The sequence below is a fragment of the Rhinichthys klamathensis genome, unplaced genomic scaffold (assembly GCF_029890125.1).
Source record: "Rhinichthys klamathensis goyatoka isolate OS25496 unplaced genomic scaffold, OSU_Roscu_1.1 h1tg000303l_1, whole genome shotgun sequence".
Classification (NCBI taxonomy): Eukaryota; Metazoa; Chordata; class Actinopteri; order Cypriniformes; family Leuciscidae; genus Rhinichthys; species Rhinichthys klamathensis.
In genome coordinates, this window is record NW_026606822.1 from 4,738,660 (window position 1) to 4,870,975 (window position 132,316).

General features: G+C 37.7%; 3 protein-coding genes and 1 long non-coding RNA gene across 7 annotated transcripts in view; 2 read left to right on the top strand and 2 right to left on the bottom strand.

The window, feature by feature from the left end:
- LOC130104159 (uncharacterized) overlaps positions 1-25,330 on the top strand; it is a 217,174-nt gene extending 191,844 nt beyond the window's left edge. Inside the window, exon 2 of the long non-coding RNA XR_008809439.1 lies at positions 25,254-25,330. This is a non-coding gene — a long non-coding RNA (uncharacterized LOC130104159). The remainder of the gene's footprint in view (positions 1-25,253) is intronic.
- Positions 25,331-35,557: 10,227 nt separating this feature from the next.
- On the top strand, positions 35,558-38,208 carry nat8l2 (N-acetyltransferase 8-like 2). Its single transcript, XM_056270607.1, has 2 exons — positions 35,558-35,616; positions 37,357-38,208. Coding segments are annotated over exons 1-2 (693 nt in total). The 5' UTR covers positions 35,558-35,615; the 3' UTR covers positions 38,049-38,208.
- Positions 38,209-43,642: 5,434 nt separating this feature from the next.
- LOC130104145 (1,25-dihydroxyvitamin D(3) 24-hydroxylase, mitochondrial) lies at positions 43,643-51,240 on the bottom strand. Its single transcript, XM_056270583.1, has 12 exons — positions 50,857-51,240; positions 50,084-50,274; positions 49,911-50,004; positions 49,735-49,828; positions 49,562-49,653; positions 49,277-49,388; positions 47,650-47,795; positions 47,237-47,403; positions 45,559-45,637; positions 44,221-44,418; positions 44,012-44,123; positions 43,643-43,889 (listed from the first exon to the last, which is right to left on the bottom strand). The coding sequence occupies exons 1-11, from the start codon at positions 51,097-51,099 to the stop codon at positions 44,013-44,015; spliced, it is 1,527 nt and encodes a 508-aa protein (XP_056126558.1). The 5' UTR covers positions 51,100-51,240; the 3' UTR covers positions 43,643-43,889; position 44,012.
- A 21,836-nt stretch (positions 51,241-73,076) lies between these two features.
- eya2 (EYA transcriptional coactivator and phosphatase 2) lies at positions 73,077-111,768 on the bottom strand. 4 transcript variants are annotated; one of them, XM_056270587.1, is made up of 16 exons: positions 111,489-111,768; positions 97,338-97,388; positions 97,204-97,237; positions 95,933-96,057; positions 95,734-95,850; positions 90,182-90,258; positions 88,826-89,006; positions 87,475-87,614; positions 86,702-86,785; positions 83,521-83,610; positions 80,585-80,643; positions 79,291-79,451; positions 78,335-78,449; positions 74,391-74,512; positions 74,220-74,320; positions 73,077-73,404 (listed from the first exon to the last, which is right to left on the bottom strand). In XM_056270587.1, exons 4-16 carry the CDS (start codon positions 96,033-96,035, stop codon positions 73,324-73,326), a joined length of 1,431 nt encoding a protein of 476 aa, XP_056126562.1. In that variant the 5' UTR covers positions 96,036-96,057; positions 97,204-97,237; positions 97,338-97,388; positions 111,489-111,768; the 3' UTR covers positions 73,077-73,323. The 4 variants fall into 4 exon arrangements, with proteins under 4 accessions (XP_056126562.1, XP_056126563.1, XP_056126561.1 ...); XM_056270588.1 differs by having other exon boundaries at positions 87,475-87,611; positions 97,338-97,391; XM_056270586.1 differs by having other exon boundaries at positions 97,338-97,391.
- Between the last annotated feature and the right edge of the window lie 20,548 nt (positions 111,769-132,316).

The following is a 132,316-nucleotide window of genomic DNA, read 5'->3' on the forward strand; positions in this document are numbered from 1 at the left end:
CGAAGAGCTCTCACAGGAGGAGGAGGAGGGCGAGCTGGGCCCGCAGGCTTTGGTGGTTGTGGGGCCTGCCGTTTTTGGTTGACAATAAGAATATCACCAAAATATCAATAAGAATATCGAATATCACCAAAATATCAATAAGAATATCACCAAAATATCAATAAGAATATCGAATATCACCAAAATATCAATAAGAATATCACCAAAATATCAATAAGAATATCACCAAAATATCAATAAGAATATCACCAAAGTATCAATAAGAATATCACCAAAATATCAATAAGAATATCACCAAAATATCAATAAGAATATCGAATATCACCAAAATATCAATCACCAAAAGAATATCATTAAGTGTTTGTAACTTGAACCTAATAACCACTCAAAAGGCTTTTGCACAATCAAAAACAATATTTCTGCAGAAGTTGAAAAGATTTACTTAGTAATACAACGACAATAAAAAGAGAAACATACAGTATGGAAAATTGGAGCATTAACCTGAGCTAATGATGATGTGATGCTTTATTGATTGAGCTGAAAATTATCTTTATAATAAGGGAGAATTATATTCAGAAATATTGTGTAACAGGAGACTCAGAGTACTTGCAGAGGTTTAGACCACCGTGAAACGACATCTGAAGGGTCTTTGAGACATTCTAGACCAACCTTTACCTTAAAACGCAAGAGAAAATGAACACAGCACTTAGAAGAAAGGAATATGTAAGTATAGCTCAAACTGCCACTGCAGATCTGGAACATGTAACACTGTACTAAGATGCTTTAGTTTAGTATTCTTTTTTAAGGGCAGGAATAAAAACTAGGATCCCACATTTGCATGTTCTGTCTTCCAGCGCCTGTGGCTGTGGTTGGGCATCACACGCTCATTGCATCTCATTCTCTCAGAGATATTAAAACACAACATAAGCAGTTTTTTTTTTTTTTTTGCCTTGTACACATTACATCTAGTGTGCAGATTCTGGGGAAATTACTCTTTTTTTAATCTTTTACAGCCATTTATAGAAATCCAATAAAAGCACCCATTTTTGAACAAATAGTAAAAGTGATGATAGCCTAAGCAAACACCAGTAATGATTGTTTTCGGACAGGTTACCAAACAAACACACCAGGGAAGCACTCTTATACCATCACTGACAAACATTGACAATGATTCATATTATATTTTTAAAAAAGTCTATCACACATCAAATACTATACTAAAATTAACACTTTAGTTTAGCGTCCAACTCTCACTATTAACTAGTTGCTTATTAGCATGCATATTACTAGAATATTGGATGTTTATTAGTACTTAAAAAGCAGATATTAATGCCTTATTCTGCATGATCATATTCTACATCCCTTAATCCGACTAAATACCTAAACTTAACAACTACCTTACTAACTATAATTAGCAGTAATTAGGAATTTATTGATGCAAAAGTAGTTAATAGTGAGAATTTGACCTTAATCTAAAGTGTAACCAAAATAATATGAATAATAATAAACGTTAATATTATTGTGTAATTATTTTATTATTAGTAGGGCTGGGTATTGATACAGATCAATCCAGTCCAGATTAGATTCCGATTCTCAAGACCTCAATTCGATTCGATTTTCAATTTTGGATAAATTCAATGGCACAATTTTCACTGGCCTCACGACAAAAAAGTCGTAAATAAATAAAATAGTTATTGCTTTTGTTGTTTTTGATCCATGTATTCTTGTATTGTAGTAAACAAGGTTATGACACCAACATTTTAGATACCAGTGAAATATAACAATTCTGAAAATAAATACGGAAAAAAGATCGATTCATGGCTTTGGAGAATCAATATCGAATCGACCACTTTTTAAAAAACTATTAAAAAAACTAAACTATTTTTTGCCCAACCCTAATTAGAAGTATAATAGTAGTAGTAGGCAAGGAGTATAGTGTAAGCATGTGAACGTAAACAAGTGAGACATAAAACAAATACATGCATGCCAAAATATCTGTGCAGTGCAACCCTTCTCAGTCTACGAACCCTACAAAGCATGACACAGGATTGATCACTACAGTACTGAACGTGGCACACAGACACCGTGAGCATCTGATGCACATGCTAAACAGCAGCGAAGGCTCCGGCTCATGGAGAACCAGAGCGAAGCAATAAAAGAAGATTGGACACCGTCCCCGGGGTGTTTCCCGATAAGGGGACCGTGTAGGCTGTAATGAAGACGCAGGCAGTGTATCAGAAAAACAGGAAAAGAGATGCGAGGTATTTGTCGACCCCAGATGTGTGCCGAACATCAATTCCTCTGCAGCTCTTCCACTGGAGCGCTGCTCCAAATACCAATCACGGGTCCCGCTGGTTGCCCTGGCAACAGCACTCCTCTCCAATATAGTGAGCAGCAGGCTTCTCTTTTTAGACATCCTCCTTCCCATTTCAAGCCCTTCTTCTCAGTTAATTCGTCTTTCTGTCTGTTGCCTTATCTGTTTCTCTGGCCTTTTAACACCACAGGTCTGACCGGATAAGAAGCTCCAGATGGAAAGGTGTGGAAGTGTTCCCGATACGCCTGTGTTTCCCAGGACACGTCCTCATCTCCCCGCTGATGAACTTTCCCCTGCGGGACGCACCTTCACATTGAATTTCACGCCTCGTGTGGTTCCTGCGTGATCGAGGGTAAGATGTAAGGTCGCTTGCTTGCAGTGGGCACAGGTTTAGCTCAACCAGCAGGACTTGTGGCATTATGTTGATTTTGACATGATCTTTTTCTTAACATTAAAACTGCAAAAATCTAGCCTACATATTAAACAGAGCCAAGACAATGTTAAAAAACTGTTTCAAAAGTATAGCCACAAGACAAACTATATGATGTTAGAGTGAAAAAATGCCTTACTAATAATTTGTGCAAAGTTATATCCAATTTTATTGCCATGACAAGGACTAAAGAACTAAAATGAACGTAAAAAGAACGAGAACAACTCAAATAACAGTGGATTAATATAAGTGTAGCGCTCTATGATTTCTGCGATGAGGACATGAAGGCATGAGCTTCGTCTCCAGAGCCGCTTTCATTTGAGAAATATCGTCATATCAAAAACACACAAAAACTCAAAGGTCTTCATGGCAACCCGTCAAAATAAAAGTTTGGTTTTAACTTGAAGAAATTGTGACAGAAATGTATTATTGTTGTACAGTAGAATTTAGCTACATCTCTATGTAATAATAATAATAATAATACTAACACTAATAATAATAATAATAATTTATCATTAAAACTTTTTTTTAAGGAATAATCCATTTTTAAAGAGTTGAGCTTTGTTGTACAGCACTTTGACAAAAAAGTTTGTATAATTTCATAAGCTTAAAAGATAAATGTATAAATGATGTAAAAATTTATATTTTATGCCTTAATTTGATTGCCAGCAATATTAAAATACAAAATTTTTTAAATTAATCAGACACTTTTTGATTATTAAATTGAATTAAACTATTAAAAAGTTAATAAAAAAACTGATTCCAGAAAAATTTACGAAAAAAAAAACAACAACGAAAAAACAAAACAACAAAAAAGGAATTTTGAAAAAATTTAAACAGATTTCAAAAGGCCCTACAAGTGTTTTTATAAAATTATGAGCTTAACATTTCAGCTTTTAAATTTTTCCAAAAAAATGGCCCTATTTGTTTCCGCTGTAACTTTGATTTTTTGCTTTTTTTTTAAAGAAAACGAGGGACGAGGTGAAATATTTTTTTTGCGTCAATCAGCATTATGCCACAAATGTTGTCAATTGAGCTTAACTTGAATATTCTTGAAGTATTCAAGGGGACATCAGAGTTTCCTTCAAACGTCTTGGCTTTAAACCAGAAGTGTAGCAGTTTTACTTAATAACAAACTAAATGTAAACTACTTTGCTAGTAAGATTTCCATTGCAAGATGCAACACGTACATTCAAACGTCTAGAAACATGACAAAAATAATAATAGACATAATAGCATAATAGACTCCATGCCTTAAGTAATCATATTTGTCATTCATACAGACCACCGAAACACGCTCAAAGCCACCATATAACAACTAAACTGCAACGCCCTGTCAACCACCCAGTAGTTACACTAAAATGTAAATGTAAAAATCCTGTTATGGACTGAAACCTATTGAAATGCTGCCGCAGCGTCTTATCTGCGTCCTCTTCCCTCAAACCTGAACCTTCTCTCTGTCCATTCAATCCGTCCATTCTGAGAAAAGTCCTTTTACACTCTGTTGGGTTCAGACCTGCCATCTCTTATCACACACACACACACACACGAAATCGAGAAACCACCAGATATTCTACTGTAGGATCCAGACTGTTCTGATTCGGTTCAGTTGTAATGTGCATAATATAAAAATACACTGAACTGCTTTTGAATGCAAGAGTGCTGGAAACATGTTCACTAGCTCATACAGTGTGTGAAATCTAACACAAGTCGAACTCTGGACTTTATGATTCTTCTAAAAGTTTCTGGTCAGTAAGATTTTTTTAATGATTTTGAAAGAAGTCTCTTCTGCTCACCAAGGCTGCATTTATTTGATTAAAAATAGAGTAAAAACAGTAATATTGTGAAATATTATTACAATTTGAAATAGCTGTTTTTCTATTTTAATTCGATTTTTTCAAATGTATTTTATTCCTGTGATGCAAAGCTGAATTCTTAGCATCGTTACTCAAGTCTTCAGTGTCACATGATCCCTGATTCATTTTTCAGGATTCTTTGATGAATATAAAGTTTAAAACCAGAAATATAAATCTTTTGCAATATTAGAAATGTCTTTACTGTCACTTTTGATCCATTTAATGTGTCCTTGCTGTATTCATTTCTTTCAAAAACTGAACTGATGGTGTCGGTCCAAGAGAAACTGGATATTCAATGAGGAAAAAATGATCACGCAATGTGGGAATTACATACCAGTACATATGACAAGAGCTGAAAAGAAAGGTAATCAATGGCGTGGAGCATGTTGTACCATTTTGATGAAAGATCATGAAGACAAACAATTTGAAATAATGTCCACCATCATTCATCATCCATACACAATAATGCACAGCAGAATTACTTATAACAAGACCAGAATCCTGTATTAAAAAAGATGATGCCATGTTCTTTAATGTCATATTGACTTAAAAATGTGCTATACATTTAAAATGTTCTGTTATTGGAAAGAATGTACAATATAAGGCCTGTGGCCTAGCGGTTGGACCATGCTCATGCAGGTGATGACAAGTGTTCAGATTCAGCCGCTGTCATCACTCTGTCAAAAGATACAGGTCAAAACCATGAAAAGAAGTACATTTATGAGCCTGAGACGACAAACGCTCAACATCTGAATAGCAGCCAATGGCTTTCTAGACTTGAGCCGTAAATTCAGTGGCATTTCATTTACAGGAGCTCGACATGTATCCATGCTCTCCTCAAATCCATAAAAACAAATTCTCCTCAGTCGAGAGAGCTGTATTTGTCTGCAGTGCCCTCTATAGTCAGAACAAACATCAATCACTGAGAGAGAGAGAGAGAGAGAGAGAGAGACCCGTTATCAGAAGGACCTTTAAACATCAAAACAACTTTACTGCTCAAATTCAACACACTGATACACATTACCACAACATCTTACATATACAACCCCCTGGTGCTCCGAGTATTGGGAAACAAGAATGAATTCAATATTTTAGACTCACATATAAGTGTCCGCCACATAACAAGCGCTTGATTAATAATGTCTCACATTTACGAGCACATAATCTGTAGTCGAGCTCAAAGGTCGCTTATGATGCGTTCAATGCTAAATGCATTTTCTGCACTGATGGCTTCTGCATATCTCACTTGTTTCATGCTGTAATGATTATTTGCTAGAATCCTCTACAACATTGTGTTGTCTGATTTTATAACCATGAGCCATTGTAACGAAAAGAAAAGGAAATCATTTTAAATCTTCTTGTTCAATACGAAAAGGTATGAACACCATATCAGCCAATGGTCGAGATCGAGAATTTAAGCATTTTTGGATCATATATAAGGGATATTGAGAGATAATGGCAAAGATGTAACCCTTTAAATACATTAAAATCCCTTTATGGTGAAGGAATTTTTTGGGAGAACTATCCCTTTAACAGTGATTAAAGTAAATATCGTCAGAGATGGTCTTATTATTGAGAGATAAGGGGAGTCGGTGGCTCTACCGTTGGAGAAAACGTAATGTCCGAATTTAATCACATTTATAACAGACCACAATACAGCCTTGACGTCATAGAATTTCACTGTTAGTTGTGCCAGTCAATCACTGTTTGCGGATATCATGGAAATGAATGAGAAATGCCGTAAACTGAATAATACCTGTCGTGTAATTGTCCTTGACTTATCTTATAAAACAGCATTTTTTTAGGTGTAAATTAAAAAAATAGATCAACCCAAATCAAATGTTTAAGAGCAAACAGAAGATTAGCCGACAGGCTGTCGTTTCATTAAATGATAAGCTGTTTTCCCACAAAAGCAGTTTATTCAGCAAAGTGAAGCCTCTCCTCCATTGACATCCGTTCATAAAAAATAAAAGGCCTCTGGTTTCCTTCCCTGCGTTCCACAATGTTACACTATTTTTTTTGCTAAGCATGGAGCCAGAATTGCAATATTGGTGCATCCCTAAATACTAATAACCACGAGTATTGATGCACTGGGAGAATAGAGAAAAATGAATAAAATAAAATAATACAAATATAATTGTTATAGACATTTAAAGGTAAACACCTCAAAAAAATCTCCCGCGACTGTCTTAAATAACACAACAGACTACTAGGAGTGCTCACTGAGCAAAGCTCTGCCTTTGAGAGTTTCAGAACATTTTTCATTTTAATGACATGCATTAGCACTCAGGCTATACAAAGAGCGCTAAATTGCCTCTGCCCTTCATGTCACAGCACAGCTACAGTTCTGTGAAATCATTCGCCGAGACAATTTCAGACAGATGTTGGCGACGACTCATCTGACGTGCCCATGTGAAACAACACACCAGTTTCTTAATCTAATTTCACAGCCAAGCATATTTGCCCAACAGGATTACAAACCAAGACAGTCAAGTGTGCCACGTGTACCACCAGAGATGAAGCACCAATGCTTGAGCCTCTTCCAGAGTCCTGAGGAATGATGTATTCACAAATGTTATCTTGGTATTTATGTTGTATACTGGGAACAAAAGACCTCAAATAAAAAATAGTTCCACTTTTTTTTTCCTGTTTAAGGTGGTCAAGCTGGTTTTTGTAACATTTGCTCTCCCGCTACAACCTTGATTCCACCCAGTGTTATTTTAGTATAACAACAACAAATAATTTATCAGAAACTAGTTAAAGCATAGTAGTGATTGATATGATGAGCATCCAATGGTATGAGTTTGGGGCGGGGCTACCTGTTTTGCTGACCAATGACAGACGGGGAAAGATCTGAAGGGTGAGGACGAGTGTTTGGGAACCTGCTTGGAAACAATTGTTACTTTTTATTGGTGCTAACGAAATGACTTAATCAAGCTCTTACAGTGGGATCCCCATGTTCTTTGGCTTTTTAAAGCTATTATTGTTATCTAAGCATGTCTAGTTAAATGCAGAGTGGGAAGGATTATGCTAATGTACCCTATGAGTAAACAAGCCTCTTTAATGAGATAGCAACAGCTAAATGATGCCCGTGCATTTCAACACGCCTCTGTGGCATTTGATTTATCAAAAAGATGCAGAGGCAACCACAAACTCAAAACTAATCACATGCCTCAACGCTGGTGGAAAAGCGAGGAACACATTTCTTTTCCATACATCTGGGAAAAAGTCTTGAGAAAAAACAATCAACACATTCTTTGCAGTGTTTGTATTCTAGTATTAAGGTCAAAGATGCCCATCTGATACAAAGAGCAACTACTGAAAAAATACAGAAGATGGAATTGATTTATCTGTCGAATACCAAGCGAAATGTGCAGCCCTAGCGCGTACGAGAAAGACAGATCACGACGAGCTTCCCTTCCTCCAACGTGATGGAAATGTGATCAACACATTCACCAGCAAAAGCAACTCAATAAAGCGCAGCTGTTGCTTCAATTGGCCTGGCCAAATTCAATTAGAGGTGAGCGCTAATAGGTAAGATGACTGTGGGCCATTCAATTCCCAATGACACATTGATAGCGATGCTGCCGAAACATCCATTTTATGATGCTATTTGCTGTTTCCTCTTCGGGAAGAGACAGATAGAGAGAAAAAAAGCAAGCGCTTGTCTTCCCACACGCCTATACACAAGAGTTACATCCTCAACCTGAAAAAGGAAATGTGCAATACATGCCCACACTTGTCTGTGTGGAAAAAAAGATGAAGTGAGAAATCGAAACTGGAGAAAACCAGCAAATGCAAGCGTGCAATATGAGGAAATACCTGGGAAGATGTTCACCGATGGTGGTGAAATGTGACAACTAACCCATGTTATGCATTTGTAGAGTTTGTTTTGTAAGTCGAGGTGAACGGGAAACTTTGTAACGTGTGCATGTTGTGTTGTTTCAGCGAGCCGTCTCATCTACACCCTGCTCCCGGTTGAATATCACAGCCTGCTTTCAATTTGACTCCAGACACGGGCCACTATTAGAAATCTGGGGCTCTGCACATCGCGACTCAGCCACTGAGCTATTTATTCTCTCTGCTTTGCCTCGTCATTGACAAAATCGATTTCAATTAAAACGACTACTGTGCTGAAAATATCCCTCCTCCGATGAAGAAGTCTCTCGTGATGCAGTAAAGGGAAAAGGGGGGAAATGAAAGCTAATTTCCTCAGATCTTACTCAAAACCTCGTTTATTTCAATTCACTGAAAGAATAGAACCCAGAGGTGAGATCTTGCTAACTTCTTAATTGGTAGATAGCAGTGAGAGATGCTGGTGGAGATTCTCCTGCTTCTCAGATTTTCCTCAAGAGTAGTGCTAATTTTCTTAACAAAAACTATTGCAAAAAATGTTAATCAACAACCTTTTATTTTTCTTAGAGAGACGAGATGATTATGAGACGACATCAACATGCAATATCATTGATGATAAAGGTTGAGACAAAAATGTAACAGAAAAAATGTGAACTTTACCAAAATACATTTTCTGCCCAGTGTTTTACTTAATCTTTGCTATCTGGCAACATGCACGCGCTCTCTCTCTGAAAACACAGACAAACGAGTAAGCTGGAGACAGTTTAGCGATCTCCATTGCAATATTCTGCTCGAATGAATGTGTAATAGTGCCAGTGTGTGTTCCTTCACGAGTCGCTTGCGCTGTTTGCTGCGACTAAATCTTGTTTTCTAATGAAAACAATCATTGTGATTATAATTTTGAGTAAAATAATTGTGATTATCAGTTTAACCATTATGCAGCATAATGAAAATGTCACTGCGTGACTCCATTAAGTCGACTAACTTGACTAAACTAAACAGATCTGCCAAAACACCAAAGTCAGAGATTCAGAGACTCAAACATTTCTCATCAAGTGATCTGGGCTGCTCTCCACATTCATTTTATAGCTCTACTCTTACTGTATGACAACTACAGTGTAAAAAAAATTGCTGTAGTTATGCAGCTGTTTGCCAGTAACTTACTGTAGATTTAAATTGATGTATATTTACTGGCAACAGTTTGTTCAAAGTTAAATGAACATTAAACATTAACAAGTCTTTGTCTTTACAGAATAAAATTATAAAATAACAGTCTAATGCAAAGCATTCTGGGAACCAGAAATCTTCATCAACCTTTTTCTGTTTTTTTTTTCCTTCAGATTTTGGTTCCCAGAATGCTTTGCATGAGGCTGTCATTTTAGTTTTATTCTGTAAAGATAAAGACTTGTTAATGTTTAATGTTCATTTAACTTTGAACAAACTGTTGCCAGTAAATAACATCAATTTAAAACTACAGTAAGTTACTGGCAAGCAGCTGCCAGTAATACTGTAATTTCTACAGATTTTTTTTACAGTGTATTTGTGTCTATTTTTTTATCCTTCCGAGGCATTTTTAGGAGAAAGAGCTGAGACAAACATCACACTTGAATGAAAGTTATGCAAAGAGCAACCTGAGAGGAATCAAAGGTTCCTCTGGGCACAAACACACACACGTTTAGTTCGACAGGGTCTGATTAGTTGTAACTAATGAATGCTCACTCATGCATGAATACAGAGCACACCACGGGAAGACGAGATTTTGACTTGTGCATTTGTACCTTTCCTCCTACAAAGAGACGCATCTAAATTTCAATAAGCATCAGCCCGTCGTCCCACACGGAGGTGTAAATCATACGTATCCTGACACCTCTGTTGTTGTATCTTGAGGGCAATCGCTGCCACTGGCTCACTGAGGTGTATAAACGTGTATGCGTGCAAACCCTGTGATGATAGTCCACGTGCAATGGGACGAGTGTCTTCCTCCCTCTTCCTCTTCATCTGTTTCTCCCCATCCCCCTCCCATAAAGAGCATTACATAATGCGTGCATGGAATACTAAACGAGAGAGGATGCCTTCGATTTTTCATGCGTGGGAGGGTTGCACTAAAATAGCTCGGATTATGCACTAGTGGCAGCACTACTGAAGCGGCATTTGACTTCCTCCAGTAAATGGAATGAGTCTTTGTGTGCTTAAAACAGTCAGACTCCGACGGCTACGCTCTTGACCTTTTTTTTCCCACTCGATGTGCGTGTTGCATGAGGAAATCCTTGTCTGTAAATCGACTGTTACAGCAAGACATTAAACTCGTTTGGTTAATGTGAAGCAGGATTGAGCCAAAGGCACTGAATGAAGATATGAAGAGGGAGATTCTGTCATCATTTGCTCACTTTCATGTCCGTCCAAAGCCGTATCACTTTCTTTCCTAGAAGTGGAACACAAAAGGAGAGATTTAGCAGATCCATGCAGTGAATGTGTATATGTGGACCAGGGGCTGTCAAGCTCCGATACGGACAAAAAGCAAGTAGTTCATTCTGAAGCCATATGATAGCCTTTTGTGAAGAAGAGACCTTGGAAATCTTTCATAGCAGATATGGCCTGGACAATCTGCTTTAGTGTTTAACGGAAGAAATTAACTCATAGGGCCCTATCTTGCACCCGGCGCAAATGACTTTGTACACTGACGCATGTATCATTCCTATTTTGCACCCGCGCAAAGCGGACTTTTCCCTCCACAGACACACGTCGGTTAACTAAGAAATACACTTGCGCTCCCCGGGGCGGTTCAGCGCAAAGAGGAGGCGTGTTCCGGCGCAAACATTCCCTCATGCTATTTTGCTGTTCTATAAAACAATTGCGCCACTGACCAGAAAAAACCTAGTCTAAAGTCAGTGGCGCGTTGCGCGTTGTTCATTTTGCTATTTTAAGGGCGCATGCTTGACCATAATGTATACCGTGCACAACGCGCATACACTTTGCTCATGTAATCTACACAGATGCAACAGTTATTTTTGCAAATCATACATTATAACAAGGACAAATATTAACACATGAGGGAAATCATTGTGGTGTCCATGAAGATGTAAAAAATGTAGTTTTTTTCCTCCTACGCCTGTTTAAGCGACGCTGATTTGGGTGGGTTTCTCCCATATCCATACAACGTCACTTCTCTGTCTTTCACTGTCCTGACAAGAACGTCGGTCTCCTCGGCTGTGAACCGCTCCTGGCGCGCGCCGGGTAAATCCGCCGTTATAATAGCAATCCGCCATGCAACATGCGCACCTGCTCTTAAAGGGAATGTGAGATGACGCTCTGATTGGTTTATTTCACGTTACGCCCAAATCACACCTATGAATAATGAAGCTATTTCAGACCAACCCCTTTTAGATTTGCGCCAGGCGCAAGAGGCATTTATCCCGCCGGGAAAATAGCAACAGCGCCGGGATCCGGCCACAAAGTTACTTGCGCTTTCTGCTTTGACACTTGCGTTTCAGATCGTTAAAATAGGGCCCATAATGTTTTAAAAAAACTGATTTTTTCCAACATTTTTGGGGTAAAATATTTCTTTAAAGCCATATGCTTTGCATTGTTTATAAATGTAAAGATATCAATATAAATATCATATTTATAAGACACCAATTGAGCTTATTGCAATGAGTATGTATATATATATACAGGTGAAACTCGAAAAATGAGAATATGGTGCAAAAGTTCATTTATTTCAGTAATTCAACTTAAAAGGTGAAACTAATATATTATATAGACTCATTACATGCAAAGTGAGATATTTCAAGCCTTTATTTGATATAATTTTGATGATTATGGCTTACAGCTATGAAAACCTTTTCACAATATTCTAATTTTGACTTTGGGGTTTTCATGTAAGCCATAATCATCAAAATGATAACAAAATAAAGGCTTGAAATATCTCACTTTGCATGCAATGAGTCTATATAATATTAGTTTCACCTTTTAAGTTGATATACACACACATATGCGACTGCAATGCCCACCATAATTTCCTCCCTCATTCCTACAATCATTCGGCCTGTAAACATTACAACTGGCCATAATTCAGCACGAGGTCTCTAAGAGACGCATTCAAGAGCCACGCTTGTTTCCAAGCGCATCTTGTTACTTGCCAGCAGCAGATTTCATAATGAATCTGAACACCTTTCAGATAAATAGGTTAGCGGCTGAAGCAAACAAAAGATGCGAGATGCTTAAATCAGATAGCCGAGTAAACATCACATCTCCATTCTGCACATCCTGAGACGAGGCTGGGAAAGCAATAGCCACATTTTCTCGAAATGCGGAGAGCGATGCATTTTAATGCCGTGATGTCTTCATGCAACTGTTCCAAATTTATTACACGGTGGCAGTGATTGAAGTCAAGCCCTCAGCGAATGTGAAGGGGGTCGGCTTGTTTTTCCATAAACGGCATCGGGGAGGGTTGATAACTCTGTGGCTCGTGTGCAAATACACAATGGAACAAATGCATGGGAGTCGTTTCTATTTCTCCTCGCTTGGTAGGGCGTAAATACTTTTTGATATGTAAATCTGCTGGTTACAGTGGCTCGCCGTTACAGCTCTGTTACTAAACCAGTCAACTGGTCATTGCCAGCTGATGAGAAACCGGAAAGAAAAAGTGCAAGGAGAAGAGCACAAGGAGAAAAGGAACGAGGCTGTCACTGAGGATTAGCCATCATCTTGCTCTACGCATCTGGCCTTTGTACTCTGAACTGAACGAGGAGGTCTGGGGGCGTTTAAGTGCTCATTTGCTGCCCATTATTTCATAATCATTACTATTACTTTCCACTTTGCACGTATCTTCATTTTGTCAACGCACTCTTTTTCATTTTAAAAGACAATCATCACCTATACAAAATCATTACCAGCAGGAAACGATGTTCCCCTGTGGGAAATTCCTTGCATTTGCATGCGATTACTAAGAATTATATCAAAGCGACTTGAGAGAGTCACTGGCTCAAGCCATGCACGCATCATTTCCTGTGCGGAAAGTGAAATCATCTCCAAAACTTCATCCATGGAGGAATCCGGACTGAACTGGAATTATTTCCCGAAGGAAATTTGTATTGCTCATTTCATATGTGCGGAGACATAATAGAGACATCACTCATGATTGTTATAGGTATCAATTTTGTCTCAGTTGTTTCACCTAAAACTCCAGAGACAAAACAGACACAAATGAGTCATAGATATCATGCAATAAAATCAATGTTTGATGAATATTGTTTGAGTTCGAATCAGTGTTGTTATTGTTAACCAAAAACTATTAAAATGCGTTTTTGTTCATTGAAATAAAGCTGAATAAAAGCAAAATATAAATATTACATGGAAAACCTTGAAATGAAATGGAAAAACTTAGATGAATTATTTTTCCTTTTGCCTTAGCAACTAACTGAAATAAAAGAAGTTGAAGATCTATAACTACTAAAAAATAAAACTGAAATAAATATAGCTACATAGACAACAAAAGAGATAAAAATTACAAAAGCACAAACTTAAACTAAAATTCAAATGAAAACTGAAAATATAAAAAGAAAAGAAAAGCCCGTTCAAAATAATAATAAATACTATAATAGTATATAAATAGTCCTAAATTAACACTGGTTCATATTGAGATATCTTTTGGTTGTTCTTTTAAAGTATCATTTAGTTGACGTAACCTCTTGAAACATTAAATTGCAGTAAAAAGCAGTAAATGAACCACATGCAACAGCTCTCATGACCTCTACATGAAAATATACTGTCACAGTACGCACAAAGCACCACATATCTGGTACAATGGCCATGCTGCATGCTTATATTACTAGTTAAAGACTCAGAATCACCTGTGAAGGGTGTTTTAACACGGCAGAAAGAATGTACTGCTGTAACAGCAAATGATGACTGTGAAGCCCTTGCTCTGGCCTGTGTGTGTGTCTAAATGGAGATAAAGGAGACCTTGAGCTGTCATCGGTGACCTTTAAGCTTGTGGGCGTGCGGCAGATAAGAGCAGACCGGCACTGATTAAAAACCTACAGCAGAGACTCAATGACCACAACTATATCAACACTCTCACTATCTACACGACACTCACCAAACTTCTGCAGTGATACACTCATAACAGATTTAAAGATACGACTATCTATCTATCTATCTATCTATCTATCTATCTATCTATCTATCTATCTATCTATCTATCTATCTATCTATCTATCTATCTATCTATCTATCTATCTATCTATCTATCTATCTATCTATCTATCTATCTATCTATCTATCTATCTATCACCATTTCAGTCATATCCAATTCTTGGTGACTCTATGGCCATCTCTTGCCACACGCGAGAGACTGTCCATGAATTTTCCTGCCAATTATTTTTCCCGGGGTTGGTTGCCAGGTCTTTCCCCAACCCTCCCAATTACATGGCCTGGGACTCACACACATAGACACGCATTCACACCTACGGACAATTTAGCATCTCCTTTTCACCTATATTGCATGTTTTTGGATTGCAGACAAAGGGAGAACATGCAATCTCCACACAGAAAAGACTCAGCCGGGACTCGAAACCAAGGAGGCGACAGTGCTACCCACTGAGCCACCAAAGATGCGACGCAGGCCTACTATTTTGTAAGTCATTATTGCTGATGAGCTCGACAAATTAGGTTAAGGTATTTCACACGGTTTCACTAGACTCTTCCAAAATAAAATAAGTATGCATGATGTTAACAGTTTCCAATTAATTACCAAGGCTGTGGTGTCTAATTTTTCCCACTAGTTTAATAGTGAACCAAAAATATTTTTAGACTTCTGATAAGAACCTGCCGATTTAATGAAATAAATAGTAAATTGCACGGCGTGTTTCAGAGCACAGCGTGGTACTGCATTCTTTTACATGCATGCGTACGGCTCATGATCCACTGTTTTCAGCATCTCAGAGTGGCTCGCTTCACAGTAATTGCTGCAAACCTACTTTTTTCACATTTGCAAGTCAATGCAAGTCACTGAAAAGGGGTTGGAGCTCTTAATTTTTTAAGACCTGCTTACTAAGTGAAAAGAGTCCTGCATATGGCTCAGGTCCCACCTTCAGTGTAAAGGCCTGATCACACCAAAGACGATGACTATAATGATAACGATAAAGATTTAGTTTTAAAAATCGTTGTCCACGACACAACTACAACGACAACGGCACGAAACAATATCGTTGAAATCACTTTCTTTCTTTTTCCAGCTGATGACCGATAAATAATCGACAGCTAATCAGAATCCAACTTGCATTAAGCGCTTGAGCATTTAAAGTGGCAGATGTCAAAACTGCAGCATGTGCTTATAATAAACAGAAATTATAGCGTTATAGTTATTGTTCTTGATGTGACCGGGACTTCAGTCTGGTAAAAGTACAAATAACACACTGAGGTTTGTTCAAATCCCTAACCCAAAATAGAAGCAATACTGGTGATGCATTAAACACTGTTAATTAATAATTCATGTTGCTGAAATAATGCATTTTTGTCCACATACTGACAGCTTTGATGGAATAGTCCTGGAATGAAACTCAACCTCATCATTCCTGGAGTTTCCAGCATGTATAAAATACTAAACGTAGCGTCTTGAACTCGAAGCTCGTTGAACTCCTGCCAACAGTCTCATTCGAGTCTCAGTCCATAAGAGCCAAGACTCATTCATCACTGCAACTTCTTCCACAGGTCGATGTGTATTTCCAGACTCATTCTTTATCATTAAAGTCCTCCTCCCAAGCTAATAATGCACTACGGCGATAAACAAATCACTCTGGCATCAGTGTGACGGGGAACGAGAGCGGTCGGTTATCGTCAGGAAAAGACCGTTTTTACCTTTTTGACTTTGTCCAGCTGGTAATGCAGCGTTTGTAATGGTTCCCTTGGTCTGAAATCAGCAGAGACTCTTTAGAGGCCGAGATTAGTCTTGATAACCGCTGGACACGAGCTGAGATCAGTGGGATGAATGGGACGGTCCTTTAGGGCAGGTCGCCGAACTGCGGACTCAGGGGATCCTGATGGAGGACTGAGATTTCAGAGCAACACGTTATTATCACAGTCCGTTTGATAAAAGAGCCCAGAGCTACTCACGGTCACAGAGAGATACAAAGAGAGAAATTTGAAAGAAAGAGGTGGGGTACAAAATTAACACATGATAAGAGCTGAATGCAAGTCAGTCTTTGCTTTGGTGAGTAACTAAAAGTTAATTTGTCAATTTTTAGATATACTCCATATACTGTATATATAAAACCATTAAATTGATTATTTAATCTTGAACAACTATACATCTTTGGAAACTTATCAAAGCTTATCAAATTTTACTACTAACCACCAAGCAATGCATGCAAATATCTACATCTATTCTCAGAGGCGGTATTTTATAAAGAGACTGGCCTTAATATATAGATTATATATCGAAAATATAGAATATAATATAGAAAATAACTGTGCAATAATTCCTTTGTCTTAGGAAGAAAAATTATATTGATGCAATCCATACAGTTTCAAGGCCAGTAAATATTCTCACTTCACCCGTCATTGGGAGAAGTGTCAAAAAGTTAATGTGGGACCCTGGAAGGAGGGCAGCTGACTGTGACATTAAGTTATTAAGCTGGTGTTGATGTGGGTATTTTTCTTTGAGCATCCAGTGTGTGTGTGTGTGTGTGTGTGTGTGTGTGTTTGGGTGGTACTGTATGACTCACCAAAAGCAATCACCTACTTTTCACCATCAACTCCTCTCAAACTCGTGGTTTAATAGCCTGCAATGTTTTGCCAGGGGCATCTTTTATGCCTCCTTCGATAAAAAAAAATGAAACAGAAGGCCATTCTCCTTCACACACAGCAGAGGAAAATGGCTGCTTTCGAAGCTAATTGCAGTCGTAGCATCGCTCGATCCATCATATCTCTCATCTGCATGAGTCCTTAGAGACCGCTTCCATATTTAAACGGCACAGCTCCTCCACAGAAAGATCCTGACCTGAGTGTCTCTATGACAACCTGTCAATACTGATCTAAAACCAGCCTAAAATACCACTCTTGAATTTGTATTACTGTTTCTAGTTTATACAGTACCGGTGCCTAAACAGTAAACACTGGAGCTTATGCTGTTACCCTTTCAGTTGGTTGCAAGGTCATAGTTGCAGGGACGGAGAGCAAAAAACAAAAAGTGTTTAGATTATCGTAATCAATGATTTGATGCCAAAAGTACAACTTGTACTTCTTCAGAAGAGCTCATTTGCTGAGGAATCAGGGTTGTGCACTCATTCAGAATTCAAATTCGTATTTTTAATTCAATTCATGAATTATGTATTTTTTCTGCTGAAGTAGCAAATTGCACGTATTTTGGCATGAGTGTGCAAAAGAATAAGAACAATTGTCTACAATTTGCACAATAAGTGATGATGAGTTGATTCTCAGTGAAATTGTAATACTTTTCACAACTAATAAAAATGCATTGTGATCCATCAAAATGATCCATTCGGCTGACAGACAGACAGACAGACAGACAGACAGACAGACAAAAAGAATGACAGACAGACAGACAGACAGACAGACAGATAGATAGATAGATAGATAGATAGATAGATAGATAGATAGATAGATAGATAGATAGATAGATAGATAGATAGATAGATAGATAGATAAAAAGAATGACAGACAGACAGAGATGGATAAATAGACAGAATAAAAGAAAAATAGAATAAAAGACAGACAGACAGACGATAGATAGATAGATAGATAGATAGATAGATAGACAGACAGATAAAAAACAGACAGACAGACTGATAGACAGACAGATAAATAGATTAAAAGAATGACAGGCAGACAGACTGATAGACAGACAGACATACAGATAGATAGATTAAAAGAATGACAGACAGACAGACAGATAGATAGACAGATAGATGGATTAAAAGAATGACAGACAGACAGACAGACAGACAGACAGATAGATAGATTAAAATAATGACAGATAGAATAAAAGAAAGACAGACAGATACAGAATAAAAGAATGACAGACAGACAGACAGACAGACAAACAGACAGACAGACAGACAGACTAAAATAACGACAGACAGACATAATAAAAGACAGACAGACAGACAGAAAAAAGAATGACAGACAGACAGACAGACAGACAGACAGACAGACAGGCAGATAGACAGATAGATAGATTAAAAGAATGGCAGGCAGACATACAGACAGACAGACAGACAGGCAGGCAGACAGACAGATAGATTAAAAGAATGGCAGGCAGACATACAGACAGACAGACAGACAGACAGACAGACAGACAGACAGACAGACAGACAGACAGATTAAAAGAATGGCAGGCAGACAGGCAGGCAGACAGACAGGCAGACAGACAGACAGATAGATAGATTAAAAGAATGGCAGGCAGACAGACAGGCAGGCAGACAGACAGGCAGACAGACAGGCAGATAGACAGATAGATAGATTAAAAGAATGGCAGGCAGACAGACAGGCAGACAGGCAGACAGACAGACAGACAGACAGGCAGGCAGACAGACAGACAGACAGACAGATAGATAGATAGATAGATAGATAGATAGATAGATAGATAGATAGATAGATAGATAGATAGATAGATAGATAGATAGATAGATAGATAGATAGATAGATAGATAGATAGATAGATAGATAGATAGATAGATAGATAGATTAAAATAATGACAGATAGAATAAAAGACAGACAGACAGATAGACAGAATAAAAGAATGACAGACAGACAGACAGACAGACAGACAGACTAAAATAACGACAGACAGACATAATAAAAGACAGACAGACAGACAGAAAAAAGAATGACAGACAGACAGACAGACAGACAGGCAGATAGACAGATAGATAGATTAAAAGAATGGCAGGCAGACATACAGACAGACAGACAGACAGGCAGGCAGACAGACAGATAGATTAAAAGAATGGCAGGCAGACATACAGACAGACAGACAGACAGACAGACAGACAGACAGACAGATTAAAAGAATGGCAGGCAGACAGGCAGGCAGACAGACAGGCAGACAGACAGACAGATAGATAGATTAAAAGAATGGCAGGCAGACAGACAGGCAGGCAGACAGACAGGCAGACAGACAGGCAGATAGACAGATAGATAGATTAAAAGAATGGCAGGCAGACAGACAGGCAGGCAGACAGGCAGACAGACAGACAGACAGACAGACAGGCAGGCAGACAGACAGACAGATAGATAGATAGATAGATAGATAGATAGATAGATAGATAGATAGATAGATAGATAGATAGATAGATAGATAGATAGATAGATAGATTAAAATAATGACAGATAGAATAAAAGACAGACAGACAGATAGACAGAATAAAAGAATGACAGGCAGACAGGCAGACAGACAGATAGACAGATAGATTAAAAGAATGACAGGCAGACAGACAGGCAGACAGACAGATAGATAGACAGACTGATGACTTCTGGTTTAATTTCTGGTGTGAAATGGCAAATAAAGGTGTGCTGAAAGCCCACAGGCCGCAGCGGCTCCAGTCTCCAGCAGCCTCAAGAGACATGATGAAACCAGAGGCAACAGCTCTCGATAACCAGAGGTCCTCAGCGCTCGAGTAAATCCAGATCACCACAGGAACATGCACTAGGATGAACACTAACACACCTCTGCTTGCAACTGTCGTAATGATAATCAATTATCAAGGCAAATTCGTTTCCAATATCTTGCATTCAAAGCAATAATTATGATATATTTGTGCATATCGGTGTGATGATTCGCAATTATCATGCATGCTTAAATGCATTTCAAACCAAATCAGCCACAATGGAGGAAGATCTTCCAGCTCGTGTTCTATGACAAGGAGAGGAATTGTGTGGAAAACCTTTATATGGAGATGATTTGGACATGTATTATTCTAATTACTAACCATAGGCTCACTCTTCATAATTTAAGACAATCCGGATCAACATTAGAATGAGGGTACAAACTATTTTTATTTCACAATTATTAGTGAAAAATATCCATTTAGAGTGAGTGATTGTGACTGCACATTTCTCTCACTGCTCTCATTTAAACTAATATAACTGAGCTCAAAATATTACAGTCCCCATAAGTAAGTTACTATGATTAAATCTAGGTTAATATTTACTGCCGGTCTTGATCAATAATTCAAACCACACATCATTGTTTCTGCAGGGAAGCTTAAGGCAGAAAGATCACTGCAAGAATCATTTCTGTTGCCATTTGGACCGTGCAACAATACGGTAAGATCCCGGACCTAAATCCTAACATCATTACAGCGTGTCTTCTCTTTGATGCAGCAGAACTGTGAATCCTCTCCGCTTTTCCTTGAGATTCAAACGCTTATTTCTGCTCATCCTTTCTTTGTGTAGACACTGCGTTACATAACAAGCCTATGAAGGCTTTTTGCATGATGACGCTGGCACCATCTACACAGCTACGACCCCCACCACATGTCTGCTTCTACCCAAGATATAGAGCCTGATCATCCAGTAGAGCACAGCTGCCCTCTACAGTTCTCACACATTACACTGAGGAACAGAAGACTACAGGAATAACACTACTACAGGTGCTGCATGCAACTTTGCAAATCATATACTATACACACTACAACCAGATGGGGTGCATCTCACAAACACATGTCCAGATCAATATGCATAAAGAATGCGTCCCCCCCAAAAATATTAAAATAATAATTAATAGTAATTCCCATTATTCTCAATGTGATTCTCACGGTTAGACAAATGTACAAAAAATGCTCATTTAATTTATTTGATTTTTTATAATGCCATGATGCACAAATACTTCCCAATTTAAATATATACATATATCTAAATACATTTAATAAAATAATAAACAATTTAAATAAATATGTACTGTAACTCAATTAAATAAAAATATGTTTTTCCACATTCAAATAATGAGAATTACATTTCTGCATTACCGTAATGAGAATTTATGGGCTAAAATGCATTAATTTCAGAATGCAAAACTCTTAGTTTGTCATAAAAATTGCCTTCATTTTATTTATGCATGTGTTTTTGTAAACACACAGGTGCTTCCGAGTATTAAAAAAATTAAGTTGTGAACTTGACAATTCCACATAACTTAATTTTTTCAATTACGCATGAAGTTTATTTACTTAATAATTTTAAGGCAACAGGTTTCTTTACTTTTTTTCTTTACTAAGTAAAGTCAACTGATCACTTTGTACAGTGTGAGAACCATTACAAAGCACAGGGGGTTATGGGTAACATTATTAGCCCAAAAGTTATTCACAAATACACAGAATACAGAAGGCAGACATAAGAAAAAATGTATTACCGTTATTACTGGTGTGCAATCTAGTGGTGCAGTAATGTAATTGCATCTCTTTTTAATTTGATTTCACTGCAGGTTTATTTATCCTTAAACAGATATTGTGTATGAGGAATATAATTTGGTCGACATTGATATCTAACCATGACCGTGAGGAAAGGCCTGTCGTTGACGTTGATAAGCGACATTTATCTCAAGAAGACTAGACAAAATTAAAATCAATGTGAAGAAATGCACTCCTTTAATAACATTACAGCACAGACGAGTGATCTGACAGCAACATCAATATCTCAATATCTACCGGATGTATAGAGTTCATGTGCAGACACAAACCCCTGTCCGTGTGTTTCTGCATGTGTGTAACAATACATACAAACCAATTCATTGAACTGTCCAAGGGTAATTCACTTACTATTTTATGACAAAACAAAAACGACTGCAGTCAACAACAACAAAAAATCTAATCATAAATAATTATAGAAAGCAAGATATGACGTAAAGACGAGATTAAAGGAGCAAATACACTCACCGGCCACTTTATTAGGTACACCTGTCCAACTGCTCGTTAACACTTAATTTCTAAGCAGCCAATCACATGGCGGCAACTCAGTGCATTTAGGCATGTAGACATGGTCAAGACAATCTCCTGCAGTTCAAACCGAGCATCAGTATGGGGTAGAAAGTTGATTTGAGTGACTTTGAACGTGGCATGATTGTTGGTGCCAGAAGGGCTGGTCTGAGTATTTCAGAAACTGCTAATCTACTGGGATTTTCACGCACAACCATCTCTAGGGTTTACAGAGAATGGTCCGAAAAAGAAAAAACATCCAGTGAGCGGCAGTTCTGTGGGCGGAAATGCCTTGTTGATGCCAGAGGTCAGAGGAGAATGGCCAGACTGGTTCGAGCTGATAGAAGGGCAACAGTGACTGAAATAACCACTCGTTACAACCGAGGTATGCAGCAAAGCATTTGTGAAGCCACAACACGCACAACCTTGAGGCGGATGGGCTACAACAGCAGAAGACTCCACCGGTACCACTCATCTCCACTACAAATAGGAAAAAGAGGCTACAATTTGCAAGAGCTCACCAAAATTGAACAGTTGAAGACTGGAAAAATGTTGCCTGGTCTGATGAGTCTCGATTTCTGTTGAGACATTCAGATGTTAGAGTCAGAATTTGGCGTAAACAGAATGAGAACATGGAACCATCATGCCTTGTTACCACTGTGCAGGCTGGTGGTGGTGGTGTAATGGTGTGGGGGATGTTTTCCTGGCACACTTTAGGCCCCTTAGTGCCAATTGGGCATCGTTTAAATGCCACGGCCTACCTGAGCATTGTTTCTGACCATGTCCATCCCTTTATGGCCACCATGTACCCATCCTCTGATGGCTACTTCCACCATGTCACAAAGCTCTAATCATTTCAAATTGGTTTCTTGAACATGACAATGAGTTCACTGTACTAAAATGGCCTCCACAGTCACCAGATCTCAACCCAATAGAGCATCTTTGGGATGTGGTAGAACGGGAGATTCGCATCATGGATGTGCAGCCGACAAATCTGCGGCAACTGTGTGATGCCATCATGTCAATATGGACCAAACTCCCTGAGGAATGCTTCCAGCACCTTGTTGAATCTATGCCACGAAGAATTGAGGCAGTTCTGAAGGCAAAAGGGGGTCCAACCCGTTACTAGCATGGGGTACCTAATAAAGTGGCCGGTGAGTGTATGTTTCCTGTATTGAAGTATGTAGAGATGATATATATTGCATGTTGCACATACATTTATTTGTATATACAATACAGTATATATATATATATACACACATATATACACACATGTATACGTACATACATAGGCTATATAGTCAAGTCATCTTCATTTATATAGCGCTTTTAACAATGGATTGTTTCAAAGCAGCTTTACAGAGATAAACATACAATTTAAGGTAACAGAGATTGTTTTGGTTTTATAGCTGTTCTTGAATAATGTTATTTCCAGCTAAAGTTAATTTTGATTGATTCACCTCCGTCGAAATGATCAGACTTTAAACGCAAACCTGTGATTAACGCTGACGGCGTTCACATGCTCATTCAGAATTTATTCTATAGTTATGTGCTTTTGAAAATATGTGCGCAGGTTTGTAATTCCATACAACCCATGCCTAAACAAGCTACTTGTCTTGCCTATAAATTTTGATACAGAATTTTGTTTTATTTTATCACTTCGGGGTCCGAAATATACATATATACACACACACACATACATATATATAGACAGACACACACACACACACATCTCTTTATAAACAGAAGAAGAGAGGGACAGAGGAATGACACTTCCACAGTGCGTGATCTTCCTGATTTTGTGAATTCCCATAGAGCCACTGGGCTCGTGATCAACACATTATTACCTGACGCCGGCTGGTGGGACTGCGAGACGACTGTTTACACAGGCAGACAAACAATCGACTAATAGACACGGAAAAACCTGCGCCACCAGACCTCCATTATGCTAAAACAGCGAGAACGCTTCCACGTCTGTCTTGCCAGCGACGGCTTGAATGGAAACAAACAGACCGACGTGCCATTATGAAGAAAGGATAGAACGCTTCATTGAGAGCTAAACAATCTACATTTCCCAATAGGCTAATGGCCTCCACCGTATTTGGACAGCAATTGGCATTATGCAAATTAAACCAGGCTGAGCGGCCAATGACAACAATAGAGACCAACACTACATCAGCTAAAACAATAGAAGCTGCATTTACTGCACCGGACGGCTATTTTTCCATGATATTGTGTTATAACCTGGAAAATGAGGACCAGCTTGATCTGAAAATTGAACAGAACACAGCAAAAATGTATTGGCATTGCATAGAAAATATCTGCAGGATGGATCTTCAAAAATCTGGGATTGGAATGACAAGTAAATTGTATGAAGTATAGTAAAAATATGCAATTAAAGGATTAGTTCACTTTGAAAAAAACTTTTGCTGATAATTTACTCACCCCCATGTCATCCAAGATGTCCATGTCTTTCTTTCTTCAGTCGAAAAGAAATTAAGGTTTTTGATGAAAACATTCCAGGATTTTTCTCCATATAATGCACTTTGCTGGGCACCAAACGGTTCAAGGTCCAAAAGACAGTTTCAGTGCAAACTGCAAACTGTTCAAATGGCTTTAAACGATTCCAGACGATGCATAAGGGTCTTATCAAGCGAAACAATCGCTCATTTAAAAAAGAAATAACAAAGTTTAAGTTTTATAAGCTCAAATGCTCGCCTTGCTCTGTTCTGTGTGACTCTCCTGTTCGAACTCGTTCATCAAAATGAACGAATCTTTTTCCGAGTCAATTCGTTCATTTCGTTCGTTAAATGAACCATATGACTCGAAAAAAGATTTGTTCATTTTGATGAACGAGTTCGAACAGGAGAGTCACGAACGTGCATCACAGAACAGAGCAAGGCGAGCATTTGAGCTTATAAAACTTAAACTTTGTTATTTATTTTTTAAATGAGCGATTGTTTCGCTTGATAAGACCATTATTCATCGTCTGGAATCGTTTAAAGCCATTTGAACAGTTTGCAGTTTGCACTGAAACTGTCTTTTGGACCTTGAACCGTTTGGTGCCCAGCAAAGTGCATTATATGGAGAAAAATCCTGGAATGTTTTCATCAAAAACCTTAATTTCTTTTCGACTGAAGAAAGAAAGACATGGACATCTTGGATGACATGGGGGTGAGTAAATTATCAGCAAAAGTTTTTTTTAAAGTGAACTAATCCTTTAACTTGGAATATTTATTGTGCATAGTAATACTATATGTGGACATGGTAACGGCATGTGGTTTTCTTCTAGCATTTTTACTGCACAAAAACAAGGGTTGCATTGCCAGAGCTTTGGTTCCCATGCACAATATACAAAATCCTCCTTTACTTTTGCCAAAACTACAAAAGAAACATAAGCCAGCGTGGTACAGTCACACACTTTCCCAAACACCTTTGTACGTGGGCCGTTCTTGATGACTGAACACTCTTTGTCTTTGTGCAAACAATCACTAAATGGAGATGAATTTGCGCATCATGGTGGGCTTCCAGTATATATGCTCATCAGCCAAAACTCCCACGCTGCACGTCTGCGATGGAGGACAGCTATTGTGCACCAGTGTAATATGTACTGAGTTATTATTGACATGGTTAAAACGGCTTCATATGGCGCTAGTTCTGTCTGGTGTGTAGACTATGCCAATTATAGCAATAACTGCATGACGGCATACTGTATTTGGCACTCTGGCTACTATTCCTGGCGGCTTGGTAGAAAATAGTAAGTGTAATTAGTCATGCAACTCATCCACACACAACAGTCATGAATGATTCCTCAAATCATTCAAGTTAAGGAGAGGTGTGCAGTTACTTTATTACTATGTGCCCTGACTTATGATTTTCACCTGGTGGATGACAAAACAGTCCCAAAACAACACACTGCCAAACATCTAGAACAAATCTAGCATCATGTACTGTAGCAACACACACACACACACACACACACACACACACACACACACACACACACACACACACACACACACACACTCGAAAAAAACAAAACACTCGGAACACCCTAACAACAAACCTACAGGTTTTTTCTCTTTTTTAGCGTTTACAAACATAAAGACAACAAAAATGTATTCTAAGAGGGTTACAATTCATGAAAATGAACTGAACTAATGAAATGAACTAAAGCATGTCATCTTAAAGGGATACTCCACCAGTTTTTCTTATTAAACTATGTTATTCCCTTAACTAAGACGAGTTGATACATACCTCTCTCGTCTCAGTGCGTGCACTATATCCCTCTGTATTGCCGCAAAACTATGTTAGCACTTAGCTTAGCCCATGCATTAAATATGGGCCAAGCAGAGAAGCGACCAAACACTTCCACGTTTTCCCTATGTAAACACAGTTACTCGAGTAGTGTAACTTGACCTGGGCTGGTGACACAAAATAAACCGTTGCGCTTTTCTAAGCGTTTAAAATTGATGACTATATTGTATGGCGGAATACCATAACAAGTGCTTTTGAGCACTTCGACTTGACGCAATAATATCTTCACTCGTGAAAAGATTACCGGCTCCCGCTTCCTCTCCCCCTCCCTCCAATAGCATCCAGCTGCTGACATTTCCGTCAATACTACCAACGTGACTTTTACTACCTGTGCTATTAGCAAACTGCAGATCATTTGCAATGGCCGACTTTGTAGATGATTATGACTTCTTTTAGAAGACCCAGAGCCATATCTGTTTGAACCCGAGTACACGGAGGAGGAATTAGCTCTTGTGGACCGTGAGAGGCAAGAAAGATATGATCCAGAACAGACCGGAGCTGGCGAAAGACCACGGGCTTTCTGTAAGTGATCTGAATATTGTTGGTGTAGCCTCATCCTTTAGGCGTGTTCCTGTGCAGGTATAGTCCTTCTTTGTGAAATGTTCGGAGCAAACACGCCACTTCTTCAGAGTCATCAATGGTGTTTTGGGATTCTTGTTCAAAGCAGCTAACCAAGCTCTCCGCTGTATGTGGTGTGTTGGAATTCGGTGAAAAATGACAGCACTATGTACATTCTCCTTATTTTCACAACCCTTTACGATGCACGCTTTAACCATTATTGTACACAAACTAGCTTCCAACAACCTGTTACTTCGTCAACTCCGCTCGAACTACTACTACCGGCGCATGTCACGTTGTATTGACGGAAATGTCAGAGGGAGGGGGAGAGGAAGCGGGAGCCGGTAAGAGGACTTTTCACGAGTGAAGATATTATTGCGCCAAGTCGAAGTGCTCAAAAGCAATTGTTATGGTATTCCGCCATACAATATAGTCATCAATTTTAAACGCTTAGAAAAGCGCAACGGTTTATTTTGTGTCACCAGCCCAGGTCAAGTTACACTACTCGAGTAACTGTGTTTACATAGGGAAAACGTGGAAGTGTTTGGTCGCTTCTCTGCTTGGCCCATATTTAATGCATGGGCTAAGCTAAGTGCTAACATAGTTTTGCGGCAATACAGAGGGATATAGTGCACGCACTGAGACGAGAGAGGTATGTATCAACTCGTCTTAGTTAAGGGAATAACATAGTTTAATAAGAAAAACTGGTGGAGTATCCCTTTAAGTATTACACCGAAGAAGAGTTTAACAAACAATTGAATTATTAGTTCTTTAGCGCATTAGACACCTGGCTGGCTCTCTTATTTTATTGCCTTTTCATCCGCATCACATATTTTAGTAATCATCATAAGTTAGTGTTATTTGAAAGCTTAAACACTCAAAATTCATTCCTGTGAAAACCATTTTGAAATTGGACACTGCGTTACCATCAAAACAGTACCTTTTACCAGGCTTCATTTTTGTAAAATTAATATTAAATATTTAAAAAATATTTAGTTCAGTATATTTGCCTTACAGTAAACTTAAACTTTTTACACTTTCATTTTTTTAAGTGCTTTCACTTTTGCAATAATCTGCTGAGTGCCTTCTTTAAAATGAGACCAAACTTTGGTCTGTACTCCAAAGCATGAATTAAAGCCATTTAAGTTCATATTTATGACAGTTAACAGGTTAAAGAATTCAAAAATATATCAACATCTTTTTTGAAAGGTATTTTCTTTAAACATTTACATTTATGAATGTAAAATACTGCAAGGAATTGTAATAAAATATTTCTACATTGGGTCTATTTTCAAAGAGTCACCAATAAAATACAAGCTTCTGGCTAATGTAGAAGTTTGAAAAAATACTAAATCAATAAAGTTAGAAAAATCAATCCAAACCACTCTGTAACAAAACATTTTTTTTTAAACTGATGACAAAAGGAGCAACAGGGTAAAATAGTGTTATTAAACATTGCAAGTTTATACGTAACAATTAAGAAAAATTATAAAAGAAACTTCAAACAACTTTGTTGGGCAGGATTTTTTTTTTGATGAAACCAGAATTAGTTTTCCCCCCCCCTTTCTATGTCACTCAATGTATTATTCTAAAAGAACACACACTGGCAGTTTAAAAGATTTCTATTAGAGAATTTAGTGAATAAAAGCCTAAATTAAATCTGTTTGTCATATAAGGCGATCAAGTCTCTTGAGAAAATTTGGACTAAACTAAATTTAATTTTTTTCTCTTCTTTATGAACTTTTTGAAGCCTCAAAGTGGTAGTTGCGAAACTGTCAATGGAGGAACAGAAATCTCTCAGATTTCATCAAAAATATCTTCATTTGTGTTCCGAAGATGAATGAAAGTCTTACGGGTTTGGAAAACCATGAGGGTGAGTAATTTTAAGTCCTTTAAGTCTTGTACCTTTGCCTTTCTGTCTGATTTTCAAAAACTGTTTTGCTTTAAATCAAATTTTGTAGCGTTTTGATTCTCCTCGTAGTCCGTTGGCCTGGTTCATGGCTTATAACGCTCTAACAAAATCTATTTTAACTTGTCTATGGGAAAAATTTAATATAAAAAATACTTCTGGAACCAGTGCCGGCGCTAATGCACTCTTTTGATCTGATGTTTTTATTCATAAAGATCCTACATTGGTCAATAAACAGACTAGAGTAAAAAAAAATAAAATAAACTAGCATGGCACCAGTGACTTCAGCAGCATAGACCTCAGAAAATGTAAAAATCGAGTTACTACTGTTTACTTTTGTTCTTTTTTGTTAACTGCAGAGGTTCTTGACTAAGTATTAATGTAATATCCTGACTGGCCTATACCACTAAAAAGAAGCTACTACGAGAGAAGGTCACTTTGAATCAGATATTTAATAATTCAAACATGAAATCCAGGACATCTTAATCACCCTATTAGCTTCATACAGCGGTCAGAGTCGGGCTAGATCTTCAGACTGTCTGGAGACCTTCAAGGTCAGGCGAACCTCCGGCTGGGTGGCATCCCGGCGTCTCCTCAGATCGATAACAACAGCATCAACGATAGCATGAAAAACGCCAGTGATTGCTTCATCCTCGTAAAGGGCTTTCTCACCAAACATCCATGGGACGCATACCTGTGATATCATCAAAAATCTTTGCTATTTTCTTGTTTATGCATGCATGCATGCATAGAGACACTTTCACAAATATATACCCATGCACTCTTAAAAAAGAGCTCAGTGTGAGAAAATGGCCATTGCCTTCGCGTTTCACCCAATTCATGCTTCTTTTATAGGGACACAGGAGGTACTGTAATAGAGCGGCATTATACCATTATTTGGCAGTGCGTACATAGTGAGAGCAGTCATTGTGTTTTGTACTATTATCATTTCAACCCCTCACATTCAGCACTCCCTCTGCGCACAGCAATCACCACACAAAGAGGCTGCAGTTGTCATGGAAACGTTGTGGCGACTTGAACCGGAGACGAGCGCCAAGGCTGTACCGTCTCTAGGCGACTACAGGTGCACATCTTCATTTCTATGGATGGAAACCTCCAACACACTCCACTCCTTGGTCTATATTTTATGAATAAATGCATTCCGAACATGTTTGGTAGTGAAGTTATCAGAAGAGATGTCTCAACCTAGTGAGAAACCTAGTGCACCTTCTAAGGAAGCATCCTAAATAGAAAGTGAAAGCAGTATTTAATATCATTACATCATTAAATAACCATCTGTTGGAATGGCCTCTGCTAACTATATTTAGCTTATCTTATCATACCTTACAATATTTTTTATTATTAATTTGAAATATTTTAAAAAGTACTTACAAGTAATTTAATAAAAGTCTGTAAACATGTTAATTGATCAGAGAAAAAAAAGTAGATTGCTTTGGAATTGGATTGTGATTCCCAGAACCAGAACATAACATTCCTAAAGATCCCCACCCCTACTTGTGATCCCTTAAAATGGTGTCTAGGTAGGCAGCTCACTAGGTTTTAGAGCAGAGCTACCCATCATTCACAGAAATGTGTGATAGAAGACAGGCATTCATAACCAAACTTCATCAAACTCTGAGGCCCTGTGTGTGTACACCTGGTATTGGTCGATCGGATCACAAGTGGACGACGCTGAATAAAGGTGTAAACGGGGTCTTGTCCACTTTCAGAGGTAGTTGAAAACACATTCAATCGGATTGCTTTCGTAGTGTAAACGCTCATGTGGACGAATGAGTTCAACAGCCACAAAAGAATGTCTTCTTAGTTTCCACTGACCTGATGTGTGAACATTATGAGAAGAGCGCTAACCAGACGGGATTTAAACTGTCAGCTGAAGACCCAAGTTTGGTTGGAAGATGAAAAAGTACCAAGCACGATGTTCTCTCACCATTCCTGCTTTCTAACACACACTTTAACACAGTCTGTCAGAGAAACTGAAGCTGATGCTCTCCGTGTGTTTTTCCGTCGTCTCCGGGCGCATTCATATTTATAATTGCGCAAGCTTGTTTTGTCCATTAGATTGAAAGATCTGAAAAAACACACATAAACCCTCCCCTCGAAGAAATCAGGACAGAAGCGGTTGAATCTGTACAAAAGAGATGGATTAAAACACCAGGTGTAAACTGGTGCGTGTCTGCCTCGTCTACTTGCGATCCGATCGACCAAAACGCATCTTAATAGCAGGAGTAAACGGCCTGAGACCTGTCCAGGGGGGCAGAACTAAAAGCATTTGGAGTAAAACTGAATAGAACAATTCAAGTATATTACAATTATTGCACTTGTTCCAATGCCAGGGTTCCTACAGGTTTCTTCAAGTTAAATTCAAGTCTTTTTTAAGACCATTTATATAAAAAATTAATACCTATTTCACGTCCCATACCAGCAAAGAAAAACAAAATCCTTGAACTTGTGTTCATTTATTTTTCAAATGTGGAATGGGTAAAAGATGATAAGCCAAGCAGGTGTGAAAAATAAAAACATTTCAGTAGGCCACAAGAAAGTTTGCCGAAGAATGTTAAGTTGTGTTTTTTAACATTAGCTAGCTACTTATTCCATGCTGGGAATATGGGGAGCTGAGAGACCCCTGAACAATAAACATCGAAAATCATAAAAATCGTGGTTGACAAATTAAACTTTTGAGGAAAAATACAATACGGAGAAGTTACATACAGCACAATTTTTAAGACTCAGACATCAAAATTCAAGACTTTTTAAAGTCTTTTTAAGGTATTATTTCCAAATTAATCAATTCAATGCTTTTAAGGCTTTTTAAGAACCCTGCAATGCATATTGCTCCAAAGCAGTTAAAAAAATAAAAAAAATAAAGCCTTTTAATAGCCCTTAATTAGCAAGCAAACTTTGCCAAGAAACACCAACTCCAGTCCTTCTAACTCACTGTATTTAGTGGGTCACTTTCTATTTCTGTCATCATCTGACATTAAAAATTCCCATCAACAGTGAAATCTGTCTGCTTCAAAATCTGCTCCACAAAACTAACAACAAATATGTTATGATGCACTGCATAGACAATTTACTTCTTGTAATATTAAAGCCAGACTGTTTTTGTTGCATTTATCAAGCCCCTGAGAGAAAGCCCATTAAATGAGATAATTGCTTAATATTTATCAGAACTATAGAGAAAAAGATTTGCAAAACTCAAGAGGCTAATGATTACAGCTGAATAAAACTACCTTTAATAGACCTCCTGTATGTCATACAGCTTACTGGGCCTAAAACACATTTTGCCTCATTCAATATTCAAAGGCTTCATCAAGTATAATCAGAAGTGCCATTATGTGAAGACAGACAACCATTTAAGGCTAACAGACATGGCAAGACAGTGTAACCATTTCAACAAGCTTCTGAAAAGCTGTGAAAAGCATCTACATGCATCGTCATACTGCATCAATTCTTTAAATCATCACTATAAGGAACTTTACACAAAAAAATGCCCTCTCTGTTAGTCAGATTTGGCATTGCAGTACTGATGAAGAGATGTTAAATCGAGCAGATTCTCTTTCCTGAAACAAAGAAGGCTCAAATCTCAAAGTTTACACAGATTATGAACCCAGTATATAACAGTTTGAGCTTAGGGAAGGTAAATGGACGCTTGCACTGCATACAAAAGCTTCATGTCTGCTGTAGACAAATACAACCCAATGCTTCAGTGCAGTTAATGCCATATATCCTGAAGCACTTCTATACATCAACGCCAGGTGGATTTTATTAGTCCTTATGAAATGCAAATATAATCAATATAGTCTATATATAAAAATATAGACTATATTATCATATGAAATACACAATTTATATAGGGCCAAATATATAAATCAATGTAGTCTAGTCTATGAACTATATATATATATGCACTGAAAATTAAAAAAAGATAACAAATCAAAATAGTTTGCAAGGCTAGTTCAGTTTTTTAATAAGAATTGGGGCAATTTGATGTAAAATCTGATACTTTTGTATTTGTTCATAAAACAAGTTTAAATGGATTTCCTTGATAATGTATGAAATATTACTTTATATAAAATATGAATGAGTGTAATTTATCTATCTGCATAGATGCATATGTGTTATATGGATTTGCAACTATGATATTCTGTGAAATATTGGGCTACACTCCTATTCATATTATCAAATAATATATTCATATTGTAGCCTATAAATGAAACAGTAGCCTACATTACTTGTGATATGAAATAATATTAATAAAAATGTAGTTTTTGCACTGACTGGACATTATTAAAGCATTAAGTATGATGTAGAAAATTAAAACTAAAAGGTTTAGTGCATTTAATGCCATACCGACCTGGGTTACAGATATGAAAATGTATGATGTAAAATATGATAAGTTTTTATGGATTGTTCCTACAATTAATTTTTTTTTTTTTTTTAAATCTGAACCAATATCATATGGAATAGGTATAGACTGTAGTGAAAGATAGTCCATCACATAGTCATAGCTTTGATGGTTGAGGGCGGCGTGTTGAATATTAATATCCCAGTCTCACATATTCCCAGCTGTTGGATGAGTTTATCCTTCACAGGTGTCAGAACATCTTAAACATCTCTCACCTTTCCCGAAGGCTTGAGCATCAGCTTCAGCAGAGCTCGGTGTCGGTGTCTCCTCATCGCCCTCGAACAGCTGGTTCACTTCCCCCTGCATGTCACCGGCAGTCACGGTGAACCTCTGGCTCTGGCTCATGCTGCCCGTCACCGGTGGCCTGAAGCGGGCTGGATGAAGGAGGAGCTCGCCGGGGCTGCAGATGTGCAGTGCTCAGCCCAGTCTCTGTTAGAAGTAAGAGGACTAATGTTAACGCAAGAGCATAAACGTGTGTAACCTGTCCGGTTGAGACGAGCGTTTATTGTTCTTTGATAAAAGACATTGAATGAGTCGCGAGCGGATCATCAACCGGTGTCTGGACTAACCGAGCATCCGGGTCCTAAAGCCCGCGGCCGATTATCAATCAGAAACATCGATTAAGCCACACACAGTGTGAAGTGAACACAATATGAGCTGCGTTTAACAAAAGCCTTATCTACACTAACAATCACACAATATTTTAGATGCACGGACCCCCCATCCTAACTTTTAAAAGACAGCCCTACTATACAGTATAGCCTATGTATAAAGAAGACCCAATTAATATTATGTATTAATTTAAAGCTAATTTCATTTATTTATTTTAATCAATTTAAGTTAATCAATTTGTTTATTTAATTTTCATATTTATATTTATTTAAATCATTTATTTGAATAAATTTAGATGTATCAAATATTTATTTTATTTATTTATCTTAATAAATGCATTGTAATAAAAAATGCATCAATGTATTATTTATTTATGTATTTTTAAATCAAATTATATTCACTTAAATTACATTTTATTTTAATCAATGTTATTCGTTTAGTTTAATCTTATTTTTATTTATTTATTTTAATAAATGTAGTGTAATAAAATCCATTGATTTATTTTTTATTTATTTAAATCCAATTTTATTTGCTTATTTGAATATTTTTTTATTTTAATCAATTTGATTTATTTAGTTTAATTTTATGTTTATTTATTTATTTTTACTCAGCTTTTCCACAGACCCCCTTGCACTCCCTTGTGGCCCATGTGGGTCCTGCATCCCAGTTTGAAACCCCCTGATTTAAGCGATAAGGAATCATCAAAAAGTTTCACCTTGCATTTGGTATCACCAAGAACCATTAGTTCAAGATTTATTTTTTCATAAGTTAATTTCTACTGAGACACCAAATTGAAAATGTATTGTATTCCTGCAATGTGGTTTTGCTGGGGTTAAACTGAATCTCACTAAAGTGAATGCTTTATGACACCACAGAACAGGGCAGATTAAAGCCTCAGTTTCAGTCTATTGAGGTCAATTGAACATATTTAAACAATGAAGGGCAAAATATGCTACTCTCAAAATTACTAATATTAGCATAATAGCAGTGATACAGCACATCAAACACAAGCAGTGCGGTCAAACCCCGCAGCAGAACCGGCCAGTAACGCTAGAGGGCGATAACAGCAGAACAGCGCGACTGACCCTCAGAGGAACACATGAGTGAGGGATGGAATCTCGGCACTCTCATTTACTTTCCCCAGGTTCATGGCATTTTTATGCATGCAAATTAAACTATACACTTTTTTTTAACTATTAAAAAAAAATTCCATCTGAATCGAGAATGTCTAATCCTGTAAACTTGTGAACTTTGAACTGATAAAACCGCTGATAACTTTGTCTTTGAGTTTGACACGCGCGCATCATGTGATCGACAGTGCAGGTTCTGTCCATAGACTGTAAAAAAAAGGTTCTGCCAGAAAGGAACCGAACACTGATTGGAAATAAAGGATAATCACATTAAACAGTAAGTAGCGAACAGTTCTGGCTGTCTGTCTATTCTGCACCTGCATTGTGATATGAACAAACGGATTTTAATTGTTTTTATGCTTTGCAGTGTCACCAAAACGTGAAAACTGTTATCATTAGCTCACCAGCATAACACACACACACACACACATATATATATATATATATATATATATATATGTGTGTGTGTGTGTGTATGTATATATATATATATATATATATATATATATATATATGTATGTGTATATATATATATATATATATATATATATACATACACATACATACATACATATATATATATATATATATATATATATATATATATATATATATATATATGTATGTGTATGTATATATATATATATATATATATATATATATATATATGTGTGTGTGTGTATATATATATATATATATATATATAAATATATATATATGTGTATTTTATGTATGTATATATGTATATATGCTCTCAGGAATCTTCCACGTGTCGCCACATTGACTTTTGAAGAAAAAAAATCTCCATCTTATATAAACGTCTAACTAATGGATTTTGAGGTTTTAAAAGTTTTGCGCGATGCTTGTATGTAGTTTGAATTAATCAGATAAGGTCAGATAATTGTTTAAAATCCACATTAAAAGCCATATATATTTGTAAAGATACGAAATAACCAAAAAGTTATCATTTCGAATTGTGTTCTGTCGTCAAATATTTTTGAGTAAAACTTTATAATTAAAAGGATATTCCTACCAAAAATTAAACCTTTATTCACCTTATGCCGTCTCAGATGAACACAAACAAAGATTTTTAGAAAAATAATTCATCCCTGCAAATCCATATAATGCAAGTTTACTCCAAAGTTGACGCTTCAAAAACCACGCAACACGATTGCTGGCGTTTATGTCAAGCATGAACTCATGAACCCGCATATGACAGCTGGCCAGAAGCAACGTTTGTCGTTCATAAAAAAAGTTTCAAGTCATTGAGGGTATGTTTACTAAAAACACAAAAGTTGGTTTTCACATACAGACGACCGTCGTGTTCAGTTTGTGTGGTTTTTGAAACATAATAATAGATCATTTAGGGGCTGTTTACATGACACTTTCAACTAAAAAAACTGAAAGCTTTAATGCGTTCGGTTTTGAATGTTCATTTACACAACACCGGCGGTTTGGCTGTTTCGGGTTTGCTGGCGATTGCTGCCATTTACGTCAAAGTGCAAGTTTTTGGAAATAATACTATTATTGTCTACATGAAAACAACAAAAGTGTGCATTACGTGTTTTTTTTTTATGGGTGCATAGTGTTTCTTTTCAAAGTGACATCGCCATCTACTGGCCTGGCAGCAGAATACAGCGTTTTAGACGTTTTCGCAACGAAAAAAACGTTTCCGTTTTTAGTACATCGTTGTCATGTAAACATGCCATGTGTGTCATGTATGTATGTCATCATCATCAACTTTATTTCCAGACTCTTGGTCCATTCAGAAGGCACAGACATAACATGCAACATACACAAAACTGTATATACCTTTAGTAGCCATAAATAGCATGCACTGTTAGTAGACCCCTCTAAATAATATATATATATATACAGTAAAATGCTTTTTTATGTATATTTTATAACTGTATTTTTATATAATATATATAACATTTTGTATATACTAAATAAATTACAGTGCATTTTCAAATTCTTTTCTGTATTTTGCTGATTTCTATTGGAATTGCTCCACCAGTGCACAGTGTGATCCGGCGCTATCAGCCCTCTGACCGGGAGGCTGTCGAAAGAGTTTTCCGAGATGGAATAGAGGAGCACATCAATCCTGCGTTCCTGTACGCCATGACCCGTCCGCTGCACATCACTGTGAGCCTGTTCTTCTACATGGGCTCGTATGTGTGGGGTGGACAGTCAGTGCTTCTGGCCCTGGTGTCTGGAGGAGCCTGGATAGGTCTCGTGTTCTTCTGCTGCTACGAGTTCTACGCCGGCTACGTGCGGGCCAGACTGAACACGGATATGCAAGATATTCCGGGTTACTACCTCAGTAATCCAGACAACTGCTTCTGGGTTGCCGAAGCTGAGGTGAGCGGCCGGCCTCAGATTTTGGGGATGGTGGCCGTTGAAGGAAAAAATGACCCGGGAAGTGATGGGAAGAAGTATGGCGAGGTTTACCGAATGATTGTTTCGTCCACCTGTCGCCGTACTGGTCTCGGTCGACAGCTGGCTAAAACTGCGGAAGACTTCTGTAGGGAACGTGGCTTCTCAAAGATCGAGCTTTCCACCTCTTCTACGCAGAGAGCAGCCGTGGCGCTGTACTTTAAGCTGGGCTTTAAACTCGTCCTGGTTCACACGCAATCTGAGTTCCCAAAGTGGATGATCTGGATGACTAGAGCCACGATTCTGACCATGGAGAAGAACATTGATCATTAACTTTTCATCTAAAGGCTGAAAGTTTCTTTTGTAGGTCTGATTTGTGTAGGCTACTGATTTTCTTTAAGCTTAGTAGCACTTTTTACAGAAGTTTTAGAGCACTGTTTTACATCACACAAATGTAATGAAATTTGCTATTAAAGATTTTTCACTTTTATGATTCTGGATTCTGAATTGGATTATTTCTTGCTTGCAATACAGTACATATATGTGCATTATTACAAATTTCATTATTTCTGTGCATTACACATGTGTAAAGTTCATTACACAGCCCAGATGAAGCCCCGTCTAGGGTGAAGCTGATTCGTTCTCCTTACATAAATTGAATTGACGTCATAAATACACATCCTGTCGAGACGTAAGTGTGACTAAAGACCAATTTTAGATTTAATTGATTATAGACACCTTATCCCAGATGATTCTTTTATATTATTTATTGATTTCTATAAAGCGTTTGACACTGTTGAACATTTGTTTATGTTCAAAGTTATTGATTTCTTTGGTTTTGGTCATTTTTTTTCAAACTCTTTTAAAGTGTAATTTCTCAGTTGAAAAAATCCCTGTTAAACTGGCAATATTTCATAAGCAGGCACTTCTGGCTTGGCAATTAATCTACAAACACAACTTTTCACCGCATCGATACTTTATATGGAATAACAAAGATGTCTTGTACAAAAAAAAGTCAATCTTTAATCAGACATGGTACGACAATGGAAGTCGTACTGTTAATCAGTTGCTTAATGAACAAGGTTTACTTTTAACTTATTCTGAATTTCTCAATAAGTTTATGATTCCTGTGAGGCCAAAAGAATATGCTATTGTTTTTGATGCAATCCCTGGCAGAGTTGTTTCACTATTACGAAATCCTGGATTATATCCTATATATAAATGGTGATCGTCAAACCAGTTTTTGTAGTGATACAATATTTATTGGGGATATTAATAGATAAATGCAGTAACAGATTTATTAGAAATACTTTAAAAACAAACTTATTGCCTTGTTCAACAGGTTTTTGGTCGTCTAAATTTGAAAATATTAATTGGAAAAGAGTATGGTCTATAACAAATAAGTTTTGTGTTAATAATAAAATTAGAGAGGTATCCTATAAAATTGTACACAGAATTTACCCTGTCATTCTGAACGTTTCCATTTGAATATTGAAAACTTATGCGAATTTTGTGGCAATGCCAAAGAATCTGTGACTCATCTTTTTTTTAATTGTATATATTCAAAAATGTTTTGGTTGGATGTTTCAAATTTCATTTCTAAGTTGTTTGAAACATATACAAATTGAGCTGTTTGATGTAGTTTTTTTTTTTTTTTTGTGCAGGACAATGTTGATAACAAAAGTAAGATGTGCTTCCTTATACAACTTTTTATTTTACTTGGAAAATATCACATTCATGTGAAAAAATGGACTAAAGCTATAAGCCAAGCTTTGAACACTTTATAAAAGAGATTAAACAATATGGTAATACATTAGATAAAATTAAGAACAAAAAAGCAAGAAAGACCTATGAAGCTTTTTGTTACTTTAAATTATTGTAATTTTACCCCTGGCAAGATCTTTTTTTTCTTTTTTTTCTGATTGTTATTTTCTACTTGTTGTGAGATGTATTTTCATGTACAATTTTTGTATATGTTCTGTTGCAATAAAATAAAAAGTAAGTGTGACTAACATTGGAAATACATTGAAAATACAAATACTGTTATTCATTGTAAAATGTCTCCCTCAAAGTCAGTTATCAAAATCATGGAGCTCATTCAAAATGATTTATAGGGTGATTAACAATTAAGGTAAAGTGTGCTTTAGTAAAAGTAATGTTACAATGAACACTTGATGTTGATAAAATGGATTTTTTTTTCAAAATCTCCACTGTTGCGCTACTTCTAAACAGACACTAGATGGAGGCATCAACTTTATATTGTTAATTTTGCTCTTGCTTCACTCTCAGGAAAAAGGTACAAAAACTGTCACTGTGGCGATACCTTTTCAAAAGCTACACTTTTGTACTTAAAGGGTGCATATTGGTTTCTTAAAGGTATACATTAGTTCCCTTAAGTGTACATATTAGTTCATAAAAGGAACAAAAGTATACCTTTTGAAAAGGTACTGCTCCTGTGACAGCTTTTGTACCTTTTTCTAAGAGTGTTGGATAAACGTTCTCAGGTGGATCCGATATTTTCTATCCAAACTGCGTGTGAGATCATTTGGCAGATGTGTAATGCTTGTCATTTTGTGAAATATAATGCAACTCTCAGTTTTAATACAATATAAGCGATTTTCCTTTTACTCTTTAATAGTTTGTTCCTCAGAATATAACAGGTCTGTCGCATCAGATGGTAACTTTCATATTTTACAGTCTCCCAGTGATCATGGTTTAGAAAGTATCCCAGAAAGTATTACAGGTATTCCTCGGGAAACAAAGCTTACAGATGAATTCAAGTATAAGCAATAAATCTTTTGACATTGGAAGTATAAGAATGATCTGGATTCACGTAACTGCTGATTCACAGTGAGATTATACTGTTTATACCTCGAGTAGAAGCTGTCTTGAAGTGAATGACCTCTTAAAGATTAGAAAACTTCCACATTGCTGGTGTACAGTAAAGCCTCATGAATGATAAGGAGAAAGCTGATATGGATATAGGTTGGTTTGTGTGTGTAGGGTTTCTACAGGTTAAACAGTTTCATTCTGTGAACAATTGTGTTGTCCTGCTGCTTATATTTATGATATCGTCGGTAAGTTCGGGGTCTGTATTCTTTAAAATTGTATTGGAAGAAGACGTCAGTTCTGCTTCACCAAGGCTACATCTATTTGATCAAATAAAAACAGTTATATTGTGAAATATTATTACAATTCAAAATAATTGTTTCTATATGAATATTAATTTATTCAACATCATTATTAAACATCATTACTCCAGTCTTCAGTGTCACATGATCCTTCAGAAATCATTTTAATATGCTGATTTGCTGCTCTAGAAACATTTCTGATTATTATCAATGCTGAAAACAGTTGTGCTGCTTCATATTTTCACATTTTCACATTATGGAAACTGACTTTATGAGGAATCTTTGATGAATAGAATGTTTAAAAGAACTGCATTTATTTGAAATGGAATATTTTTAAAATATCTTTACTGTCACTTTTGATTAATGTATTTTTGCATCCCTATTTTATTACTGGATATTTTTGTTTGCTATTCCGTATGTTTTCGTAATATAAGTGAACAACCTGACAGAATTCAGTGTCTTCTTTCTATTTGTTTCTGTAGAAACTTCTAGTTCTGTATGGACTGTTGCCCATTTCTTAACTCGGGATAAAGGGCTTCTAGCAGGTGAATGACCCCATGAGTAATTTGGTTTGCATTGAGAGCACCATTATGTTTTTTCATGTTGTTCATAGTTTGATAAAAGCCTTTATCCAAAAACTTCAATCATGTCACTTCATGTGAAATTTGGATCTTAGTCCCAATGTTGAACTTGTTGTTTGAGTTTGGCATTGATGGAGCAGGAATTATGTCAGCAGCTCTACTATGAGATAAACACATGCCATAATTCAGGAAAACTATAAGACAAGATCATGCCAATTTAATCACAGGAATGCCATTCCATTACAATTACAGTACTGGTTAAGCAAGAATAAAGATAAGCATTCATTTTGGATGATTTTTTCATGGCTCTACTTGAGCGGCGGTGTGCTAATACTACTATCAACACAGGCGGCAATCAGACATTTGACTTTATTGCATTGCTCTATTGGCGTAGTGAGTTTGTTTTTGCCCTGAGCCCACACAACACGAGGTGAACGGCACTGGCCTCGGGCCAAAGCAAAGGGACGTTGAGAAACTGGGGTTAAAGTTACAGTAGTTGCATGTTATATCACTTGGCAGTGTTTTTGTGTGCCTTTCTGTCAAAACATCAAGTTCATAGCTTGTGAAATGCCAGAACATGATGACATTGTATCTGTGTTAGTCCAGTGTCAGCTGACGGGCTCAGAGCGGCCAATTAACCCAAACCCCCCCATCCACCCCATAAGCCCCCTGAGAACGGCTCCATACCTCATGCTGGAGAACGCCCAACAGAGCACTTTTTTTTTTTACTTACGGGAAAAACAACAAAAACAACAGTGGTAATAAAAAATAACAACAACAATAATAATAATATATTTTTTAATATTAATAAATGTATTAATATTATTTGAATATTTTTTTTATAGTTTACCTTTCATACAAAGAAATGCTCGACATAGAAAATTTAAAATTTTCATATTAATATTAAAATAATATATTTTATTTCTATAGTTATTCTATAGAATATATACATTTTGTTATACAAAAAATGTTAGACATGTCATAAAATAAAATAAAGAAAAACAAACAATTGTCGTGTGTACGTATACATACACTATTTTCTATAGTTATTTTTATCACATTCCTATATATATAATGTCATATATTATTTTCATATACAGTATATAACTTTTATTTTCTGATACCTCAAGTCAATCCAAATTTATTTATATAGTGTTTTTCACAAAACACATTCTTGTTTCAAAGCAGAAAATCATGATGTTAATGTTTACAATATCTTTATGCTTTATAGTCACGTTTAGCTATAGTTCACGTTTAGTGACGATACAAGCAGTTGAGATTTGCCATATAGTATACATGTGAATACTGTATGTATACGGATAAAGTTGGGCATACTTACTGTATATATCCAACTTTTTATAAAGATCTGTGCGATAATATAATTGGATTTTGCAACAAAAAACAGGCAGTCGAGCATTTTAGTGTGAAAAGTTAAATATAAATATAAATAATTTTTTTTACTGTTTATTGTTTGTACACTCTGTATATGCTCAGTGTACAGGACTGATGTATCCTACACGGCATATGGCATCCCACAGTCCTGTGAGAATGAGTCTTTCGTTGGTGAAAAAAATAAAAAGGTCTTTTTTGAACGAGTATATTATGAATGTATCTCCCCCCTTTATTAAATCAACTTCAGCCTCCAATAGAGAATTAATAATTAAAGACCTGATATAACCGCTTTTTTTTTAGATCTGATCAGTGATGGTATCAGATTGTAAAACCATGGTACACCATGCATGATTACTATATTCAGATATGGTGCTTCAAATTAGAAAAACAGTAATACCGTGCTACTTTTTTGTAAGTGAGTCCAAAGTATTTTTAATGTGTCACACACAATGAGTTAAATTCATATCAGACCACCGCAAGACATTCACACTTTGTATTATAAACAAAAGTGGTTTGCTGTGAACAATATCCAGTAAATTTCTAGATTGAGATTTTGAATGATTTGCTTTACAACCGTCACATTGTTTTCTCACCACACATACAGACATACATTAAACATATTTTATTGAGTATATAAATACAATGTTACATTTATGTTTTATATGACATATGTGTACATTTCTACACAGTTTCTGTATTAAAAAAGAGAATAAAAAGAATTTTACATAATACTGTACATGGAACGATTTCAGTACAAAACAATATTGCATAGAAAATTTACCACCTCTACATAATAATTTTAACATTTTAGTCAAATATATTTACTGTAGTAATATAGTAGGTAGCAGCAATTATGAGAACCTTAAATATTTAATTTAGCCTGTCATTTCCATAAAGTAAATAAATAGAATAATCATATTTACTACTGTATGTATACTAATAGTTTGAGGTATATTTGAAGTGTGAGACTGATACATTCTGTATAGGTTAGCAGCAATATAAAGGTCTCATAATGTGTCTGATCCATTGATATGGAGTCATTGGTTCAGGTTAGTACTGGTACAAGATATCTGCAAAGATAAAAAACAGGTTATAAAATACAAGAGGAGATTCTCACGGTGCACACGTGAGCATCAAACCTCTGCTAATATCTTTATGGTCTTGAATGAAACGTTTGAGCTGGTTCCAGTACCTCATCGGGGGACAAAAGCCACTGGGAGCTCTCGACTGGGAACCAGTGTTCCTGAATGCAGCGACTCCACCGGCTCATGGTCTGTGGCCACAATCTCATAGTCACGTAGTATCTGTAATAAAGAGCATATATTAGGACTAGGTGAAGAAAATACATTCGACCTAGAAGTATTGTTAACCGTTTAATGTCCAGCTACACTGCAAACGTACCCAGCAAAGACTCAGTTGGATCTGTAGCTCAGCGAGACGCCGGCCGATGCACATCCTCTTTCCGATCCCGAAGGGAACATGGGCGAACGGGTTGATGGAGCCTTTATCTTCAAGCCAGCGTTCTGGTCTGAACTGCTTGCCGTTGTCAAAATACTCCTCGCTTGAACTGATAGCCTGACTGTTGATCATCATGACGGTCTGAGAACATAAATAAATAGGGTTAAATAAATATAATGCTCCAATTTCATCTCATGAACTGCTAAATATGAATGTGCATTGCATAAAATGACGTAGATATTATGATGACGTAATGAATGGGACACAAACTAGTTACAGTCTTTTGCAAAACCCAGTAAGCTGTCTATCTAGGCAGTATTTTATAGGGATAGTTCACCCAAAAATGAAAACTGCGAGACGACCACCATTCAACACGAAATCAGTAATATAAACATTACAATAACTCCAAAGCTGTTCGGTTAAGGTAAAAAAGTTACTTAGTTCACCTTTAAGGGATCGAAACTGACCGGCCCAAAAGTTATGAAAGACATCGTTAAAATAGTCAGAGTGACTACAGTGGCTCAATCTTAAGTTTATCAAGCGACGAGAATACTTTTTGTGCGCAAAAAAACAAACAAAAATAACGACTTTATTCAACTATTCATTTCCTTCTCCGTGGGCCTCGAGATTTCACGTAGTGATATTGCGCAAAGCTTCTAGGTTGCACGTCACACGTAGGCTCACTATTGGCCGACGCTGGTCATGTGTGTGATGCATGACGTACAACACAGAAGCTTTGTGTACGTGAAATATCACGGCCGTACAGAGAAGGAAATGAATAGTTAAATAAAGTCGGTATTTTTGTTTGTTTTTTTGCGCACAAAAAGTATTCTCGTCGCTTGATAAACTTAAGGTTGAGCCACTGTAGTCACTCGGACTATTTTAACGATGTCTTTCATAACTTTTGGGCCGGCCAGTTTCGATCCCTTAAGAAGCCTATGGAGGAGTGATCCAGCTCTCAGATTTAATCAAAAAGATCTTCATTTGTGTTCCGAAGATGAACGAAAGTCTTACGGGGTTGGAACAACATGAGGGAGAGTAATTACTGACAGAATTTTCATTTTGGGGTGAACTATCCCTTTAAGTCAGGTGCACAACTGATGATGAAGGATATGTAACACATTCATCCAAATCAGCTGCTTATGAACTTTTATTTCAGTTATGATGTTGTATTAGAAGCTGCCAGTTAGACAGTAGACATCAAGACCGCTCATAGGTTTTGGATCAGAGTTCATACAGGGGGAAGTATAGTGAGCAGGACTGCGAATAACCAATACTCACTCCTTTAGGCAGAGTATAATCGCCCAGCACGGTGTCTTTGTCTAAGGTACGGCTGGTGAACGGCACAGAGGGTGAAACTCTGCAGGAAAAAGAACAACAACAATGAACCTCTTGCTGTTGAGAATTCCCGAGAATTTCCATCTTTTGCATGTGTGAGACTGTAAGCTGAATGGTATGAGGCACTTTATGGCGCTAATGCAAGTCAAGGCTAGATAATCCCACAAATACAGTACACCATCAACATTCACAGCACATGCTTCAGCATTATCCTTCTTTAATGTCCAAGGACATGTCTTCCTGTAACGCATGACTGGAACATGAAAGTGTGAGGGCATAAACATGACTTCCATGTGCTTTCGGATTCCAGTCGGGACTATTATTATGTCACCTGACTGGACCTGGTATGACCTCATATGAACCTTTACAGCTGATTCCACACATTCATCAGAACAGTGCTGGGATGGATGGCTACATTTTTAAAATAAAGATCTCTCTTCATTGGACCATCAATGCCAATAAATAACCTTTATTTTTTAAAGATGTAAGAAATGTTTGGGTTCCCAAAAGAACCTTTCAGTGAACAGTTCTTAAATGAAGAATTTTAATAATCTAAAGAACCCTTTTCCACTAAACAATTTTTTGTGCAATGGAAAGATTTAACACTTTTTAAAAAATGGGATGCAACAGAAGAACCATTTTGGGTTCCTCGAAACACCTTTCAGTTTTTCTTAGTGTGAAGAACATATTAAAAATCTAAAGAAACTTTTTTCCAGTATAAAAACCTTTTGTAATGTTTTGAATGGTTCCATGGACTTTACAGGTTCTTCGTGGAATCATAGATGCCAATAAAGTACCTTAATTTTGAAGTTTGTAGGAACCATTTTGGTTCCCCAAAGAACCTTTCAGTAAACCGTTTTTAAAAGTTAAAGAACTATTTTCTTGTGTAAAGAACATTTGAATAATCTAAAGAATTATTTGTGCAATGGAAAGACTCCATGAATGTTAAAGGTTCTTCATTGGAACCATCAATGCCAATAAAGAACCGTTATTTTTAACAGTGAAAGAACCACTTTGAGTTCCCGGAAGAACTTTTCAGTGAGCAGTTCTTAATAATTTTTTCTTCGTGTGAAGAACAATTCAATAATCTGGATCCATGAATGTTGAAGGTTCTTGATGGAACCATCGATGCCAAAAAAAAGAAAAGGAATTTTTAAGGGTGTAAGAACCATTTTTGGTTTCCCCAAATAATTTTCCAGAACCTTTTGTGCAACGAAAAGATTCCACACACAAAATAAAAGGTCCTTTACTGACATTGATGGTTCCATCAAGAACCTTTAACATCCATGGATCCTTTCTCTTCCACCAAAGGTTGTTTATAGTGGACAAGGGTTCTGTAGAGGGTTCTCTCATTCTTTGGGAAACCCAAAAACTTTTTTTAAGGGTGCATGAATTTTAAAGGTTCTTCATGGAATCATCGACGCCAATGAAGAACCTTTATTTTTAAGAGTGTAAAGTGGATTGTCTCAACCAGTATTAAGGGGAAACCTTTTGATTAAAGCAAAAGAAAGACACGAGAAGTGATATTTTGCATACGTAAAATCTGTTTTAAGAGCAATTAAGCACATTTTGGGGTATATTTCGGGGTGAAACGTGACCCATCGACAGCGCTCATGCTCACCTCATGGACTCCTTCAGGCAGGCTTTGAGGTAGGGCATGTTCTTGATGTGTTCGGCACGAGGCGTCTTCCCAGCAGGCACCACGTCTAGGATCTCCTTCAGAAGTTTTGCTTGGGCGCAGGGGTTTCGGGAGAGGTTGAAAATAACCCACAACATGCTATTAGCCGTCTGCAGGAAAACAAGAAGGATTTGTTTGGTCAATCAGGACACACTGTACAGTATTCCCCCAGCAGAACAATTAATGCTCGCCCTGCCTCATTCTTCTGACTTATGCGCTTGAGTGGACTAAGCCTGGATAAGAGCAGAACAAAGACGAGTTAAATCAACTGTTTTTTTTAGCTCGCTCGCGTGTGACTGGAAAACAGGCTTGTTTGTCTGGGGTTGTGAAAGTTGGTGTGTGTTGTGCATGCGTACCGTCTCCACTCCTCCGACCTGCAGTTCTGTTGTGGCGGCGTACAGCTCCTTCTTGGTGAGGTGGTTCTGGTGGAAGATATCGCAGAGGAAATTGTCCGCTTTGCCGTCCGAGTGCCTCTTCAGGTTCTTGTCAATGTAAAGTTTAGCTGTTAAGATGATAGATTGCTTGAGTAATTGGTGACATTTCCGAGGGATGATTTTTAATAAAAGTGTGTGCATTCTTAAATGGTATTTCATGAAAATGTAAGTGAATATAACATGCTATTTGCTCAATAATATTTACAGTGAATGCATGATTTTATTTAACGGTGTCCTTTATTGAAAGTTATGTTCACCAAAGCTGCATTTATTTGAAGGAAAATAGAAATATTGTGAAATATTATTACAGAACTGTTTTAATATATTTCAAAATGATCAAAGCTGAATTTTCAGCATCATTACTCCAGTCTTCAGTGTCACATGATCCTTCAGAAATCACTCTAATATGATGATTTGCCGCTCAAGAAATAATTCACAGGAAATTTTACAATTTCAGCTTTAAATTTTCAGTTCAGTTGCTGCCTTAAATGTTTCAAATTGGCTGTACAACTTAAATGACATTAAACTGTGAAAAAAGAGGTTAATCTTGTATAACTTATAAAAAGTTGAAATTGCTTAAATTATTTTGATGTTAAAGTAGTCAAAACATAAGTTGCCATGACTTACTGATCATATCATTTTTTACAGTGTTCTTTTTATTACGAATATTGAAAACAGTTAGTGTCCCTTTAAATGCATATTTGCTGAATTAATCTTACTGACATACTATATAAAACATACACGCATATTATCCATTTTTAAATATATATAAATATATATATTAATATTGGTCAATTTTAAATAAACTGACTTTGAATTAACTTATAACAGTAATTTACAATTGTTCAGTTCTGTTTTTCTGTATTATGCAAAGCACTTTGAATCATGTTTCATTTAAATAAACTAATGATTTAATTTGTATTATGTATTTGTAATCTTTTTATATACTTGTTCCAATATTCAGAGGAATATGTATATATGCTTGTATACTTTCTACCAAATGCAGAAATGTAAATGACTAATTGTTCATTAAAAACTGGTATGGTGCCAGCACTTTTGTCTAATGGTCAGCCTTCATGTGTCGGACACCTTGAACTTGTCCAGCGCATGCTGCTGTTGTTTAGCTGCAGGAAAGATGAAGTGTGTGTGATAGTGTGACAGGTGTCTGTCAGAGAGAGCCGCTAATAGAGCAACAGCAACACAACAAACTGAGAGTAATTCAGTCTCGCGTCAACATTCCCACCGCCTCTTTCTCCCTCCCTGCTGGTATACAAATATTTGTCTGGATTCTCTTGCACTTAGGTCACCGCGTTTACTACTGTGGTTCTCTCTCTCTCTCTCTCTCTCTCTCTCTCTCTCTCTCTCTCTCTCTCTCTCTCTCTCTCTCTCTCTCTCTCTCTCTCTCTCTCTCTCTCTCTCTCTCTCCTGCTGTGCACACTCTTCTTCTTTTAGGAGGTTGAGGCAGAAAGCCGTCAGTTCATGTGTCATCACCTGACTGGAAATGTGCTTTATGGGTCACACGTCATTTGATCGAGGAACTCTTTAGTACCTGTGCTAAAAATACGGTCCCATGCCGCTGTGTGGTCTTTCCATGTTTTCGTATTCAGGATCCTGTGAAGCTCCACGGGCGTCACCATCATTATTCCAAAGGTGCTCATCATCTGAAAGTGAGAAAACACCATCAGTTTTTTAACTATAGCTTTGCATCTTTGCATTTCTAATGCCTCAAAACGCAGCTAAGGAGATGTGGATAAAGCTTAACTTTCATCAATAGTTTAAACAGTGAGCGTTATTGATTGAAATATTGATTGGGTCAAAGATATGGTCAATTTACCGTTTTTATCGACGTGATGAAATTCATGGCCTCCTCGCTGACACTGTCTTGCAAGAGCCCAAAACGTTTGTCATAAAGCACATAGCAAATGGCTGTAAGACCAAAAGAGAGAGAAACATTAAATGCATTTCATTTTTACAGTATAGTACTGTATATGTGGCATGAAAACTCACTTTCAAAGGACCACTTGTTCAGTTCAAAACTCAAATCATTGATCTTTCCATTGACATGGGCTCTTCCGATCCTCTTTATCAAATCAGCTGAAACCTTAAAGACAACAAGCAGTCATATACGTGCATAGACGTGAACGATGCAGTGCGTGAACTGATGTTTATCAAGCACAACTCACTTCATTGATTTTCCCATCCAGTTTCATGACTTCGGTTGGTTTCATGAGTTTCTGCTGGAAAGCGCTGCGCACCCGCTGCCAGTCCTTCCCCTCCCTGCAAATACATGAGTTTAAAATACCACAACTGTCATGAAATAACCAATACAATCTAGTAAGAGAACCAGAATATTTACAGTATGAGCAGCCCATAAGCCTCGTCCCGCATGTCTCTGTAGGCTTTCCATGGTTTGATCTCCAGTCTCTGAGGATAGCTGCCCTCCTTCCTGTAAAGAGCCTCCAATAAACTTGGAGCCCCGATGTGAACCGACTCAAAAGAGCCCAGCTTCATCCGGAAGATCTTCCCAAACTTCTTATGGTAATTGATCTGAGGTCAAAAAGATCAGAGGAAACAAAAAACTTAAAACAGAGGAAATGTACAGATACACTCTCTCTCTCTCTCTCTGTGTGTGTGTGTGTGTGTGTGTGTGTAGAGATATATAAAGTGCTCTAAATAAGCATAAATAAAGTTAAAAGTTTCACTAAACTTCACAAAAATATCACTAAATAAGTTTAAGTTCATTTATAGTGTACATAAATAAGAAAAATATAAATGAAAAGCCCACACAAATTTAATCATATAATAATAATGATTTGAATATGATTGTATTTAAATTTGTGTGTGCTTTTCATTTATATTTTTCTTATTTATATGTACACTATAAATTAACTATTAATAATAATAATTATTATTATTATTATTATTGCAAGAAAAGCCTTTTTAATAGTGTATTTCATAAACATTTTGATTCAAATTATTTTGAATAGGCATAAACAGATTTTTAAAAAATAATTTAAAAAAGTTTTTGACACAAAAAAAGTTTTTTTTTAATCATTAAATATATAAGGACATAAATGAAAATAAAAATATTTTTTATAATGCATAATAGGCTAATGCAGAGGTTCATACCAGCGCCTGGTGTTGTCTCTTTAAGCCTCCTTTCCGGAGCACCTCGATGAGGCTGCCGAACAGCGGCCAGTTTGTTGGTCCAGGAATGGAGTCGAGACTGTGCGCGCATGGCGCGCTCCCGCCAGCATCCTTCGAGTCCAGCACGCACACGGAGGATGTGGGCTTACAGTGCTGAAGCCCCACAGACGACTTCTTCTTCAGTAGCTCCAGAATCTGAGGACATTTCTGGACATGCACTCTCATCTTTAAGCGTGCGTAAAACGACGTGCGTAAAAGTGTTAGTGGAGTTTCTCTTAGATGCCACTATATATATAGGCCTATACTCGCGGCTGTGTTTATCTCGGTCGGACGCGGCGACCAATCAGGAATCGCGTGTGGAAGTCGAGCCCACCATTCATTTATGGATCTACGTTGGTGAGTAGCCTATCGCATGACCCCGCACAGACCGAGGAAGTGCCCTCAAACGCGCTTTATAAATAAACATAACGGAGGTGAGGCGGTTCGCTTTGAGCTGGCCTCAACTCCTCTCTCTGAGTCAACACTGAGACCGCAAATATTTACTCAGCAGCTCCTGTGCGCTCCTGGCCAAAGGCGATCGCCAATCGAGGTTGTTTGTACAGTATTTGCGATGGTGCCTTGGAACATTTCGACGTGGAATTTCATTGATGACATCTCACATTTCATCATCGTTAAGCATCATGCATACGTGCAGCACTTGATTGATAATACCGAAAAAAAAAGAAAAGGTTCTAAAAGCTTTTTGCATTGAGATAAGTTCATTTATTACAGTATTGAAATCAGAATAGTTGATAAATAACATGGATGTGTCCATGGCTATCAAGATTTTAGTAAGAAGTTGCGTATGAGTGCATATTCATATTATAAAGTACAAATATTAAGTATTCAATGAATATGATGTCATGAAGACAGCATGCATAATAATCCCAGAAGACCAAAAAAGTATCACCAGTTGAATCACAGCGTTTTAATTAGGACAAATATAGCGTTTTAATTAGGACAAATATAGCGTTTTATGCAGCTGTAGAGATTCAAAGTTCTATAAATAACCATAAATAAAGAAAACAAAATGAACTAAACTTCACTAAAATACTGATTTATAGAATATATATACATAAGAAAAATCTAAATTAGGCTAGAGCACACAAATTGAAATAAAATCAAGAATTTATATTATTAATGCAAGGCAGACTATTTTTTATTTGTATAGTGTATTTTATGCACTGATTCAAATTACTTTAATAAACAGATATAAAATCAACTTTAAAATAATTACTAAATAATAAAAGTTAATGTTTTTTTTTAATTACTAAAATTATAAAATAAAAAGGAATAGATTAATTTAAAATCATAGGGACATAAATGAAAATAAAATAACTGTTTTATAATGCATAAAAACACAGAGGTTCTATAGTTGATATGCAATATGGAATCATGTCCATAAACATCAAGATTTTTCATTAAAAAGTAGCATATGTGTAAAAGAGCAAGTGCATATCCATAGAATGTACAAATATGAAGTATTCAATGAATGTGATGTCATGCAGACTGCAATTATAGAATAATAAAGCAGTGAATTATAGCATTTTCCACTGGGACACAGCTGAAACGCCATGTAAACTATAGCGAATTTGGCTGAGAAGTTTGTTTAGCATTGTGGATTTGTGTAAGGGTCGTGCAGCCGGACCATGTTGTTCATGTGTGTATCGTATGACCCGTGAGCATGAGGTTCGAGAATAAAATTAGCCGGGGGAAGCGTGTTGCCCAGTGATGATGCAAACACATCATCTTACATCTGAACTGAAGCCCACTGCTAATCCCACGCTCATCATAGTTTAGTATAGTTTTACAAAAGTACAGATATGCGGTACAGCAAACATGTTGACTCATAGCACATAGATCTTGTTTAAATAACCTTGAGCCCTCCGCAGGGCTTGCTGTGCCGCCGTAGCATTTAACAAGATCAAGTCCACAAAACACACACAGAACAGATTCATCACCATTGTGTTTAGGAGAGCCATGACCTCAAAATGGCCAAATATTGGTATACATTTTTATGCCTATCATATACACTCACCTAAAGGATTATTAGGAACACCATACTAATACTGTGTTAGACCCCCTTTCGCCTTCAGAACTGCCTTTATTCTACGTTGCATTGATTCAACAAGGTGCTGAAAGCATTCTTTAGAAATGTTGGCCCATATTGATAGGATAGCATCTTGCAGTTGATGGAGATTTGTGGGATGCACATCCAGGGCACGAAGCTCCCGTTCCACCACATCCCAAAGATGCTCTATTGGGTTGAGATCTGGTGACTTTGGGGGCCATTTTAGTACAGTGAACTCATTGTCATGTTCAAGAAACCAATTTGAAATGATTCGAGCTTTGTGACATGGTGCATTATCCTGCTGGAAGTAGCCATCAGAGGATGGGTACATGGTGGCCATAAAGGGATGGACATGGTCAGAAACAATGCTCAGGTAGGCTGTGGCATTTAAACGATGCCCAATTGGCACTAAGGGGCCTAAAGTGTGCCTAGAAACCCCCCCCCCCACCCACACCATTACACCACCACCACCAGCCTGCACAGTGGTTACAAGGCATGATGGATCCATGTTCTCATTCTGTTTACGCCAAATTCTGCCTCTACTAAATGAATGTCTCAACAGAAATCGAGACTCATCAGACCAGGCAACATTTTTCCAGTCTTCAACTGTCCAATTTTGGTGAGCTCTTGCAAATTGTAGCCTCTTTTTCCTATTTGTAGTGGAGATGAGTGGTACCCGGTGGGGTCTTCTGCTGTTGTAGCCCATCCGCCTCAAGGTTGTGCGTGTTGTGGCTTCACAAATGCTTTGCTGCATACCTCGGTTGTAACGAGTGGTTATTTCAGTCAAAGTTGCTCTTCTATCAGCTTGAATCAGTCGGCCCATTCTCCTCTGACCTCTAGCATCAACAAGGCATTTTCGCCCACAGGACTGCCGCATACTGGATGTTTTTCCCTTTTCACACCATTCTTTGTAAACCCTAGAAATTGTTGTGCGTGAAAATCCCAGTAACTGAGCAGATTGTGAAATACTCAGACCGGCCCGTCTGGCACCAACAACCATGCCACGCTCAAAATTGCATAATTCACCTTTCTTTCCCATTCTGACATTCAGTTTGGAGTTCAGGAGATTGTCTTGACCAGGACCACACCCCTAAATGCATTGAAGCAACTGCCATGTGATTGGTTGATTAGATAATTGCATTAATGAGAAATTGAACAGGTGTTCCTAATAATCCTTTAGGTGAGTGTATGTAATAGTATATTGAATTAAATAATTAATTTCAGTAATTATAATAAAAAAATAAAATAATACATTTCACTACTGTGGTTTGAGCAGAGGTCAAGTTTTCTTAGGAATCGAGTTTCAATTGATTATCATTTAAAAAAATATATGTTTTACTGTCCCCATTGTCACTTTTCGTTCTGTTAGTAGCAAACCCTCTTTAAATTACAAAGCCAGTTCCCTGATGACATCATCCTCCAGGAAGTGACATCATTTAGGAGGGAAATCAGGAGCACACATTTGAGTGAGTAGTGTCTCTATAACATTCCATCCTGTTTGAGAAAGTCAGTATGAAGATATCTGAAGTATCATTTGTTTGCATAACAGAAAGGAATCAAAGTACTTTAACTCTTGTGTACTTCAGAATTTGTTGGTTAATGGTGGAGATGTTTGGACTTTAAACAGTGAAGCGAGTAGTCGGAGTTTATTGTGATGTTAGGCCATGTTTTTGTTAACCTAAAAACATATATTACAACAATAACATGTTTTGTGAAGTAACATACACAAATAAAACTTCCACTTTTGTTAACTTTATTGGGCTAAAGGACTAAATGAATGCAATATGACCCGATCCTCAGGTTATTCCAGAACACATGGGTGGTCGTTTCGTTTTTTGGCAAAAACAAGGTATTAGAGCTATTGAAAGAACCACAGCCATGCAAGGACTTAAACCCCTCAACTTGTTTTTGGTTATTTGGCAGTACTAGGCTGTGAAATATTGTGGTTTATACAAGACTCTCTCTTTGGTAAATTTTGGTTAAGCTCTTTCATACTTTTGGATTTTTTATTGCTCAACACTGGTTTGATTTTCTTCAGAAAGAGTAGATCAAAAGAAATGGAAAACAAAATAAAACCGCACATGTATATCCATGAAAATGCATGTGTTTGGCCATGCAGAACTCACCGTCATGATGTGTTGCTGCCAGTGCATTGCTAAGGTGTTCTGGGTAATTAATATGTGGTTTCTGTGGTGTTGTTAATTGATGATTTCCACATGGATACTTGCATGCCCTTGTGAGATTCATATCAGGTCAGGGATTTTGTTTTTCATCTGTTTGCTTGGAAAAGTAAAAGAGCACCTCTTCTTTATGTCTAGCACACATAGAATGAGTTAAAACTTAACTAACACAACTAATTAAGATTCATTTATTAAGTTTTATTGTATGAACCCATGCGTGTGCCTCATAAACTCGTTGACCCTACACACATAAGACAGGCAGAAAACACATGAACCCAAACTGATGACTCAAGCTCGTATGACCCCGGCTGATAGGGGTCATCGAGTTCAGTGACAAGCCTGCACACATGCTCATAAACACTTTGAATCTTGACAAATGAACGAATCTCTTTTATCTTTGACTGCGTTATAGTGATTTCCTAATTCAAAATATAATCAAAGATTGCATATGTGGACACCTTCGAGGAGCTGGCTATTGAAAATGGAACTTTTTAATTGAACTCTTCTCAAATGAACAAAATGACTTGTATTAAACCTCTATGATCAACTCCAGCAAATAATGAGTTGACTGCCACAGAGAGGATCTCATCTGATTGCTGAAACATTACTGCGCTCCCACATTCTCTAACCAGATTTGTCAGCCACATCTGTTTCTCGTGCCGGTTGATGACCTTAGCCATCCTGTCCAGAATAAGGTTGTGGCATCAAGGTGTTGAAAGAGTTGTGCGTGTGATTTACAGTAAAAAATGTCCCTGCTAGCGTCATTCATTCCTGTTATCACATCAGCGCATATCTAAGGAACTAATCTAATCCAATAGCACCATTACGCTGTCGATTTACAGTGCGTTTACGCCGCTTGGACAGTGATTTATAGATGACATTTGAGAACGGCTCAGCCCCGGATACCTCTGCAAACTCACTGACCCTCTCTGAGGATTGTATTGCGTAAACAACTCGGCGGGCTGGGAAAGGGTTAAGGGTTTCCCTATACATTTAGCAGCCACCTTTGCTCTACTCAGGACCTCAAAGAGTATTTGATTCAGGGTCATCTCGTAGGGTCATTTCATGCACTATTATCATAATGCCTTTATGAAATGAATCGGGGTGTTGGTGCAGTGGTTCCCAACTTGGTTGGCTTGGGACCCAAGATTTGGTCTTGTTGACAGCAGTGGGAAAAACAATGCAAATTGTAAACAATAAAGTGCAACGAAGCATAGATAAGATCGACAGCTTCCATATCTTTTGTTGTTAACGTCAGATGCCATCTAATTTAGACACTTTCAGCATATGCAAAGTTCATAATTGTGCGTATTGTTTGGTCTGTGCGGTTCATGGTAATACATTTCAGTGTGTGATTTGAGGAGGTTTTTTTTTTTTTTTACCTTTGTTGGAGTCACCAATTGATGTCCAATGTAAATCAAAACCAGTTGAGAACCATCCGCATCCAGTTTGCTGGCAACAACAGATTATTTTCAGACACTGGTCAACTTTGGAGCTATTTTGCTTCCATAACTTGTTTTCTTTCAGACTGGTGGAAAGAAAACACATTCAAGAGTTTATTTTACATTATATATTTGTGTGTGTGTAGATTTAAATTACAACACATATCAATAAAGGCATTTTTTTCTCCTCCACTGAGGCAGAAATATCATCTTCAGTATCTTTACAGTTGTATTCCTATCTATATTCTGAAGTTTTTTCACAGATGGATTTGCTCATATATAATTAGCCTGATTTACTGTATATACGATTTTATTCCTTTAATTTCCTCTGTCTGTTGACAGTATTTATCTGATTTACGTATGTAGTGCGTAAAATCCCAAATCCCCTTTGTAAAAACCTGATCTCTTATACATTGAAATCCAATGTTTTAATCTAATTCTCAGATTGATTCAAATTACTGCGTATTTAATTAGATAATTAATCATGAACATGATATTTCAGAAAACTTGTCATACCAAACATTTGTGGCGATATCTATTAGTGTCTTGCCTTCATTTAAGTCTGATTGACCTCATTTTAAGAGATCCGCATCGAAAATCCACACATTGGTGGTCTACTTTTGCACAGCCTTGAGAGGAAAGGGTTAAAATGAGCCGATAGATCAACGGGGGCAATCAATAGCGAATTCCCAACCCAGCTCCTCTTATTTGCATATATGACAGAGTAAACGTGCATCTTCTCTTGCCAGCAGAGAGAGGTTAACATGTCTGCGCTCATCCTGTTGCCGCATGTACAAAGCATACTTTCACTGGAATGTTCCTGCTTTCAGATGGATGAGTCGAAAGACGACGGCACGGATACGAGCAGCACATCCCAGAGGATATTTGAGTTTTCCTCAGAGATGGAGTATGAATGTGTAGAGCCGCTCAGTGCTCAGAAAAGTGTGAGTTCATCTTGAGATCTCAGACAGAAGTTTGAGATCTGGAACTCTAAAGGAGACACATGTGAGGTCGCTGGGGTCGTTTTCTCAGGAGAAACATCTGAGAAGTGAGATACTTAGTCCAAAGTCTATTTGCTCTCCATTGAATCTTATTGCTTTCTACGAAAAACTTGAGAAATTACTGTAAAGGGCTTTCTGATTGGTCTTTCCCATAATGTGTAGCTTGTAAACAGTCTGTTTGGGTGTTGTCATCTTCAGTCAAGAAGATTAACACTTTACAACCACCGGTGACACACTGCCATGAGAGCTAGTGAGTTGGTAAGTATAAATATAGAATCACTCAGTCCCCAAAAAAGTGACAAATTCAGTGTTTCTTACCTTTTTTGAACCATTCAGGATGTGATGTCACAAGGAAACCACTATGAGATGATTTATACCTTTGACTCTTTCCCATCATTTTTCTTTGTATGTCATTATGATGGAGAAGTGGTGCCAACAAATGTATCTTCAATTGTAAATACATCATTTAAGGAAAAATGGTTTGGAAAAACTATATAAAATGCTACAGTTATTTGGTCAACCGTATTAAATTAAGTTGCCTTAGCATATAAAATAAAAGTTATATTTAAAATAACAAAACAGGGGTGAATTCAGGTGGACTGGGACACTTTTTGCCATCGACATGACTGGGGAAAAGAGTCCCGATAGACCTGAATTCACCCCTATAATGAATCTAGAGTTTTTAAAGCTTTATGTTTACAGTAAAGGTCTAGTAACAACTCCTACCAGTTTTTTTTTATATTTAATTTTGAATCAGTTATACTCTAGTCTGAAGAGGCTGATGATATTGGGGTTAAATGACGTGACGTGAAGCTTTGCAGCCGGTTGCAACAAACCTCTTAAGTAAAGAAAAGACTTTAGTGATCATATATCGGATCAAGTCTTGAAACTGTAAACGTTTGTTCAGGCAGTGTGGTCCGTGTCTGATAAATCTACATCTTTTGTCACTATAGCCTGGTTTCCATTACAGATTTGCACAAAACCTTTGAGATATTTTCTAAATGTCGATAAAAGCTATTGCGAAATCAAGACGGCGGATCCATTAACCAATGTTATATGCGGCTAAAACGTCATTTTTACTCTCGTGATAAGTCATTCCAAAAATCATGGCGACGGATGTTGGTAGGTTTACATATGTCCTAGCCACCGCACTAGCCATTATTTTAAATCAGAGACATAAGTGTGTTATAATTACAATAATAAAAGATAAGCAATTTTTTAACAACAATTTACTTTACATATTCATATAGCCTATATATACCGTGTACTGCTTGAAACTAAAATAGTATACTAAATGGGAAAGAGTGAGCAAAAATGAGTTTGAACACTTTGAACAATTCAGGCCAACTGAAACCAATTTCCCCAAATCATATTTTAATTGGAGTTTTTAGACTATAAACTACTAAATGGATTTTGGTCAGATTTCTGCTGCCTTTCTGATCAAACCCTACACAGTCAACACTCACTAAACAGATGCAAAGAGCCAGTAAACTGCCCGACTCATAGGTGATGAAACCCCTCGTCCTCCATGACCCCGACCAAGCTACTTAAAGCCTCGGGTAAATTTGCTGAAGCTCTTGACCTTAGATACTGTGTCCCGCATGGCGCGTAAACCCTATCTAGGGTGCAGAGCCTTTCGGAAACAAGCAGAAATCCAGCTGGTCTTATCTAATCATGTTATGAGTTAGCAAACAGGAGCACAGAGAATGTCAGCATGCACATTACCCACAATCCTCCTGAGAAATGACGCGCTCACTAACCCATCAGTTTGATGTGAGATTAAATTGTAAATATATTTAGGCTTGAGGTTCTTTATTGCAATTTATTTTCCAGCCGTTAGTTATTTTCTTCCACAGAGATTTTCTGCCATTTGCACATGCACATGATGTCTGTTAGTGGTAGAAATTTTAACAGAGCAAATAACTCCAGACGACGAGCGGGAAAACTTTCAGACTGGAATCTTGATGTTGTTTTACACAAGGTTAAAAACATTCCCATAAATCTGGCTGTCATGATGACTGGATCATGCCTTTTAAAATGAATCATCCCCAATGAATTCAAATTTGGAGTTTTGTGGCTTCATAAAATGAAAAAAAGTAAAATTTCTAAACTCCTGGACTGTTCACTGAATTCATTTATCCATCCATCCATCCATCCATCCATCCATCCATCCATCCATCCATCCATCCATCCATCCATCCGACCATCCATCCATCCATCCAACTGTCCGTCCGTCCATCCATCCATCCGTCCGTCCGTCCATCCATCCATCCATCCATCCATCCATCCATCCATCCAACCGTTCGTCCATCCATCCATCCATCCATCCATCCATCCATCCATCCGTCCATCCATCCATCCGACCATCCATCCATCCGTCCGTCCGTCCATCCATCCATCCATCCATCCATCCATCCATCCATCCATCCATCCATCCATCCGACCATCCATCCATCCATCCGTCCATCCATCCATCCATCCGTCCGACCATCCATCCATCCATCCGTCCGTCCATCCATCCATCCATCCATCCATCCATCCAGTGATTGAACTACTTTAAATTCTAGCAGTCTTATTTCCTCAACAATTTTTTTTCCCAGAGCATTCATACGCAGTTGCTAAGGTGTTTTGTCTAGTTGCTATTTTGGGGGTTATTTACTTGGTTATTTATAGTCAATCTATTTCTATTGATCTAGAAGGAAAATAGAAGAAATAATAAACTACTCTGAAAGACTATTTACCTACATTGGAACTGATAGGTGTTGACAGTGTTACTCGACCCATTCAACGCCCCCAAAAGTGCCATTTGGCATTGTGCCGGGGTTGCCAAGTCTGTGGTTTCCACATGGCTAATTTGTTCCCCAGGGGTTAAAGGTTTATTTGACTGAAATAGATGTATTGAGATTTTTTAAAAGGATAAAGTCTTCCAAATGTTTTGGAAGAACTCCCGCTACCCATTTCCAGTGTCACACAAAAGTGACTCAGTGTTATTATGAGCTCATCGCTGCTGGTTGTTATGATGGGGGTTGTATAAGTGACAATCCACAGCAACAGCTGACAATCCTTTACAGTGATTGCTTCTTGATGTTTAGCCAACATGTTGATTTAAATCACTCAGCTCTCACTTTAGGTCTTTACTATACAGTATATGAATTTCTAAAATATAAGCTAATGCTTTTGCATAAACCAGACTGTTGTTTGGAAAAGGTCTTGACACATTAAAGCTCTGAATAATATGATTTGAATAGAAACTGGACACATCATGCCCTTACTGATGGAAAGGTCTAATACCAGGGCTGCGTTCAGCCCAGACAAAACGTTGCACAACGTTTTTTAAACAGAAACGGTGATGCGTTGAACACACTGTTCTGATGACGCAAGAGTTGCAACTATGGCAGCTGAGAAGGCCATTCTTTGTGAAGAATTTTCGGAGCCTGATGAAGTCAGTATAAATATGTGTTTAATACTACAAAATATGCCCGATGTTACAGTTACTGCACTTGCCGCCCAGAACACAAGAGAACATCCCAATCGAGTGAAGGAATTTGTGGAAACTGAAATGGAATCACACATCTTACCTAATTCAGACTAAAACACATCCATTTAGCCTCACATACTGACTTTATTTGTAGTTCATACTGTTTTAATACCCTGTATTTCTTTCTCATCTTTAGGAAAAGCACTTAATTACCATTGTTTATTTCTATACCAAATGTCATACACTTGCAATGAAGCTAAAAATATAAACAACTACATCATTATGTTGATATCCTATATTTTTACAATAAAACTTACGACAAACATGTCTTCTAATATCCTCAGTTGTTGTTGCGCATACCGAGCTGCATCGAACACATTTGTAAATGACTTTCCTTGAACCCATTGTGCGAGTTCACTTTAATACCGCGTGCTTTATACACATGTTGCTGCTGATTGGACCGCAGATCCGACACACCCACCAAACAAGAGAAAACGCATCTCAAACCCCATTGCACACCGGTGCACGCCGTTTCCAGGACACATGACGTTCAACCCGGAAACCGTAGCAAAACGTTGCGCACCGTTTTGAACTTGAACGTGCCCCAGGGCATTACTATGCAGTTGCTAGGGTGCTCTAAATAGTTTTTAGCATATTTGCAAGTGAAAGTGACTTGCTCAAGGGCACCTCAGTCATTTACTGCCGGTTCTGGAATCGAAGCAGCAACCTTTAGGTTACCAGTCAGACTCGCTAACCATTAGCCCACGACTGCCCCCAAAGTGCTTTGTTGGTTGCTGGTTTAATAGGTGGTTGCTAGGGCGTTGCTATGTGGTATGCAGTTGCTAGGGTGTGCTGAATAATTTTTAGTTCATTGCTGTGTGCTTGCAAATGGTGTCTGGCTGTTTGTATTGGATTGGTATGTGGTTTACTAGGTTAGTCTTTCGTAGCCAGACCTTCAGACTGACGACAGAAGGTCTGAACTTTCATTTGCCAAGGACCGTCTGACCGACATGTAAAGCAACCAATCACATTTCGGTTTGTTCCGTGTCATGTTTAGGGGCGTGAATATATAAATTTGATGTCTCTACGATTACAGACCGGCGTGAAATGATTAATTCAAGAATGTTGTGCAAGTTTACTACAACAATAGAGCCGCAAACTTCACATACTTTTGAAAATCCTGCGTTTAGTTGACCCTGGTTAGCGCTCATTGTCACAGTTGTAAACACAGCGTCTTGCTTTTTCCATAAGGGGATTTGACATCACGGCATCTTTGTTTTCAGGCAGACCGTTAAAGAACACGACACACACACATCTCCTAGAAATCCTGTAGAATTCAACCAATCAAATGAAGACTTTGAAACTCCTGAAGTGTTTCCCATTTTGTGTGCCATATGCATCAGACGTTCAGCCAACGGTTGCTAGACTAGGGTTACTAGAGCTTTGACAGGTGATAGGGCATTGTTATGTGGTGAAAGGATGTGTCAACTTGCTTTTATGCATTGATGTGCACTTGTAATGGTCTTTTGGGTAGTTTTTAGAGCATTGCTATGCAGTTGCAAATGTTTTATTTTATTGCTGTACAGTTACTACTGGGTGGTTAGTAGGGTCTTCTGGGTGTATTTTAGTTTCTTGCTAATTTTTGTTTTCTTTGTTTCTGCATGTTCTGATGGTTGCTAGGGCATTGCTAGGCAATTGTTTAAGTCAAAGTCAAATGAGCCCACCCTAAAGTCTAGAACCAATCCTAAACCTTGCCTCACCAAACACCACAGATAAATTCTTGGATCATAATTGGGAACATTTTGACTTCCAGATGCTTGACGTATTTTATAGGCACGTTGTTTGACTTTGTTGGCCTCTTCTCATCATGGTCAAGTTTAAAAGCATTGACCACTCCCTCAAACCGCGCCAGACCCGAATGGCTTTGGCACGTTGACTCTTGGGACAAATGTTGTAATGCTTGTTCTTTGAGCGCGAGAGTGAAGTTACAAACACCCGACCACATATTCCCTGCGCTTTTCCTCTGGTGGAAACTTTCCAGATGTGATCTCCGTTTCAGTACAATATCTGAGTGCCCTCAATGACCTGCCCGAGCCTGTTTTCTAGAGATGGTTGTTTTGCCCACCGCTGTGTTTTCTCAAATGACGTCAACTTCCTTGAGTTCCTTGAGTGTAACACTAAATTTACGAGCGTGTTGTGCAACCACAAATTCTTCCGCTTGATAAAAGACGGTGGAGAAACTGTAGCCTGGGGACTGTTTCTGTGCTACAGTCAAACAACAGATATGTTTTAGTGCTTCCCTTGTTTAGTGCCCTTTGACTTATTTCAATGAGTTCTCGTACGACACACTTTGTTCTGCGGCGTACACTGAAAAATCAACACAATCTGGAGTTTGTGACTCTTGTGCCAAAGTTGTTTTTATGGGACAGCTGCTTTGCATGAAGTTGTAAACAACTATCCAACAATTCCCAGCATGCAACAGAATGGCCTGTAATTGTATCTTGTATATTTAGTAGGGTTTGCTTAGGCAGATAATTATGGTTGGGGTTTGTTATCAAGCCGTAACCTTAAGTATTTCAGTGTGTATTTTGTCCAGCATGTTTACGCAATTGAATAGAGCTGCACGACTCATCCCGATTTTTGTTTCAATGTTAATTGCTGCAGTTTATTTATAATGTTTAATTAAATCTAAAGAAATATAAAAAATGAATGATCCAGTGACTCACTTATATCTTGTTTCATTACTGGATGAATTAACAGTTCTGAACGAATCCCTTGAATGAATGATCCAATGACAAATACATTTTTTAACAGTCACTTGTCAAGTTGTTATCGATGTAATCAGTTCAATCGTTATTTGAAGCACGAGTTACTTTCAATATGTGATTTCCTCTATTTTAGTCCCTTTCCCCAGTCAGTGTTTATATCCGAGTAATAAACTTTAAACCCAGTACTTCTGAAATAATTTGAATGTATTTAACACAGAACGTAACGGTAATGTGTGGATGAAAAGGCTGTGTTCATAACTAGATAGCCTAACTTTCTCCGGGTTGTCTCTTTCTTAATCTTTTGTCAAAGATTTAGATGTAGGGTAGGCAATTTCGGATAGTTAAATTCCCTCATGTTTAAAAAACACACAACATTACAATAATAATGAGCGTAAACAACTTACAGAGCCCTAGTTGTACCACCTGACTGCTGCAGATTCATTTCAGCGTTGATAGTACTGATATAGAAATCCATAAATCAGAGTCTTGAGGACGTGAACAGCTCCGGGTAAGATGTCACGGGTTGGCATCTCGTGATTACAGATACGGCTGATGGCGTGTGATGTCTGCAGATGTCAGCAGGTGCACATATGGAAATACATACGTTGACAGGCAGGTAGGACTTCGTATCATTGCATTCGGACCAAATGCGAACATTGTTTGAGATACATGCACATTTTCTAATATTTAGACATCTTCTATTATTGATTTCAATCAGGATGTGAAGAGAGTTTCAACCAGTATAACAAAAAGTGTTTTAATGTTGCTACTTTTAATACACATAGCCGAATCGTAGTCATTTATGAATGAGATCATGTGGCTGTTTGAATCAAGATCGCAATTTCTTTAAGGATTAATCGTAAAGCTCTAGTGATTCGCCTGATTTACCTTTATCGGTAACACTTTACTTGAAGGGGTGTGCATAAGACTGACATGACACCTTCATAACCATGACATGACATATGCCATGAATATGAAGTAGGGTTTATGCATGTTTATGACAACTGTCATTAAGTGTCTTTCGCTCAATAATGACATTTTGAATGCAAATATGACATTGTTTAAGATGTCTTTGTTATGACATCTTGACATAAACCATAACATCATAACCTGTCAGTGTATTTGTCATGACAACTTGACATTAAATTACATTAAACTGGCATGTGGCTGGTTTTGACACTGGCTGTCATGAGGCCATTATAACTGTGTCATGAGTATTTATCGTGACCTCAACTACAGTGGTACAAATTGAATTTATCATTAAAAGGTTATAATGGCCTCATGACAGCCAATGTCAAAACCAACCACCTGACAGTTAAATGTAATGTTAACCCATAAAGCTAAGTGTTTCTTAAGTTTGATAATTAATCTGCTATGTCATGTTTATGACAGGTTGTGCTGTCTTAGTAATGTCAAGTTGTCATGACAAAGACACTGACAGGTTATGATGTATTGGTTTATGTCAAGGTGTCATAACAAAGACATCTCAAACAATGTCATATATTATGGAAGCTTATGTGTAGCAATATTCAATTTGAAATGTAATATGCAAAATGATAATGAAATATGTAAAATGACAATGCAATATGTAAAATGGCAATGCATTTCTGTATTTAAATTTACATTTTCCATTACATTTGTGCAACGTTTGGTGCAAAATGAAAATGATAATTCAATTATGTAATTTACATTTGCCATTTCATACATATGTTTTAATATGTAAATTGAATACATATTTTAACGCTTTATAAGTTGCAAAATTAAAATGAAAATGTATTAAAGAAATTATTAGATCTGTTTAAAATGTTCAAGCAAAACCTGTAGCAAAATGATCATTTAAATGTTATTTTTCTTAATTGCATTTACATTCACAGTTAAGACACTTGCAATTGCATTTTCATTAAATGTCCCGCAATGAATGTAGCAAAATTCAATGTGCAAATTGAAAATGCATTCCGAGCCGATCACGCCCCTGCCCCGCCCCCTCCCGCTCTTGTCAATCACTGCGTGAAGTTGGCCCCGCCCCCAACCAATGCAAAACGTTGGCAAAATAGGCTCAATCGTTTTTACTTCATTTGTGCTGTTACTTTGCTTTATTGTTTGTGCTGCTTCGATTTTTTAGATATTTAAAGAATATTTATAGGTCATTCTGAGGTCACCCAGCCCCCCACATCCTCCAAATAAAATAGTCTCGTTCGTTTGTGCCGGTTAAAGTTTTGTTTGTGCGGGTTCGGTTTTTAAAATATAAGACCAATTATAGACGATGACATCAAAACCCGGCAGATTCCGTGATGAGTGATGATGACCCTATATATTTATAAATATCTGACCAATATGCTTTATGAAATAGAAAAGGGAGATGGTTAAACATCACATGAGTCACTTTGTTGAACATTACAGTCAGTTATGAAGAAATAAAGAGCGGTCAAATTTTTTGGTAGCTATGAATTTGACCCGTCATATTCTGTGATTTTAGAGTAGGTGCATTTGCAAAGAAAACCTGTAGGATCTACAACATTATTGGGTAATTATAGTTAATAGTAATAAGAATAAAGTTAAGCATATGTGTAACAGACAATGAGAATATTTAATACAAAACGAAACCATCATTAACAGAGTCCTGCATCAGATAACAACAGCGCAGCATAATGTTGACATCAAACGGGTGATAAGGCAGAACATTCTCCCAGACCGTCCAACAACGCACTTGTTCTATCACCTGCAGACGCGTAATAATCTTCGGAAACACTACAATTTCTCTGTTAGTGTTCACGCTCCCCTTCATCTGCCAGTAAATTTACGCTCGTACCAGCTCTGACGCCGCCATGTTTCCTTCCAACACCTCAAAATGTTGCCGAGCTCCGCCTTGATGCAGTGATTGACAAGAGCGGGAGGGGGCGGGGCAGGGGCGTGATCGGCTCGGAATGCATTTTCAATTTGCACATTGAATTTTGCTACATTCATTGCGGGACATTTAATGAAAATGCAATCGCAAGTGTCTTAACTGTGAGTGTAAATGCAATTAAGAAAAATAACATTTAAATGATCATTTTGCTACAGTTTTTGCTTGAACATTTTAAACAGATCTAATAATTTCTTTAATACATTTTCATTTTAATTTTGCAACTTATAAAGCGTTAAAATATGTATTCAATTTACATATTAAAACATATTTATGAAATGGCAAATGTAAATTATATAATTGAATTATCATTTTCATTTTGCACCAAACGTTGCACAAATGTAATGAAAAATGTAAATTTAAATACAGAAATGCATTGCCATTTTACATATTGCATTGTCATTTTACATATTTCATTATCATTTTGCATATTACATTTCAAATTGAATATTGCTACACATAAGCTTCCATACATATTTGCATTAAACATGTCATAATTGAGCGAATGACAGTTGTCATAAACATGCATACAACTTCCTTCATATTCATAACATGTGTCATGTCATGATTATGAAGGTGTCATGTCAGTCTTATGCACACTTCTTCAAGTAAAGGGTTACCCATTTATCCTATTGCATCTTCTATGCATCTCAAATGGTGTCTTTTGTTCCTCTTTTTTAAGGCACTTTGGATAAATGCATACATTTAAATGTACATGTACATGCATTAAGTGACTGTCTGAGTAGAAGCTGTAGCTCTCTGTGCGTTTCAGCAGCAGATGTGTGTGTGTGTGCTGTCAGGTGGTTAGCGTCAGCGCTGGTGTTCTGCTGGATGAACGCCAGCGCTCGGGTTCAGGCGAGAACCTGTGTTCTGTGTGCTGAACTCCAGCAAATACAACCTCACAGTGAATCACCACCGGCCGGGAATGTGCACTGTATGACCTCTGCCTCTGCCAGCATCACACTCACCTCTCGCTGCCCTTGTTCACCTGGCCACTAATGACACGAATCTCACAAAAACAAAAGAAGGACAAATAATGATGTACTTTCTTTACACAATAGGAAATATTTATTGCACAAAGAAAAGAAAGCTTAAGACTATAAAGTAGGCTATTAGTGTTACATAAAGTAGTTTTTGTGGCAATATTATTTATTAATTTATTTTAATTAACAATGTTGCACACTGCAGTATATGAGACATTTAGCCACTGATTTCATTTAAATTTAGTACTTTTTTTTATACAGAATTCCCATTTTGCATGAATGATTCTCATGACTTGACAGCAAATAGTCTATAAATACTAACAAATTAAATCAAGTATCTTTTGTGCATTGCCGTAATTTGAGTGAAATGACAATATGTGACAAAGCTTTGTGAGGGCATCCAGTATAGTCCGGTTCCGAGAAGACGGTTGACTGTGAGTCCTGAAAACTTACAAGTGTGTGAGTTCGGTTATAGAACATGGTTGTTACTCGCGCAAATAATCGTTCAGTGTGTAAACGTTACCGTATTAAGAACTCAAATACAGGACTGACAACCGTATTAACACAGGCAACTAAAGGAGGCACAGGTGTACAATCATAGATAACATACGTAACCAAGAAAACTGAACTACATTAAAACACAAGAAACAGAAACAAAAAGACAACTAAGTCGAACACAACTCAATTTCTCTATGCAGTGGGAAATGTATTGCATAAAGAAAATAAAGCCTAATACTATTCATTCTGTCATTATTTTTATAACAACATTATTTATTTTAATTAACAATGATACACATAGGAAACAATTTAGCCACTGATTTCATGACAGTTTAGCACTTTTGTGTTTTCATAATTCCCTTTTTTCAGTAATGAATCATTTGATTCTCATGACTGTTTGTACAGAAAATCCCACCGTAATCTGTAGATACTTTACAGTTTAAATTCAGCATCTTTCGTGCAGTGCAGTCATTTGAATGAAAAGGCAAATTGTGGCAAAAGATTTGTTTCCAAGTTTAGATGAGTACTGAAAAGTATTGTAAACTAATCTGAATATTGGCACTGTACAGCATTGCGTTGGTCTATAGTCATCCTGATGAGGTTATTACGTCCCCAAATGAGCGCTTGTGTGTCAGATGATAGTGCTATATCATGTACATGTCAGTCTCCTGTCCAGCGAGTGCATCAAGGGCACTGGAGTGACTGAACTCGTGACATGTTGATGGTGTGTGTCTGCGTAATCAGCGGCTGCTCAAGGTCACAGTCTCTTACTGGTTTCTCTTGCTGGAATAACCCCTTTCGGCCTGGACTCTGGAACATAGTAGACTTTGTAGCCATAAACTTGTTATGCTGAATGCTGGATGACAAATAACTCAAGAGTCAACAGCATGGCTGAGTGTGTGTGTGTGTGTGTGTGTGTGTGTGTGTGTGTGTGTGTGTGACTTGTTCGAGTGCCTGCTTTTTTGATTACGGGATCTATGCATGATGTGCTTCATGGCAAAACTGAGCCCTCATTATTATTAGTGGACATTGGGACAAATAAACGGGTTAAAGTCGGTGAACGGTTGAAACGCTGTTTCTGATTTCTTAATGGATGTTCAGGCTCTGCAAATAATGCATTTTAATGCATGGAAAAAATGAGAAAAAAATGACTCGGAGAACATGTTTAGCAACACATTTCTGGTGTTACTTGGCTGTTAAAAATAATAATTTGGATAATAAATGTTTTATGATCCATTCTAAAAGTTTACTAAAATGAAATCTGTCTGAAAATTTCAAACACTTGACATTTTATTTATTTATTTATATTTACAGTTGCATATCATTTAAATGATTTATATAATTGTATTGCAGCTTTTGTGTGTTTATTATATACAAAAATATACATTAAATAATAATATACAAAATGTATAATTACAAAAATTATATATGACATAAAATTATATATTTTTAAATTTATTATATAATTATTTGTATTATTTGCATTGTAATTATTTTTAAATATGAATATCAACAATTATTTATTATATCTTTTATATTATTATACAATTGATTTTAATATTATTTTATAATAATAATAATTATTCTTCACATATATATTTATTTTAGAATATCATTATTTTTTATTATAATTATCATATATATTACAATTAAATTTAAAAGCACATATGTATTTGTATTAAAATTCATAATGCTATAGAACAAAAAGTCCTTATCCAAATTTTTTCTCTCAAAACACTTTTTTAAGGCAATTAAAAAAAAAGGATTCATCTTTGTTTGTTATTTTAACAAGGTGGATAAACCTTTGCAAATGTAAATAATGAAATGTTCAAAGTTAATATTGATTTGAGCAAACATGTGTAAGTGGTTTAAACTCTTTGCCAGATTGATCTAACTGTGGTCTCTGAAGTTCATGATCTAAACCCTGACATTCACATTTGTTTATTATAATGACAGCGATGCCAAAACAAATAAACAAACAAACAGTGTATTTAAATGACCATTTACATTTTTTTGTTTGACATGTCTTTGATTGAGAAAAGGAGGAAGTCTCTCTTTCCACAAAGCATCTCGTCTTCATCACATGTTTTTAGACTCTCAGGTGTGTTTTTGTGTTGTTTTTAATGTGATTTTTATTGTATAGAGTGAGACGTTACTCAAGCCAGATATTACACAGCAAATTACAGGTTTGAATCATAATAGGATGATGGGCCAGAACAGAACAACCTCTCCGCTACACCTTCATCTGAAAAACAAACGTGTGAGTCATTGACATTTGCTCTCAGATCGCCTCACTCAAGGGCACAACAGGTTAGCTTTAGTCAAGCGGCCGCTGAGCTCTGGAGAAACTCATCCAAACATTCCTTTACGAGCATTATGCATGATCGGTCAACAGAACCTGATCAAATAAGTGTTCAACACACAACCACTCTGATCTAGGGCAGATTGTATTCAGTGGTTCGTCTCTTTACGTGCTATAATGTGGCATAGACTCAAGGTGAAAAGTTGCAATGACAACAACATGTGCAGACTGTGGGTATAAAGAGTCAAGGGCCATGAAAAAAGGTTCTTCTACAAATAAACTAGATGTAAAAATGTGTTATTTTAGATAAGTTCATTGAGGTAGGGTTCCAGCAGATGGCAGCAAAGCTTCATTGAGACTCCTGTCCTGACTCTTCATTTACCAGACTCTATCAGTGTATTTGACAGTGACCGATAATACAGGTGTATTATGCAAATAATTCTTTATATATATATATATATATATATATATATATATATATGTGTGTGTGTTTATATTATATATATATATATATATAAACTTAAAATACATATATATATATATATATACTCTTGAAGAGTAGCATACATATACACTCACCTAAAGGATTATTAGGAACACCTGTTCCATTTCTCATTAATGCAATTATCTAATCAACCAATCACATGGCAGTTGCTTCAATGCATTTAGGGGTGTGGTCCTGGTCAAGACAATCTCCTGAACTCCAAACTGAATGTCAGAATGGGAAAGAAAGGTGATTTAAGCAATTTTGAGCGTGGCATGGTTGTTGGTGCCAGACGGGCCGGTCTGAGTATTTCACAATCTGCTCAGTTACTGGGATTTTCACGCACAACCATTTCTAGGGTTTACAAAGAATGGTGTGAAAAGGGAACAACATCCAGTATGCGGCAGTCCTGTGGGCGAAAATGCCTTGTTGATGCTAGAGGTTGATGCCACTCATCTCCACTACAAATAGGAAAAATAGGCTACAATTTGCAAGAGCTCACCAAAATTGGACAGTTGAAGACTGGAAAAATGTTGCCTGGTCTGATGAGTCTCGATTTCTGTTGAGACATTCAGATGGTAGAGTCAGAATTTGGCGTAAACAGAATGAGAACATGGATCCATCATGCCTTGTTACCACTGTGCAGGCTGGTGGTGGTGGTGTAATGGTGTGGGGGATGTTTTCTTGGCACACTTAAGGCCCCTTAGTGCCAACTGGGCATCGTTTAAATGCCACGGCCTACCTGAGCATTGTTTCTGACCATGTCCATCCCTTTATGGCCACCATGTACCCATCCTCTGATGGCTACTTCCAGCAGGATAATGCACCATGTCACAAAGCTCGAATCATTTCAAATTGGTTTCTTGAATGAGTTCACTGTACTAAAATGGCCCCCACAGTCACCAGATCTCAACCCAATAGAGCATCTTTGGGATGTGGTGGAACGGGAGCTTCGTGCCCTGGATGTGCATCCCACAAATCTCCATCAACTGCAAGATGCTATCCTATCAATATGGGCCAACATTTCTAAAGAATGCTTTCAGCACCTTGTTGAATCAATGCCACGTAGAATTAAGGCAGTTCTAAAGGCGAAAGGGGGTCTAACACAGTATTAGTATGGTGTTCCTAATAATCCTTTAGGTGAGTGTATATATACTAATACTAGTGTATATATATACCGTTCAAGTTTTAAATTGGTAAGATTTTTTTTTTTAAAAGAAATATTTTCTGCTCATCAAGGCTGCTTCTATTTGATCCAAAATACAGCAAACACAGTAATATTGTAAAATATTTTTACAATTGAAAATAACTGTTTTCTATGTGAATATATTGTAAAGTGTAATTTATTCCTGTGATCAAAGCTGGATTTTCAGCATCATTACTCCAGTCTTCAGTGTCACATGATCCTTCAGAAATCACTCTAATGTGATGATTTGATGCTCAAGAAACATTTCTGATTATTATCAGTGTTGACAACAGTTGTGTATGTGTGTGTGTATCAGCAAATCAGCATATTAAAACGATGTCCTTAAAAAATGAAGTATCAATTTTCCAGACAAGGAAAATGCAGCTTTAAAAAGGAGACTTAAGAATGAATTAATTTACCTTTATTCTATTATAATAAGCCCAGAAATAATCAACAATAAAACCTTATATACAAATCATAGCGAACAGAAGAGGTGTTGTGAAGAGCACATGCAGGTCAGAGTATCACAGGATCAGCGGCACGTACAGTAATATATCAACGTCAGCAAAGTACAAGAAACATGAACAATATACATCCAGTAACAAACCACATGATGTTCCACAGACACAGGAAGAAACTGAAATTCATAAGTTAATAATGTCATTTCTTTTAGTACCAGTATTCAATATTTTCGCTGATTTAATGATTAGTTCACTTTTAAATCAATTTCAATTCAAATAGGTGGATATGCAGTACTGTGTAGTCATATAAAAAAGTAAGGGTTAGCAATTTTAGTACAATAGCATGTAGCTTAATTTTGCTCAATTCTGCAGAACTAGTATGACTGGTATGATGATAATGTTATTCCGAATCAATCTCTGATGGGGCTTGGTTTTCAGTGCAGCGCTGTTGTAAAGAAAAGGAAAGTGAATGAAAGAACTGAGCCTCTCAGGTGGAGAGCAAGAAAGAGACTAAAGTGTTTTTCTTGGATTGATTTGAAGCAAATATTTCCAGTTAGATTGCTGCTCCCTGCTGATTGGTCCTGCAGTTCTTGTCTGGGTCATGTGATTCCTGTGGACCGCACATGTGTGAGGCTGAGGAGCAGATGCTGTCCTCTAGAGGTAATCCAGCTCAAGTGCATGACTCAACGCCTCCAGATCCGGCCGGCACGTCACTCGCCAGAACGGCATGTTCTTCTGCAGGAGTAACCAAGCTCAAGTTCATTTCATTTCAATTCATTCATTTCATATATGGTGAAATACCAATTACTTTATTTTAAAACATATAATGCTAGTTGAAATATTTGTCAGAAATATCTTATTTTGTGAAATTATTAGATTTATTGGACCTTTATTGAAAATTTTAAAAGTATCATATTTAATGCATCAGGCTCATAGAGTCTGAAAATATGGAGCTCAAACTGAGCAAAAATATGCAATTTGGTGCAGATGTTTATAAGACCAAAAAGTATGGATATCTGATGCTTGTAATGTAAATCAGTGAGATCTTTATAACACTATAACAAACTACTTGCGTACATAACATGATATAAATATCAGTTGTCACTCTATATCTGCCAATAATATCCCTTAGTAAGATGACATTTAAATGCTTAGTTTTATGATCAAAAGCTCTGTAGCTTTAAAATATAATGCAATGCACAATGATGTATTATGATATTCAAATGCTTAGTTTTAAACATAATGCAATGCACAATGATGATTGAGAGATGAACAAATAAACCTTCCTCAAAAGCCTGATGATCATATTTGATATAATTTTTTTCTAAAAAATGATGTATAGATAATCAAGTAAACCAAAGTTGCTTCAGTCCAGTAAGTGTTCATCTTGAAATATTACTAATATGAAAGTTGTTTACTTTAAAAAAATCAGTAAAGATTTCACCACATGAACCACGAACTGAAGGTGGACGTTTGTACAATGATACTAAAAAAGAACCATAGTAAAAATAATTGCATGAAAAACAGCATAATTACTCATTCCTTCATACCTTCTTGGCGACCGTCTCCTCCTCGACACCGTCTCCTACGACCACGTACACGGCTCGCCGGCCGAACCTCTGAGTCACGCGCTCGAAGCAGCTTTCTTTACCTGGAACAGGCACACCACGTTAACAATTCTGTTCCTAGATCAGGGAAGCGGTGTGAAAGAGGCAGCGAACCTGTTTTGGTGGCGCTGTAGATGTTCTCGATGGGGAACGCTCCTCCCAGGCCGTAGAGAAGCACTTTAGAGAGAGCAGGAATCAGCTGTGTGGTGGTGACCATCACGTTCACACAGTTTGGTCTGAGAAAGAAACGGATGTTTGGAAAATGAGTGTATTCTAATGGTGCGTTCACGTGCTATGGTAATTATGGTAAATACCAAAAGCCGACGTGGAAAATGCACATGAACACCCCCTCATGTGGTATTTTCCACTGGGCAGCTCGTAGAATATTTTGAGGCACGAGTTGCCGAGATGAGATAACCTTTGACCTTTTTTAAAATGGCGGAGAGCAACGGAGAGTCGTTAATGGTAAAAATATGTACTATTCATGATCTAGAAAATATAGCCTACAGCATATTATTTACGTTTGAGTTTTGATAAATCATTTTCTTGCTGTAGCAGATGACTTAAAGGGTTAGTTCACCCAAAAATGAAAAGTCTGTCAGTAATTACTCTCCCTCATGTTGTTCAAACCCCGTAAGACTTTCGTTCATCTTCGGGACACAAATTAAGATATTTTTGATTAAATCTGAGAGCTGGATCACTCCTCCATAGGCTTCTTAAGGGATCAAAACTGGCCGGCCCAAAAGTTATGAAAGACATCGTTAAAATAGTCCGAGTGACTACAGTGGCTCAACCTTAAGTTTATCAAGCGACGAGAATACTTTTTGTGCGCAAAAAAACAAACAAAAATAACGACTTTATTCAACTATTCATTTCCTTCTCTGTGGGCCTCGAGATTTCATGCAGTGATATTGCGCAAAGCTTCTAGGTTGCACGTCACACGTAGACTCACTATTGGCCGACGCTGGTCATGTGTGTGTGATGCGTGACATACAACCTAGAAGGTTGTGTTCCGAAGATGAACGAAAGTCTTACGGGGTTGAACAACATGAGGGAGAGTAATTACTGACAGAGTTTTCATTTTTGGGTGAACTAACCCTTTAAGCTAAAATAGTTTTAGCTAAATAACAGGTCTGGATCTCCATCTTTTTACCACATTAAGACAACAAAAGCACTTGAACGCAACACACACTGGTAAATACCAGTTCACAAGTGGAAAATATCATATTTTCCATAGCACGTGAACGCACCATTAGGGTGTATTCACACCTGTCTTGCTTGGTGCGGATCTTTTGGGCAGGTGTGAATACAGCGATCGCACTCGGGTGCGGACCAAACAACCGAACCGAGAAGAGGTGGTCTCGGTCCGGCTCCAAACCATCTCTGGTACGGTTCCAATACCTTCGCACATGTGTGGTTTTGTTTACAAATTTTGGTTCACTTGCAAAAAGGGCAGTGTGAACGCGAACCACACCAAACTAAAAAAAATCTACATTGTATTTGGTCCGGACTAAAGCAAGTGAACTAGCGGACTTTCCTAGTGTGAATACACCCTTAAAGGAACAGTGGTGCAACCACAAATCAAAACGTTGATCTGGAATTCTACAAAAGCAGAATTTCACTGTAAAAATACACAAATTTAGAGCTTCGGTGAAGGGGAAGATTTCTAGGGATGCGCACACGGACTAGGGATGCGAATTCGGACAGGCACGGGAAATGAATAACGCATTCTATGGAGCCCCTGAAGGGACATGGTTAGGCTTGCTGTGGTTTTTGGTTACATTACAAAACATCAGATTTCACGTATCACGTGACGAGAGTGAAGCTTGGTTTATACTCGCCGCGTCCCCACTGAAATTACGTCATCGCAGTGCCGGCGGTTGTGTGTGTTGAGACGCCATTTTGTGTGGTGGTACAGTATATGTATGGCAATTTTTTTAAACTTTGCGCGCGGCTCCGCTTGACTTCGATTCTGGCCGAGCCGGTACGTTTGTGTCGGCATCTTACACCCAGTTTGTGCTTGTCTAAATGAATTGCTTACATTTACAAAATGAGCCTACACTAGCAGAAATACGCTTTTTTAAGGAAAATAAAGGTCCATGTTTAATAAACATTTTCATGAAATTGAGTGAAAAATTATTAATTAAATTAGAAAATTGTTGTCTAATTAAGTTTTATACACGTTCTCATTTCTACAGGTGAAACTCGAAAAATTCGAATATGGTGCAAAAGTTCATTTATTTCAGTAATTCAACTTAAAAGGTGAAACTAATATATTATATAGACTCATTACATGCAAAGTGAGATATTTCAAGCCTTTATTTGTTATAATTTTGATGATTATGGCTTACAGATATGAAAACTTTTCACAATATTAGCTAATTTTGAATTTGGGCCGGGTTTTCATAAGCTGTAATCCATAATCATCAAAATTATAACAAATAAAGGCTTGAAATATCTCACTTTGCATGTAATGAGTCTATATAATATATTAGTTTCACCTTTTAAGTTGAATTACTGAAATAAATGAACTTTTGCACCATATTCGAATTTTTCGAGTTTCACCTGTATATATTTTGTTTTAATGCCACAAGTAATAATCTCAAGGTTTACTGTTTTACATGATTCTTTGGTAGTGTGGGTTTGGTGAAGTCAAGTGTAATAAAAACAAACAATCTCTGCATCCAAAATCACAAACTTCCCTTCTATATAATAGGCTAAAAACAGCATGTAGCAAAAGTAGTATGTCTGAATTCACAGCGCTCATTAAAAGAGGAGGCAAAAAGTACCCGGATGACCTTCTAGTTCTGGTGAGATTCTGAAGTGTGCATATGATGGACGGTTTACAATCCCATGAGGCCACAGGAGAGGACTTGTTTTGTGGCGGTAAAGCCACACAACTGACGCTGGTAGTAGGTCACATGATAATGACAATATGGTGAATGTAGTACGTCTAGATTACACTCATACTATATAGAACATACTTTTTATTGGTCGTGAAGTAATTACTTATTCAAAATAAGTACCAACTCAAGAGAGTATACGATTTCAGACGCAGGACTGTCACGTGTGTACCTTACTTCTTCTCACCGCTGCTTCCCGATGGGAGTTTGGGGAGGACAGCGCAGTCAGCGGAGGCTTGGTGAAAGTATAAACAAGAGATGACTGACTGAGGACGATGGCGGGGGATTTGGTGAGCAACAGATCCTGAGCGTCATTGACATGTAAAATGTGTGTTCAGAACCGCCGCTCCCTAAACACACAGTACGCGTGATTGCGAGTTCAAAACTGGAAGTAAAAAGCAAGTGTGCATCCGAAAACAATTTCAATACCCCGCATATTGATAGAGGCTCCCTGATGCTTACATAAAATGATAATAATATCAGTCGTCACTCTATATCTGCCGATAATATGTCTTAGTAATTGATAAAGCTCTATATTTTAAAACACATGATTGCAATGCAATACAATGATGATTGAGAGATGAACAATAACATTTCCTCAGAAGTCTGATGATTATATTTGATACTCGCATTTGTTTTTTCTAAAAAAATATGTATGGATAATCAAGCTGAACCGAAAATAATTACTCAACTATATACGATATTGTGAGAGGATGCAAAAGCATTGAAATATATATATTTTTTGTCCTATCTCATATTTTTTCTTCCATCACCATGTCCCTTTAGGGTCTCCGTAGAATGCGCCATTTGCTTTCCGAACACAGTATTCGGCTTCGGGCACATTTCTAATATCGACTACTTTTATGATGATTTTTGGTTCATTTTTGAAGCTTGACAGGTTCTGGTCACTACATGTATGAAGGAAAGCTTAACCTTTCTTCCGAGTTGAATCAAGGGGCTACGCTTGCCAAGCCTGTTATGTTTGAGTGACACAAAACTGCTGTGAGTTGCTGTAAAGTAAGCCTATTGTTAAAAGAGTATTCCAGATCCAGTATCTGTGAAAAATAGTTTCTGCTCTTAAACTCTACAGCACGCACACGTCGTGTTTATTTAACCTGGATTATTACGTTCTCAAACGGCGGTGTTGTTGTATACCTGGAGTTGATGAGAGCGAGGGCCTTCAGTGCCTGTGTCAGCCACAGATCCGTCAAAACCTCCATCTCCCGCCTCAGCTGAAGCCACTCCTCCCGCTTCGGACTGCCCAGCAAACCTAACATTACAGAAGCAATTTAAGATCCAACTGAACATCAAACAGAAGTTTAATACTTAAAGATGACCAGTGAATTGCAGTGATTTTACAGGGTTGTTTGGCACAAGGTAAAGTTGAACATAAAATCAGTGTAGTGCACGGCCTTGAGTTACTCGCTGCTTTTATAAAACAACAGTAATATGATAAAAGAAACCAATGCACAATAAATCATTGTCTGTTTCTAAAACTACAGGCACTTATGTGACTGATTTATACATTTTTTATTAAAATGAGAAATTTCAAATATTTTTCTTTTTGTTATCTGAAGGTCACATTAAAAGTGCATTGAAAACTTTTTACCATGCTTTCATCAAATATTTTTTCGTTATTTCAAAGAACTGAAAATCCATAGTAAAAATATTATTTTTAAATGTGTACCTTAATGATAAACGATTTGAATATTCATCTTTAAATGAATAAATATTTAACTAAGCATATTGCTCTCATTAAGAATAAAATGCTATTGAACTATATTAATTTCTGCAAGAATTATTAACAATAATATTATTTTTATTTCTTGATATTATTAATGTGGTCAATAATAATACAATTAATAATATCAATTATTATTGTTACTACTGCTTTTATTAAAATTTTCTACCTAGTAACAGTCCTTTAGCCTGGCTGTGCAATGTTTGCAGTTGATGCATTATTATAGACCCCAACTGACGTGCGGTTACAGGTGTTTGCACTACTTCAGCTATTTTACAACGGCTTCCAACGTGTTTCAACCAATCAGATTTCAGAAGAGGAACTAGATATTTCAGGCCCTAATTACCCTCGTAGTCCGAGTTGTTCTCACCTCCTACATTGTTCTTGTATGTGTTGTAGATCTCTTTGACCCGCCGGTAGCGGAAGGCGAGTTTCCTCATCCAGTCGACCCCGCCGTGAACACCTGAGCCCAAGCAGAGCGTGCCTCCACCTGCGGGACTCTGGAAGCCATCTGTGCCGAAGTTATACGTGCTGCAAGTCCAGACACACACACGGTCAGCTTACATCCGCTCTACACACACCAAAACAGTATATCTCCTGACATGCTCCTAAAAGTGAGATTAATATCCATCGTAAATTGTCTGGAACCAGGGCGAGGGTCTGTCTCCAAACTGGGATAAGAGACTATAATGTTTTATAACCAGGATAGCATTATGAGAATTCTGCTTCACAAATTTCACAAAAGGAAATGAAAGAAATATTCCTGATGCTTTTTCATATAGCATAATTTCTTAGTAAATAAATGCATTGAAAAAAGAAAAAACAGGAAATTGAATATTTCTATATGGGATATTTTGAGTTAAAATCAATAAAATATATATTTTTTAAATAAAACATGTTCACTAAATCATATAGACTGCTTTAATAAGTATTTTTTGCAGCTTTTTGAAAATAAATATTCCTGCTGCTTTTTCATATTGTATCAGTTCACAGAACATAAATAAATAGATTTTTAAAAATCAGTAAATTTAAATACCATATTTTGAGTAAAATTCTATACAAGATTATAAAATAAACTAAAATAAAAGATGTTTACTAAATCATATAGACTGCTTTTATTGTTTTTTTTGTGTGTATTTTTGTACTTTTTATTCCTGCTGCTTTTTCATATAGCATCAGTGCATAATAAATTAAAAGAAAAATATTAGATATTTTCAGTAATAATCACAAATAAATAAATAAATTAAAACTATTTACTAAATAATTTAGAGTGCTTTTATTGAACTTTTTTGAGTGTTTTTGTACTTTATGGAATATTTATATAGCATCAGTTCATAGTAAATAAATTATGAGACTGAGAAAAAAAACTGTTCATTGAAACAACATAGTTTGGAACAAGAGGGTTAGTAAATAATGACAGAAATTTCATTTTCTAGAGGTCTGTACTTCAATAATTCAGTGGACATGCTGTTAAACGTGTGATTAATGTCCATCATAAAAAGTCTGGAAGCAGAAATTGAGAAACCATGATAAAAACCAATAGCCTTTAATATTCAACATGTCAGTAGCATGCATTATGTGAAGAAAATGATCCCTTTATGGCACATAATATGGATTTTATTAGAAATGCTCACTTGGCTAGATGAAGGAAAGTCATACTCTACCTCAAGTCCTGCCCATTGTCATCCGAGGCCACATCATCGATGTGAACTTGGTCACATTCCTGGGAAATGAAGGGAAAGCAGATATGCATGAGGTGTATACGTTTCAGTGGAGTGAAGTGATGTACTGTGTACAGACAAGCTCACCCGCCGCCGAGCCTCGGGGAACCACGCTGAGCGAGACTCGAATATTTAAAAAGGCGAACACGGTAAAAGCAGGAACAGGCCACAGCGACACAAGACGTTCAGACGCCTTTAACACCGGAGGATGAAATATCAGAAAGATGGCAGGCAGAACCTCGCCATCTCAACCCGATATCGTACGTTCATTAGCGCCGCGCATTAGCCTTTGTCTTGGCCGAGTCCACGCGTACGACTGCCAGTATACACGCATTACGCTGCTCGATGTATAAGCTGAACATCTGCTCTTTACTTGAGATAATTGTCTAGTGTGCTTCTCCGTGTTGATTTAGCGATACATAACACATGTAAATTTGATAAAGATTTGGAATCGCATAGTCTTACAAACTGAATTACGCTAATCAATGCAAAACAATTACTCAGCCTTTAGCACTGACAAAAGACGTTTTCATATTTATCACAGATATGCCGAATGTTATCATAGTGCAGACCTCCCACTGACTTCAGCTCTTAAATGACTAGATTTTTTCACTTTAAGCAGATCTACTACATTTTCTGTTGGAAATATAAGCCGAATGGTCTTTTAGTGAATTGCTATTTGGTTGCCAGAGTGGATTCCTTCTTCAACGTTCTTGTATTGTATTATTTATGATTATGCATGAACATTTGTTTTCCAACCACCTATCTCTGATATTAATCACCCATCCTAAATATTGAGCTTTTCACTCTTGAACTATTCTGCTACCTTACCAGACATTAATTTGATTTTTCGGATTAATTAAAGCTTTAAATGAGCAAGTAAGGCCATCAATCACGCTTGTGTTTCTAAGCTGTGCAGTTGTTTTGCCGGCGGCATCTTTCTGTTCCCCAGATGACAAATAGATTTGAATGCTGAATGATTCCTTGGACTATTTGAGGGCAATTACAGGGAAAAGAGAAGAAGAGGGAAGGGGCTGTGATTAAAACCTGTGCCCTCCACCCCTGAGCTGTTGTTCCTCCCCGGGACAAATCTTCTTTTCAGTGGCGGCCACACACCCCTACTTAAGCACTCAAATGTTGTAATTTTTTTGCACCGCCTCCTCGAAAGCTTTTAAAGAGTCTAATCCCTCCTTTCTTCATGCAGAGGGCAAACTGAGGTCTTTTCACACACTGACTTTGCATTTATTGTCAGGACTGTTGAACAAACACTTTAATGTCCTAAATTAACTTTTTTTTGTTGTTGTTGAAAGTTTACCACCAGTCATAAATATTTCTTACCAGCCATTAATTTGTATTTTGCATCACAAGCACTAAAAGTTTAGGGTCAGTAAGACTTTTTTTTTTTCTTTTTTTTTTAAAGAAATGATTACTTTTAATTTAGCAACTGATGTTTATAATTTTACAAAAGATTTGATTTCACATAAAAGCTGTTTTTTGAACTATATATTCATCAACAAGTCCTGAAAAATGTATCTCGGTTTCCACAAATATACTGTAAAAAGTATTTCAACATTGCTAATAATCATAAATGTTTTATTGAGTAGCAAATCATCATATCTGAATGATTTCTGAAGGATCATGTGACACTGAAGACTGGAGTAATGATGCTGAAAATTCAGCTTTGATCACAGGAATAAATTACACTTTACTGTGTATATTCACATAGAAAACAGCTCTTTTAGATTGCAATAATATTTCACAACATTACAGTTTTTAATGTATTTTTGATTAAAAAAAACTCCGACACTTGGTGAGCAAAAACATATATATTTTTTTAATTTTGCATTTTTTAACTTTTAATAGTAGTGAACACACACACATATATACTATATATATATATACATATATATATATATATGTGTGTATATAAGTATACATTATGTGTGTGTATATAGGATTCTTATTACTGTACAGATTGAGGCAAAAATACATTATTTTGTAGTAGTCTACAGTGATGAAGGCTATTTCGATTAGCATTGCATAATCAATATACTTTATTCTTATTAAAATACCTGATGATGAGTCTACCTCTGGCTTCGAGTTTTACTGCAATGATCAAATTCAGGTTTAATGATAATTCAAATGTGAAACGGTACTAACCGTATTGTGAAGGCGCTAACAGTTTTACTGCAGTGTGTAAGACATTGCACTGTTTGTTTTCTTTCTGGCTCATGTCTTGATTGAAATTTCAGTGAATTATTCATCACAACTATACATTTATTTTCAACCAAACATGTTAACACACCCTCTACATAAAGTGAGTGTCTTTATTTTTTATTTTAAACAAAATGCCTCAGCTTTTCTACCTGTTGATAATTAAAATAAATGCGACTGGAATCTAACGATGCCATAGTAGGCTAGCGAACGTGTCCTCCAGTTTTAAAGATAAACCGCACTGTCTCGTTTTAGCAGAAGTATTTGTCAAGAAGGTTCAACAGTGTTAAGTTAAAGAGCGCAAACTTTATCAGTCAACTGAACTGAGCATCTTGCGCAATCCAAGCAATAAACGCACGTCTTTAAATGAGCGTAGACGTAGATCAGCGATGATTGACAGGGCAGGGGCCAATCAGATTTCAGCTGGATTGACAGGTGTTCTAACAAGTTTAGATTTAGACCAATAAGAGAAGTTTATTACATGGCTCTCTGGAATACTTGGTTCTGATTGGTCAATCCCAGTATTCTGCTGCGAATTTTTTTTTTTTTTAATGAGCCGACCATCAACTTTTGTGCTAGTTTTATGTCTAATACTTTCTTCTTACATTATAAAAGTTTTTATAACTGACACGATGGCTTTAACAATCCCGAGTGGTTTTGCTCACCTCCAGATCGTTGAAAAACAGACGTGAATCGGCCAAGTTGAAGATCATCTCCTCCATCCACAAGCCCAGAGAAACAGCCTTGCCGGAGTCCTGGATCAAAACATAAAGAGCACATCAAATTAGTTTTCATACCTGGTTTGAACTTTGCGCATGAGTGACAGGTGATGATTATGTCACTCGGAGTAGGAGCGTGCGGTACAACAGGTTTTTTGTCTGGCAAGAATGCTGTGGTTTTATTCAGAAACATGTCAAACTACAGCTATTTCTCTTTCTCTCTTGTTTTCTCTTCGTTCTGTAGGTGAAGCCACATGCTAACATAAGCTGTCATTGTGCGCCACTAGCTAACATGGCCACGTTTGGCAGTTGATCAAGCTACAGGTGTCAGCCAGAGGTTAGTGTCAGATTAACTGTGAAACGATTCTTCCTCTACGCCTGATCATTGTTGGCGAATGCTGTAGCCAGAGGAGCTGCGAGTTTGTCCTGCTTTAATTAAGATAATAACCCATAATCTACCGCCATGAATGGACGACTTTATTACAGGTGGCAGTCAAGCGAAGATTAATACATGTACCACCAATGAACATTTCAGAATGGATTTTTAGGAAGGACTGTAATAAAGTTACGACATATGGGAAAACAAAAACATTCTGGCCAAAATGTTGTAACTTTTTGTTTCAACAGTCGAAACTTATTGTAAAAACTTGATTGTAATTGGCATGGTTAAAAGAAATCTAATTTTCAAAATGAAATTATTTCTAAATGTACATTAGAGGCAAGCTCATGTGTAAATAAATGTACCATCAAAACAATGGGAAATACAAAATAAATGTAATATATTTATTTTGTAATTTTGTATCTGATAAAAATGAATCATTGTTCATTTTTGGTATTTACCAATTTATATATATTTGTGTGTGTGTAATTTTATTAATAATATAAATTATTATATATATATATATATATTTATATATTATGAAAATGATTTATTCTTCATTCTTTATATATATATATATATATATATATATATAAAATTCATTTATTTTTATTTTATCTTATATTTTATCATATTTTTATTTTATCTTATATTTTATCATATTTTTATTATATATATATATAAAAAGAATGAAGAATAAATATTTTTCACATAATTTGTTTTATCTTATATTTTATCATATTTTTATTATATATATATATATATATATATATATATATATATATATATATATATATATATATATATATATATAAAAAAAATAAGATAAAATATGATAAAATATAAGAAAATAAAATAAAATTAATATATATATATATATGTGTATGTATGCATGTATATGTGTGTGTGTGTGTGTGTGTGTATGTGTATATATATATATAAAAATTGTTCTTGAGGGGGTGCCATAAATGATTGTGATAATTTGGACTGGAAAAAACATAACTTGATGTTAAGTTAAGTGTGTATACATATTGACCAAGGATAAATGGCATGTGGAATGGTAAAGAGACTCCAGTAACCTCTGACGTTCACCTCAGCTTGAAAAAACACATTAGAAAACGGGCGTCTTTCAACACTCAGAGTGGTTTTGTATTCAGTAGGTCGAGTCTTGCTGTGGGCCAATCACAGCTCAAACAGGCTGTTTACAGTGATGGGCTTGTGGCTTTGACATAAAGTACGAATAAAAAGAAAAGCGAGTTAAATATCACGTTACTTAAAGATGCGAAATCTGAGCCAATGCAATCGCGGCTCTTTGTCAGACGGTAAGCAGCTTTGTCATGACACACATCAAACTTGTTCCTATTTAACTGGAGTTTTATATGGATGTTTTCTTAGATTTTTTTATCTCCAGTGGATTCCTGCCCGAGTAATAAGCTATTTTGGAGTCTTTTTCCTGGATCTGAAATTAGACGCATTAGTCACGGTAACATTTCTGCAGTCCTCAAAAAGAAAATGCAAAAGAGCTGCGCTCTCGAGACGGCCAGGCGTTTCTCAGAGTCTCTTATGTGTCACGTCAAATCCGCAAGGGATCGTGGGAATTCAAAATAGATTGCGGGCCAAGAAAAAGAAACATGACCATTGTTTCCTCATCAGCTGCCTGGAGATTGCGTAGAAGTTCATGTGGCGTCAATCAAATCAGAGCGGCCAAATAACAAGCCCGCTTGACTGGAGCTTCGCTATATCTTTCACTGTTCATTTCATTCTTCCGCATTTAGTTTCTTACTCTAAAACAGCTGTGGAACCATATTTATTTACTGGAGAAAATAGATCAAATACTTAAATGCAGTTCTTTTGAACTTATGAATCATCAAATAACACTGAATTTGTTTTATTATTATTTTATGTAATTTTTCACAATATTTCTTCCTTTACAGTACTTTTGATAATAAATAAATGAAATAACAAATATATGCTTCTTTCTTACCGACCCCCAATGTATAAACAAGATGTGTGTGTGTGTGTATATATATATATAAATATATAAGATTGCATTTATTTGACAAAAAATACTGTAAAAAAAAATAGAGCGTGTGTGTATATATATATATACACACACACACACACACACAGTATATATGCATTCTGGATTAATAAAAAAGTAATCATTATTCCATTGTTATTTAATATATACAACTTTTTTGGAGTTGAATTAACTGCCAAAAAAACTATATTGTGATTTATGCCATTACTGTTAACACATTACACATACCACATTAAAAGATACATACAGGTGAAACTCGAAAAATTTGAATATCGTGCAAAAGTTCATTTATTTCAGTAATTCAACTTAAAAGGTGAAACTAATATATTATATAGACTCATTACATGCAAAGTGAGATATTTCAAGCCTTTATTTGTTATAATTTTGACGATTATGAAAACCTTTTCATAATATTCTAATTTTGAATTTGGGGTTTTCATAAGCTGTAAGCCATAATCATCAAAATGATAACAAATAAAGGCTTGAAATATCTCACTTTGCATGTAATGAGTCTATATAATATATTAGTTTCACCTTTTAAGTTGAATTACTGAAATAAATGAACTTTTGCACCATATTCGAATTTTTCGAGTTTCACCTGTATTCAACTTTTTAAAAACTCCCTCAATAAAACAGAGTATTGTGTTGTAAAGCAGAACTAAAGCAGTGTCAGGTTGAGTGGTGCGAGTGGAGGAACTGGTTTGTACCTTGCCGAAGCGTGTGGAAAATGTCCCCGTGAGGAGCGAGTGGAAAATGATGATGGTCTCATCCAGGTCCCAAATAAACACTCTCTACACACACACACACACACACACACACACACACACGATGAGCATGAGCACAAATATAATCTGCTTACTAATCAAGAGAAGTATTTACTACAAAACACTGCATAATATCTCAATGTTGTGTTTATGATAAAAACGTCTGATAATTGTAGTCAGTTCATCCACATTTCACAGCTTAAGGGCAAACGCTCTATATCTCATATCACACTACCGTACATGTTGTGCAGAAATATGTTTCCAGTTTTTTGTCTGGTAATTAAATACTTAAGTCTTTATATTTGAAGAGCTTTTTGTTTTGCAAAGAAAACACACATTTATTTCAGTCTGCTGTTGTTCAAAGCATGTATGACTTGAGATGAGTTTTTAAACTTGTATTGTGCTTTTTAAAAAATTGTATCAGTCCATTGTATGAAAAAGACAGATTGGACATTCGGGTTGTTTAACATGCATCCGGAAGAAAGTCATACAGGTTTGGAACGACACGAGGGTGTGTAAATGATGATAAAACATTAATTTAAGGTGAACTATCCCTTTAAACTCGTTGTCTACTCCTGTGAGTTATCATGAGGTTGTTGCCAGACATCATTGCACAACTGGACTGTTGGATGTGAAAGCTGTCCCTGTGGTGTGGAGCACGGGAATGTTAATGAAAGACGTTGTGTAAGGGACACCGTGAATGCCAGCATCTGTACCTCAATGTCAGAGTCCAGAGGGGGTCCGGGGTCATTGGCCCGTTTCCGGCCCCTGAGCTTCACATCCGAACTGCGTCTCGCCGGAGCGCCTTCCTGATCCTTTCCTGGAGTCGGTGGACTCGTGGGAGCGTGGTACTCTGCTGGTGCACACACACATATGCACACACACACACACACACATACACGTACGTGATGACGTTGTTTAAATAGAGACATACAGTCAAATCAAAAAATATTCAGACACCAGATATAATTTTTGATATTTATTTAGTAGTGTGTGCAGGACACTATAGTTCATTTATGTAAGTGAGGATAGCAAAATAAAGTAAACTATGACATATTATACACTAATATTCTTCATACAGTGAAAATTTATAAAAATCTGGGACCAAATATTATTCCGACACTTTGACCTGATCATGTTTTGCTTACATGTTTTTTCTGTAATTGCTAATGCGACCTTTTTACACACAGACTGAACAACATGAAGCATTGCTTGGTCACTGGTTGAGCTAAACTGGTATTATCTAATTGTGTAGTTAAATTTAACAGCTGACAGATATTCAACATAATTCATGTGTGAGAGTCTAACAGAAGGACGGACAAGACCAGTCAAATATCAACTGATCTCATAACTCTTGAGTTCTTGTCATATTTTATTACCATTTTCTAAACTATAGCGAATAAACTGTGATAATGTGAGAAATGCTGAAGGTGTCTGAATAAATTTTGGTTTAACCAAATATCTGAATAGCAATGCAAATATTAGCAATATTGTATTAAATACCAAAATACATCATGCATAATAATGTCAAATGCAAACTTTTAAAATGATACAGCATAATTTGGTTATGTTAATATTTTGTAGTATTTATTTAACATATTGAAACATTCTTTGCTTTATATTCAAATAACATATAGAGAGGCATATACTCTAAAAGCCTGATATTAAAGCAACTTGACTTTTTTGGAAAGTGCCATTTTTTTATTCCCTAAATATTGAGCTTTGCTTTATACTCAAATCACATATACAAGGAGACATATTGTCAAACATCTGGATATGAAAGCAACTTGGAATGTTTTATTTATTTTTTATTTCAAGTATTTTTTTTATATATTTTATGTAACTTTTTCATAATATTTGTAATAGTATTCCCTATATATTGACCATTATTCTCCAATTACATATAGCCTATATATATAAAGACATAATAAAAATCTGGATATTAACGCAGCAATATATCCATTTAATATTTTTTTCCTTACTAGGTTTTTAATAGTATTTTCACAAGTATATATAATATAGTATGTTAGTATAGTATGCCTCATGGTTTCTCACCATAGAGCTCACCTGTGTGGGATTCTGGGCTGTGATTGGTCGATACAGCGGGATGATCTGTGTGCTGATAGGGTATCGCCGTGGTGATGGCAGAGGGTGTGATGTTGCTGCTGGTGATGTACGGGCTGTTGTAGTGTGTGTTGTAGTATGGAGAATATTGACTTGGGCTGTAGCTAGAATATGTTGAGAAATCCTGATGGAGACAATGACATGAATGAATAATCTCAGACAACTACATACCACTTTTTTTTATTGATTTTATGTCTCATTTTTTATTTAAGTCCATCTAAACCCTACTGTGGCAGTATCTTGTTTCTCTGATTACAAAATTCATATACCATAATAACTCCATTTTGGTAAAATTTTACAAAATAGTCCCATTGCTTAACATTAGTTAATGCATTAACTAACAATGACCTATACATTTGTTACAGCATTTATTAATCTTTGTTAATATTAGTTAATAAAAATACAACTGTTCATTGTTAGTTCATGTCAGCTCAGGTCTATTAATATATATTAGCTAATGTTGAAATATACAGTAAGTATGATTAATAAATTCTTCAAAAGTACTTTTAATTGTTAGTACATGTTAACATATGTTGGGAGACAAAATCTGATTTCAGATATTAAAGCAACTTAAAAAAAATTGGTTTTAAGTTTTAACAGTTTACAAGTTTGTAGTATTTTTTCTGATTTTCATACAACTTTTTCATAATATTATTAATAGTATTTTACTATATATAAGTATTCCCTATATATTGACCTTTATTCCCAGATTACATATATAGAGATACAGTATAAAATATTTGATATAGATATTAACGCAGCTATATATAATTTTTTTTAATGCATATATATATATACATATATATATGTAATTTAGTATTTTACTTTTTCCTTACTATTTAATGTAAAGTGTTTTCAAAATTGTAAAGACAAATATCTAGACATTCGAGATAGGCTACATTGACTTGAGAAGCAAAAAAAAATTTTTTTTCCCAAAATAAATAAATAATAAAGTTACAAAATGTACTTAATTCAAAGAGAAAACAAGATAAAAAAATGTCTGACCCAACTCTTTTTTTTAAGCAAAAACTCTTAATTTTGATAAGCAAACAAGTCACGTTGGTTCTCAAGTCAATGTATCTTGATTTAAGAATGTTTAGATATTTGTACTGGAAACGATGCAAAAATACTTAGGAAGAAAACCCTTTTTTTGCATCGATGGCTTAAGTGAAACTGTAATATATCAAAAAAACAAACATAATTTCATAATTATGATGTATTGTAGCCATGTGACATATATCACACGTCGAGTGCGTGGAGTCGTAGTCCATCAGGGAAGGTTCTGCTGATTTGACACACCTGCTGTGTGGGACTGAATGGCGTTGAGCCGGTGATGCTGTTTGCACCCTGGAAAATTCCAGAAGAAATGCTGCCGCCTGGAAAAGAAGCACAAAGCTAGTTTAAGAGCGTGCTTCGAGCTGACTGTGGTAAAGCCCGGCCCCGACACATCCAACACAAACACAGCGCAGGAAACACGACAGGCAGCGGCTGGTGAAATATAGACACGTTTAAAGCGCTCACAGAAAGTCTGCATGATTTATGACTCTGAAAACAGTTCAGGTGGAGCCGAGAGCAAATCCGCTATCGGACTTTCAGGGCCAGAATGTCTTTCTCCAGACCCGTCACTTTCCCTTCACATCCACGCTCGTTCTCTCTCTGAAACCTGCCCTAGATAAATGACTCTGTCAAACCAGCACCGAATCTCGGAGGAAGCGAGCAAAGTCTTCAAAGGGGGAGGGAGAGGTGGGCGAACGCGCTTGTGATTTTCTCCACAGCGGTGAAACGCGAGGACCTTTGGCACCCAGAGAAGGGTTATTTATTTCATGCTACAGCAGGTCTCCTGTTGGAATTCTCCTATAAATCAAACGAGACCGGCGAGATGTAGCGCGAGACGTAGCAACCGCGTTTTCCCAGACCCATTAGAAATCCATCCATTTCACGAGCAGACAATTTTACAGGAAATGATGTCTCGGGGTGCTTATGAATTACAGTAAATCACTATAATACCTAATAGATTATCTGGTATGGCACTAATAACTCATTGATTATGCTAATTGGACAGACAGGAAGTAGATGTCATATGACTTTGTATGTCTCTATCGAGGCTCACTATTTGCAGTCGTTCCTTAAAGCACACACACACACACACACACACACACACTACTTTACAAGAGTTTGGGATCAGTGAGATTTGTTCATGTTTTTGAAAGAAGTCTCTTATTAAGTCTCACCAAGGCTGCATTTACTTGGTCAAAAAACAGTCAAAATGTTTATATTGGTTTTTCAGGATTTTGGGATTAGTAGAAAGATTGAATAATGCTATTTATTTGAAATAGAAATCTTTTGTAACACTATAATGTCTTTAATGTCATTTTTGGTCAATTGAATGTGCCCTTGCTGAATAAAATATCGATTTCTTTCCAACGAAATGATATATTGTGACCAACTGCTTTCAGGACAGAAAGCGGACAGTGGACAGAAAGCGGTATAAAAGCATCATAAAAGCAGTCCACTGTACATGCACACTATATTTCACGTCTTCAGAAGTCAGACTCACTGAAAATCTTCCCGTCCACTGTAGCACTTAAATATCATTTACACATTTGGCACGTCAAGACATGATGCGGTTAATGAAACCAAACATTTAGCATGTGCCAACTTTGGCGGAAGAGAAGATTTTTAGCGAATAATGATTAAAATTTAGTCTGATAGTCTAACCCCAGTGTTATTTTAGTATTTTTTCTACAATATTTTGAATGAACTTTTATTTAAATGTTTTTTTTATATATATATTTAATTCAATTTTAGTTACATTTTTTGCAATTTTGCTGTGTGCTTTTGTAATTTTTATTAGTTTTTTTTTTTTTTTTTTTTTTTACAATTTACAATTTAGGTTTAATTCATTTTTTCAGTTTCAGTTCATTTTTATTTATTTCCGGTTAGTCATTTTTATTCGTTTTTTTTTTTTTTTTTTTTTACAATTTACAATTTAGGTTTAATTCATTTTTTCATTTTTAGTTCATTTTTATTTTATTTCCGGTTAGTCATTTTAGTGCTTCAACTTAGTTGCAAAGGCAACATTTCAAATTTTGTTAAGTTTAAGTTTTTATGTTTTTTTTTTTATCTAATACATACTTCAGCTTTATTTCATTTAACAAATAAGTTTAAAAAAATAGTTTTAGTAATAGTAATACAATTTAGTAAATGATAATAACCTCACAATAGCCTCCCAAAAAGCTATCATATGGTTTTAGAAAACTTTAGGTTACACTTAATTTTGGTGTTCAATATGACACATTCTTCTAACTATAAGGATCTTTGCAACTACACTACCGTTCAAAAGTTTGGGGTCGGTACGATTTTAAATACTTTTAAAAGAATTCTCTTCTGCTAACCATGGCTGCGCTTATTTGATTAAAAATACAACAAAAATCAGTTATAGTATTAAATATTATTCCAGTGTAAATCAGCTGTTTTCTGTGAGAATATATAGTAAAGTGTAATTTATTCCTGTGATCAAAGCTGAATTTTCAGCATCACCAGTGTCAGTGTCTTCAGTGTCAAATGATCCTTCACAAATCAGTATAATATGAGGATTTGATGCTCAAGAAACATTTATTATTATTATCAATGTTGAAACAGTTGTTGGTCTGTCAGTTGTACAGTTTTTTTTTTTTTTTTTTAGGATTCTTTGATGAATAGGAAGTTCAAAAGACTTTTGTAACATTATAAATGTCTTTACTGTCACTTTCGATCAAATTAATTATTCCTTGATAAATAAAAGTATTGATTTCTTTCCTCCAAAAAATAAAAATAAAATTCTCACTGACCCCAAACTTTTGAACGGTAGTGTACATGTTAACTAACATGACTGTTAGGTTTTAGGTTAGTAGAATAAGTTGACTTGTAGTTGCAAAGTTTGGTTACGCTTTATTTTAAGGTGTCAGTGTTACAGTGTTATACATTTAAGTACCGAGTAATAATAATTAACAACATGTACTTACTGTAGGGTTAGGGTTAGGAATAGGGGTTGGTTTAGGGCTAGTTGCATGCAATTCTGCATAATTTATAGTTATTACTACAGAAACTACATGTAACACGTTTAACGAACACTGTAAAATTAGGTGTTACCTAAGCTTATTATTAAGCTTTTATTTAGATAGGGACAGATACAAATAACATAGGTACACTTTAACAGTGATCTGATGCATGTATCAATGTTTTTAGCCAAAGCTAATTTACAACATTTGTCCCTAGAAGGGCTTTTTGGTAAAATGTAATACATGCAATACAATATGTAAACAATGCGATAAGATATGGGCTTTTTGATAAATGCAATACCAGGATAAGAATAGTAGTACAAAAAAAAAAAAAAAAAAAAAAAATATATATATATATATATAAATAATACAAAAGGAGCAGAGTCAACAAGGACTAAATATGTGAACAACACTGTTCCTGAATTAACCACAATTTGGTTTGTTTTTTAAAGATATCTAATGTCGGGATGCATTTCAGATGATCTGGCAGAGAATTCCACAATTTTGCCCCTTTCACTGAAACAGAAGCCTGAGCAAATGATGTTCTACAAAAAGGGATATTACAAGTGACTTTAAAAGCGGATCTGGTCGGTCTAGTGCTTTGTCGTCTTATTATTATTTTGCAAAGCGGTAGTGGAGCAACAAATAAGTAAAGTTACTTATAGTCAGTAGAAAGTCTGTTGGTGGAGCATCAAAATATTAGTGGATATTAAGCAGACAGTCTACTAATACTCTAATGAGAGTTAGCTGACATGGAGTTGCAAAGTTACTTATAGCTAGCAGAATGTGTAAAGTGATAGTGTTACCAAACTTAATATAGTACATTTATGTTGCTTTTTTGTCCTTTTAGGATGTTGATGTGTTCATCATATGCTTTCACAGCATGAAAAAAACAACTTTGTGTTCCATATGAAGAAACTATGGAAGTTCAAGAAGTAAATGATGATGACTAGCAAATGATTCTATTCCTTTAAACCTGAAAACGTGCCTAGTGCCACTTCACCTTTGACCTTGACCGAGAACGGTCAATTTCACACTGCGGTGGCAAAATCAGGACTGCGGGCAGAAGAGGGGTGTGTGACTGCGATCCGACGCTCAGATCCCGTCTCACACTCTCTCCCACACAAACACACTCCTCCAATGGCCAGCGTGTTGTGGAAGGGAACGGAGAAAGGTTCTGACCTCCTGAGAGAACGAGAGGGACGCCTGACGCCAGAGCCCAGACCGCGGATAATGGGGAACAGGTGTGTGTGTGTGTGTGTTGGGGGGGGGATTCGACTGTAGATGCTGAAAAATCTGTGTGTGTTTGTGGGGATTTTACTAATTATCCACCAGACATAGATGTTCAAAAAACGTGTATTTGTTTATAGGTAGGCGATATCAGCAAAAATATTATAATGTTCTGGTGGATTATATTTATTAAATGACTTTTGGGATATTCGGTCAATCATGTTTGTATAATGATGCTATACTGTATAATGCGGTTAATAATATATATTGCTGACTATTCTGCAAGCAATTTCTGTGCTATTTATTTAGTCTCACACTCTTTTTCTTCTGTTATAGTCCTGATCTCCATGTCTGGGTTATTTTCTGCGATAAAGCTGTCTGTTATTTATCTCTTACATCTAATGATATACACTATGGTGTAATAGTGTGGGGACAGAGTTTTTATTTTTTAAGAATTTAATGCTTTTATTAAGGGCACAAAGGACACTTAAAAGTGACACGTATAATGTTACGAAAGACTTCTGTTTCAAATTAATGCTGTTCTTTTGAACTTTCTATTCAGAAATCTATCACAGTTTCCACAGAAATATGAAACATCACAATTGTTTTCAACATTACTAATAATCAGAAATGTTTCTTGAGCAGCAAATCATCATATTAGAGTGATTTCTGAAGGATCATGTGACACTGAAGACTGGAGTAATGATGCTGAAAATTCAGCTGATCACAGGAATAAATTACACTTTACTATATATTCACACAGAAAACAGTTATTTTAGATTGTAATGATATTTCACAATTTCTTTTTTTTAAGACATAAAAAAAATCTTACCGACCCCAAACTTTTGAACGGTAGTGTACACATTTTTATGGAAAACTCATTGGCATTTTAACACCGGACTTAAAGGCATAGGGATACGTTCACCACCTGATTGGTCGGCTTTTATGACGTATATTTCGAACTGAACATCTAAAACAATGCTGTGTTCTGGGCTAAATGCGCTCGCTGTATGTGCGTAGCTACATATGATGGTATTCTGACCAGCTGAGAACTCGTGAAGAGCTTATAAATGTGTAAAGGAGTCAAAACAGCGTCAGGAATCCTCCGTCACACACACACACACACACACAGATCTGCAGTGAGGAGACGCGGTTCTGATGCTTTTACTGAACTGTGATGGGAAACATTGCCACATAGCTGTTTTTTTCTCATCATAATTTCAGCATTCTGTCCTTTATAGGGTCGCATCTAGTGACATCATGTCCTGTTTTTGGTTCGTTTACATGTCTTTGGTCCGTGTTGTGATCATATATCATTCGAACCGCACCAGAGTGTTTGGAAGCGGAGCGAGACTCATCTCTTCAGCTTGTTTAGTGTTCAGATGGCAGCGTTCACACTTATTCAACTGAACCGCACTAACAGAGGGTTTGTTTTAATCCAACCAAACATGCCGAGTGTGAACACACCCTTATGTTCCACAGATGCACCTTTTTACTAACAACCTTGTCCTTGTTTCCTCTGCATGTAAAGTGATGGGCACATATCATGCTGTGATACTGAGATGAGGCTGTGACACTGACCGTGTGAGGAGTAACTGTACAGCGCCTGACCGGGTGGCGTCCCGCCGAAGTTCGACGTGTATCCCAGCAAACTGCTCTGTCCTGGTGAATGACTCAAACCATCTTCTGTTTTAATATCTGATCAGGTGAGAGACAGACAGTCAAATCAGCTGTGATGTGCACTATTTAGGGTGGTTGTGAATGGACACTGAGAACTCACTGTAGGACGCCATGCTGTAGCCCTGTGTGTGATGTGTGTATGGTGTGTAAGGGCCCGTCGGCTGTAACGCAGGGCTGTACTGCGTCTGTCCGTAAGCAGCCATGACTGATCTGAGGACAGCTGGTCTGAGAAAACAAAGAGCTGTCGTTAGAGAAACTGAATCTTTACAATAAACAGACAACATCTTTCTAATGCAATGTTCTCAAACACACACGCACGCACGCACACAGATTCATAAATGAGCAAGCAAGTGTTATTTCACTAATATTGAGACACTAATATATTTTTTTATTTTTTATAAAGTTTTATTAATTTTGTTGTGTGGTTTTGCAATTTTTATTATAGCTTTTATTAATTTTTATTCCAGTTTTAGTTGTTTTAGTACATCAAGTTAAACTAAATGAAAAGCTGAAATAATTTTTAATATTTTATTTTATTTTTAGTAATCATTTTTTATAGCTTTAGTTAACTAAAATAACTCTTACTGAAACTCTTTCTAAAATTACCGTACTAAAAGAAATGTAACTGGATAATTGAATCATTAATGGAATCCAATCTGTGAACAAGTGAATCATGTGAGCCGATTTGAGGTTGATTCATGATCAATTAATAAAAAAAGAACCACTTCACGAGAGTCATTTGTTTATGAATCGGACTTAACTGGTTGTGCTTTCTGTTCAAATCCATCTCTAAAGTTTGTTAGCAATTCTTCAAAAGTACTAAACCCATCATTAATGGAACCGTTAAAGAATCGGCATCATTAAGTGGAATCCAATTCACGAGCAAATGACTCTTATGAGCAGGTTATTTTTTAATGAATCAGATGTATGAATTGGTCTCAAACTCACGAGTTATCAATTCTTAAAAAAGTACTAAAAGAATCATTAATCAAATCATTAAGGAAAACAAATCTAATTCAGGAAAGATTGAGCCGGTTCTTTTGAATGAATTGGACAAAATAAGTCTCAAACTCATTAGTTATTTTTCCATTATTGTGGAACCAGAATCATTAAGTGGATTTCAGAAAAACAAAAATTTGCAGAATTAATTCAAATTCACCAACAAAAATCTCCACATCTGTAAAACTATGTCATTTGTCACCTTGAAGTGAATGAATTTGCACAGACATTTGTTCTTCTCGTGAAAAAAATGCCAATGGTGTAAGAAAAATAAACTTAATTCAAGTTTAAACCTTGATTTTTTGAATACAGTTTTGCTTGTAAAGTAAATGCATCTTGAGGATGATGATTTGTGCAGTGTGCATCACTCACATGGCCTAAAATCGATGTGTAGGTCGAGAGGCTCCTGCATGAGAACAAAAGAAACACGTCATCTGAATCAGCCTGAATATATTTTAGAGGAAGTTCATTAAATCCAAACTGTGAAGTGTGAAGTTCATCCCGACCTGTCTCTGTCCGTCGCTGTACTTCCGCCTGCACGCGTTCAGCTGTCAGCTCTCCTGAAAAATGACAGACCTGTTTGTTAGGAATACGTGACCTAAAAAGCACACCGGGCTTCGGTCCAACAGCACGCATCTCGAAAGTAAAATATAAAGAAGTGCCCAGAACATAAAAATGCATAAAGCGCAATTCATGTCTAATCATGCCTTACACACACACACACACACACACAAAAAAGGTGAACGGGCAGTATTTCTCAATGGCGAGACACCTGCGGTTTACAAAAACACACATAATTAGAATTCTGCGATAGACAACAGTGAGACGCTTGTTTGTATAAACCGGCTCGGTGGGACTGTGTTCCTGGAACAGAACAATGCCTAACCTGCTTTCTGAACCTGGCATGATCTGGCATAGTAAACCGCAGGCAGCAGACGTGGCAGCAGTTCAGGACGGGGAAAACCATGCTTGTTCTTATACCTGAAAACTGAAAAGTAAGAAATGCAACTGTCCCTGTTCTGTGCTGTAAAGTCACGGTGTGGTAAAGCATGTGGGTATAGTAGTTTGCATGAAAACAAATGAGAGAAGATACGGGCGAAACACGGCAATAACCGCATGTTTGTTGACCTCTTTTTTTTTGTGCTAACCCAGAGGTTTTGCTCAGATGTTGTTCCTTCTCTTTTATGTTTCAAATGTGTCAAGTCAACTCACCTTTATTTATACAGCGCTTTACACAAAACAGATTGTTTCAAAGAAGCTTCACGGGAGATTAACAGAATAAATGATGCAAACTTCATCAAATACAGACTAATTCAAGTTCTGCTGTAATGCAGCTCTAAAAAAAAATACAGTAACATTATTCAACTCAATTCTACAGAAGCGTATTGCATTCACTTGAGGAGAAAAAAAATCGACTCTGTTTTTCTGAATTGACGAGTTAATTATCTCAGAATTACAAGATATTTTTCATGAAAAAAAGTTTTTGCTCTGTTTTTCTGAATTAACGAGTTAATTATCTCAGAATTATGAGATACATTTTTCTTGAAAAACATTTTTTCACGCTGTTTTTATGAATTAACGAGTTACTCATAATTTTGAGATAATTAAGTCATTAATTCAGAAAAACAAAGCAAAATTTTTTTTTTTTCATGAAAAATGATCTCGTAATTCTGAGATAATAAACTCGTAAATTCAGAAAAACAGAGTAGATTTTTTTTTTCCTCAAGTGAATGCAATACGCTTCCGTACAATTCAGTTCAGCGCTGATTCAGTTGTTTTGTGTAAAGTGCATCAATTCTGAAATGAGTTCAATTGAGATATAAGCATCTCCACAGAAGACAATAGTTTAGTCTTTATCTCAGACCTTAGATGAATATCTTTTACACAAATGAGAGAGCTATAAAATGAAAATGGATTGACGCTCAGATCATGTTTGCAATCTCTGACTTTTGATTGCGATAGACTCCAACTTCCCATTGGAAACGCTGTGTCAAGACGAGACAGAAAACCGTGCTTGTGTTTGAGTAAAGTCTTGTTCTCTCGCTGCTATCAGGGAGGATCATCGGATCTTATTTGGTTAACGTTTGATAAACCACTGCGGCCCCAGAATAAATATCTCAGGACGCCGAGACCTGGTCCACGTCTTAGACTAAGACACACGCTTGCGTAAGGTCGCGTCTGACTGAGTAGAAGCACAAAGATGTGATGTTCCTCTAAACGTTCTCCCTCAGGGCTCCTCCATCTGTCAGACACAGCTGCTGTCAGGAGCAAAGACGGAAGAAAACCTAAAACGAGAGCTTTCATGCAATCACGCAAGAGTGGGCATGTACATGTGTGATTTACATGCCAGCTGAACTCTAGCACACATCGAGATCTTTTTTGATTAATCTGACAGGTCAGACCGAGCGAGGTGAGCGATGTTTGGCGTCTGCGGTCGGGGCGGCACCCAGTAAATGTTTAAAACAAACAAAGACAATCTCTCGCCACAGCTCACTCTGTTTTCTCAGTAAACAGTTGCGACACTACTGTACGGCGGGCTTAAGATTGGAAAAAAAAACATATCATGTGACTATTATAACGACAGCAAAGCTGCAATAATTGAAGTGAAACTTTTTACCCCTTAAGAAATGGAAGGAACTTTTGCATGATCATGTGATGGTATTCCATCGATTTGAGCATTTCAGTGGCTGATAAGTTACGATTTTTCTAAAAAGTCAATATAATACCAATATATACAGTACATACTAAAAATGAGATGCATGCAAACTTGCTGAAATGAAAAGAAAATATATACTTGCAATAAAAAAATAGTTATAAGCCTGGCTGATCAATCCAAAATGGTCAAATATTCGGTAATTGTATTTCTACAAACGTATCGAAAAACCAAACAGTTTCCACTGACAGTGTGAAGTCTATTATAAAGACCACTATTGAATTGGCCTGCAAAAAAAGTGCATGTTTAATGTTCTTAAAGCTATTAGCATGGGCATTGACCATGTTACATCAATAGATTACTGTTTTTTTTATATGCTATGTTTAGATTTCACTGTATGCAAATGTCTAGGTTCTCACATGAACAAGATTTGAGAGCTAATCGTACTTGAAAAATAGTGCATGAGTTATATTGACAGACTTTTTATGATTTTTTTTTCCTTTTTATTTACTATAATTGTAACAGAAGGCATCAACAAGTGTTGTTAACTAAAATTAAAAAGATTAAAAATTGTTTTCAAGAACTGAAATTATATTAGATGAAGAATTTTAACTAAAAAAAAAATGTTTAACGAAAATGAGAATGCGAAATTTCACCTTGGCAACTAAATAAAATATAGTAAAAGTATAGTAATTTTCAAAAGCACAACAAAATTACTAAAGCTTGAAATCTGAAAATATAGAAAATAAAAGATAATTGAAAATACTAATAAATACTGTATTTAAAAATGGTACAAATATTATGCTAAATAACTCATTTTGTGACTCCCCATGATTTTCTAACAACAACATGAGGGTGAGTAGATTATCCCTTGGATTTGATATAAACAGGCTCTCGGACATTTGTGCTTGTTTTCAGAAAACAGAAGGAGCTGTTCTGCGGGTCAGAGATGCAGCGGTTCACACTGATGTTTCATCACACCTGCTCTGCTGACGCACCAGTCCTAACAAAACCTTTCCCAAGAAAACAAACATGTCTAAAGAGAGAGAGAGAGAGAGAGAGACGTCTGACACGGGCCGCCCAGTGCAATCCTGACTTCCTCCCAGAGTTCCTGTGATGCGCAGTGTGTTTCCTGGTATGAGTGTGTCCCGGAGTGAGAGGGCATGGGAAAGAACGCTCTACCCCCTTTCACAGTGGTAAACTGAGCTAAAACAAACCCCGGACGGGGCACGACGCTTCACCTGGCCTCGCCGCTGTTCTGCTAGCGCTGGCGTCTTTCACGGCTATCGTATTCCACACAACGCCTTACATCATACATCACGTGGTGTGTTTCTCTTTTTACCCAGCATGAACGTGGTCGCCAAACTAAACCAGTTGGCGAACACTCGTCACAAGATGAAGCCCTCAATAGTGGCGGCCCCGGAAGTATTTTCCCATAGAGATTTGACCACCAGACTTTCCCAAAAAAGTCTTTTTGTTAGAGTTATAAGCCAAGCCAACCAAATGAAACACAAACTTTGATTTGAAGCAGAAAAGTATTTGAAAAGCATACAAAGATGCCTTTAATAAGGGAAAGAACTACAATCCCATGAAGCATTGCAAATGACAATCTAATTAAAAATGGAGAAATACACATAAAAAATTAATTTTTAAGATTTACGTATTTCAGTTAATAGTAAAATTCCATCAAATTGAATTGAATAATCCTTACATTTTTTTTATTGAATAATTGAACAATCCTTAATCAATTGTTCAATTAAAATGTGTAAGGATTATTCAATTCAATTTGATGGAATTTTACTATTAATTGAAATACATAAATCTTAAAATAAATAAAAATTTTGGTGTAAAAAACTATTGATTTAATGTTGTTGATTATGTATATAGGAACAATACATTTTAAGTTTATTGCAAATATACGCATATATATAATTAAATAAATATAAATTGAGATTATATATTAACATTAAAATAAAGCTGAAATAAAAAATAAATAAATAATAAAACAAACTTAAAAAGCTTAAACGGAAATGAGAAATGTTGCCTTGGCAAGTGAAATAAAATCATTTTAAGTTGAAGCACTAAAATGACTAAAATTAAGACTGAAATAAAAATAATGCTATATATATATATAACAAAAGCACATGACAAAATTACTAAAACTTAAACTGAAAATATAAACATAAAAGCGATTCAAAATATTTAATACTATAACAGAATATAAACAATACTTGTGTCAACAAAATGCTAAATAACTTTGTCTCAGAAAAAACAACACGATTTTCTAATATATATACAAATATCTAAATAGTTTGAGATTGTAGAGAGACTGGATTACATTCGCAGTGCTTTACATGAGTGGGCGGAGCTAAAGAGTTCTCTGATTCTCTGATTGGTGGAGATCTCTCTGCAGAATCATGGGTAATGTAGTTTTCCACCAGGAATCTCGCTGTTAAACAATTATTTTAGAAATAAGTTGAAATAGGGGCTGACGAGTCCACTAACAAAAGCATATAGCATTGATTAACAGCCTCGTACTGTAGGTCTGTTTTTAAATGTGTTTCCCTATGGAGAAAATGAAGGAGTTTTTACTTCCAGAACCTCCTGTTGCTCTAAACCCCGGATGTCCTGACAGGAGCATTATGACGGGGTTAAGAGAGCAGGTCGGCTGTCTTTGAAACAAATCATGAGCCGTAGCTTTGCCATATGGCTGTCTGATCTATAGTGAGCTCTCCAACCCGAACAGTCGTCTCAACCGTTCAATCAAAGCCACCAAACTGCTCTCTGGCCCGTAGCTGAGGGCTATGTCCCATATGGCGCGGGTGACCACTGCATTGCCTGAAGGGAAACCGCGAGACACTGTGACCTCGCTCACACAATGCAGCACTTCTGTAGCCCTCGTGTTTCCAGACAGACCGCGAGCAGCATCTGCCCTTTCATTTCCTCCAAACTCACGCTGAGGGATCAACGGGCCAGGTATAACTGAGACCTGCTTGAATATGGACCCTTTTCACATTTACAGGCTTCCAAGAAGCCGTCATAGTTGGGTAAACGTCTATAGTGGTGAACGGAAACTACAACAGATATCATTTTTGCGTTCCCATTTGCTCAAATCCACGACAGCATTTCTAGAACTTTACAAAAAAGGAAAAATTACTGGGAGATTGATTACAGTGAGCAGAAGAGAGAAAGATGGCGAATTTGCCGTCGCTCCCTCAGCCGTTGTATTAGAAACACACCGCACAGCAACTGTAACTAGTTGTCTGTACCTTAATATTAATTCATTGTTTATTTAACATGGACAATACAGAATAACATTACTGTACAGTATTGAGCAACAGATGCGCTATATATACAGCATGCTCTGCAGCACGGTTCCTTATGTAATGAGCATAATGCATATTAAAAAAGTTTAGGTAGATTTACAATGTTGTGAACTGTGAAAACATGCCATCACAGTCTATGATAGTTATGTTTCCTTGCTCAGGAAGGCATTTCATTTAAGACAATCTTCACATTTTTTAAAGATTTAAGTCAAAGTGTGTAATTTTTACCATTCTTTCCTGTGTCCCAGTTTAATATTCAGATTAAACATTGAGAAATGCATGTGTTTTGAGGGGCAGTTTAGAATCAAACCTGAGACACTCTACAATAGAGACACTAAACACACCCCATGAATTTTTTAACATATTATGTGTCTTTTATTATGCATACAACAAAGTTTTTGCAAGCAAACCAACAGAATTTTTCACTACCAAAAGTTTTTCTTTTGCATCCAAAATTAAAACTTTTCTGCTAAATGGCTAATTTTGCAAATCAAAGTTTTAATCTCAACAGTTGCTGATAAATGCCTTGATAGCACAAAGTGCTGTAAATGCAGTGGACACAGACCAACATTCATCCGCAACTATTGAACTCTTATGTTTTTCATGATGCGACAACTGAAATCAACTTATAGACCACGTTATACTTCAAAGATGCACTTGACATTAGGTACATATTCTCATCTGAACGTCAAACTTACTCTAGCTAGTGTTGAACCTGAGGGCACTTGCTGTGCACGCTTTGGGTGTATTTCAACTGATGCACTACATGGTGTTTTCCATCTGAAACGCACACACACACACTGAACAGCCCATCTACGGCCACTTGCCTTCGGGCTCGAGCCTGTCTGCAGCCTTTGAACTCAGACTGTCGTAAATAAAGCCGTCCGGCCACACGCGTCTGCTCTTTAGCTCACTAATGGAGCGATGGGGGGGTAACAGCCTAGTAATGGTCTCTTGAGATGCAGCGGCGCTTACATCACTGACCAGGGATTTCATCAATGCTGGAGCGCAGAAGAGCATGGGAACCCTGATGATAAGTGTTGCACGGACACAATGAAGATATATGCGCAATGATGTCATGTACGTTATTGACGCAAGCGGACAAATTCATGATTCTGGTAAAGGTATCAATCACGAGAGATATAGTTATTTTTGCTGGGAATTAAAAATGGTTTATGTGTTACGTAACCATGTGGTAAGCCCCTATTTTTGGAAAATCTTATCAATTAAATACCGTATAAATGAAAGGCACTTTGATTATTATCTTTTTATTTGGAACTTGATGGACGCAAACCAAAAGATAAGATTATTCTAAACAAATTAAGTCTGACATCAGTGCAAAAAACAGTTTCACGTTGCGTAACACAAAATGTGGCTCCAAACAGTCAAACTAATATTATAAAGCAGCTGTTCTTTTCTCCCTTTGGTTTACTCCATATGTATGTAAATATATCTACCACTGTATAGCTAAATCAGTTGCACAATATAACCATTGTACCATGTTCAAACTGAAACATTTGTAAAACATTTCATTTTTTGTAAAAAATAAATAAATAAATCCTTGCTAAGTGGGAAAGTTGCATGCTTGCTTATTTTTGCAAACTTTCCAAGTTCCTCAGTCATGACAATACTTGTCCAGAAAATACGGTTACACTTTATTTTAAAGGTGTCATAGTTACAGTGTAATTATAAATTTAATTATTGAGTAATATTAAGTAACTACATGTACTTACTATAGGTAAGTACATGTAACATATGTAGGCTAACAAGCACACTGTAAAATAAAGTGTTAAACGCACTAACTATAGAGTTACTGTTAGGGTTAGTTACTTGTAATAATGCATAATTTACTGTTATTACTATACATAACGTGTAACTACGTCACCTTAAAATAAAGTGTTACCGAAAATAACAAGTGTGGAAAATCCATTTATTTACATATATTATTCAAACTGAATCATTTCTAAATAATTGTATTCTTTTCCTCTTTGCCTTTCAGCCAGAAACATGACAATACTTGTTTGTCCAGAAAATACTGCAAAGAAAAGTGTAAAACGGATTAGCGCGGACAACGGAAAGGCCTCTCCTCTCGGAGTAACACCAAGCTATCAGTTTCCCCATCCTGCAGATAGACTTTTAATTTATGGGCTTCTGTTATTAAAAAGCCCAGCCCGAGCTCGACCGCGTGTTCCTGGCCACCATGTTTGTGTGTAACACTAACCGCCTGCCATGGTGGGCTCTGCTTTCCACATGACAGCCTCCAACAGGAGAAAGCCACCTTTCATGCCAGCTTGTATGGAAGGATCGCCTCTCCCACCCAAAAAAAGCCCCGACTTATGTGTAATCGACCCCCTTCGTTCAGACATTCGCCCCATCGGTTCCCAATTTCTCATCCTACCCATCCCCCCATCTCTACTGCCAGGTCTGCTGGACCCTTCACCCCTGGAGCGCTGCCCCGAGACGTGGGTCATGGATGGGGACAGCTGGTGGACCTCCCAGAATCATTCTTATGAGGGACTCTGTTCCCAGGTAACACATCTGGCCTGTTGGATCACACTGCATTAAAAGCACTCGAGCCGCGTGCTTTCAGCGCATGCAAATCACATACACACAACCAAAGAGAACTGAGCAATGCAACAGTTCCGGAAGAACATTTCACTGACTATACCCTTGTGCTTGAATGTGCACTTGTATATACTTCAAATGTTAAAAGTATACTTTCTTAAAAACTACTTGCAGATGATATTAATAACAAAATAAGTTTCATGATGACTGTTTTTAAAAAAAGTGCACTTTGTAATCATGTCATTAATAAGTTTTAATAATCTTTTGTCGTGCTTTAATGGAGCAGATTTTGATGTGTTAATTAATTACACTAAGGTTAAGTACTTGATTTTAACTGTAGTGTTTAAAGTTCATAACATGTAGAGTTAACGCATTTTAAATGCACTAAATTGCAACTTCATCATTTATCGTTCAGATATATTTAAATACAAGTTACATTAAAGTATATTTCAATTTACCGAAAATGCTTGTCAGTACATTCAGCGGTTTACTTTAAGCATATTAAAAAAGACAATAGAATTAATAATCAAATTGTTGTGTGTCAAAAAAGCACTAATTGCATTTCATAGAAATTTAAATTATAATGCAATTTTATTTCATTAAAATAACATGTATTTAAGTGTCTGAAAACATTCAATTCACTTTGCTCTTTTAATGTATATTATTTCCATTAGTACTTATTTTAAACATATACTAAAGTGTACTTCTTCTTCACAAGGGTATAATCATATTTTATTATTTTAGGCTTGCAAACATGGTTTTATTCAGCGTGGAAGCTAGATTTTTTCTGAAGAAATCGTGAGTGGTGATGCCAGGGTTTTGCTCTGCAGTTGCTGAGGTTCTCTGAGTATTTTTTTTTTTTTGCTTATTAGCTCAAGTCTCTATGATATTCAGAAGCAAGTTTTATCATCCAGTCATCAGCTTGAATGCTTTAGAAAAGTAACCGCACACCTCAAGTACATAGCATGCAAGCTTCAGGATGAGTTATGACAAAATGTTATACTTTAGGACTTTTTTCAAATCACTAACCCTAAGTATATGCTATTCAATTGAGCTTAAATTGTATTTATCCAAGAATATTCCTTTGAAATTGAGTGTGACTTGGATTTAAAATCCTCAAGACTTGAAAAACAGCCTTGCACCATCTACATAATGAAAGCACAACCCAGGAACAATAAGTAGTTTATTCAGTTATAGTCTTGAACTTTCAACCTTGAGACACGGTAAGCTGCCTATGCTAACACTCACAACTTACACTGTTGTGGACAGTCACTGAATGATATATGACTTCATCAAAGAAACCTGTTGAAAAATGTCCTGCTTCTTCGCCCCGAGGGCTGTTAGCGTGTGTAAACGCGCCCGACAGGCAGAGAGGAGGAACCTTTCAGCTTATTCAAGACACCTAATTTGTTTAGATTGTATACGATCCAAGTTTTTCAGTCGCCACCTTTGGAAATTGATTATGAGAAAGAAAATCTCTCATTCACATGTTGATTGATGTCGTGTTACTCACTGTGGTGTTGAGTTTTGTTGTTCTAGCCTGTCAACTGCTTGAGCCGTTAATACAATTAGTGTTATTAAAAAGAAATCTCAATATCATTATTTATATTAGGGCTGAAAGGTATAACAGTGCATGTGTGGTGCGATGGTTGAAACGTCCAAGTTCTAGTTGGGTGCCATTAGACAGTCAGCACTGTAATGATGTTATTTTCATATCAGCCTTCATTTGTTGGATGAATAATGCTACTTTTTGGTTTGCATCCATCAAGTTCCAAATTAAGCACCTTTCATATGCAAGTATTTAATTCACTGGATTACAGCAGCTGGAACACACACACACACACACACACACACGTCATGGGGACATTCCATAGATGTAATGGTTTTTAACTGTATTTTATCCCCTTACACTAACCCTATCACACAAAACTCTACATTTTTACATTTTTAGAAAAGCCTTTAATTACTTTTATTTTTATACCAGTTTTACAAATGAGGACGTCCATAAAAGGAGGTTTTGGGAGATTTTGTCAGGTTTTGGTCACTTCTGGTTACAAATGTTACATTAAAAAATAGTTATGTACACACACACACACACACACACACACACACACACACACACACACACACACACACACACACACACACACACACACACACACACACACACACACACACACACACACACACACACACACCACTTTGCTTTATGACTCCATGACAATGATACATGTGATGCTCATGTCTGCCAGCAAGTGTGTGTGTGTGTGTGTGTGTGTGTGTTTGTGTGTGTGTGTGTGTGTGTGTTTGTGTGTGTCTCTCTAAGATATAAGATAAGGACTAGAGGTTGGCAATAGCTGAAGAACCAGCTGCTGTTTGGTGAAAGAATGAGACTGTAGGGAAAAGGAGGGGTTTGGATGACCGTGTGTGTGTGTGTGTGTGTGTGTGTCAGTGTGTGTGTGTGTGTGTTTCTGATTGAAAGGAAACTGCAAAACTGTGTGTTGCTTCCTACTCACATTAACATGCGAAATCTCTCCATGCACACAATATTTTGTCATTTGTCATTATTACCATTGCTTATAATTTTGGTTAATGATAATAACTTAATGACATTGGTGAATATAGCCGAGTACAGACCAGAATATCAGAGACTTTTCACTTGAGCAGGAAGCAACCACCTAGCAACCACCCAGATGATGGCAGCGTCATAGCAACACCCTAGCATCATGGCAGTGGTTTTGCACAAGTAAGCAGTGCTCACGTTTACTTCAAACATCATTCATGTTTCCTGCACCTTTTGACCAATGAATTTCTGTAACTTTTTCTCGTTGATCATTATTACTAGACGACATATTAAAAAAAAACAATCATACTAATTCATAGAGTTCACAGAGAGATTTCTGATTAAATATTTTAACATTTAAAATATTTCTTACTATAGAAATATTTTTTTTCTTCCAATCACAATTCTAAAATTCTCTGATATTTCCATGTTCTCCTTCACTGTGAAAAGCCAAATTAATGAACAGTCAGTGATTCAACCTTCTTCAGTATAACGCAAATCACACGAAAACATTCAACATTTGACCACAACGGTTTCTTAGCTTTACAAAAGGAGGTTTGGTTGTAATCAAAGACGGTTAGTTCTCCAGCGGCGTCTGATCAAAGCCAGGCTTTACGTGAAGTCGGGCCCCAGACCGTAACTCTTCTACTAAAGCGTTCCTGTATACATTTTAGGAAAAGACTACAAATGCATCAATATTTTTCTAATTCTGAGTATGAGCGACACTATTAGTGATGCTTGAGTTGTATTAAGATTGTTGCACTGTTTAATCCTGCTGCTTTTCCTATATTTGCATTATAGGTTTTGCTCTTTTCTCAGAGAATTCCTCAGAGCCACTGTGATGATGTGGCAAAAGCGACAACGGCTTTTCACTACCGATCACATTCAGCTGCACAAGACTCACGAGACTCCGGGAACACCTCTGTGGGCGCTAGCTAAATATTTAGCTCATTACGACCGAGGTTATCTTCCATCTGGAAGCAGAGGATCGGTTGACGATTCAAAGCAGAAGCAGAGTTCAAGGCCTCCAAACCGAGGGGTTAACGCCGGCCGGCCCATAATGAAACGAGCGCCGATAAACTCAGGAAGAGCCTTGCTTCCTATGAAAATATTTATCATTCCAGAAACCTTTGGCTACAGAGGACTTTAGGAATTAATTTGTGTTTTCTTAGGAGGGGGTGCTCAGGGTGGGGAACTCAGGCCTCGCTTTCGACCAGGAATTGTGCAGCTTATTCACAATTTATTAGAGTTACTAATCAGAACCATGACGGGCTCAGAATGAGACCTGGTGTTATTATACACTGGAAACGAGAGCGTTAAATCAAACTTGCCCCTGTGCACGTGACCTTTGATGCGTGCGTCCAACATTTTTTGGTGTGGAAAAAAGAATGGGTCTGATTTCAAACTAATTCAACCGAGCGTGATTATTAAAATGCAAAAGGATTGGTTTTAATTAATAAAAATATCTGCATGTGCTGCATTGTTCACGTCGTCTATTGCATGCATGTACTGCAAATCCACATGGTGATACTGAGAATAAGAGATCTGACATTGAATGAAAAGAGAATGGGGTTCATTTTCACTCCGTCCATGTTTGGATAGGTTTGAGTTTGGTTCTTTTAAAGAGGAATCAAGTGTGAACAGATTAAAGAGTCAGCAGCGGGAGACCAAATTTAATATAAATAATTTAATAATGAAGTGCTTTTTTGTTCTTTTAGGTTTTTTTTGTCTAAGAACCAGCAGTGTGAGATAGTGAATGTTCATCATATTCACAATATAAGTTACCAAAGACAAAAATAGTGCATTTTATAATGAGAAATATTATTCATTTTATCGTAGCCATGTTAGAAAAACAGAATCCACAGAGTTGCCGTGCATGAGGCAATATTTCTTGGACTTGTTTGTGGCGTAAAGTCATGGCGGTGGTAGATTCACTCCAGTTGAGAAAGTTTAGGATCAGTATTACATCAGGTTTTGGATCTCAGAATCCGATACCGGGTCGCTTTAACTTTAGCACTGCAGATCTGGATGGATGAATTGTGCAATAGTGACCTGCGTTCTGGTGAAAGTGTATTGAGCAGGGGGTTGTGAGAGCTTCTCGAGGATGATGATGATGAATGCTTCTCTTTGAAAAACGCTTAGCAAGGCACCCTAAAATAATCTTATTAGCTTCCCGACTTTAAACATTTCAGAGCAATCGTCTAGCGTGACGTGCCATCCGCCATTGTTTTATCCAAACAGCCACATTTCTGCTCGCATTAATAGACACGTATGCACAAACTAAGACTACTCAGTGTTTAAACGATGTGGATAAATTAAATGAAGAATTACACAGATGTTTAGATATGAAAATCAAAGTGTTTTGTTCAAGAGCCTTTACACTATTAAGAAGATGGTTCTGTAAAGCACTCAAGTTTCTTTGGTCTTTAATAATAGAGGGGGCCTTTTTCCTTCAGAGACTCGACTGCGTTATAAATGCCAGGTAGTTAAACGGAAGCAGCATTTCACAGCAAGAGAATACATTAAAATCATGTTTAGCTTCCCAAAATATAAGCAAAAATATGAACAATATTCATTACACTTTATTTATTTGACCAAATGAGTTTTTGATGGGGAAAGTGCCTCCGATGACAATATTTGATGGTATTATATATCCGCTTCATAGGATAGGGATGTGTTTTTGTTATCCATAATTTTTTTGTGTCTCACTATAAAAACAGAGGTGCTTACAAATTACAAATAGAAGCATGTCTGATGGAAGCACTAATGTCTTCACATGCTTAACAGCTGAATGACCTACAAACTCACCTTTAACTACTCAGATTTTAGCACTTTTTAAATTGTGTTTGTGTAAAGGGTTCTGTTTGTAAATCGAGATTATTATTCTGTGTTTAGATGCTTGGTGCTGATCTCCGTATAACAACTCAAATAGGCCTATACTTTTTGTTATGAAAGAAAGTTCTGAAACTAAAAAACATTTAAGAGCCGTCTTCATTTTTAAGTGTGTGGGACATCTTTAATGTGTTTGTGTCAACTCAAATCAAACAAGCATTATCTAAATTATCGTTATCATTTATGTATGTGAAACTATGAAATATGAATAAAAATAAGAATATGAATAATGACACATTTAGTGTATTGTTCATACAATATTGTGCACTAAATCTAGCCCTGTATTATTTTGTCTGTAGCTGCACTCTTTTAAAAATATGGTTATGGATCGTGAGTTGCTCTATGGTTCTAGATAAATGTATGATGTTTCATTAGGTCCTTCACAGATCAGTGTTTTCGTTTCATTTAATAAAGCACAATAAAAGGGAAAAACTTGTTCTCCTAAGATAACTTTTTTTTTTATCCGCGTTTGATCAGATATCTGGATCTTTATGTTAAGTTAACAAACGCGTCCTCATGCGATCCTGCTTTTTCTCTCCGTTTTCTGATATTTTCTGATAACCGATAGTAGGCCTATGTCAGGAAATATTATCGGTTTGTTATCGTCAGAAATGCAACACAAAATAAGACAATATCAGTAAGTAAATGATGCACTCACCATATCTGGAGCAAAGCAAAAGAAAGATCAGCTGTAAGTTCAGCAAAGTTTCCTCTCCATCCTGCGTGAAGTGTGTTGATCAACTCGCAAACACACGGATATAATGACGCATCCCGACGCTCGAAGCTTTCAATCTCAAATCAAGCGGTTACGATCGTGTGTTCGAGAGCTCTGCGGTGTGTGTGTGTCGCTCCCTGCGTGTGTGGCGCACTCAAGTGCACTAATGTGAAGAAACGTTCAATAAATGAGCGACCTGAAGTTCCTCCTCCTCCTGCTCATGTCCTCTACACGCGCGTGGAGCTTCACCACAACGAGACCATCCTGCTCTCTCTCTCTCTCTCTCTCTCTCTCTCTCTCTCTCTCTCTCTCTCTCTCTCTCTCTCTCTCTCTCTCTCTCTCTCTCTGTGTGTGTGTGTGTGTGTGTGTGCGTTATCTTAAATGTACTTTACAACCTCACAAATATAGAGAAACTTGGAAAACTGACGTAAAATGAATGACTTATTCAGCCTTATTTTTTTTATGTTTTTAAAAATGCAAAAAGTGAATCAGAATCTACAACGAACGAACCACAGCTTAATAAACGTAAAAATACAGAAAGGTTTGTGTTGAAGTGTAGGGGAAATTAAATATTATTAGCTCTGTAAAAAAAACAATAGATAGGCTATCATTGGAAGGTCCATCATAGACAAATAAAAATAAAAATGTGTGTTTGTGAAGGAGATAACTCCATAAATGTCAGAACGTTCCAAAGAAAGTGGCAGATGATCACATTTAAAAGTTGATCATTTAGTCCTTTATTATGATGGCAGTTTTCATTGTGCATTTCAGGTAATGTATGACTACACAAATTGGTGTTACAAAGTGGAGTCAAATACACAGCATGCATTTTATCCAATACTAAAAAATAAACAATAAACAAAAATTATTTTGTTGAGTTCCTTTTTAGAGCGAGTAATGATTGTTTCATTTCAGAAGCAGTTAAAAGAGAAGGATAAATCATCTCAATCTGCTCATATATCAATCAATCATATCCTTATAAATGTCCCCAGGTATGACAGATACATGTACATTACATTTTGATTTGCATGGGAGGAGTAGCGGTGTGTTTTTAAATCCATTTCGTACTCAAGTGTTCATAAGTATGTAGTTAAATGTATATATAACATAACAAATTAGATTTTTTGGTCACCCTCATTAAAAAATATCGTTTATAAATATTGTACAACTATTTAACTATTTAACTACATGTAGATGTCCTGTCTCTTTAAGGAAGTTGAAAAAAAATCTATTAATGACTTGTGTTCTTTGTTGCAGTTATTGTGTTAGGTGAACATTATGGGAATGAACAAAATATTCAGGACAGGTCATGCCGGTTATGTTAATGACATTTCCTTTTTTTTTTTTTTTTCTCGGTATAGTTTCCCACTACATTCCAGATTTGTAGTAGTTTACAAGGCTTGCAAATAATCTGATAAATGATTAGTGTGATGGAAGTGAATCAATCAACACTATCTTTAGCTGGAAAATAACTTTATTCTAGAGCTGCTATCAAGCCAAAACAATCTGTTACTTTCATTTCCTATGATCACTGTAAAGCCGTTTTGGAACAATTTACATTGTTAAAAAGCGCTATATAAATGAAGATGACTTGACTTGTTGTCTAGTGTGTGATTTTGAAAATGCCTTAACGCTGTATTATGTGTCATATATGTTTATTCTCTCACCAGTTCACAAAACTAATGTTTGAAAGAAGCATCCCAAAACACAAAAGAGAAGAGCGGGGCTAGTTGTCACACAGGAAGTTGTCACATTTGTCAGCAACCACAGAAACTTTAAATCAAACGTCTTATTAGACAAATGCTGGTTTTCACTATTAGTAGCTTTATATGTTGAGTTCGTAAATCATGGTATTTTTAAAATGTAGCTTTTTGCAGTTAAAACCGTAAGGTTTGTGTCTATACAGGAACTGAGTTTCAAAAATAAACCGGCACAGAAAGTGTGACGACTAGCCCCGGTGTAATGTAATTCAATCAAAGACAGAAATCACCTTTAAAATCACATTGTTGTGGATGTCGCTGTAGCAACACCCTATATCTGCGGGTCAAATCAAGTTCACACTATTACTGTAAATTTAGAAGAAACATTACCACCATCTTGTTATGTGTGTGTGTGTGTGTGTGTGTGTGTGTGTGTGTGTGTGTGTTTGTGTGTGTGTGTGTGATTTATTTCCAGAGATGGCAACAGTCTGGCTGCCAAGAGAGAAAGGTAGAAAGAGTCTGAATAAAGGCGAACGAGAGCATAGATGAGGAAAAATCCGGTAACCTTACCTATGACTGTAGTTAAGTAACGCAACCCAGACACAAATTTGTCTGCCCGTGATTCATTTTTTTTGCGAGGAGGGTGGCCGATCTCCATGCTTTCTGTGGAATGTGCGGCTAAAGAAGAAAATAAAAGCAGCCATTGTCTTTATCTTTATTTCTCTCTTGGAGTTTGTTGAGCCGGTCAAACACGCTGCGAACAGCAAGAGATCAGGGAGAGTTTCCTCCCAATTCACCAGTTCAATTCTGTCTACCATTCCTCAAGAGCAAAGAACTAGAACCCATTTCCAAAACATCATGTAAATATTCCCCAAAAGAGATGAAGTCCGTTTCTATTAAGTCTGCATTCAGCTGATGCCAACACTAATATTAAAACCTAGAAGCAGTAGTGAATATATTTAGGTTAAAAGCTGAGCATCACATTTATTGTGATCACATTTAATGCGATTTTTTGTGTCTTGTTGATGAGAGGTGTGTTGTTACTTTACTAATCTGACTGTTTTCACCTCTTCTTTAGAGGGTTTTCATCTTGAGGACTCTTTTGACTTTTGAGGCAACTATAACTGTAGCACCCAGAACACATTGGTAACTGCCTGGAAACACCTTAGTAACACCCCCAAAAAAGATTTAGAACAGCAATTGCCTGGCAAACACATAGCAATGCTACAAACACTGTTATTAAGATGCGTTTTGGTCGACTGGATCACAAGTAGACGAGGGAGACACAATCCCTGGTGTTTTATTGTTTGGTCTTTTTTGTCCACTTTCAACCACTTTTGTCTTGATTTATTTGAGGGGCGGGTAAATGGATGTGTTTTTTTCAGATATTTCGATCTAATGGACAAAATATGCTTGCATAATTTACATATGAACTCACCCGGAGACGACAGAAAAACACACGGACAGCATCAGCTTTAGTTTCTCTGACAGACTCAAGACCAGCTGAACGCTGTGAGTGTGTGTTAGAAAGCAGGAATGGTGAGAGTCGTGATGGGACGTTTATTGTCTTCAGACCAAAATCCCGTCTGGCCAGCGCTCTTCTCATAATAATAATAATAATAATTCATTACATTTATATAGTGCTTTTCTAGGCACTCAAAGCGCTTCACATGGAAGGGGGAATCTCCTCAACCACCACCAATGTGCAGCATCCACTTGGATGATGCGACGGCAGCCATAGTGCGCCAGAACGCTCACCGCACACCAGCTTACTGGTGGAGAGGAGACAGAGTGATGAAGCCAATCAGTGTATATATATATATATATATATATATATATATATGGGGATGATTAGGAGGCCATGATGGACAGAGGCCACTGGGCAAATTTGGCCAGGATGCCGGGGTTACACCCCTACACCCCGACATCCTGGGGTTTTTAATGACCACAGAGAGTCAGGACCTCGGTTTAACGTCTCATCCGAAGGACGGTGCTCTAGTGTCCCAGTCACTATACTGGGGCGTTAGGACCCACACAGACCACAGGGTGAGCGCCCCCTGCTGGCCTCACTAACACCTCTTCCAGCAGCAACCTGGTTTTCTCAGAAGGTCTCCCATCCAGGTACTAACCAGGCTCAGCCCTGCAACCAGTCTTGGGCTACAGGGTGATAATGTTCACGCATTAAGTCAGTAAGGTGGAGAGTATGGTCTTTTGTGGCTGTTTGAACGCATTCTCATCCTTTGGCGTCATATGTGACGCCATATGACATTTCGTCGAAATCTTACGCACATGGCATTCTTTAGCGTCAATATAACACGCACTGTTATGGGTAGGTTTAGGTCTGGGGTAGGGTACGGTTATGACGCCTTGGGTCTCATATTCACGCTAAACGATGCCATGTGCGTTGGATTTAGACGAGCGTCACGTGTATGACGCCTTGGGTTCTGCGTCTCATATTGATGCTAAAGGATGCCATGTGCGTAAGATTTCAACGAAATGTCCAAAGCGTCACATGTATGACGCCAAAGGATGAGAACGGGCTGCATTCGACCACATGAGCGTTTACACTACGATAGCAATCCGGTCGACTGCGTTTTCGACGACCTCTGGAAGTGGTCGAAAGTGGACAAGCTCAAAACGTTTTAGACCCCGTTTACACCTGTATTTAGCATCGTCCATGTGATCTGATTGACTAAAACGCTTCTTACCAGGTGTAAACAGGCCAGAGAAACCACATAGCAACACCCTATCAATGTGGTGGCAGCTTTTTCACATGACTGAAGTCAAAGTCATAAAGAACAACTCCTTTAATGTACTTGAGTTTTGGAGCGGCACTAATAAACACAGTAGAGCCCTTCACAGCAGGCCATTCTTCTGAACTAATAAACTCTCTCTCTCTCTCTCTCTCTCTCTCTCTCTCTCTCTCTCTCTCTCTCTCTCTCTCTCTCTCTCTCTCTCTCTCTCTCTCTCTCTCTCTCTCTCTCTCTCTCTCTCTCTCTCTCTCTCGGTCTGTGGTGGTTCTGTTAGTGCAGTGTGTGTGCTAGTCCTCTATCCCCACACACACAGGTTGCTCCTCTCTCACAGCGCCCCACTAGTGCCCCTCTTGTCCGTGGAATGTGGAAATCATGTCCCCCTTAATTTTATAATGGAGGTGGGGCGGAGGCCTCCCTTTGGTTCAATTTTCACCAACACCATAAAAAACAGCGGTCGTAAGAGCAGCGCCGACATCTGTTTTTTCCATCGCCAGGACTTTAATGATCAGGTAATAAAAGTTTCATTTGACAGAAATTACAACAGATGTTTCAGCCGATAAAGTTCAGATAGAAGTGATCTCTCTGGAGACCTCGCTGACCCGACGGGCCCACCTCCACTATATACCGCCACAACAAAACCCCTTAAAATCACCGCCAGTTTACTTCCACTGCCATGTCTACACATTCAAATACAGGGGCTTTTCTAATGATTTTTGCAACTTATTGACGTTTTCATCATCTGGTTAGTCAGGATTTGAGATTTAACACTGTATATTTCGAAACCCTGGGTTAATGTTCTTATTTACATGTTTATAATATTACATTTGAATTTGCATTTAATGATTTAGTAGATGCTTTTATCAAAGCGACTTTGAGGAGAGCAATAGAAGCAATCAAACCAACAATGGGGCAATCATATGGAAGTGCCGTGCCCAGTCCCAGTTAGTCCAGCACAGTACATGTGGGTTTTTTAATTTTTTTTTTATAAATAGATATAGAATAGAAGGTTATTAACAACATTGATTAGACAAACAAAGTTTTTTTTTTACTATTTCCTTTAAATGCAAGCTAAAATAATCACAGTGTGCATGTTTTTGCAACTGTACAAAGTGCATACATGTTAATGAGGTTAGCATTGTTTAGTTTAGTGGTTTTCTGTTCCTTAACATTTTAGTGTCACATTTAGCAATGCAATTTGGGTTCCCTTTCGAGGGAACTCGAACTGCGTCGGTGACGACACTAGGGGAACGCCCTTCAGCGTAGCACGTCTGAATTTATGAATGAAACCGAATCCAATCCTATTGGCGTTGCGTGATGAAGTAGCGTGTGACGGCATAGGCGGATGTGTACAAAGGCACGCCGGCACACAGAAAATGTCAGCTTTTTGCTATTCAGCAAGCGCTCTGTGTTGTGGTGAAATCAGTTTGTCTTATTTGGTGTTGTTTGTCTCAGTTCTGATCTATTGTAAGAATGAGTGAGCAGTTTAAAAACTGTGTGTTCCCATGCCCTCGCTTTATCACGGCTGGGGACACACACGAGATGTGTGTGGCTTGTTTAGGAATGCAGCACGCCCAAGCAGCTCTCGAGGGGGCTGCTTGTGGCCACTGTGATTCTCTTTCTATGAGAGTGCTGCGTTCCCGTCTGGCTTTATTTTCTGAGGATGGCCAGATGCGCGCTCCCCGCGGTTCAGGTCCCGCATCTGCCGAGGCGATGCGGCGGCTTAGATCGTGGGGCTTGCAAAGGGAGCTTTCAGAGGGGATCGGGACTGCCGAGGCACTTTCCCAATCCTCATCTGAAAGCTCAGATTCCCCTATCCCCCGTTCGGGAGCCCGCTCCGCGGCTTCTCCCTTTCGGGATGCAGACCCAGTGCTGCAGCTGTCTGATTCTGAGGAATTAGATGTGCTCAGCGTCGTGGAGGGGGATCTGCATGAAGCACACACACACACACAAACTGCGCCCAGTTATAATGAGCTTTTGGAGGTGGTGACACGTGCTGTGGCTAAGCTGCATATTAGTTGGCCACAGGAGAGGCAGGAAGAGCGACTCAGAAGTAAACTCGACGAGCGCTTCCTGCAGCACCGCGCACATCCTCCACGCCGGTCTCTACCGTTCTTCCCGGATTTACACAACGAGTTTTGCGCGCCTTGCGCGCCTTGCGCGCCCCTAACCCCTTTTCAGCGCGCCTGTCTAACCTCCCGATGTTGAACTATAGTGACATTATGGGGGTTAGAGAGAACGGTTATGGGACGATGCCTCGGGTTGAGGAAGCTCTAGCCAGTTACCTTTCACCCGATCTTGCATCGTCCCTTAAGACACCAGCGCTGCCCTCCAAGCCATGTCGCACTACATCTGCGTTGGTGGGCAGGGCCTATATGGCGGCGGGTCGGGCTGGTGCGAGCCTGCACACGATGGCCATTCTGCAGGCGTACCAGGCCGACCTCTTAAAGGACATGGACCAGGGCGAGGGTCCTACTATGGAGGATATTGCCGAGCTTCGTAAAGCCACAGACTTGTCTCTCCGGGTTACCAAGGAGACGGCCCGCGCCATCGGCCGCTCCATGTCAGCTCTGGTGACCACGGAGAGGCATCTGTGGCTTAATCTCTCTGGCATCAAGGAGAAGGACAGGGCTTTTCTTCTTGATGCACCCATTTGTACCTCTGGTCTGTTCGGTGAGGCGGTTAATGCTGTCGTCGACAGATTTCAGGACACTAAAAAGCAGAGTGAAGCATTTAGGCAATATCTCCCTCGCCGGTCGAGGTCTAGGAAGTCGGCTGCTAGAGGGTCAAAACAGCCACAGCCGTCATCCAGCTCCTATCGCCAAGGCCAAAGAGGGAGTGTCGCTTCTAGAGGTCCCCCTCAAGCAGCTTGGGACTCTAGGCAGCGCTCTCACCCACAGCCTTCTGGAAGGACGGATCTGAGGACCGTCATCCAGTCCAGGAAGGCGAAGGGAAAGAGGTCCTAACTCCTGTGGAAGCCCTCAGGAAGCTGGCGTCAGTATCCCGCCGTCTCTGACGCATCGGGACGCGCCAGCTTCTAGCGAGCACACGCTGTCTTCTCTGCCCCAAAGGCTTGCAGTCAGACAGCGTTCGCGCTCGCACACTGTGGGTCGTTGTCGGTTTTCCCCTGCCGGTCTTCCGCTTCAGGGTGCCACCAAGGGCTTTCACAAAACACTGGACACCAGCCCCTGGTTCCCTTGGTGAATTTCGCAGAGGCATGGCAAAACCTAACGAATATTTCTCCATGGGTCCTGCGCACTGTGGAAATTGGGTACAGACTACAGTTCCGCCCACCAAAATTCAACGGGGTGGTCTGGACGTTAGTGTGCCCAGAGCAGGGTCTGGTGTTGGGACAGGAAGTCAACTCGCTGCTAGAAAAAGGGGCCATAGAGCGTGTTCCCCCACTAGTCAGAGAGTCCGGGTTCTACAGCCGGTACTTCATAGTTCCAAAGAAGGATGGAGGGTTGCGTCCAATTTTAGATCTGAGGCATCTGAATCGGTCTCTGAGGAGATTCAGGTTCAAAATGCTCACTATTCCCATTATCGTGAGTCAAATCCAATCCGAGGATTGGTTTGTCACGATAGATCTAAAAGACGCCTACTTCCACATCTCCATCCTTCCATCTCACAGGAAGTTCCTAAGGTTTGCTTTCGGGGGCGAAGCTTACCAATATTGGGTTCTTCCGTTTGGCCTAGCACTCTCCCCTCGCAACTTTACCAAGTGTATGAATGCAGCTCTAGCACCCCTGAGGCTCGAGGGCATCAGGGTGCTCAATTACATCGACGACTGGTTAATACTGGCACAGTCGAGAGAGCTGGCGATTCGGCATCGAGATGTCGTCCTCGCCCACATCCAGAGCCTGGGGTTGAGACTCAACACGAAGAAGAGCGTGTTGACACCAGCCCAGAGAACCACGTTCCTGGGAGTGGTGTGGGACTCAGTCACGATGCGGGCACAATTGTCTCCTGCTCGGATCGAGTCTATCCTGACCTCAGTGTCCAGGATAAAGCTAGGCCAGGCCGTCACTGTCAAACACTTTCAGAGAGTGTTGGGTCTAATGGCAGCAGCGTCCAGCGTGATACCTTCTGGCCTGCTGCACATAAGAGCCCTACAGTGGTGGTTAAGAGCCAAGGGGTTTTCCCCGAGGGGAAATCCATTCTGCTTGATAAGGGTTACGCGCAGATGCCTTCGTTCCCTATCAATTTGGAAGAAGCCTTGGTTCTTGTCCCAGGGTCCCAGGCTGGGAGCGTCGTGTCACCGGATATCTATTTCGACAGACGCCTCCCTCATGGGCTGGGGCGCGGTCATGGACGGCCGTTTTACAAGAGGTCTCTGGCAGGACCAACATTCCTCTTGGCACATAAATTGCCTAGAAATGTTGGCGGTGTTCCGGGCTCTGAGGAGCTTTCTGCCAGACCTCCATGGTCGCCATGTCCTAGTAAGATCCGACAATATGTCGGTGGTATCTTACTTAAATCATCAGGGGGGTCTGAGGTCGCGCCCTCTGTGCAGACTGGCGCATCAGATCCTCCTGTGGTCCCAGCGGAGACTGTCGTCTCTCAGGGCGATGTATGTCCCGGGGGACCAGAACCAGGGAGCAGACATGCTGTCGAGGCAGGGGCTGAGGCCCGGGGAATGGAGACTCCACCCCGAGGTGGTGGAGTTAATATGCGAGAGGTTTGGCCCAGTGGAAGTGGACCTATTTGCGTCTCGAGAGACGACACACTGTCCACTGTGGTTCTCCCTCACACATCCAGCCCCGCTGGGGTTGGATGCCATTGTGCAGACGTGGCCGAGGCTGCGTCTGTACGACTTTCCCCCAATCGCTCTGCTCCCAGCAGTTCTGGAGAGGGTCCGTCAGGACGGAGTCAGCCTACTATTAGTAGCCCCGTTTTAGCCGGCCCGAGTATGGTTCTCGGACATCATCCTGCTTCTGGCAGGCCCGCCATTGCAGATCCCTCTGAGGAGGGACCTGTTGTCTCAGGCGGGGGGCTCAGTTCTCCACCCTCGGCCCGAGCTGTGGAAACTGTGGGTCTGGCCCCTGAGGGGGCACAGTACCCAGAAGCCGGCCTGTCAGCAGAAGTGGTTGAAACTATACTCACTTCCAGAGCTCCCTCCACGAGGAAGTTATACGGCCTTAAGTGGAATGTATTTTCCATTTGGTGCAGAGAGCGTGATTTGGACCCAGTTCACTGCCCAGTGGCTTCAGTGCTGGAGTTTCTCCAAGACCGCTTTTCTGCCGGGCTTACCCCGTCCACACTCAAGGTTTATGTGGCTGCCATTGCGGCTTTCCACGCTCCTCTGAGTGATGGTCCTCTGGGGAGGCATCACCTGGTCGTACGCTTCCTCCGTGGAACCTGGAGGATGAGACCTGCGACTCGCACCAGGGTTCCCTCTTGGGACCTGGCAGTGGTTCTCGAAGGACTGGCCGAGGCCCCCTTCGAACCATTGGAGTTGGCTGAGGCCAAGAACCTTTCATTTAAGGTGGTCTTTTTGTTAGCCATTACTTCTCTGAGGAGGGTAGGAGATCTCCAGGCGCTCTCTATTTCCAATGGGTGCTCCAGGCGACATTAAGGCCATCTTGCACCCCAGGCCCGGCTATTTGCCCAAGGTGCCATCTAATGTGGCACGGCCTTTGGTTCTGCAGGCATTTCATCCTCCACCTCATGTGACGGCGGATGAGGAGAGACTTCATCTGCTCTGCCCTGTCAGAGCACTGCAGTGTTATATCCAGAGGTCCTCCTCATGGCGGAAGTCGGACCAGTTGCTGGTGTGTTTTGGGTCGCCCAAGAAGGGGCTTCCCGCCTCTAAGCAGACCATCAGCAACTGGATCGTTCAGACTATTTCTCTGGCCTATCAGGTGCGCAATTTGCCTTCACCTATGGCCGTGAGGGCTCACTCCACCAGAGGCATGGCGTCCTCTAGAGCCCTCCTTTCAGGGGTTTCTATCCATGACATATGTGAGGCGGCTGGCTGGGCCACTCCGCACACATTCATGAGGTTTTACAGTCTGGATCTTCCCTCTACACCCGGTGCACGAGTGCTTTCGTCCTAAGTTGTGCCTGAAGACAGCTTCACACTAGGATGAGCGGGGTTCGTTGAGGCATAGTGGGTATCTCGTTCCCCTAGTGTCGTCACTGACGCTGACGCAGTTCGAGTTCCCTCGAAAGGGAACGTCTCGGGTTACGTATGTAACCCTTGTTCCCTGAGAAAGGGAACGAGACACTGCGTCGGTTCGCCACACCTCACCCTGCTTGGAGCACTTGCTTCATAGCAAAAGCTGACATTTTCTGTGTGCCGGCGTGCCTTTGTACACATCCGCTTATGCCGTCACACGCTACGTCATCACGCAACGCCAATAGGATTGGATTCGGTTTCATTCATAAATTCAGACGTGCTACGCTGAAGGGCGTTCCCCTAGTGTCGTCACCGACGCAGTGTCTCGTTCCCTTTCTCAGGGGAACAAGGGTTACATACGTAACCCGAGACGTTTTCACTGCTGATTTTCTGAAGGGCTTGAAAAATAACGCTTAATTTCGATGGTCCACATTCTACTAGCTATAATTACCTTTGCAACTACATGTCAACTACCTGTCATTAGAGTATTAGTAGACTGTCTGCTTAATATCCGCTAATACTTTATTTTGATGCTCCCTAACAGACATTCTACTGACTGTAAGTAACTTTGCAAGTACATCTCCACTTATTCTACTAACCCGAACCCTACTAATACTCTACTGAGAGTTAGTTTGACATGTTGCACATAGTAGAACGTCTTAAGGCAACGATTTCTGAGAAACGCTGTTGACATTCAAAATCACCAAAACAAACACACCTCTACCCTAAAGGATCACGCCCCTATCTTGATAGCTCCGCCCCCAAATTCACAAACACACTATGCAACACAGGCACCTCCCCCATCGTGAGTGTATACGCCCCTTAATGCTGATTGGCTACAAGTGTGTTTTGGCGCTTGGTCCGATCCACTTTCAACAATGTTTCTCAGAAATCGCTTATACACGCTTTAAAGTCCCCATGAAATTAAAATTGAAGTTTTTTGGCTTTTAGTATAAATATGTTAGCCTTACTGTTAACTATAAGATAGAGTGCTCCAAAACAATGACAAAATTGGCATGGACCAATGATTTTGATGACATCACTCTGCACTATACAGGGATCGATTCAGACAGTGTAAATAAGTTTCAATACGCTGATTTCACGCAGCCGCCATTTTGAAATCGAAAGCGAGGCTCTGGTGGGAAGAACCCTGGAAGTACAGATAGACAACAATGCCTTGGACTACCAACCTGAAGCTGCTGTCGCGATTTACACTATTGATGTTAATATCCAAAATAGGATATGTATATAGTTCATTCCTGCTTCTTTTTTTACGTTCTAAATTATATATAAAAACATTTTTATTTATGAATGAATTTCACTGTATATAGTCTAAAGTATGAAAGAAATGTATGTACATTTTTAGAATAACTAATTTCTATATTAAACACAACAATACGCCATCGCATTCGCGACTCTCCTATGATTAAAGGCGACACTTCGGTTTTTTTTCCCACCGGAGCCATTTCAAAATGGCGGCTGGGTGAAATCAGCGTATTGGTTCGAATGAAGTCTGGTTTCATGTTAGTGTCATGCGAACCGCCGCAGCTCCGGCCCAGAGACACGACAGCACAGAGTTAATCATATGATCGCGTCGCCACAGACCATTTTGTATTCTGCACAGAATGCTATATTTTGAGATTAGAAGGAGAAATGGTTAGAGATTATATATTGTGATATATAATAGAAACGCTATTGGCTATTTTAAAAAGGGGAGGAGCTGTTAGATATGCCCCACCCTCTTTTCCTGTTTCAGTGTCAATTACATCAACACATTGAATAATGCTGTGCGTTTCAAGGCACATCAGTGGGCCTTTAAGTGGACCAAATAAAGTGTAACCTACCAGGGTGAAACATTTCTTAACTCAGAGTTTAAAATAGTCCTATAATGGGCTTAAGAAATGTATTTTTTCCTCAGGAATCTGAATGAAAGGTTTGTACTAATCTTTGTTCCGGTATTTAGGCTTAAAAACAAATGAAAAACCGTTTCCAAGTGTGATCCGTCAAATATGCACTGATTCAAGAGTGCCTTGCAGGAAGGTATTTGATACAAACACAGCCCTATTATCCCATGGACTCGTATTCAGTCTTGTCTTGTCGACTGATGTGAAAAATGCCATTCTGGAATCAGTGAAACATCCCAAAAACAGGCACACCCACAACAGATATTGAATAGACGCTAGTGACGCAGACATGAAGAATTACTGAAAATTAAAACCTTAATCAGTGTCAGAAACCAGTCTTTACCTTTGTGGTTTGTCACAATCAAATTCATTGGCTTGTAAAAATTTCTAACCTCCCAACTCAAAATTTTCTAGTGACTGGTCACATCTAATTTTTTCAATTGGCCCAAGTGAAATTCTGCAAATTGATCAAATTAAACACAATTTTGAGTTGGGTAAACACAACTTTTCTACACAATTTTGAGTTGGGGAGGTTAGAAATTTTGTACAGCGTATTTGGCATGGTGAATACTATAGCTTACATTGCCAAAATATTACATAAGAATACAGTACATTGTATATATTTTTCAGCAGTTTTAGGGCTCATCCCACCTTGAGATTTTAGATTAAACTTGCATGAATAAAGTAATGAACCTCTCACTATTTCTTTGATATTGCCACCATTTTTAATCATCTTTTTTGTCTTCACTAACTGTTTTAAATAAACCTACAGTGTGAGAAACTAATTCTTTCAAAGGACAAATGTTCAATGTAACCTCTCTCAGAAGTTTGAGTGTTTCATGCACGATCATGTAGTTTTGGAGAGAGTATACCTTTATCACACTGGGTGTAGGACAACTTTCTAGAAGTATTTTGCTTATCTATTTATAAACATATATGACCAATTCAATATTGTGTTCTGTTATTTCAGTCTGAAGATGTTTGATATTCTGAACTGATATTCCCATGGTTTTCTTGGTCTAAGCGTTTGATTGGCATCTGTTCCGGGCTGTTGAAATTAACAGCCCCCAGATGATTTATTATTAACCCGGGCCACGAGCAGTCTGAACGCTTTACGACAGATCAGGACTGTGTGAAAGTGCGAGTGTGTGTCTTTCACAGCGCGTCTCATCTCTTTTCCCCGGCCCAACCCCAGAGGTAAGACAGATACGTTCACACATTTCATTTTGTGGTTCCCACGGCAGTCAAAAATGCACCTGACCCGAGGCTCATGTACTGGGGGATTTTTTTATATCCTGCTCTTAAAGGAGCAGCCATGACTAATGCGTGTTTTACTGTCTCCATTAAGCTGCTGGATATTATGAAGTTTCATGCAACATGACTGGATGTGTGAGTGAGTGTGTGTATGTATGTGTGTGGGTTCAGCAAAACACATCCTCTGTTACATCTGTCCCTGTTTGATATCTACAGTAATGGACATCCATGAATGTATGTGTTTTAATACACCTTTTTGTTTGTTTTAGGTATAGTTCACCCAAAAATTAACATTTCTGTTATCATTTTCTCACCATTATATCAATGTATCATGAAGATCTTTTATATAACTTATACTTTTGCGTCCAACAGGGAACATTCTTAGAGCTTTGGCAACAAGTTATAAACTTCTTTACTTCAAAACGTTAATATATTGTACAATTAACATAATGTTAACATAGTGTTCAGAGAACGTTCAAAAAGCTATATGAACAAACAATCATCCAGTTACATTAATGGAACATCTCTTCAGAGTTATCTGGTCTTTATTCTCAAAACGTTAGCATGAAAACTAAGAAACAAATAAAGGAGTCGTCGAAAGTTTTTTAAATGTTACTGCTTGTTTCAGAATGTTCAGAGAACAATCAAAAGTAACATTCTAATAATGGAATGTTCTCAAATGGAATGTTCTCTTAACGTTCGAATAACTAAAAATACTGGACATTTCAACATTCTGAATTAAAGGGATAGTTCACCCAAACATTTTAATTCTGTCAGTAATTACTCTCCCTCATGTTTTTCCAAACCCTTAAGACTTTAATTAATCTCATCACGCATCATGTTTGAGCTTCAGCAAGAACCAATGAGGTTCATTCTCGTGTTACGCATCACATTTGAGCTTCTGCAAGAACCAATGAGGTTCATTCTCGTGTTACGCATCACGTTTGAGCTTCTGTAAGAACCAATGAGGTTCATTCTCGTGTTACGCATCACGTTTGAGCTTCTGTAAGAACCAATGAGGTTCATTCTCGTGTTACGCATCACGTTTGAGCTTCTGTGAGAACCAATGAGGTTCATTCTCGTGTTACGCATCACGTTTGTGCTTCTGTGAGAACCAATGAGGTTCATTCTCGTGTTACGCATCACGTTTGAGCTTCTGTAAGAACCAATGAGGTTCATTCTCGTGTTACGGATCACGTTTGAGCTTCTGTGAGAACCAATGAGGTTCATTCTCGTGTTACGCATCACGTTTGTGCTTCTGTAAGAACCAATGAGGTTCATTCTCGTGTTACGCATCACGTTTGAGCTTCTGTAAGAACCAATGAGGTTCATTCTCCTGTTACGCATCACGTTTGAGCTTCTGCAAGAACCAATGAGGTTCATTCTCATGTTACGCATCACGTTTGAGCTTCTGTAAGAACCAATGAGGTTCATTCTCGTGTTACGCATCACGTTTGAGCTTCTGCAAGAACCAATGAGGTTCATTCTCGTGTTACGCATCACGTTTGAGCTTCTGCAAGAACCAATGAGGTTCATTCTCGTGTTACGCATCACGTTTGAGCTTCTGCAAGAACCAATGAGGTCCATTCTCGTGTTACGCATCACGTTTGTGCTTCTGTAAGAACCAATGAGGTTCATTCTCGTGTTATGCAGCATGTTTGTTTGTTTATGTTTGCTGATCAATGTTTATATGTGAATAAAAGCCTAAATTAAAATCTGTTCATCAAAGTGATCGAGTCTCTTTTTGGACTGACGCTTTTAAAAGTTCATAAAGAGATTGTAAAACTCATCCATATGATTTGAGCGGTTTAAAGTGGTAGTTGTGTAGCTATCAATGGAGGAACAGAAATCTTTTAGATTTCATCAAAAATATCTTGATCTGTGTTCTGAAGATGAACAAAAGTCTTATGGGTTTGGAACGACATGAGGGTGAATATTTAATGACAGAATTTTTGGGTGAACTATCCCTTCAATGGGAATTTTAGCAAATGTTCTGAGAACATATTTTTGTCAGTTGGGGAAACCGAAGAGCAAGAGGGTGAATAAATGACGACGGTATTTTAATTTAGCTTGTTCTCGTGTGTGTGTGTGTGTGTGTGTGTGCGTCTCTGTATCTGTATCCTCCCCTCGGGCATAGGCGACTGTTAGGAAATGAATAGAGGCTGTTCTCAATAGCTTTGTGTTTCTGTTTGTTTGTGCCCTCTGTAAGCTGGGTGTTGGTAGGAGGGCTCTGAGAAAGATGGCGTTTCACATGGCCACAGGCGCTGAAGCATTGTTAACCAAACAATACAGCAGGTCCTGGCATTAGCACATCTCTGTTTAAGAGCTGCCAAACAACCCAACAGCGGCGTAGGCCTGCAACTGAAACGTGCGGGTAAACCGTGCTTTAAGAGCTCGCAATCCATTCACAGGAATTCTGTTATTCAATACGTCGAAAGATAGGCGTGACAGCAGTACACATGCAATGCTACTCCATTTTAATATTGGATAAATGATTAAGTGGGTGCGTAAATATATTTTTTTTAAAGTGTAATCTATTTTTATATTATTTATAGTATACTTATTGGTGACGCTTCCTTTTACAGTCCTGTTACCCATGTACATACTATGTACTTATTATAGTAATTATAATTACTGGGTAATAACTAGGTACTAACCCTGAACCTACCCCTAACCCATGTACTTACCTTATATTAGCCAGTACTTTCTAGGTAAGTACACTGTAAGTACACGTAAGTACTGTACTGTAAAAGGAAGTGTTACCAACTTATTTTATGTTATAAATATATATATGTGTGTGTGTGTGTTTTAATATGAGTTTAATTTAATGTGAGTTCTCAGTTAAACTTAATGCTTGTTTATCAATTAGATTTTTGATGATCAGCTCTGAAATATTTCTTATAAAATTCACGAACCAATAATAGACACAAAATAGTCAAGTTATCATGAAGTAAGAGTATAGAGCTGTAAAATAAATGTGGAGAGCAGCCCAGATCATTAGATGAGAAATTCTTGAGTTCATACCGAGATCTCTGACCTTTGATTTCAGGGTATCTTGGCAAATCTGAGCACAGATTGAGAAATCATAAAGAATCCTTCTGAAACTCCAGATGAAACGGGTGAGAATCATCTGAAAAGCGGGAGATAAAATCTCATTTCCGTCTGAGAATCAGTTGAGGTATCAAACGAGATTTCCTTATTCTTTCATAGGCTCTCATATTCTCCTATACAGAATGCTCAGTTTTGTGTTTTGGATCAATTCTAATGCGCATTAGGAAGCCTTTCAGTGTGGAGAAACTTGAAAAGGTAAAGAAACACTATCCTAACTGAATAGAAACCAAAGAGAAGAAATGGTGGAGAACTAACTTTGGACTCAAACTGAGTTTCAGTGGCCAAATGTTCCACTCAAATGTCCCAGTCCTTTCAGCCTCCATCAATACTAAAGCGACTAGCGGTGATCTCTGGCACACCGTCCTTATGGCGTATCAATAACCTGACTGCACTAATAGAAAGACCTGGACACTTAAAACCTTTTAACTAGTCCTGTAATTAAGTTAGCCTGATCATAGTGGCATGAATTATTGATATGTTATTGGATTCCTATCAGCTTTGAGAAATTATTAATAATAGATTACCCATCTGGTGGAAATGGATGTAAACCTCGACTTCCTGGACTTCCATTTGTTAACAACCTCTCAATACTTCAATATGAATCAAATCTTAAAAGAAGAAGAAAAAAATCAATATGTGCGTCCAATTAAACCCTATTCGTCAATATTACAATCTACTGTATGAATATATATATATATATATATATATACAGTATATATGAATAGTGTAAACAAATTTTTTTCTCAGATCTGTGCAGCCTATAATAAATTACATTTATTTACATTTTTATTATATTTACTTTTACAGTTTACAGTTTATATATATATACTTAGATGAGCATTTGTAGCCTAATAAATGATATATATTTTTCCACGTTTTTATATTTTTTTATATATATATCTACAGGTATATTAAGTAAATATAAAAAAAACACAAATGATTATAATTTGGGTAGAAACTAAATTCGTGGAAAATTTCTCCCATGATTTTGCAAACATTGTTCTCGATGAGCAACAGTGAAATGTTTAAGTCTGGCTATATGAATGTTAACATTAGCCTGTCTCTATAAATGAAAATGAAATGTTTGGCTGCTCTTAGATTAAACCTTCCACTGCGTGAGTCTTGATGCCATTTATGAAATATGTGGTGAACCAAAGAACAAAGGACAAATCTTAAAATAAGATGACTTTAAAGAAATCATAAATTGCATTGGAGTTGTGTCTGTCGTGGCAGTCTTGTTCTAATTACATGTGGTTTGACAGGCGTTCCAGGATATTCCCCTCACACACACACACACACACACAGAGCGTGACCGCAGCTCCACTGGAGACACATGCCCTGTTAAAGCTCAAAGGACAAACACTGTTTGAATGTGGAGGTCAGAAACTACATGGGTTTATTTATGATAATGAATGTCTGACTGCACATTTTGTACATATTTAGATTATTTTAATACTTGCATTTGTATTGCATTTGTAAACATGTTGTTTATGCATGTTAGAATATGATGTTGCTATCTGACCACTCACTTTTCATCATCATTTGTTCCGGAAGCATTTTTTCCCCCAAAAAAATTCTGCCATAAAAAGCTTTAAGCCTTGAACCAAACCAACCAGCTGAATGTGGAAAACCAGACAACTTTAAATTGAAGGAACAACATATATATATATATATTTTTTTTACATCAGCTATTCCTTATATCATGCATTTTAAATTACATAAATCAGAAACCATGGTACAATATAAAACTATTGACCTCATTATTTATTATACAAATGTAAAGAATGTTATCACCCTGCTAAATGCATGAAGATATTAATATATTTTAAACAGTAACATAATTTTCTGTAAAGCAGCTTTGAAACAATGTGTATTGTTTCAAAGCAGCTTTTTCAAAAGTTCTGTACAAATAAAAGAAAATGATTGCAAAATATAGATCAACAAAAATAGTGTAAAACTCAATTATTTCTATTTATGAAATAGCAGAAATGCTATTCTGAAGTTGGTGATTAAACAATTTAAGTTGAAATACACTGACTTGCATCTTCTGCACAAGCATATATCATCACGGTCTGGCTTGAAACATTCATATTTCATTGCTAAATATCAGATCTTTGTGTAGAAAATGAATGGTAATTTTACTCCAGCGCAGGAACCCTGTTGTGCTCTAAATACAGACATTCGTCATTCAGACTGCAGGTGAAAGTGACGAGACAGAAAGTACCTGATCTGATGCAGGTTCTCATGGTGTGGAGCGTTGAAGAGCCTCAGTGGGAGGAGTTTTCACATCGGTTTGAGTGACAAGGGAAGGCCAGAGAAAGAGAGAGGCAGAGTTTGGGAAATCTTCAGCCTAGAGCCAGTTGGCGAACAGGAGAGGAAATGCACAGAATGTCTTTTTTTTGTTCTCACACCTTCGTATTCTCTCGTCACCCGGGGCGTTGAGAAGCGTCGAACACCCCTGCTCACCTGCCCTGCCCTCCCTTGTGTGTGAGAACAAAACTAGTCGAAGGTCTCTGTCTTTCCCCCCTTCCTTCAGTTTCTTTCACGTTCGCTCCAAAACCACCTGAGGCGCGCTTCTTTATAAGACACTGTCAGAAATGAACTTACTCCCCGGCCTCTCTCTAACCCACTTTTAAGATCAATATTAATGCTTTAAGCAAATGACCTCTGCATGGCCTTTGACCCACACGACATTAGACCTGTTCCAAAACCTATGAGCCGCCTATAGACAGTAAAAGACATATAGGCACTTTCCAACCTGAAGGCACTCACACAAAAGTGCATTGTATATTTTTGTTATATTACCAAACTATCTATTTAAAAAGAAATAATTTAAATTGTTTTAGTTAATAATAACAACACTGCTGTGTGTTGTAATGTTTATCTTAGCATAAATTACGGGTTGCATATTCAAACAACCATGATTACCAAATTTTCCACTTAGTATGAGGAGTTGCACACTTAAAGGTACAGCAGCTGCCTATAAAATCATTTTTGATTCTCAAGTAAACTTGTTTCAAGGATGTTTGTGGTGGAAAACAAGCCAAATATACTGATTAAGAAAGGATTATTTGCTGTTGTCTCCTTGTCTCTCATGTCTGACTGATGTTAAACCACAGCAGACGCTCGACTATCAGCGCGTTTCCATTTTGATGAGCTCACGAAGGGAGTGTCCTTCCCTTCTGGCTTCACATGACACAGTGAATTTAATTTCCTCAATAAAGGCGCCGTATTTTCATATTTTGCTCCAGACATAACAATAAGTCGTTACTGTACGAGTTCAATCAGGTCCAAACCATCAAAACAACTTTTAATTGTTTGCCAGACGAAGCGGCTGGTGGACGCAGTCTGAACGACCTCTCGACCGCAACTCACAGTTTATTAAAGCTAAAAGAGATTTGCTTTGTTTTCCAGAGTGTTTGCAGGGTCTGATGGACTCTGCAAAGAAAGCAACCAGTGTTTTTTTTCCCTCCTCCAAGATGAACATAGAGCAGCAAGCAAAACTGTCAGACAGTGCAGTGATGATGTGGATTTAAAAGAGAAAAACAGAGGAGGTTTAAGGGTGGAGTGTTATGATCTCAGTGGAGATGTTTATTCACCTACAACCCCTGTGCAGTTCAAGCCTTGAGATGGAGAAAGACCTCCATTCTGGGTGGTTATTGAACAAGACGTCGTTTTTTTTCATAACTTTACTTTTCATAACCGCCTATATCTCATGTTTACTTTCATTTGGACCGACGCATTCTCATCCCAAGGCGTCACTAAATGACAATTTTGACCATGCTTCAATATTCGACGCTTTAGGCACCCTTTAGCGTCAGTTAGATGACGCGGGTAGGTTTAGGTCTGGGGTAGGAAGCGTCAGTTACATGACGCTAAAGGTAAAGCGTCAGTAAGATGACGCCCTAGGATCGCGTCATGTAACTGACGCTAA

Bases quoted from the DNA above. Each gene is read 5' to 3' on its own strand.
- LOC130104145 (XM_056270583.1), bottom strand. From the start codon at position 51,099: ATGAGAGTGCATGTCCAGAAATGTCCTCAGATTCTGGAGCTACTGAAG. The intron at 47,796-49,276 runs GTACTAAAGAGT...TCATCTTAACAG, and splicing joins GGACCGTATTTTTAGCACAG to CTAAACTTTACATTGACAAG. The intron at 44,419-45,558 runs GTGAGTATTGGT...TTATGTTCTCAG, and splicing joins ATTATACTCTGCCTAAAGGA to ACCGTCATGATGATCAACAG.
- eya2 (XM_056270587.1), bottom strand. From the start codon at position 96,035: ATGGCTGCTTACGGACAGACGCAGTACAGCCCTGCGTTACAGCCGACG. The intron at 87,615-88,825 runs GTGAGCTCTATG...TGTGTGCACCAG, and splicing joins CAGCCCAGAATCCCACACAG to CAGAGTACCACGCTCCCACG. The intron at 83,611-86,701 runs GTACAAACCAGT...GTTTTGATCCAG, and splicing joins TTTCCACACGCTTCGGCAAG to GACTCCGGCAAGGCTGTTTC.